Genomic DNA, 144,179 nt, shown 5'->3' with positions numbered 1-144,179 from the left:
CCCAGATGAATAAGGAACTAAGCTGAAGGAAAATGAATGAATGAATATTTAATTAAGTGATAAAATGTTAGAAGAAAGAAACAAACACAAATTATTATTATTATATAATTCCCATTACAATAAATTTAAATCCAACTTAAACCTGCCTAGGCTGGTTGGCTGGTTTTGACTGGTTGACCAGCCTGGTTTTAGAGGGGTTTTTGGCCATTTCCAGCCTGGTCTTAGCTGGTCAGGCTGGAAAATGACCAGCTAAAACCAGCTTGACCTGCCTGGTTTAAGCTGGACATAGCTGGTTTTGGCTGGACTCCTAGCCTGGCTAGGCTGGTCAAGCTGGTTTTAGCTGGTCATCTCCCAGCCTGACCAGCTAAGACCAAGCTGGAAAAGGCTGGAAACCAAATGGCCAAAACCCCTTTAAAACCAGGCTAGTCAACCAGCTAAAACCAGCCTAGGCTGGTTAAAGCTGGATTTTTCTGTAGAGAAACAATAAAACACATAAGGCTATTTTAGAATTAGGACCAAATTTGGACTATGCGTAGGCCTATAACTGCAGGGGTGAAAGCTAAATAGTTTATGATTTGGTTGTATAGCGAACCAAGTTGTAACTACAAGCTACACAGGCTTTTTATATTCTCTGAAGAATTTGACTTATTTTTATTGTAGGGGTAGGACAGATATATGATGCAAACTTCAAAGGGAAACACTTGGACTATGTGTCATTATTGTGTCTGGTTAAACCCCATGCATGTCATAAAAACGACATAAACAAGGTGATTTTTGTTGAAGTAATCAGAGCGGTCAGACAATTATCTTTGTATGCAAAATAATACTTATACACTGACACTTTACAACTAGTGTTTTCCACTGTACAAAAAAAAATTCAACATGTTCTACATAGGCTAATTTAATTAATTTAATTAATTTAATTAATTTATTAAATATTGCATGTAAAGAAGAAGGATAGCATTTGAAAACAATAATCAGATAGCATAAAGGCATTTCTGCATGTTCTCATTGTTCAAAATGTCAGTTTTTCTAAATTATTTACCCATATTTTTGGGTATTTATTTTCACAAAGCATTCATTCAATTTCCTTCGGCTTAGTCAATATATTTATTATGGGGTCAAAACAGCGGAATGAACCGCCAACTTATCCAGTATATGTTTTACACAGCGGATGCCCTTCTAGCTGCAACCCAGTGCTGAGGAACACCCATACACTCTCACATTCGCACACACATACACTGTGAACAATTTGGTTTATTCACCTATACCGCATGTCTTTGAACTGTGGAGACCCGGAGGAAACCCATGCGAACATGGGAAGAACATGCAAACTCCACACAGAAATGCGAACTGACCCAGCCGGGACTCGAACCAGTGACCTTCTTGCTGTGAGGTGACAGAACCAATCACTAAGCCACCCACAAAGCATATTCATTCATTCATTCATTTTCTTTTCAGCTTAATCACATTATTTAATCAGGGGTCCCCACAGTGGAATGAACCGCCAACTTATCCAGCATATATTTTTCACAGCAGATGCCCTTCCAGTTGCAACCCAGTACTGGGAACTCCACACAGAAATGGCAACTGACCCAGCCAGGACTCGAACCATCAAGCTTCTTGCTGTGAGGTGACAGAGCTAACTACTAAGCCACCATACCACCCTTCACAAAGCAAATTCATTCAGATTTTTTTTGGCTTAGTCCCTTTATGAATCAGGGGTCGCCACAGCGGAATGACCCGCCAACTTATCCAGCATTTGTTTTACGTAGCGGATGCCCTTCCAGCCGCAACCCATCTCTGGGAAACATACACACTCTTTCACACTCATACACTATACGGACAATTTAGCTTATTCAATTCGCCTATAGCGCATGTCTTTGGACTGTGGGGGAAACCGGAGCACCAAGAGGAAACCCTACACGGGGAGACACAAAGCATTTATTTTACAAATGAAGGTAGCCTACTTGCATTTAAAATGTCTTTGAACAGAATGGAAATATTATAATATAGGTTGTGGCCTAGTAAAACTACTTTTTAGTTTTGTTTAGTTTTGTTTTAGGACTATTAAATGAGCGCGTCACATCACACGTCAAATTAAAAGTTGGCACCACAGCGCCTCAGCATGTGTGCAAACACTTCATTTACAAAGTGAACATTAAATCCAGAAACCTCTAGCTTAAATTATTCGCCTCCGGTTTTTACAGTAAACTCCGTGTCTTTCTGCCAGCCCTGCAACCGTGTGTTTGGGTTAAAATACATAATGAGTTCATTAGGGCGCATTCCGGTAATCAAAAAGGGTGTCGTTTTAATTACTGGGCTCATGCCAAGCAAGCGCTCTTACGACTTTTGGAAACCTGTCTTTGTAATTTAATTAAAGTGAACAAATGGCATGCGCAAACTTGGCCCTGGAGGGCAATTAAGACAGAATTGTAAGCAAGTGAAGCCCAACTGGACGATTTGCGCCACCTATGTCAGTTAAGTTGATTGCATCGATTTCATTGATTTGCAACAGCTTCGGGCTAATTTCATCTCCAAAGGTGTGCACTCTATCTCCAAGAGGCTGTGCTTATTTATTTATTTCTCGAGCCGTGCACCTCTGGAGATTTTGCCAAGTGATTAGATGAAAGTGTTTCATCAGGGGCGACGAGAAGTCTCTTCTGCTAAAGGTGTCGTGAGGTTGGGGGAATCAATAACTTTTTATTTGCCTGAGGGTCAGCGCAGGTTGGATGTTATTGATGCTCTTAAATGCATCACAACTCTCTTTAGTCGAAAGCAAAACGCTGAGGTAGGCGGGAAAAAGTAGCACAGACCGGGAAAAAATGACATCTGTTTTGAAATCCACTGCATGCCTTTTAAGAGTCCAACATATTAGCTGCTCATGCTAACAGTGTTGATGCTATTATTATTCATTCATTTATTCATTTTCTTTTCGGCTTAGTCCCTTTATTAATCAGGGGTCGCCACAGTGGAATGAACCACCAACTTATCCAGCACATGTGTTTACGCAGCGGATGCCCTTCCAGCTGCAACCCATCTCTGGGAAACATCCATTCACACTCATACACTACGTACAATTTAGCCTACCCAACTCACCTGTACCACATGTCTTTAGACTGTGGGGGAACCCCATGCAAACGCAGAGAAAACATGCAAACTTCACACTGATACGCCAACTGACCCAGCCGAGGCTCGAACCAGCAACCTTCTTCTAAGGTTTTTTTGCGTAAGTATTTTACAGTACTGAAGAATGTCTCTGTCAATGTTTTCAAACTATTATATTTGATTGACCAAAGTCACACAAGTGCCAATTTCACATCCGTCACATCCGTAACGGAGAGACATCACATCCATAACGAAGCTTTTTCCTCATAAATGAAAAAATATTCAATGAAATAAAACCAGCATGTTTGTTCTATACTGAGCCAACTCTTATCCTTTTGAGTAGCATTATTACTTTTGGGTTGTGCAGTTTAATTGACAGAATTTCTATGTTGTATACTGCAAACTCGCATACTTTTTTGGTCACATTAATAACGCATTTATTTTCGTCAATTAAAGTACAGTACAAAGCAAGTTTATAGATATTTTTTTGGTCCCTGAACTCTGTGGTCAGTTGTTCTGGAAAATATAAACAGATTTAATATAATGTTAACATAAACTTTCCCTGTAAATTTATGTTTTGAGCTTTAACTGCAAATGTCACATTCATAACGCTGGAATTGCTCATACACTGTAAAAAAACAAAAACAAAAAAAACTGAATTTTACGGTAAAAAAAACTCATAAAATAACGGCCATTAAATTACAGAAATTTACTAGTAAAATTTTGGATGTTAAATTACAGAAATTTCCTTAAACCTTAATTTCTGGTAAATTTCCGTTATTCAACCTCTGTTATTTTACAGTAAATTTCTGTAATTTAACAGCCGTTATTTTACGTTTTTTTTCCAGCACCTTTTATAGACAGTTTTTTTACATATAAAAACTGTAAAAAAAAATCTGTAATTTTATGGTTTATTTCCAGCAGCTGGGGTGCTGGGGAAAAAAAACGTAAAATAACAGCTGTTAAATTACAGAAATACACAGTTTTTTTCTAAACATAATAGTTTTAATAATTCATCTATAATAACTGATTAATTTTATCTTTGCCATGATGACAGTAAATAATATTTGACTAAATATTTTTCAAGACACTTCTATACAGCTTAAAGTGACATTTAAAGGCTTAACTAGGTTAATTAGGTTAACTAGGCAGGTTAGGGTAATTAGGTAAGTTATTGTATAACGATGAATTGTTCTGTAGATTATCGAGAAAAAAAAAATTGCTTAAAGGGGCTAATATTTTTGTTTTAAAAATGGATTTAAAAAAATTAAAAACTGCCTTTATTCTAGAAAAAATCAAACAAATAAGCCTTTCTCCAGAAGAAAAAATATTATCAAACATACTGTGAAAATGTCCTTGCCCCGTTAAACATCATTTGGGGAAATATTTAAAAAAGAAAAAAAATCAAAAGTGGGCTAATAATTCTGACTTCAACTGTATATATATATATATATATATATATATATATATATATATATATATATATATATATATATATAAAGAGCATTTCCCCAATATAAAGTATGCTTGGTGCAGATTTTAAAGATTCTCTTTCTGCCAATAAAGATGCTTTATTAATAAACATGTTGAAAATACTTTCACTTTTCCTCTATAAACCTTTAAGGGATAGTTCACCCCAAAATATGAAAAATCCTTTACCTTTTACTTGTTTCGAACCTGTTTAGGTTTCTTTATTCTGTCAAAGGAAGATATTTTAAAGTAAATAGTATTAGTTTTTCTCCTGCAGACGTCAATGGTTACAGGTTTTTTAGCTTTCTTTAAAATGTATTCTTTTGTGTTCAACAGAAGAAAGAAACTCATAAAGGTGGGAAAAAAATTAGATCGAGTAAAAACATTGGGCGGCATGGTAGCACAGTGGGTAGCACTGTCGATCGCCTCACAGCAAGAAGGTTGCTGGTTCGGGACCCGGCTGGGTCAGTTGGCAATTTTGTGTGGAGTTTGCATGTTCTTCCTGTGTTTGCGCAAGTCCATGCAGAATAAGTGAACTGAATAAGCTAAATTAGCTGTATTGTGAATGAGTGTTGGGTTGCGTAAAACATATGCTGGATAAGTTGACGGTTCATTTCGCTGTGGCGACCCCTGATTAATAAAGGGACTAAGCTGAAAAGAAAATGAATGAATGAATTGAGTATAAATAGTGAGAGTGGTGGCTCAGTGGTTAGCACTGTTGCCTCACAGCAAGAAGGTCGCTGGTTTGAGTCCCAGCTCAGCCAGGTTGCATGTTCTCCCATGTTAGTGTGGGTTTCCTCTGGGTGCTCTGGTTTCCCCCACAGTCCAAAGACGTGCTTAAGTGAATTGGGTAAACAAAATTGGCCTTAGTGTATGAGTGTGAATGTATGGGTGTGAATGTGCATCTGCTGCAATAGGTGGCGGTTCATTCCACTGTGGTGACCCCTGATAAATAAGAGACTAAGCCGAAGGAAAATGAATAAATAAATAGTGAGTCAATTTTATTTCCTTTTTTTGCTGAACTTTCCCTTTAAGGCGTTGCATAGGATCTGTTTAACACTTAGGGTTAGGGCTTGTTCCAAATGTTGTGTTCAATTGGTTTCCAACATTTCATTAGGAGATTCATTGATTCATTGATAATAAAGTCACCTCCTACAATACAAATCTTGCAACCTTGACACCAAATCTAGAAATCAGCTTGAAGTCCTTGAACTGTCCTTGAATGCGTACTGTATCTGCATCTCTTTGTGTTTATTTCTTCCTGCACAGCAGCTTGACCAGTGTGATGGTTATATTTATCTTCTGCTCGGCGCTGTGATTGTGTCTAATTGGCAGATCAGGAGTTCATTAAAGCAGATTAAGTGTGAGGGAAGATGGGCGAAACACTGTGTTGTATCGGTGAACGGGGTGACGTGAAGGAGAGAATTAGCTGATTAAAATGGACAAGTGTTTGGACACGGGGAGGGAGGGTCTGCGGGTGATTGATGGCTGGTTGGAGCAGGTTGAAGTGTTTGGTTAAGGCCTGTCAGCGAGCGGCTCCAGAATGAGAGAGATCTCTTCATCAATTTAGAGCCATTATCATGTCAAAAGGAGAGATGCCATCTGCATGAGACTGCTTTGCAGGCAATCAATCTCATCCAAGAAAAGTGTGTGTATTTGTGTGCGAGTGTGTGTTCACGTCCATTTGTTTTTTTTCATTGTGATTTCTTGCAATACACAATTATGTATGCGCACAAATGCATCCAAATAAAGGATGGTGAAGCTGGATTTCTCAACCAGTCGATAATAAGAATATCTGTTATTAAATGTAATTGTTTATAACATTTGAAATGTGTATAACCTAAGTATGAAAACCGATATTTAAAATATTATACCATCAACAATATATTGAATAGGTTTTAATAAATAAAAAAAATCTATTATAAATAGTCTTATTATTGTTGTTGGTTATATATATATATATATATAGAGGGGGGACCTATAGGGGGACCTAACTTCATCCCTAAACATAACCGTCACTTGGGAATTATATCATACAAATTCATACCAATTAGCCACTAAATCAAAAGAGTTATGAATTGCCATGAGAATTTGTTGAGAGATCTGCAGAGTGGATGATCAACATCATCAGCCTGAGGTGTCAAGACATTTGTGCTGCCCCTTACATTACAAACCACAGGAGAGGGCAAATTCTCCAGCAGGATAGCGCTCCTTCTCATACTTCAGCCTCCACATCAAAACTATTCTGAAAGCAAAGCAGGTCAAGGTGCTCCAGGATTGGCCAGACCTGTCACCAGACATGAACATTATTAAGCATGTCTGGGGTAAGATAAAAGAGGATAAGACAAAGTTATTAGTTGTTGTTTCTAAAACTTGGATAAGTGACAAGATTTTTGTCAGGGGGTGTATATAACTGTTCTTATTTATAACATTTAAAATATGTATTACATAAAATATTAACTGATGACCTTTATTTTAAATATTATTAATTGAGTAATCTGTTAAATATTTTGGATTAAATATAAAATATTATAAATGCAGAACTATTAGCCCCCCTGTTTATTTTTTCCCCAATTTCTGTTTACCGGAGAGAAGATTTTTTAACACATTTATATACAATATAGTTTTGATAACTCATTTCTAATAACAGATTTATTTTATCTTTGACAAGATGATAGTAAATAATATTTTTCAAGCCACTATACAGCTTAAAGTGACATTTAAAGGCTTAACTAAGTTAATTAGGCTAACTAGGCCGGTTAGGGTAATTAGGCAAGTTTTTGTATAATGATGGTTTGTTCTGTAGACAGTCAGAAAAAAACTTACTTAAAAGGGGCTAATAAATTTGACCTTAAAATAGTGTTTAAAAAAACTAAAAACTGCTTTCATTCTAGCCAAAATAAAACAAATAAGACTTTCTCCAGAAGAAAAAATATTGTCAGACATACTGTGAAAATTTCCTTGCTCTGTTAAACATCATTTGGTAAATATTTAAAAAAGAAAAAAAAAATAATTAGAAGGATGTTAATATTTCTGACTTCAAATGTTTATTAAGATTTATAGAAAATAAAAAATAAACTTATTTTTATATTATAAATGAGAGCGATTAAATATATAGTAATTATGTATGTAATTGTTCTCTTTTATAATATTTCAAATATTTATTACATCCATTTACCATATACCCTATATTTTAAGGTACATTTAATATCATAAAAAAAATTAGGTACAGTTGCAACAATTTTTAATTTATTTGTAATTTATATATTATATTTATATAAACGTTTCTATATTTCTGCTATGGAAAATAAATGCAGGTGGTAAACAGACTTTGAAGTAAAGACATCATTTTTGAGAACAATCAAACAAATTTTCAAATATGATAATAAAAATAATAATATTAATATGAATAATAATAATAATATTAAAAATAATTATCCTTGCTGTATTTGACTACTGTTTTCCCTCATGCTCAACTCTAAACATTTAAAAATCTCTTCAGGTGGGTTTTGCGTTTGTGCTCAACAGAGGTTATAAGCACACACACACACACACCTAAATTCACACACCCCTCCCTCTCAGAGCATCTTTACCGTAAGCCTGTTTAATTTTCCTGAAATAGGCAGCTGACAGCCGCTTCATATTGATGGAGTGCAAAGACAAATGTAAAGATGGAGTGACACGCTGTTATCTGTCCCCTCATCTGCTCATCTCATTGCATACACAAACACACACATTCATCCGGCTACTTTTTACTATCACTTATCATGATTACAGTGAGAAAGCGGTAACCATTTTGCATTAAACGAACAAACAGTTCCTAAGAGAGATATTAGTGGATATGAATATTAATGGTCAAAATGACCAAACAAGGGAGTGTTCAATGATATCATTCACCTCGTTATTACTATATCAAGATTATAAACACTCGTTATAGTAAATAACTTCATGCTAAATTTTAGCTATCTAAAAATAAAGAGAAAAGCTTTCACTTAAAGGTGTATTACTTAAATCTTTGCTGCTTGTTTTGGTATTTCAGAGTTTTTTTTTTTTATTGGGATGTAAAGCGATGAGGGAAGATGTTGAACGAGGTGACGTCTCTCAGGACGGCAGCACCTTTAATGGCTGTAATTATACCAAGTGGATGGTTCCTCTCTGGATTACAACCTTCTGCCACAAGGTGAAGCGCTCTGATAAATGAGGGATGTAATCTCTCAAGACACAAATACACAGGTTCACTCATATGCATGCACACATCTGCATTCATCTCCTTGAAGCTTTGCATCTCAGCATTTTACATGTTCAGTGAAATGCATTATGCATTTGAACAGTTTGCATGTCTTTTGCATGTGTTTGTGGGTAGTGCTGGGTGTGTTTGATTTAGTTTTCTTTTAATATTTTAAGTCTAAACGGATATAAAATACGTCTGAAAGTTTATGTAATTTCAGTTATTGTCTATCATTCACAATAGAACAGTCTGCGAACAATATGTGTGGTTTTTTGAACAGCTTTACAAGTGAGACATTTACTATTTATTCAACTGATTTGTTTTAAAAACATAGCTACAGGAGATAAACTAATGGCTGTCTTTATAACTGAGTCACTGATTAATTGATTCAGTTGATTTGTTCAAACACATTGCTTCATACAGGAGCTAGATAAATGGCAGATTTCTTAAGTGAGTTGTTGAATCAATTATTCAATTCATTTGTTCAAAGAGATTGCTTCATGCTTAAGAAATGGCTTTATTCATAAGTAAATCGCTGAATCTTTGATTTAATCGATTTGTTCAAAACATAGCTTCATACAGGAGCTAGATGAATGGTTGGCTGTCTTCATAAGTGACTCAATTACAGATTCAATTGATTTGTTGAAAAACAAGCATTCATAAGTGAATCACTGAATCAATAAAATCAATATGTTTGCTTTGTACAGGAGCTAAATTAAAGTTTTTCTTCATAAGCAAGTTGCTGAATCACTGATTCAACTGATTTGTTCAAAAACATTGCTTTATACAGGAAATTAACTAACAGTTGCCTTCATAACTTGGTTGCTGAATCAGTGATTCAATTGATTTGCTCAAAAACATTGCTTCTAGACGAATGGTAGATTTCTCAAGTGAATCGTTGAATCAATTATTCAGTTTATTTGTTCAAAAAGATTGCTTAATGCTAGAAGAATGGCTCTGTTCATAAGTGAATCGCTGAATCATTGATTCAGTCGATTTGTTCAAAACATAGCTTCATACGGGAGCTAGATGAACAGCTGGCTGTCTTCATAAGTGACATGCTGAATTACAGATTCAATTGATTTGTTAAAAACATGTATTCATAAGTGAATCACTGAATTAAAAAAATCAATATGTTAAAAAACTTTGCTTTATAGAGGTGCTTAACTAATAGTTGCCTTCATGATTGAGTTGCTGAATCACTGATTCAACTGATTTGTTCAAAAACATTGCTTTAAACAGGAAATTAACTAACAGTTGCCTTCATAACTTGGTTGCTGAATCAGTGATTCAATTGATTTGCTCAAAAACATTGCTTCTAGACGAATGGTAGATTTCTCAAGTGAATCGTTAAATCAATTATTCAGTTGATTTGCTCAAAAAGATTGCTTAATATTAGAAGAATGGCTCTGTTAAGTGAATCGCTGAATCATTGATTCAATCGATTTGTTCAAAGCATAGCTTCATACAGGAGCTAGATGAACAGCTGGATGTCTTCATAACTGACTTGCTGAATTACAGATTCAATTGATTTGTTGAAAAACATGTTAATCATTGAATCATTGATTCAATCGATTTGTTCAGAAGCATCGCTTCATACAGGGGCTAAAAGAATGGCTGTTATAAGTAAGTTGTTGAATTAATGATTCAATCGATTTGTTCGAAACATTGCTTTAAACAGAAGATAAACAAATGGCAGTCATCATACTGTGAGCTGTTGAATAATTCAATTGATTTGTTTAAAAACTACTTTATATATAAAGTAGTTTTTAAACAAATTGATTGAATTATTCAACATATTGTTTAGCTCCTGTATACAGGAACTAAACAAATGGCTTCATATGAGTCGCTGAATCACTGATTCAATTGAGTTGTTCAAAAACACTGCATGATTCAGTTGTGAAACGGTCAGTGTGTTCCAAATGGAATAAATCTGAATATGAAGGACATTTTGGAGTAAGAACCATGTATATTATTTGAACCATATATATTTAGTTATTATAATTTTTTTTTAGTCCTCAGAATCACAATTTTGTATTGCAAATGAGTTTATTGATTTTCTCACATTCTGGCTTTTCTCTTTTTTCTCTCTTTTAATTGTACCTTTTTTCAGATGAGTGAATTCACAGTCACACGTATATAACTATAAATTCAGGATTGTATTAAGACAAGTGCCAATTTCTTTTTTTTTATTTATTTTTTATTCTGTGACTTAAAATGGATGCTAAATTTGACATTAAACCAACAAATGTCAATGACTAAAAGTAGACATTACTTTATTTGGAAGGCATTTAAAACAAAACATTCCCCTTTTTTTATTAATATGTGCAATTAAGTTTAATCTCGGCAGTGTTGCACAGCCTCCAGTGCTTGATTAAACGTGTTAAGTGTGTTTTATAAGGGGGCGTTTCTGCTTATTTCAGTCAATTAGCCGCCGGCTCCAGGACTGAGGGCCATCTGTGTAAGACGACATGAACTAATTGACCCGTCTTTCTGTGGACGGAGGAGGACAGGAGGAGGAGAGATGAGAGTGATGAACGGCGATGTGTCAGTTCAGTACACAGATTAACCTCAGGTCCAATCGAGCGCCGGTTAATTAACCCTACTGATGAAATGAACTGAGGATTATATCCTTTCACAGCATCTATCAATGACACCGACGACTGCCTTCACCTGCAGGACAGAACTACAGAAAAAAAACTACAGAGTTTGATTGAGATATGTTTGATGTACACAAACAAAAATTTCCCACCTTTAATATCTACAAAAGTCGCTTTTAAGTGAGCAACAAGAAGAAAAAAAAATGTTTATTTAACAGCCTGGTAAAAATCAACGTTTCTAAACTATTTAAAACAAAAATAATAAAAATAAAAAAATGTAAAAAATAAAAAAATAAATATAGCATATTTATTTAACAGCCTGTTAAAGTTTAATGTTTCGACAATATTTAAAAAAAAAATTATATTAAAAAAATATTAATAAAAATTTTAATCTAAAAAAAATATATATAATAAAAAATAAATAATATAAAAATAAATGTAAAATATAAATAAAAATAAATATATAATATCTTGCAGCGTGCAGCTTGCAGTGTGGTAAAGTTCAATATTTTGACCATATTTAGTATTGCAATATTGAGTTTGCATGTTCTTCTCTTGTTGCCGTGAGTTTCCTCCGGGTTCTCCGGTTTCCCCCTACAAGTCCAAAGTCATGGGCTATAGGTGAATTAGGTAAGCTAAATTGGCCGTAGTGTATGTGTGATTGAGTGTGCATGGGTGTTTCCCAGAAATGGGTTATAAAACATATGCTGGATAAGTTGGCTATTTATTCCGCTGTGGCAACCCCAAATTAATAAAGGGACTAAGTAAAAATTTTTTTTTATAAATAAATAAATAAATATATAATAGCATGGTAAAGTTATTTAAACGAAAAATATATATCTACATCAATAAATAACAACAATAATAAATAAATTATATATATATATATATATATATATATATATATATATATATATATATATATATATATATATATATATATATATATATATATATATATATATATAAAACAGCCTGTTAAAAAATAACAGAAAATAAATAAGTCTATATATAGAGCATTTCCTGCAAATTTAAATTAATTAAATAAAATTTAAATTTAATTAAAACATTTTTTTAAAAAAAAAGTAAATTTCAACAATAAAGGTCAAATTGGTTGATATTAGATGATCTGTTTTTTTCCCTTCATTCCATCCAACATCTAAACATTTTAAATACCTTACAAGAGAATAAGCCATAAGGAACTGCTGTATTTCTATAGCACATCAGTAAGCCGAGGCCACCCGCACTCATAAATGATATAATGATTCAGTCAGAAGTCAATATTGGGTTCATTGCTTTTCCATACTCTTATATTCTAATGCAGGCACTTGCAGATTTACTTAGCAACCGTTGATGAATAAATGTCATCCAATAAGAGCTCGAGTGAATGTCAGACTGCATTTGATCACTGCTAAGGTGACACAGACACTCAATCCAAATACTGCCACCAAAAAAGCCATTTGTTGTCCGGACAATTTATGAGCGATTGAATCAAATTTGTCAGCTTGACTGGGCAATTGATTTTTTCCAAGTCACAATCCTATAGTGGTCGAAGCTCAACAGTCAGCAGTGAAGTGCAAAACTGGCACGTGTCGCAATTTCAACAGGGTTTCTATTGGCAAAAGCGTTAGACTACTTAACTCAATAACCTCGATCTCTCAGCTCAATAATTTGGACATAAAGCCGCTCAATCAGACCTCTAGCAAGACACTGTAAATCACATTTATATGCAGAAATTGTGTCCCAGACAAGATGACAATATCTTGATAAGATTCAAGTTAGAATTATCCCCAAGAAACACTTATATGACATGGTGTGGTTTTATTTGGGTTGTGGCCCGTTTCCACTGAGTGGTGTGCGGTATAGTTTGGTTTGGTACGCTTTTATGGGCTTTTGTTGAAAATCGGATGAAAGAGAAGAGTGGAAGAATGAGGAGGACGGGGCAGGGGTGCACGTGAACACGGGGAGAACATGCAAACTCCACACAGAAATGCCACCCGACCTAGCCGAGGCTCGAACCAGCAACCTTCTTGCTGTGAGGCGAGAGCACTACCAAATGCGCCACCGTATTGCCCTCACCTAAAACAAATATTTTTAAATATATATATATATATGAACAGTAGCCGAACCGAGCTGATCTAAACTTTTTATTGGTCATTTTGAAACATGGGCTGCGTCTAAAATTGCCTACTACTCAGTAGACTGCATTTGAATTTAAATTTACTACTCGAATGTTAGAAAACTGTTCTATAATGTATAAATGTGAGCAGTATGAATGGAACTCGGATGTACTACATCCGCCATTTTGTCATGATCACTTGACCTACGCATGTCAGTCGGTTCAGATTTCAGAGGTGCTGGATCCGGATCAGGCTTGTTGCGACACAAATTAACGTCAACGAGCAACAAGCTCTTGCAACAAGCCAGGAAAATTAAAACAGTATATGAAATGAAAACAATGCTACAAGTGTGATATTGCATTTATACAACAGTTCGGCTGCATAATCGTGTATAAAACAAAAAGAAAATCAAACATGGAGCGTCTAAAAAACCTTTTTAAGAGGAACTATATTCTTCCGCCATTTATTCACATCTGCAGCTGACGTCAGAACAGCAGAAACCGTTGCTACTTCACAAACATCCTTTTAGAGCTAGTGTTTGATTGAGCAAAATATCTAAAGAGATGACAAAACAGGTGATTTTGCTCACATTTTAAGATTATAAGGCTGAACAGCATGAAATGCCATCAGTCTGCAGAGCTTTCCCAGTATTTCTCTGTTGTAATTGGGAGATCACAATAATTAACCCTGAAAAAGCCAAAGCAAACCAAACACTACCAGACTACTATGATATAAATACAGCACTACAACATATTTAAAAATAGAGATCAACCTTTTAACGGCTAAATATGTAATAAAACAAATATGTAATAAAATGTTTTGACAATATTTAAAAGAAAAAAAAAATCTATGTAAAAATAAAAAATAAATAAAATTATATATATATATATATATATATATATATATATATATATATATATATATATATATATATATATATATATATATATATATATATATATATTTATTTAACAGCCTGGTAAAGTTCAATGTTCGACAATAATTAATAAATAAATATATCTATATATATTTAAAAAAATAAAATATATATATATATATATATATATATATATATATATATATATATATATATATATATATATATATATTGATTTAACAGCCTGGTAAATTTCAATGATTCGACAATATAAAAAATAAACAAGTAAATAAATCTATATAAAAATTATTAAAAAAGTAAAACAAATAAAATAAATATATAAAAAATAAATATAGATTTAACAGCCTGGTAAAGTTCAATGTTCAACAATATTAAAAAGAAAATATTAATAAAATAAATAAAAAAATATATATAAAAATAATTTAAAAATAAAGCAAATAAATAATTTATATAAAAACAAATATTTATTTAACTGACTGGTAAAGTTCAATGTTTCAAAAATATATATATAATCTATATAAAAATAATAATAATAAAAAAAAAATATATATATATATATATATATATATATATATATATATATATATATATATATATATATATTGATTTAACAGCCTGGTGAAGTTTAATGTTTCGACAATATATAAAAAACAATAAATAAATAAATCTATATTATTATTATTATTTTTTTTTTACAAATAAAACAAATACATATAAAAATAAATATTTATTTAACAGCCTGGTGAAGTTCACTGTTCCAACAATATTTAAAATTAACAAAAAATAATAATAAACGAGTATTTTATTAGATCTGTGAGGGCTGTACTCATTTAAACTTGTATGACAAATTCACGATTTTGGTGAACCTTGCAATCATCTGTGATCTCGAGTGTGCTTTTATAAGATATCATTTGAAAAGTATTCTAGCTGAACGCACACCATCCAAAATCTCCATTCAACAGATGCTTGTTCTCACAGCCTTTCTCATAATCAAATTCACATAGTCTGATGTCCACTTTTCTGCATGAATAATTAAACGGCAGCTTCATGCAAATCCATACAAATGTTTTTTTTTACCAAGGACAAATTGAAGTGGTTAATAGATGGTGTCAACATCTGCTGGCCACACACACACACACATATGCACTACAACATAACAAATCAGTGTCATTACTCAAACCATTTAAGCGCTGTGTTGACTGTCACAATAGTTGTCTGGAAGTGTTCAATTGTGGCAGGTCATTAGAGGGAGCGTGTGAGTGAGACAATGGAAGAATAGAAAGGGCCGTGACTGCATTGTTCTCTCGTGTAGGATGTGGAGATAAAGCTTTCAGACAAGGAGGCAAGGAGAGGTCAATGTCTGAGCTGGAGATGTTTCTCACCCTCCTCTGAGAATGACAGAAGTGCCGTTATTGGAAAACTATATTTAACAGAGGAATTAGTAAGGAAGGATGACAAAAATTGTGGATTTTCTGTTTAAGCCAAACTGTTGATGTTTGTTAGAGGGCAGTGTAGTTTTTATATCAGGTGGAAATGGTTCATCTTTTAGTTATCAAGTTAACTGTGCATCAAAATAATGGTTTACCAGTATTTCCTATATTGTTTCTCTTCTGGAGAAAGTCTTATTTGTTTTATTTCGGCTAGAATAAAAGCAGTTTTTAACTTTTGAAAACCATTTAAGGGTAAGAATTATTAGCCCCATTAAGCAATATTTTTCAAAGGTCTACCGAACAAACCACTATTATATAATGACTTGCCTGATTACCCTAACTTGCCCAAGTTATTAACCTAATTAACCTAGTTAAGCCTTTAAATGTCACTTTAAGCTGAAGGCTGTCTTGAATTATATCTAGTAAAAGATTATGTACTGCAGAGATGCCCAAAGAAGGCCCGTTGTAAACTTTGATTTGGCCCACCATCCCATCTGAGAGAAGTGAGTATGATGGAGGGATCGTCACAGAGATCGTTATTCCTAACTTGACGTAACTTTTTTGTTTGTTTTATTGCTGAACTTCAAAAAATAAAAGCAAATTGAGCTTAAATGTGGCAGCATGGTGACGCAGTGGGTAGCACAATTGCCTACCAGCAAGAAGATCGCTGGTTTGAGCCCGGTCAGGGTCAGTTTCAGTGGAGAGTTTGCATGTTCTCCCCATGTTTGTGTGGGTTTCCTCCGGGTGCTCCAGTTTCCCCCACAGTCCAAAGACATGTGGTATAGGTGAATTGGGTAAGCTTTGTCCGTAGTGTATGTGTGTGAATGTGTGTGTGGATGTTTCCCAGTGATGGGTTGCAGCTGGAAGGGCATCCGTTGCATAAAACATATGCTGGATAAGTTGGCGGTTCATTCCACTGTGGCAACCGCAGATTAATAAAGGGACTAAGCCAAAAAGAAAATAAATGAATGAATGTAATTAAATGTTTCAATTCAATGTTCTGAATCTGGATAGCGATGGATAGAGAACTATACAAGACACCGGCAAGCAAATCAAGGCAAAAACTAGTGTTTTCAGTTATAAATGAGATTATTTTGTTTTTATTGTAATAAATTCATTATTAAATGTAAAAAAAAACTGTATTATATTAATATAAAGCAATGTTTTCTAGTCTTTTTAAAAAAAACATTATTAAATAAACTAGGATGACAACTAAATTTACCTCTGGCCCACTAGCCTCAATCAGGTTTGTTTTCTGACCCTTCATAAGATAAAGTTTGGGCACCTCTGATGTTCTCCCTGCAGGCACAGGACATCAATATGACGTCAGATTGACGTTGTACCCCAACGTCATTTTGGACTTTGGTTGGTTAATTCCACAACCTAAAACCAACCTAAAATCAATGTCTACTAATGTTACACTTTGATGTTGTATGAATGTCCAACGCAATCTCACGGCAATTCGTAACTTTTTGATTTAGTGGCTAATGCGTATAAATTCATACAATCTAATTGGTACAATTTAGTACGATTTGCTCATCACCCAATGACGGTTGGGGATAGGGATGGGGTTGGGTGCCACGCCTTCTAATTAAAATCATACATTTTTGTATGACTTAACTGCCACTAAACTGACAAAACGTAAAATACTTTAATTTCTTCGTGAGATCAGGCTGAAATGTCACATTATGACGTTAAGATGACGTTGGATTTTGGTTAATGCCACAAATTTCAACCAACCAAACATCAATGTCTACTGTTGTTAGACTTTGACGTTATATGGACGTCACATTATGACGTTTAGATGACGTTGGACTTTGGTAAGTTAATGCCACAACCTAAAACCAACCAAAGATCAACGTCTGATGTTATACTGACGTTGTATGGATGTCTTACTATGACGTCATTTGACGTTAAACTGAAACTGAATTTTGCTCCCTGATGTCGCTACCAAAATATAACCAAATACCTACGTCATATGACATTGTGTGCCTTCTGGGCTGTCATCAGGACAAAGCTGAAAGAAATAAGTTATTAGAAGTTATAGCTATTGAAACTACTATGTTTAGAAATGTGTTCTTCTTTCCGTTAAGCAGAAATTGGCGACAAAATATTCAGAAGGGCTAATTATTCAAACTTCAACCATATATTTCATTTAAGTGAACTTTTAACATTATTACATAGTGGGTTTTGATTGCTTTCCTGCATGGTAAAAGTTAAAAGGAGTCCCGATTCTCAGACAAATTAGCCAATAAAGGCCACACTTACTGTGTGCTAATGACTTGAACTTCCTCATTGACTTTATAAGTCACTTTGTCGCTGGGCTTCAAAGGCCAAGCATTGTTATCTATGCCAAAATCAACATCAATTAGCACAGATGCAGCAGGTAAACGATAACCAGAGATTACAGAGAGCGGGAAACAAACTGCAGGAAAAGAAGAGAAACTTCAAAGCGCTCCATTTTCTCTCGTAAGGCCAGAGATAATGGTGTGTGGAGATAGCAGGGATATCAGGGTGAAAGTAATGATGTTTTCTTGCATGTGATTGGTACAGTATGGGTTGTTTATCTACAAGCACACAATGAGGCCCTTGTGCGGGGCCATAAACAGCCTGGTTGTTAAAGGCTGCCCATTAAACCGCCATAAAACTCAACACCGTCTTGGGAAGCGTAAGGTGCGTTTGTTACCTATGTGGAATAAAACAGGTGGCTCAATGCTACTTCTAAACTCTTAAAGCAACAGATATCCTTGACTTTTCATTTGAGGAAGTGTTTTTTTCAAACATCCAAAAGCATTTTATTTATACAAGTATTTTTTTGTATTTTTGCATCTAGCTAAAAATACAAAAATTTAAAGGAAAACTGAACTTACTAAATAAAAACATATTGAAAATATTAATACAATAATAATAGTACTCAGAATTATTAGCCCCGCCTTTTTTCTTTTTAAAATATTTTCCAGATAAATTTTTACAGAGCAGGGAAATGTTCACAGTATGTCTGATAATATTTTTTTCTTCTGGAAAAAGTCTTATTTGTTTTATTTCGGCTAGAATAAAAGCAGCTTTTAATTTTTTAAAATCCATTTTAAGGTCAAAATTATTAGCCAATTTAAGCTATATTTCTTTTTGATCGTCTACAGAACAAACCAACGTTATACAATAACTAATTACCCTAACCTGGCTAATTAACCTAATTAACCAAGTGAAGCATTTAAATGTCTTGAAAAATATCTAGTCAAATATTTTTTACTGTCATCACGGCAAAGATAAGATAAATCAGTTATTAGAGATGAGTTATTAAAACTATTCTGTTTAGAAATGTACTGAACAAATATTCTGTCTGTTAAACAGAAATTGGGGAAAAAATTAACTGGGGGGCTAATAACTCTGACTTCAACTGTATGTGTGTGTGTGTGTGTGTGTGTGTGTGTGTGTGTGTGTTTGTTTATTGTAAACTATTGGGAGTTTTAAAAAATATTGGCAAATATTTTGCATGATGATTGATGACAGAGCAAAAACATTTTTACATAAATAAATAAATAAACATTTAAATATTTAAAATTATTATAATATCAACCAAAAATTTATGTTTTCATTTATTTATTTGTTTATCTGAAAATGTCCTAGCGCTGTTAATCATCATAGAAAGTATTTCCCAATATTTTCCCAATTATTTTGTATTTTACTGTTCACAATCTTTTGTATCATCAATTTTTTTTTTTTTACCAAATTAAGCTAGCTAAACCTTTAAATAGCTCTTTAAGCTGAATACTAGTCAAATATTATGGAATAATGGAATATTTGAAAATCAATTGTCCATTTGTATGGTTTTGTTCTCCTCAAATAATAATGTCTCTTCCCGGAGGATTATGTCAATAGAGAACTAATCATTTTTATTAGTTTATTTTTTAAACTACTTTACTCATAATTAAACATGAAATGTTGAGGTTAAAATATTCTAGTTAAAAGAAAAAAAGAAAAAGAATATCTGAAATACTTCAACAAACTGAATTATCTACATATTCAAATTTAGAAAATCTACTTAAACAAGTAAATTAATCCAAATTTATTCCATGATCAATATAACATCTTCAAAAATACTGACTGCTATAATAAAGTTACTATCATTATCATTAATCTTGCTTAAAACAATAATTTATTTCATTTAGCAACTGGGGAAACTTTTCTAAGTCCAGGGTTTCTGCAGGTTTCACCAATCAAAAAGTCAGTGGAATATTTTTTACTTGCCCCATTAAAATTCAGTTATTTCTTAGCCACATATTTTAGCTAAAGTGTCAAAACTAGTTATATTTTTATCACCATAACAGTTCTTTAACAACTATAACAAACTAAATTTATTCACAACAAACAATTATGCAAAAATACATGGAAAATTTTTAAACAAATGTTATTGTAAGGATGTAAGAAAGATAATTAAACCATTTTGGGTTCATCAATTTTATCTTGTTTTTCTGTAAGCCAGAGATTATGAATCTGGGTTATCAAATGGATCCTGAACTAAAGCTTGAAAGCCAAATTCGGTGTGTTGTTCTCGCTAGCTACTTTCACTTGAGACAACTGGCCAAAATTAAGCACGTTTTACCACACGAGCACTTTGAAACAGCATGTTTTTTTTATAACCTCCCGCTTGGACTACTGCAATGCCCTTTATTTTGGGTTGAGTCAGTCTTCTATTTCTCGACTCCAACTTGTTCAGAATGCAGCTGCACGTCTTTTAACTGGCACACACAAATACGAGCACATCACCCCGATTTTATCTTCTCTTCACTGGCTGTCCGTGCACTTCAGGATCCATTTTAAGTTACTTTTATTTGTTTTTAAGTGTCTAAATGGTACTGCTCCCCTTTACCTCTCTGAGCTTCTCTGTCCCTACACACCTTCTCGTTCACTCAGGTCAGACGACTAGTTCCTCCTGGGTGTGCCCAGGACCAGTCGAAAGCTCAGAGGGGATCGGGCTTTTGCTGTGGCTGCACCAAAATCGTGGAATGAGTTGTCGTTGTATATTAGACAAGCCTCTTCCATTACTCTTCTTAAAACCCACTTGTTCAATTTGGCTTTTAGCACAGCGCAAGATGTGGACATTTTATGTTTGTTTATTTGTATTTTAACGTTTGTTTTACTCTCTGTTGTCAACACTTTGGTCGACTTTGTTGTTTTAAAGTGCTTTATAAATAAATTGAATTGAAAAATTGTTGGTTGTACCGATTAGGTATAGCTTTCCATGGAAAAAGGAAAATTAAGACGTGTTTAAAAGTATTTAATACTTACAACCTCATATTTCAGTGACTTTAGGGCCTATAGGCTTTGAAATTTGAGACATTTTAAAACTTTTTTTGCATCCAGTTTTATATTTCACTGGAATTTGCTGTAAGTAGTTTAAGTAAACAACATCAGTTTGAAACCTAGAGTTTTGTACAATCAAGAATCTACATTCAGTTTTCATATAGTTGGATTAATTGAGACGTTAATATACACTGGCCCTGCTTATGACAAATATAAATGTGAACAGGTGTTACGATTATCTTTGAAGTCGTCTTATCTGAATGAAGGATTATTCTTGACCATCACAGAGCGATCGTAGTCATGACAAAACTGATCAACACAATAAAGCCACATCATTTAATGCCAGCCGGGATGAATTTATGAGTCTCGATGGGCCGCAACAGATAAAAGCATATCACGTGAAGCCGCACAAATGAGCAACCGCTGAGAGCTGCAAATCCAGGACAAAAACATTGAAGAATAATGATTCGAAGTTACTTTCTGGCATTCGGGTATAAAAGCTGAACATTTATCAGTGTTTAGAAGCAATGCCAGGACAGACAGAGATGTTTTCACAGCAGGTATAATTAGTATAATGCATTAGGCAGAAAACGTAGGCTAATTTTTCATAAGATGGTACATTAAAAGCTCTCTTGAAGGGCAGATCTTTAATTAAACATTTAGAAAGCAAAACTTTTTCTGATGTAAGTGCTTGCGCTAACACATTAAAATGAGTATTTTAGCATTCAAAGGTATCTTGATGTCAAAACAACACCACAAATGATGCCAAAAATGCAAGTCAGTTTGATGTCAGTTGACAACCTTGATATAAAATCAACATTAAATTGACGTCTAACATTGGCGTAAAAAAAAAAACACAGCACAAATCGATTACAGGATTGTTCTCTAATTGATTTATGATGTTTTTATGCAGTTGCTAGATGCAATTTTGACATCAAGGTAGTTAGAAAGTCCAGTGTAAAATGTGTGATTTGTAATGGAAGCCTTCACAACCTTTCTTATATTATTTATATGCAATACTTTTTGTGTCATTATGTTGGTGATCAACAAGGCATCAATGTGTGGATGTCAAATAGAAGTCAAGGTTTTGACATCAGATTGATTGGCATTTTTTGACGTCATGTTTGATATCAATTTAATGTCATTTTGACATCACAAATTTTCTTTCTCACTTAAAAACAAAAGTTTTTTACTGGTATTAATTGACTGCCTTGATGTCAAATTGACATCTGGCGTCAAAAGCACATCAACAGTCTATTACAGAACTTTTAAATGTGAATGTTAGATGTCGACTTGATGTCGCTTTGACATTATTGTAGAGATACAAAATCAAGTGTCAATGTATAATTTGTAATTCAAGCTTTCAGCTGATTAAAACATTTCTTGTAATACTTTTGCATTGTTATTTTGACGGTAAAAGGGCATCAATATGTGGATGTCAAATACACAAGATTTTGATATCAAATCGATTGGCATTTTTGACGTCATGCTTTTTATCAATTCAATGTCATTTTGACATCACAAATTGCCTGTTTCTCTCTTAAAAATAAAGGTTATTTACTGGTATCAATTGACTATCTTGATGTCAAAACGACATCAAATTGACATCTAACATTGGTGTTAAAACACATTAAAATTGATTACAGGACTGTAATTGATTTTAATTTTTTTATGTGAAAGTTAGATGTCAATTTGATGTTGTTTTGACATCAAGGAAGTTAGAGAATCCAGTGTAGAAAATCCAGTTTGTGACTGGTGATTAAAGCTTTCAGATGAACTAAACATTTCTTATATTATAATACTCTGTGTCATTATTTTGGTGATCAAAATGGCATCAATGTGTGGATGTCAAATAGACAAGTTTTGAAAACAAAATGATTGGCATTATTTAACCTGTTTTTTTTTTTGTTTGTTTGTTTGTTTGATGTCATGCTTGATATCAATTCAATGTAATTTTGACATCACAAATTGATGTCTCTTAAAAATAAAGGAATATTAATTGACAACCTTGACATCAAAATTACATCAAATTGACATCTAATAATAAAAATTGTAATTGATTTTAGATTTTTTTTATGTGAAAGTTAGATGTCAATTTGTTGTCATTTTGACATCAAGCATGTTAGAAAATCCAGTGTAGAAAATCCAATTAGTTATTTGTAATTGAACCTTTCAGATGAATAATAAAAATATTATATTGCAATACTTTTTGTGTCATTATTTTGGTGATCAAAAGGGCATCAATGTGTGGAAGTCAAATAGACATCAATGTTTTAACATCAAATCGTTTTTTTTTTTTTTGATGTCATGCTTGATATCACAAACTGATGTTTCCCTGATGTCAAAATGACGTCAAATTGACATCTAACACTGGCATCAAAATACACGTCAAAAGTCGACCACAGGACTGTAATTATTTTTGACTCTTTTAATATCAAAGTTAGATGTCAATTTGAAGTTATTTTGACATCAAAGTAGTTTACATGCCTTTAGAGATACAAAATCAAGTGTAATTCGTAATTCCAGCTTTGAGTTGAATGAAACATCTCTTATTATAATACTTTTCGCATTGTTATTTTGGTGGTAAAAAGGCATCAATGAGTTGCATCAATAGACTAAGGCATCAATAGACAAAGGTTTTGACATCAAATTGATTAGCATTTAAAAAATATATATATATTAATTTAATGTCATTCTGACATCACAAATTGTCCACTTCTCTCTTAGAAATAAAGGTTATTTACTGGTTTCTGCTAACAGCATGTGCTAAAGAAATCTTTTAGAACCCTTCTTTTTAAGAGTGAAGAACGATTGTTGGGTTCCACAAAGAACCTTTCAGTAAAGAGTTTTCTCAGAAGAAGAGAGTTTTTAATAATCTGAAGAATGTTTTTACAAATAATAACCTTTTCGTGGAATGAAAAGGTGGATGGATTTGCTCGTCAGTGTTTGGACTTTTAGTAGTGAAAATTAAACCACACTGAACTGAACTTCAATTCTGAAAACACAGTTTCAATTTCAATTTACTAGAACTTCTAAGCTGTTTGACACAATTTACATCGTAAAAGCGCTATAAAAATTAAGATGAATTGAAAAGATTCAACAGATGTTAAAGGCTCTTCATGGAACCAGTGATGCAAGTAAAGTGCAGTTCCTAAAAAAATATATTGTTTCTGAAAAAAATTCAACAAAGTAATTAATTAACTACAGTTCATTCTTAAAAATTAAAGTACCAGGTATTGGCATCAATGCATTCCACTCCTACAAAACAGTTCCAAAGCTGGATTTTTTTGCAGCAATGCCATGTGTGGTTCCCTAAAGAACCTTAAAGAGTTCTTAAAAATGTATGAAGAACATTTTATTAATCCAAAAAAAAAAAAAAAAACATGGAATTAAAAGTTTCCATAGATTTAAAGGTTGTTATGGAACCACTGACTGATGTGAGAGTTAAGATGTGTTGTTCCAGACAAAAGTGTTTTCTGGGGAAAAAAAGACTCTCAGGTCAGTTTGTACCAGACTGTGATCTAGGTCATGGTCATCAGACTTATACTGTATTTCAATTCCATTGAAAAGAGAGAGTGCTGAGTCAGACAGAGGATCAAAGAGAAGTCATAAGACACCGGGACATCCGCCGGTCACGGCTGTGTGATCGTTGCAGAGCTGCGATAATGACCACAAAATATGCTTGTAATCGGTGATAAGGCCTTTAATGTTCTGTAAACGCGACAGGTACTAAAGTTTACAGGCCTAGAATTAAATGATAAACTTTGACTTTCAAAAGCACATCAAGAGTGAGCCGTGATATGAGCACTTTATGTGTCCATGCATAGATCCATGTGAACACTACATCATATATTCAAATTATATTATGTTTTAGAAAATGTCTTATATTTCTTTATCGTTTTAGAGTGCACAAAAAAATTCATATATGAATATTACCATAACTGATGAATCTTTAAAGACAGACCTGTTTGAGCTCTGGGTTTGGCTATGATTATGTGTAACCCACTGTTAGTTCAATGCCTTTTTAAAACAATCATGTTTAATAGTGGAAATGTTGCCGGTAATAAAAACATAATTTATTTTTAGCTTCATCCAAACACTATGAATGAGTAAACAAGTCTGTCTGCCCCTTCAAAATATCATGTGTACATATTTTGCAATAAACTAAAAATATATTGTATCAACTAATAATTGATTAAATACTTTTATATTTCTGCAAATTATTTATTTGAATGTGTAATCTGCAATGCATCTTTTGACCAATGTTCAGTCTTGGATCTTTGACTTTTTGCTTGACTTTCTTAGCTTGTTATGTTTATTGGTACCAACAGAGAAAAGTGAACAAGTAATGCACTCTACTATGAGTAAAACTACATCTCAATATGATCTTATAATAAAAAAATAGCTGTCAAATAAAACGAATTTGATTAAATTTAAAACATTTCCATTAGGACTTAAATAATTGTGTATATAAACTGTATATGTAATAAGTTAAGGAACTTTAGAAGACACTGAGAAAAAAGGTTGAAACAAAACCTGTAGTAAAGTTAATAGAACAGCATATAAAACATTGCTGGAGTATGTTTGGTAAAACAAATCAGGCTTATTAAAAGTTCACATTCGATCAATGTGTTCCTTGATTCTTTAAAATTATTTCTGTTAATTATTAATTATCAGATATTTAAGAACTGTTTTAAAGTAAATCCACCAATTTTTGCTGATGTATCATGCAACATCTGACTAATAAGTAAATAAAAGTAGTATTAGACTTGCTTTTTGGATGCATGAAAACCCTTTTTGATTCAGAAAAAAAAGTTGCATTTTCTATTGCAATGTTGCAAGGCTTTAATTAAATCCATCTAAGCAAAACATCTTAACTAAAACGCGGAATTAAAAATAAATCAGGAAACTATGACACAACTATAATTCATGTTACAGAGAGTGTTTCAGCCGTCTTATTTTAGCATTGCCTGTCAATGCATTGAATCACTGGTGTTCGTGTGCGCGCGCGCGCTCCGTGACACGAGGCCGGCGGTGCGACCGCGCGCATTGATTCAATTTAATTTGCGCACCTCTGTCACAGGGTGCCAATGACGGATTTACCAGTGGCCGGGCTGTTTAAATTACTTTTAAATCATAAAAGCAGCAGCAGCCGCCGAGGGGAGGGACAGGTTGCTGGGAATATGCAGAGAGCACTTGACTTCATGAGCAAATTAGCTCAGTGGATCCGTCTCAATACGCATATAGTTACCTAACTGGACGGCATCATGATAGTATTATTATTTAGTAAATTTTCTTTTAGAGATCGGAGATATCTTGTAAAATAAATAAGTATATTAGCCCCCCAAAAATCTATACTGTACACTTTAAAAACATCACATTTAAAATCTATTAATTGACTGATTGTCTAATATTATTTTGTAGCCTTGCATGTGCACTGTAAAAAATATATGATCAATTAGTCCTGACAGCATGTTTTAGCTCATTGCAACTTATTAAACTAAAATAATAATGTTCTAACTTAATTGTATAAGTTACACAAGCTGTACTATAAGATACTATAACATACTTTAACATACTATAAGTTCAATGGACTCATAAAGATAATTTGACTCAGCTTAAAAATGTAAGGCAACCATGTTTTTAGCATAGCTACATTACAACAAAACATACAATTTAAACGAGAAAATCACAGAGAAATCAGAGAGCCGTTTATGGTTTAATAAAATACAGTGATTTTTGGTTAGTAATTATCTAATGCGCCCTAAAACGTGTTGTCTATGAAGGGAGCACGTCGTGTTTTGAGACAGACCCAGCATTTGTACCGCAGCCCATTTGCGGGATAAAAGGGCGGGCCGCTGCAATCTTCTCAGGTCAAGGCGAGAATATCAGCTTTTCGGCCTCCTGTCACCCGTTTTCCATGTTATTAATCCACAGTCCATGTGGAGGCAATGTTTAAAATCCCAATTGCGAATTTCAATTCATTTCGTCTCGATTTATTGCGTGTTTACGACAGGTTGTTCGTGTGTGGGATATTAAGGTTTGGAATGAATTGCCTCTATTTTATTTATTTATTTTACATAGGTCAAAAACCCTTTTTATTATTTGTATTATTACCCATAACGCAGGCTATACGGAGTGTACAAGAGTCTCGTTTTATTTTTTCTCTAAATGATTATTTATTTCACGGTGTTTTCTCGGATGGACGATTCTGTCTAAAAAATAAAAATAAATAAAATCTTAAAAAGTAACTATTAATAATTAGAATCGATCATATGTCGGCAGGTGATTATATCAATTAATGAAGCAAAAACTACTTTCATCAGTATTATTACATTATTAATTATATGTTTAGAATAATTGAAAACAGAGATGCATTCAGATTTTATGCTATTTTAAGGGGTCAAAGATATTTCTACTTGGCTTGCTCTTAAACCTTTTTATGTGTATTTAAATCAGTTTAGTTTGGTCTGTTTAGTGAACAAAAAAACAAGCAATTACATGAAACAAAACTAGTTATTTTAGACCATGATTTATTTTTAGGAAACTATTTGTGTAATAAAATAAATAGTGAATATTTTACAGATCCTGCAAATAAATCATAAATATAAGCTATCGCAAGATTTTATGAACTGTGTAATGTGAACTCATAAAAATAAATTATCTTGATATTACAGTCGCGATTCCTTAAATAAGCAGGTCGTTAAAATATTAGATCACATTATTAAAATGTCTAGAGCAACTGCTCAGTGAGCTCACCCGTTTGTAATGTTTGCATTATTATGCGTCACACAATATAATAATAATAACCTATTATTGTTGTTGATGCTGCTACCACTACGGATATTCTTCTTATTATTTTTCATAATTAGCCTATTACTATTATTATTATGGACATAATTAAAGGTCTCACTAGTCAAAAATAATAGCAAAAAACAACTACAATAAATTAAGATCATTGCCATTATTATGTAGCTTGATTATTTTGATGATTTTTGATGATTTATGGATACCTTTAAACTTGCAATTTCTGCAATTAATTAACTATAGATGAGAAACGCTTGGTGTCAGGCACTTTGGAAACTCCGCACGCGTCTCGCTCTGATGTTGCTTCAGGAACAAGTCTGAGTCCAGGACGCGCTCCAAGTGTCTATACTACAGTATGATTAGTTAATTAGAAAACTGTCAAGTGATCTGCTCCCGCAGGACAAGCTCTGCAGCCAATCAGCGCTCGCACAGGCGTTATGAGCGAGATGTGAACGCGCGCGGAGGTTCAGAGAGCGGATCAGATGACAGAGATACTCCTCTAAACAACAACAACTAGAGCTCTACCATAAAGCGCTTAAATCTTTTTCTGTGCGTACTTCGGCTGTCTCATGGGCTGAGTTCCAATGGGAAAGTTCTAGTTAGATTAAACTCTACATATCAATAGTTAGATATAACAGAAAAATATCATTAATCGAGATTAAAACGAATGCATCTGCGCGTAAAACGCAGCTATCAGCGCAATTACCTGCAACTCTAAACACAACAAAAGTGTTGCAATGGAAAAGTCAAAGAACTTCAGGATCGACGCACTTTTAGCTGAAGAACCACATCGAGGGAGCCGAGAAGTTTCCCCTGGACTGAGCAGCGACAGCCCGACTGGGAGTCCGGTGTCCTGCAGGCGCGGTGACACCCCGTCCCCCCGCGGGACCCCAGGTGCCATACACCTCCAACCCGGAATCATACCGAAACCAGGGCTGCTCAATCTCCCTCACCCGGGACTCACTTCTATCCCAGGCATGTACACGACGCCCATGTACCCCATTTCAGCATTGGGAGGTCAGCACCCTGCACTAGCGTACTCTGGGTTCACCCAGCTGACGCAGCCGTACCCGGAGCAGCTGAAGGCGGCGGCGATGGCCGGATCATTACCGCTGGAGCATTGGATACGAGCTGGCATCATGGTACCACGACTGCCCGATTACACCTGTGAGTGGGGTAGCATTCAGATGAGTGGGTAACACTTTAAGTTACTAATAAACATCACACAGTCCTTATCAGATCAGCAGTTAATGCTATAAATAAAAAACGATTACGTTTGATTATTGTTTAACAGAAAATTACTTGCCGTTTCTTTATAATTAGTAGTAAAATGTAAAAGCAGTTTCGATTTTTTATGCACATATTTTCCTAAGTGAATTTAAATAATTTGATTGTTGATTTCTACCTGAATGCATTATTTAGGCCTATACATCTACTGAAAAAATGATTCAGAGAATCCTTGCAGTTGCTAAATTTTTAGTAAAGGTTAGGTGGTTGTAAACAATTTATTTGGGTTAAACAAATTAAGCTGAACATTACTGGATTTAATTTGTTTAAACTCGACACATATTTGTTAGCAACTATTTTTAGACATCATTTTTTCAGTGTGTTATATACTCACTGAATTGCTTTATTATGAATGATGTTTACTATTATACAAGAAATTGTAGTAAAGCGCCAAATTAATTTCCTCATATGCATTTAACATAATGACCATCATTTAGTCTACACTGATACATGAACAGGATGTATTATGGAATTATAAATGATTTGCGTTTGAATGCAAATGTAATTTGCATTTTTACCAGTTAAAAAAATCAATAATTATAATTATCGGGTGCATCATATTAGCACCTTATTAACGAATGCCGTTTTGCCTTTAGAATAATACTCACACACACAAAAAACCTGGTTGCCTAATTTTTTTAAAGCTGAATCTAATTAACCTTACAAATTCATGTTAAACTGACTTAAAACTACTTGTGTGACTAATAAAATTAAGTTATAGCGTGATTGATTTAGTTTAATAAGTTACAATGACCTGAAAACATATGCTGTCTGGAGTAACTGATCATATAATTTTTTACATTGCTTGCCCTCAAAAAATGTTTTCTGCTTGTTCAAACTACTTATTTAAAAAGAGTTGAAACAACACAATTCTTAAGTTTTTGGAATAACTTAATTGTTTAAGGTTCAATCCACTTCAATTTGTAAAAAAAACAATTAAGTTAGCGCAATCGATTCGGGCTGGGAGAACATGAAGGAATTATATGAAACCCAGCTTTTTTCCTAATTGATTCTAATCGTAGTTTTCATTTAATAGTCCGGTTTAAAGTATCCAGAGTTGTATCGAAAGTTTTGCTCAAATCATGCACTGCTTGGCCTGTGCTCCTCCATCATTAAAGCGTCATTACTGTCACACGCCAAATTTTGTTGCATTACCGCCATAGTCAGTTTGAAAGCAAATATCGTAAAAGCGCATGAAATCCTTTTCAACATAATCAAAGGTGAGGGAAAGCAAACAGAGGGAGAGGTGTGCTCACACACACCTGTGACTCTTGAAAAGCCCCGAGTTAATTTGTCACCAAGCAATTATGATGTTTACAACTCCTGTTTGATGGATTATTAAACTGAAATCATGGCGCAGCATGTGGCGAAATTAGTTTGCAGAACTTTATATGGCAAACGATAAAACAGTATCAGGAAATTATGACTTTGCCTTAGCTTTTTTCCCTATTTATTTATTTGCAATTAACAGGAAATCAATCATTAACAAGTGAACAAACCAAATATATCTAATCATATCTAACATATACAACACACTCCACATAGACATGATTGAAAGTTTATGTTATCCTTGGATAGTTAAAAGAAACGTCAACTCAACAGTAAAGACAGTCTGACTTAACAATGGCTACCAGGATTTACACCAAACCGTAATAATATAATTTTATTTTGGGCTTTTTTATAAAGCCATAAATGTCAGCTCGATGAAAATTGTCTTTGTGTGAGAGAGAAACTATAAACAAACACCTTAAACATACTGTAGTTCATCAATAAAATCCCAAAAGCGTTCATTGAATTTTCATTAAGTTAATGGCTTGCTCTTGCGTTTTATGGCCGCCCAGCCCTGCTTCACTGTGTTTAACAATAAGCTGCAGTAAAGCTATTATAGTAAATGATATAGCTGCGAATTCTGGGCTTTCTTTTGTAGTGTGTGTGCGCGCGACCCCGCGAGTCCTTGACATTATATAAAAGAGACAAAAATCTCATAAAAATAGTCTAAACGTGGATTACAGCAGCTTGCATCCTTTTGCCTGGTGCTTAATTTTTATATCTGCAGGCTCAAGAGGCCTGTTATTAATTGGGAACGGATTTACAGTTTCACCAAATGATATTAGTGCTGGTAATTAAAAGTAAAAATGCTGCTAAACCTTTATGCCCTTTGTTTGAGGTTTATATTAGATCAATGTAAAGTTACGTTCAACTGCAGCAGAATAATCCACATGACAAGAGTTGATTTAATGTAGTTGTTGTTGTTAGTGACTATCTTTGATTTTTGTGCGTGTGTTTGTCTTTCAGCTGCCCCTCAGTCTGGTTTGATGGGTAAATGTCGAAGGCCTCGGACAGCATTTACTAGTCAACAACTACTGGAGCTGGAAAACCAGTTTAAACTTAATAAATACCTTTCCAGACCCAAACGCTTCGAAGTGGCCACATCTCTAATGCTGACTGAGACACAGGTAATGCTGAGATCCACCATGGTCTCAGTGCTATTTATAGTTAAATATAACTAATACCATAAAGTAAAAATAAACAAAGAAAATGCATATTAATGGGAAAACTACTGCTGTTTCAGACAGTTGCTAAAAAAAATATTTCTAAACTTGAAAATTGAAATGATTACAATAATAAAAATGTATAAAATTTATTTTAAAAATCTCAACAATAAAAAAAATTCTGCTGCCCAAAATTATAAAAAATACTGCTCAAAAATCTTGGGTCGGTATACCAATTTTACTGTTTTAAATGTCCTGTGCATTTATGTATTTTTAAATCATTACTATTCATTGCGTTCTTTTCTAGTGATGAAAAGCTATTTTGCTTTATCAAACGTCTTACAGAAATGATTCTATAATGCCCAAACCCACACATCATCAACTGAAACTGTCATCATATCATTAATAATGTTGAAAACATTTGTGCAACTCTGCATTTTGTGTAAAAACAAATTAAACAATTAAACAACAACAAAAAAAATCTCAACATTTATCAACAAGTAGATGTTCTTTAGTCAGTAAAGAACATTTGTATAGTTAAAAGCATTAAAGGGGCCATGAGCAGTACTGTACTGTCACATTCTGCTGTAAACTTAAATCAATTAAATGCAACCATGCAGAATAAAAATGCATAGGAAACAGTACAGTTGAAGTCAGAATAATTAGCCCCCCTGTTTATTTTTTCCCCAATTTCTGTTTACGGAGAGAAGATCGGGAAAACAAAAATTGCTTAAAGGAGCTAATAATTTTGACCTTAAAATGGCTTTTAAAAATTAAAAAAATGCTTTTATTCTAGTCGAAATAAAACAAATGAGACTTTCTCCAGAAGAAAAAGTATTATCAGACATACTGTGAAAATTTCCTTAATCTGTTAAACATCATTTGGGAAATGTATAAAAAAAAGAAAAAAGAAAAAAAACTAAAAGAGGGTTTAATAATTCTGACTTCAGTATATATATATATATATATATATATATATATATATATATATATATATATATATATATATATAAATGCTCTTATTAAATTACTCATTATTATAGTTAATTTAAACTATTATTTAAATTTTAAAGTTAATTTTAGAAGACTTAAAAATTGTTTATAGGACGTAATGAACTAAAACTGAAATGAAAAAAAAAATAATAAAAAAGAGGGATAAATAATTAATAATAGTAATAATACCAACCTTAAAACACTACATAATTATAGAAACTTTAAAATAAAAATATAAAAAAATGTATAAAATTAACACAAATTCTGAATTTTTATAACAAAACTAAAAAAATAAATACATAAAACAAAACCATACGAAAACCTTTTCTGGTTCCCCCAAAAATATTATCTTTTGTGCTATGAAAAGGTTCCATCAATGCCAATACTAATATTAAAACAGTATAGTTTCTATAAAATTGTGATAATATGGTATTTTCCATATGTCTTCATTCCTCTACAATGTAAATACAATCCATGAAGATGTTTTTTTTTCATGTTAATTTAGCTTATTAAAATAAGTTATTCAAAATAACCATAATTTGATTTATTTGTTGATTGTGTTCTTTTGATTAAAAAATGATTCAATTGATTTACATTTTAAAGGTTAGTGATTGCAAACAATTTATTTGGGCTGAATTTAAACAAAGTAATAAAGTTGAGCATTACTAAAGTTAACTTGTTTGTTAAAATTCAGCGCATATAATTTGCTTGCAATCACTAACCTTTAAAAAAATTGTAAATCCAGTGAATCATTTTTTGAATCAATGAATCAAGTAAAATCAAATGAACAAAATCAACAAATGAATCAAATTATAGTCGTTTTGACTTAAAAATGACTGAAACTTGCTGAACTTTTTATGAGGTTAAATTAACATGAAAAACATTGTTTTCTTTGATCGTATATAGCTACAGCGAAGCAGAATAAAGACAGTAATTTTTAGAGGACATTATTTGGAAAATACCTTATCAATGTTTTATTTGTTTGTTTCAATTGTTTATTTTAATGAGTAGAATAAAAAAAAGAATAAATTCAGCCCATGTAAATTGTTTGCAACCACTTACTCTAGCTTAAAAAAATTAAGTAAACCCAATGAATCATTTTTTTCAGTGAAGCAGAATGCATCTATTATTGCTGATCACCTTGTGTCCATGCATGTGTGTGTTTTTCTCCCACACCAGGTCAAGATCTGGTTCCAGAACCGGCGGATGAAGTGGAAGCGCAGTCGTAAAGCTAAAGAGCAGGCAGCGCAGGTGGAGGTGGAGCGACAGCGTGGAGGAACCAAACCCAGCGGACGGGACAGCAGACGCGCTCCAGCAGCTCCCAGTGTGGAGGAACAGGAGGAAGAGGAGGAGGAGGAAGAGGAGATAGATGAAGACGAAGAGGACGAAGAGGACGGACAACACAAGTTCATCAACAACAGCCTCAGCGTGTCCCGATCCACAGACTTTCTGCACCACACCGCTGCGTTATATCATCCCGACAGCCCCTTCTCGGAGGACGACATAGAGGAGCTGCATGGAGGAGAGAGGAAGATCCGGGCAGGGTTATGAAGACTTGTTTAAATGACTATGGAACTTTGACTCTATGGTAGCATTAGGGGTAAATATCAGCCAGCCTTTTAGACACTTATCAGTGATGGCACTGGACATTGGAGAGTAGAGGATTGTCACTGATGTTAAAGGAGACAGAGGAACTCAAATGTATAATATAACAAATAACATATATTTAATAAGCTGTGTTCCCAAATCTGTAGACATCTTTTAAACATCTTAAGGAGATTTTTTTTATAGTACGTATATGTATACACCACATACATATACATACAGCTGAAGTCAAAATTATTCGCCCTCCTGTGATTTTTTAAAAATATTTCCCAAATAATGTTTAACAGAGCAAGGAATTTTCCACAGAAATTTCCTATAATGTTTTTTTCTTCTGGAGAAAGTCTTATTTGTTTTATTTCGGCTAGAATAAAAGCAGTTTTTAAATTTTTAAAAGCCATTTAAGGTCAATATTATTAGCCCCCTTAAGCAATTTTTTAATATTGTCTAGAGAACAAACCACTGTTATGCAATAACTTGCCTAATTACCCTAACTTGCCTAATTAATCAAGTTAAGTCTTTACATTGCACTTTAAGCTGACAACTAGTGTCCTGCAAAATAAGTGGTAAACATTACATACTGTCATCAATGAAGAAAAAATAATATAACTTAGCTATTAGAAATTAGTTGATAAAACTATTATGTTTAAAAACGTGTTATGTTTATTGTATTTCAAAAAACTCCATTAAAAAGCATTTGGGAAATATTTAAAAAAGAATACAAATTTTACAGGGGGGATAATAGTTATAATAGGGCTAACAATAATAATGTATTACTGTAAAAACTATTGTTCAAAAATTTCGGTTAGACTTTTCATTTAGGATTTTTTTATTAAGACTTTAAGAAATTTTTCGGTTAGACTTTTCATTTAGGATTTTTTTATTAAGACTTTTTTAAGAAATGTATTTATTTATTTTTCTTTTAGCAACAATGTATCAAAAAATTAAGTAAAATTAGTGAAGACTTTCATGATAAAGTCTTAATATTAATATGAAATTATTAAAGATAATATTACTTTTCTAAGTAACGAGTAAAGTAATGCATTACTTTTAAAAAATTAAGTAATTATATTTAAGCTACTTTTTAAAAATGTTACATTTTAGTTTCATTAATTCGCTTTTAAAAAATAAAATGCTGAACTAAAATGATCGTATCATTGAAATAAGAGAATGCAGGAACTGGCAGCAAGGAAGACGGCAGAACCTTACATTTCTGTGAAAGAAATATTTTCATTATTTTGAACACATTGAAGAAAAACAAAAGATGATTGTCTGAATAGACACTGATTATACTTTTTAATTAGACAAGAAGTACAAAAGTTGCAAACGCATTGCTTTAAACTTTCATTAATCTGTGATCTGCAATTAATAATGTACTGTTTAACCTTCATTTAGCTTTAAAAACACGTTATGTTTTAGGATAATGTTATCTGAGAACTTCCTGACCCCAGAGCTCTACATGGCGTACGTACAGATTATTGAATGCTTAAAGCAATGCGTTTGCTACTTTTGTACTATTTGTAAAAATCACTGTCCATTGAGACTATAATCCCCTTTTCCTTTTCTTCAAAGCGTTCAAAATAATAAAACACAATCTCTCACTGACTGCGTGAATCATTGTGATTACTTTCATTTTAATTCAGCAATTAGTTTTTCAAAAGCTCATTAATTAAACTACAAAGTAACTTGCATTACATTTTCAAAAAAGTAACTCAAATAGTATTACTTACTTTTTAATCGTTACTTACAAAAAGTAACAGTATTACATAACTCGCGTTACTTGTAATGCGTTACCCCAACACTGTGTGTTATGATACTTCACATTATGTATTTCCTTTCTCTTTCCTAATTTCCTTCTGTCAAAAAACACTAAAAACCCCAACTACAAACCTTTAAACGGTTAATGTATATATTATTTGTTCAGTGCCAAAAAAAATGATAATAATAGTATTTAACATGTCAAACACTATCATAACTGCATACTAAATCAGTCACTTAAGTTTTCATGTTCATGATTAAAGGCAGCTGCCTATGTAGGCAACAAGAGCTTTAGATTACGGTTTATTGAATGTATGAGAGCTGCTGTACGTCTTGTTTCAGTAAGACATAAATGTTAATTTATTGCTTTATCATTGTAAATAGCATTCGATGCTCCATCATGCTCAAATATATGCAATTTTTGCAGTAAAACAGTTTTGGCTACATAATTACCAATTCCCCCTAAAACGAAGGAGGAAAAAAAAAACATTAATCTAAATTACCCAGTTTTACTTAAAACATTCCTGGTTTGTTTACACAGTGCATGATTTATTGGTGCACAGAATAGGATTGTGGTTTTGAAAAGTCGTTACAAATAATATTCAACTTCAATTAACGCATTTTTAGTTTGTTTAGGTGCTTTTTCATTAAAATGATCTAATATACATCTCTAATCTAACATGCATCATTTGCCTGTGTGCTGGAGAAAAGACATGTATATTTCAATGTGTCATGGTTACATTCATATGTGGCTCAGTGTTTGTTCACTTTAATGTTATTTAAGCAAGTCTGTAATTTATTTCCACTGAAGAGGTGTCGACGCACTGTATAATGATGCTATATTTGTCTGGGTTGCTGTAAATGGCTTCAAATAAATGAAAAGAAAACTTGCAAAATCTGAGCAAAGCTCCCTTATTGAGTTAAGTAACACCCAATTCATTGTAAAAAAAAATGTCTGTAACTTGTTTTCCGTAATTTGTGATTCATGCTTTATCATTTCCTTTATTTTTTTTTTTTAAAAGTGACTTTAAAAGTTTAAAGTGATATTTTGTCTGGGCTGATGTTGTATACTACAGTACACAAACCTTGTAATAAACTGCCAGTACAATTGATATATATATATATATATATATATATATATATATATATTCACAGATGACTTTATTAGGTACAATTACTACTACCGGGTTGGACCCCCTTTTGCCTTCAGATCTGCCTTAATACTTTGTGGCATGGATTCAACAAGCTACTGGAAATATTCCTCAGAGATTTTGGTCCAGCTTGACATAGCATCACGCAGTTGCTGCAGATTTGTCGGCTGCACATCCATGATGGGAATCTCCCATTCCACCAAATTACAAAGGTGCTCTGTTGCATTGAGATCTGGTGACTGTGGAGGCCATTTGAGAACAGTGAACTCATTGTCATGTTCAAGTAACCAGTCCTAGATGATTCGGGCTTTATTACATGACGCGTTATCCTGCTGAAAGTAGCCATCAGAAGATGGGTACACTGTGGTCATAAAGGGATGGACATGGTCAGAAACACTACTCAGGTAGGATGAGGCGTAGACATGATGCTCAATTGGTACTAATAGGACCAAGGTGTGCCAAGAAAATATCCCCACACCATTACAACATCACCCGCCTGAACCTTTGATACAAGGCAGGATGAATGCATGTTTTCATGTTGTTGGTGCCAAATTCTGACCCATCCCTTTACCATCCGAATGTCGCAGCAGAAATTGAGACTCATCAGACCAGGCAACGTTTTTCCAATGTTTTATTGTCCAATTTTGGTGAGCCTGTGTGAATTGTAGCCTCAGTTTCTGTTCTGAGCTGACAAGAGTGGCACCCGGTGTGGTCTTCTGCTGCTGTAGCCCATCTGCCTCAAGGTTGGACGTGTTGTGTGTTCAGAGATGCTCTTCTGCAAATCTCGGTTATAACGAGTGCGTACTTGAGTTACTGTTGCCTTTCTATCTGCTCGAACCAGTCTAGCCATTGTCCCCTGGCATCAACAAGGCATTTGTGCCCACAGAACTGCCGCTCAATGGATATCTTCTCTTTTTCAGACCATTCTCTGTAAACCCTGGAAATGGTTGTGCGTGAAAATCACAGTAGATCAGCAGTTTCTAAAATATTTACATTAGCCAGTCTGGCACCAACAAGTTGCTGCCATGAGAGTGGCTGATTAGAAATTTGTGTTAACAAGCAGTTAAACACGTGTACCTAATAAAGTGGCCAGTGAGTGTATATATAATCGTTTATTTTTAATTGAATAATACTTGAATAATTTAAACTATGTAGTGGCTGAAAAAAGCATAATATTTAAATGTTTTTATCTTTATAAAATTAAATAAATTAAATTAGAATTCTAATAAAATTAAATATTACATTCTGGTTTCAGATATCGTGAGTTTCTATTTTTATTTCTTAACATTAATGGAATGTTATTTTAAGGTTTGCATAATGTTCCTACAAATGTTCTTTCTACCTAAATTTTATGAACAATACAAATGTTCAAGAAATGCTGACAGTATATCATTCATTCATTTATTTTCTTGTCGGCTAAGTCCCTTTATTAATCCGGGATCGCCACTGCGGAATGAACCGCCAACTTATCCAGCAAGTTTTTACGCAGCGGATGCCCTTCCAGCCGCAACCCATTTCTGGGAATACTGACTGTATATTCCAAGAATATTTAAATTTATAGTCTTTAGTTTTAATGTTTGGCAAATGTTTTTCATTCATTCATTCATTTTCTTTTTGGCTTAGTCCCTTAATTAATCTCGGGTCGCCACAGCGGAATGAACCGCCAACTTATCCAGCACGTTTTCAGGGTAGATGCCCTTTCAGCTGCAACCCATCACTGGGAAGGCAAATGTTATTTTAAAGTTAAAATATAGCTCTTTCAACGTTCCTTCAACTGCAGTCGGTTAAGTCACTGACTAAAGTGAGCAGCTGCCTTCATCTTCAAACACAACCAACACGGCTGATTAACATGCTGGAGAACTGCAGAATCTGCTGGCCATAATAAAGCAGCTGAAAGAGCTTATTTACAGCCCGGCCTCTCAAATATGAATTACTCATGCAGGTTTACTGATAGTCAAATAATTAAGCTAATGAAGAGGAAGCAAAGTAATCAGCCCCTTGGTGGTGATGTCATCATGCATATTTCATTTACTGAAAAAAGCAGAAAATAAAAGCAAAATGATGTGATATATACGACCAAAACAATGCACTTTATTGGGCTTTTGTATGAGTGCGGTGATTAAATTAAGACAGAATATCATGTCTGTCACAGAGGCTACAGGACAGCATGTTTATATAGTGATTAAATGCATTTTTAACTGGCCTCAGAAAAGGTGCCTCTGTCTTGTTAAAAGCTGAACCAGACCGGGACATCAAGGACAGTCTCCGAGCGAGTTTTTTTTACTCATTTTCAGAGATTGGACTACACAGGTTTATTTCCCGATGAGGTGAATAATACGCTCTTCCTGTAGGGAGATTATAGGGCTTTACAGTCTGAGAGTTGTCAATGAAACCCTCAAAAGTTTTACACCGAGTAGGTTTTAAAGTCAAGAAAAGGACTCCTGTAGTGTCTATACCTGATTAGGTAATTGCACATTAGCATTTGCTTTACATTTGGCAAGCACATAAAGCAAGAAACGAGCAATATGTTGGATCAGTTTATGCAGGAATCAAAGACATGACCTTGGAATTTGGGCAACAGGAATGCAACAAACTAAAAAGATTTGAAAGGCACTATTAGTTAAAATAATAATGATAATTCCTTACATTTATAATAATAATAATAATTATTATTATTATCTATGTTTATAATAATAATAATTATCAGTTTATATTAATAATTACTTGTTTATAATAATAATGTTAATAATAAAATAATTAATTACATTTCTAATAATAATAATAATAATAATAATAATAATAATTCCTTACATTAATAATAATAAAAATAATTCTGTACATTTATAACAATAATAATTCCTTAAATTTATAATAATAATAATAATAATTTCTTACATTTACAATAATAAAAATATTAACTTACATTTATAATATAATAAAAATAATAATAATTCCTTACATTTATAATTAATAACAATAATAATTCCTTACATTTATAATAATAATAATAATAATAATTACTTACATTTAAAATAATAATAATAATAATAATTCACTACATCTATAATATTAACATTAATAATAATTCCTTACATATAAAAAAATAATAATAATTATAATTCTTTAGATTTATATACCTGTAGCGCTTTTCTGGACAGTCAAAGTGCTTTACACATTTTTGGGGGGAATCTCCTTATCCAGCACCAATGTGCAGCATCCAGCTGGATGACACAACAGCAGCCATATTGTGATGAAGCCAATTATGATATGGTGATGGTTAGGAGGCCATGATTGACAGAGGCCAGTAAGCAAATTTGGCCTTTTTTTTTTAAGTTGGGGATTTTTAATGACCACAGAGACAGTACCTCGGTTTAATGTCTTCTCCAAAGGACGGTGCTCACTGAGCAGTATAGAGTCCCCTTCACTATACTGAGGCATTAGGATCCACACAGACTGCAGATTAAGCGTCCCCTGCTGGTCTCACTAACAGAAAAAATTTATTGATTTGGTACAGGGAAAAAAGCATCTAAAAGCATCTTAGAAACTACATAGCAATGTTCTGGCAAACACAGTTTTTTTGCACAGGTAAATGTAAATTACAATGCGTACATAATACACAATATATCACAAAATTATCGTTATCGAGATAATAGTAAATGCAATAAAGATATCGCAGATGTGTGTGATAAATTATATTTAATTCATGCATTGGCTGCAAGGGCAGCACCGTGGCGCAGTGGGTAGCACCGTCGCCTCACAGCAAGAAAGTCGCTGGTTCGAGCCCTGGCAGGGTCAGTTGGCATTTCAGTGTGGAGTTTGCATGTTCTCCCCCTGTTGGAGTGGGTTTCCTCCGGGTGCTCCGGTTTCCCCCACAGTCCAAACACATGCGCTATAGGGTAACTGAATAAGCTAAATTGGTCGTAGTGTATGAGTGTGAATGCAAGAGTGTATGAGTGTTTCCCGGATTTGGGTTGAGGCTGGAAGGGCATCCGCTGTGTAAAACATGCTGGATAGGTTGGCAGTTCATTCCGCTTTAGTGACCACTGATGAATAAAGGGACTAAGCCGAAAAAAAAAATGAATGAATCATATACTGTTCATTAGTTTCATATTTTTAGATTACACTTCTATACACATCAGGATTAGCTAGCTTTAGCCTGTAACCCAACAGCAGTGAGCCAAGCCAAAGTCATGAACATGGACTTTCCACTCAGCTCCGCTTTCAGCTCCTGCCCTTTTATCCGCATGAAAATGTCCGTTTCATAGTGAAATAAGTAAACGCGACTCTATCAATTTGTCTGCAGGCAAATCAGCAACAATAAGTTGAGCGACATGACCCCGTAAAATATTTATACCCTGTAGTTTAATCAATCAGACTCATTACGGGAATATGAACAGATTGTGTGATCTTTTAAAGTAATCACCCTTATTGCTTGAGATTTCCCTCGGCCTTGTCGTGTCACTTAAGCTAATGGGAAGGTAAGAGAATGAGAGACTGGCCCCATAAATTCACATCTGTCCCGACTTTAACCGCAGCTCAAACACACACAAAAAGGCCAAGTTTCAGTAATAAAGTTTATTGAAAAAGGCTCAGCCTTTTCTCTTTAAATGCAAGCTTGCGTTCGGGACAGGCATTTATTATGCTTGCGGGAAATCTATCAAACAGATGCGAAATGTGGCTTAATAATCAAGATAAGCGACTCGCTAGCCGTCACGATGATTATGATTGGCTTGGAGTCAGCAAAAGGCCGTGTTTGTTTTTCCCTGCCGCAATAAATAATCAGCCTATCCTTGAGATGTGATTTCTGAATGTACACGCAGAAAACGGCCGATGTTTACTTTTATACACTAGTGGCTAATTTCACTGTACCTTAGCTTTAGTATATTTATAGCTGATTGCCTTATGGCTGTTTTAAAGATGTAAACTCCGACCTTGTGGTCCAATATAGATAGACGCTCTGTGGTTCAATGTCAAATGTAAACAATAGAAATACACTAATTTTGGATTCTGAAAGTTAAAAAGGTCAAACAGATGCAAGAATTGTAAACAAAGAAAGTAGTCAAATTGACCACGTCCAACACATTTACACTGTATTTCCTTCTCCTCTCTCTGTGTTTTTTTTCTGGCAGATCTGTGATTTAGTGAAGGAGAGAAACACTGCAGGATCAAAGGCACTCAACGCTGACCTATAATCCCTAGCTAATTAAATAATTCACTAATTGATTCATTGCTAAATCAATAAAGCTGGAGATGGTTTATGGTGTTTGTATAGTGCCATGCCACCAATCGGTTGCAAAGAGGAAAAGGCATTTTTATTAAGCATATTATAAAGCTTAGTACTGTTAATATAGAAGGTAGTTTCAGGTTTGACAAAACCCCAAAAATAGGAATTTTGTACAACTGCTAAGACTACCCAGAACAACCTAGCAAACACAAAGCAATGTGATTCAAAAAAGAAGAAGAATTAATAGACCACCTACCATTAATAAGTATTTAAAGTAAATAATTCTGCAGTATACAATACTTTTCCAAACTTGTAAGTCATTATAATAATACTTACAAACTTGTAAGTATTATAGAATAGCAAAGTCGAGTAAAAGAGGTCGAGCTTTCTTGTTTATGGCTCCTACACTCTGGAATAGCCTTCCTGATGATGTCCGAGGCTTAGACACATTCTCACAGTTCAAAACTAGATTAAAGACCTATCTGTTTAGTAAAGCATACACTAAATGCATCACTTAACAGGATTCCACACAAGTTTCTGCATCTTGTTTATATACACTATGAACAGCAGCTATGCTAATTATTCTCTTTTTTTCTCCATTTCCACCTGGGGATACTTATCCAGAGGCCCTAAGACTATGTGGAGTCACTGATTGGATCCAAGACGAGATGATCCCAAGGTTTCCATATCCTGGACCAGGCCATATCCTGAGCAGCTGCTGCGCTGGTCATGGAGGAGTGGAGAACATGAGACTCTGTGACGCTCCAGGGACAGACGAGTCTTCGCTGAGGCCAGCTTCCAGCCTCTGCCTCTGGGACTGCAGCTCTGCACAAGACGTTTGGCCAGCGGAGAAATTAAAATGGTCGTGTCCAACTGAGTCTGGTTTCTCTCAAGGTTTTTTTTCTTCACTCGCCGATCAGTGACGTTTTTTTTTTCCCTCTTCGCTGTCACCTCTAGCTTGCATGGTTTGGGATCAGTAGAGCTACCAGAGCACTTGAAAAAAACCCACGCAAAAACTAGGAGAACATCCACACAGAAACACCAACTGACCCAGCCGGAACTCAAACCAGCGACTTTCTTGCTGTAAGGCGACGGTGCAAACCACTAAGCCACCGTGCCGCCCATCAACAAACCAAAAACTAAATCCTAAAACAATCAAACTTTGGAAAAGTATTTAATATTTTAACAAATACTTACAGATGAATCTACAAATGATTATAATTTTCTTTAAAATAATGATGACAAATATATACAGCTGTAGCCCATTCAGTATTGATAATAATACATATTTAGCACATTAAATCAGCATATTAGCATGATTTCTGAGGGATCATGTACATTTAAAATAGCTGAAAATCAGCTTTGCCTTCACAATTATGAATTAATAAGTGGTAATTGTTACATTAAAAGCTTTATTGTGACAATATTTTGAAACATAACAAGTTTTAATGCCGTTTGGTCAACTGAAGAAAATCTTCATTCATTCATTCATTCATTTTCTTGTCGGCCCTTTATTAATCCAGGGTCGCCACAGCAGAATGAACCACCAACTTATCCAGAAAGTTTTTACGCAGAGTTTGCCCTTCCAGCCGCAACCTATCTCTGGGAACAGACATTCACACACACACACTCATACACTACGGACAATTTAGCCTACCCAATTCACCTTTACCGCATGTCTTTGGACTGTGGGGGAAACCGGAGCACCCGGAGGAAACCCACGTGACGGCAGGGAGAACATGCAAACCCCACACAGAAGCGCCAACTGAGCCGAGGTTCGAACCAGCGACTCAGCGACCTTCTTGCTGTGAGGCAACAGCACTAACTACTGCGCCACTGCCTCGCCCTGAAGAAAATCTTATTTTAAATAAAAAATAGGGTTTTTCCCCAGTGTTGGGTTGCGGCTGGAAGGGCATCCGCTACGCAAAACATGTGCTGGAAAAGTTAGCGGTTCGTTCCGCTGGGGTGACCTCAGATTAATAAAGGGACTAAGCCGAAAAGAAAATGAATGAATGAAAAAAAATAGGGCTGTCAAAGTTAATGCATTAATACTGTCTGCTGGAATATTACGAATGTTCTGTGTTAAAGGATGCCGTGGTTAAACCCCTCTTTTTCGAAGGACATCCTAAGATTTTTTACGAAAACGTAGTCAGGACCTCGGTTTAACGCTCAACCGAAAGACGTTGCTCACTGAGCAGTATAGATTCCCTATCAGTTTACTGGGGCTTTAGGATCTACACAGACGACAGGCTGAGCGCCCCCTTCTGGTCTCACTAACACCACTTCCGGCAGTTAACTTGCTTTCCCATGTGAACTTGTAGCATTTGAAGCTACATTTGTTCACAAGAAGCATCAGTGGGCAACCATGTGAGAGTTGCAGAGAGCTAGCTGCCGGCTACTAAATTGAATCAACTCTAAATTGTTGTGTATTAACGTTCCTTAAATTGATGTTTTGTTAATTATATTAATTTAAGGTCCATTTAGAAGTGATAAAATGTGATAAAGTGCAAATAATCCCATGTTAACTCATGGCAATCATGCAATTAATAACGATTAAAAAAACTATTCCATCCCTAATAAAAATATTAGCTTTTTAAAACATCTGAATAATAGTGTTTTTACAATAACAGTACAATAGTAGTGTTTAAAACAATAAACTTTATGACCTGGACACATTCGCATTGTAAACAGCATTACAAAAAATATCAGCTCCACCATCATATATACACACACACATAGCTATTCCAGCAGGGATGCAGATTAACCCACTGAAAAATATTACCCTCAGACAAAGCCAAGGTAGGTTTGGTGTGACCTTGAAGTGGACTATAACATGACATCATCTCATAGCCGATGGGATCATGAAAACAGAGCGTAGGACATTCGCACATAAACATTGTTTCTGGATAATGAATGATTATCTAGAAGGGGCCGACTGGACCTGGTTTGCATGGATGGGAATGCTAATTAAAGTGTAATTCATCCCACTGGAACTGTATCTCTGCCTGTGCATTACATTGACTGTCTGAAAACCGGTGATTTTTAGGTAAATGTGTGTGTGCATATGCAGTTTATAGCTTTTTTGTACCCCTGTCGGTGGCGTAAGGTCATTGATGAGATTGATTAAGATGAATATTGAGTAAGAGCGTCACTTCTGACCCCCACAACCTCAGGGAACCATAAATTCTGGTGCCTAAACAGCTAGTAATAATTGTTTCATACCTTCAAGTAACAGCATGGAGGGGTTTGAGCAGATTGTTTTGTAGACGTTTCAGGAGGTGGTCACTGAAGAAACTGTATTTGTGAAGGTCAGCCTCTGAATAAACAACATTAAAACATGGCACATCGTTAGAGACCCAAAGTAGGGATCAGTCACTAAGTTTTGGATCAAATTCTGATTTATACAAAGCAAAAATCGATGTAATATTTTAGTTCAAATAAAAATTTGAACAAATAAGCACATTCCACTGTGGAGACCCCTAATAAATAAGGGACTGAGCCCAAGGAAAGTTAATGAATGAAAGCACATTAACAATAATATTTAAAATAAAAATAAATCACTACTTGCTACTACTCACTATTAAAACTGCTGCAGAATTATTTTTCTTTATGTTTTTTTATTAAATAGACTTACGTTAATATTGGGGTTTGATTTAAACAGCTTTTTAACAATTGCCAATTAAATAAACATGTAGGTGAGCTATGTTTATTTCAAAAGCAGACATTTATTGTTTTGCAACAAACATTACATTTTAAAGGAGATTCTTCCTTTCTAAACAATTATTGCCTACATTCCACGCTGAGAAAACAGCTTAAACCAGCCTATGGTGGTTGGATGGATTTATTTGGTCGACCCCCTGTTTTTAGATGGGTTTTGACCATTCCAGGCTGGTTTCCAGCAATTTCCAGCCTGGTCTTTGCTGGTCAGGCTGGGAGATAACCAGCTAAAACCAATTTAACCATCCTGGTTTTGGCTGGACTCCAACCCTGGTTAGGGCTGGTCATCTCCCAGACCATCAGACCAGTAAAGACCAGGCTGGAAGTGTCTGGAAACCTGGAATGGAAAAACCCCCTCTAAAACCTACTACAGGAGTACATTCGTATACAACGGTAAATTATTAATTCCCTGCTGAAAAATCTAACTTAAACCAGCATAGGCTGGTTGGCTAATTGACCAGCCTGGTTTTAGAGGGGTTTTGGCCATTTCCAGGCTGGTTTCCAGCTATTTCCAGCCTGGTCTTAGCTGGTCAGGCTGGAAAATGACCAGCTAAATCCAGCTTGACCAGTCTGGTTTAAGCTGGACATAGCTGGTTTTGGCTGGGCTCCCTGCCTGGCTAGGCAGCTCAAGCTAGATTTAGCTGGTCATTTTCCAGCCTGACCAGCCAAGACCTGGCTGGAAATGGCCAAAAACCCCTCTAAAACCAGCCTGGTTGTCCAGCTAAAACCAGCCAACAAGCCCAAGCTGGTTTAAGCTGTTTTTTTCCACTAGGGTAACTTAATACTCCAATTTCTCGGACACACTTTGAAGTGTTAGCTTATAAAACAGCATATTATCATTTCTCGCCATGTAAATATGTCACTACAGATATCAAAAGTAATCAAAACGATCTCGAAATGTCAAAAAACACTCACCAAACCTCGTCTTCAGTTTTCTTCACCGTTTAACCGTCATCAAAACACAACTTGAGCAACATCTCCATCTTGTGGCTATACTGAAAACCAAACCACAACTCATATCTGTCGACTGTTCACACTTTATTCGGTTTTTAACAAAACAAAATTCCTGAATACATGAATGCCAAGTTAAAAGTCTCCGGTCTTATATGCTATAAATTAAGAGTCTTGCATAATAATTCCTGAACAGAAACAAACTCGGATAGAACTTTGTGTGCAAGTTCAGATGACCTTTTTAAACACCAAAATCTGAGAAAAGTAAATGTGAATATAATCAGTTCAAAACAGACGAAGAAAAAGCATGGAAACATTTAGGTCCTAATTCACGGTTAAATTCCAATTCCAATTAATAAATATAGTTATGGAATGCTTGAGTTATTTCAGTCCTGAGTTATGAAAAAGCATGTGATGCATATCTCATGAAAACATGTCAAGGCCAACGTAATGCCCCAATGACAAAAACAAAATGTAATCAAATTAACAGTACAGAATACATGCAATTTATTACTTTCTATTCATTTATCGATGTTGAAAGCTTAAAAAATATGACCTGGATATGTTTCCATGAGACTCATCCTCACTAACCAAGCCTTACTAGACTAAACAAAAATGCTAAAATGATCTCTAGATTTCTAGCTCAATGAACACAATTGCTTATTACAATTCCTTTAAATGACGCCATAATACTGCAAGCAAGTGTTTCTCAACCATGTTCCTGGAGGACCACCAGCTCTGCATATTTTCCATGTCTCCTTAACCAAACACACCTGATTCAGATTATCAGCTCATTAGCAGAGACTGAAAGATCTGTAATGGGTGTGACAGTCAAAGGAAACATCCTAAACATGGTTAAGAAACACTGCTTTAAGCAATGAAAGAAACTTGTTAAAGGGTATTTGAGCACCCATTTGCACCTCTTAAAATGGCAAAAGTGAACACATTCATCATGGAAATTAATGTGAAATAGCAACAATCTGTTATGAAAACTAAGTGTACATAACATCATTTTCACTTGCTGATAAAAGCCAAGTATTACTTATTCTTGAATCCACAAATTTATCAGACTTTTTTCACACTTCAATAAACATGAGCAGTACCATTTTTACAATCTTACATCAAATGTATGAATTAATTAACAAATGACAACTGTTGGTTGTGTGTTTCACATATGAGGACAAAAGGCAGTAGCACAGCTTTATCTGCACTCTCAGAAATAAAAGTGAGCGAGCTGTCACTGGGGTGGTACCCTTTCAAAAGGTGCAAATGTGTACCTAAAAGGTCCATATTAATACCTCAAGGGTACATATCAGTACCTACAAAAAACAAGTGTTCTTAACTTTTTTAGGAAAAAATATATACTTTTGAGGTACCAATGTGGACCCTTTAAGTACAAATGTGTACCTTTTGAAAAGGTTCCACCCTAGTGACAGCTCACGTACCTTAATTTCTGAAAGAGTGTGGACCTTTTTAAGAAAACGTTCATAATTTTGTCCACAAAAAAAACTTGTGTCTTGTTTTATTGTTTACATAATCACTTTAAAATAAGATCTATGACGAACAATATATATAGCTTCAGCATTTTAGTCTTCATTTATGCATTTTTGAGGTCACAGTTCAACCTGAAATGAAAATGTGCTGTTAATATTTACTCAAACCATTCAAGATGTAATATATACCTTCAGAGTAACATTAAATAAGCTGAAACCATGGTTATTAGTAGCACTCTATAAGAATATACACTATAAATAAATGCATATTTCACACATTTCCTTCATGTTGTCCCAACATAAATCAATTGACCCTTCGCTAAGCCCCGCCCGTCAAGCTTTCGTGCCTGACATGGCTTTTACTACGTATGTGTATGCGCCGGTGTCAGACATTGCCAGGGAGATATCCTAGAAAGCCAGACAAAAAAGGACGCAAGTTTGCATTACAGGGGTATATTCACGACATAGGCAACCCATTAGAGAATAATTTAATCTAAATTAAAGCTAGCTTAGCCTAGCTGCCTCATATGCTGACCAGTCAACAGCTTAGCTCATGGTCAGCAGGAGAGGTGACATTTAAAAATAACCTAATAATAACAAATTAAACCGTGATTTCTCTATTTTTAGCCCAAAAGCCTGATAGACTATTGTTGTGCAGTGAAATATAGTGTTACTAACCGACGAGGAAACACGCATGACAGTGCTTTTACATAGTTCGTTCTTAGAAAAAGCAGCCATAAAGGGGAAACTGATGGATTTGTGCGGAATATTAGCATCATTGACCCATAACCATGTAATGTACTGTGAGTTACCTGTCAGTATGTTTGTATGCTCTTTATAAATTACAGAAAAACAGCTGCTGGTAAAGTATATTGATCGCAAGTGCTCAGTCTGTGATCACTTCTCATGTAATTTCAAATATTCGTAGCTTAAAATAGATGGAAATATGAAGTTCAGTAAAGTTAGCAACAGATTCGCTCTGCTCCTTTAGCGCCCCTCACACAGCTTGATCCACGCTGGCATTTCTCCTCTTGGTTTTTTGGTTTTGAAAAAGGAAAAAATTCCACCATCCCGTCCAAAATTTAAGGATACCGGGTATCAGATGTACACAATCCATATGCACTCGCTCGAAAGTTTGAGAGCCCCTGCGCATTGCTACAGTTGCTAAGCCACCATTGGTGGGTGGCGGTTTTTGGGTGTGGCTTAGCGAAGGGTCAATTAACTTAACTGAATAATGGAAAAAAACAATTAAGTAGTCCCCCAAAAAACTTGAATTGTGTCTAATTTTAAATAAGTAGCTTGAACAAGCAGCAAAAGTAATTTCTTGACTATACAGTCACATCAAAATAGTTATCAGTGTCTCTGGATTAGATTTTGAGTACTTATATTGGAAATAATGTTCAGTTTCTTGCACAGGTTTTGCTCCATAAGTCATTAATGTATCATCAGGACCAACAGGTATTAATTTTGTTATTCCTGTACATGTTTTTGACTCTCAAAGTGATGACTTTTATTTTATAAATCATCAAATCAATCAGATAAAAGCATAAAAGCATGTAAATGTTATGCTAAACAAAAAAAAACACTACATTTTAAACAAAAAGTGAAACGACAGCAAATTTAAATTTCTGGGTGAACTGCCCCTTTTAATGCATTGTGAATAATCAATAAACGATTGTATTATTTATGAAATAAACCGATATTTATCATAATCCTTTAGTTCATTAACTAATGGTAAAAACAAGACCTTATTGGAAAGTGTTCCCAAATAATCTAACTTCTGTCAGTTACACTTAAAACATCAATTGAGAACATTATAAATAATCATTTTTGGTTCTTTAAAATGCACAAACAAATACAAGTAATAAAAAAGGGTGTTATAATCAGAAAACAACCTGTTTGATGATATGTAACATTAGTGAACAAACCGATTGCACTCTCTAATGTGGTTTGTGTGATAATATTGTGAATATTGCAACACGCCTGCTCAAATTTGACCCACAAAACCATCATAATTTCATGAATTTTAGGGCGGAAATTGAGAAAGTGTGTTAATGGTGCGCTGAGCTCACTGAGGTAAGAGAGAGCAAATGTTTGCAAGGCTTATGAGTTCATTGAGTTATTTTTGTCTGAAATAGAGAGTGCATAGTCCAAAATGTCCAGAGTCCGGTAGAAACAGACGGGACGTGCCAGAGGAATCATCATACTCTGTTTGTGTCGATATCTGTACCGTCTGAGCCCCGCAGACTCTTGATCTGATCGAGAACCCAGCCGATTCTGGGCCTTTCCTGAGGATTGGTCACCATAGTGGAGCTGAGCAGCGTTTGGAGCTCTGGAGAATAACTGAAACAAGTATACAGACATGTCAACTGCTTATAAAGTTATCACAGTAACGTTTTGTTTTATTATTATTATTATTTGTTAAGGCAGCATTCCCAGTTGTAGAGATGCAAGAATATGTTATGATTAGAAAATATAAAGTAGCTTTCAATTTAATGCAAGAAAAAAATAAATGTTATCTCAGTATACATTATTCTTTCATTCATGGTTGCTTCGGCTTAGTCCCTTTATTAATCGAAGGTCACCACAGCGGAATAACCCGCCAACTTATCCAGCACGTTTTTTTTATGCAGCGGATGCCCTTCCAACTGAAACCCATCTCTGGGAAACATCCGCACACACTCATTCACTCTCATACACTACAGGCAATTTAGCCTACCCAATTCACCTGCACCGCATGTCTTTGGACTGTGGGGGAATCAGTACACATCATTTTATATATACATCCAAAATCAAATAAAAAGTGCTTCAGGGGTAGTTAATGTGTCTGTGCTCTTTGGGTAAGAGATTCATAAAGATACCTGATGAAGGTAAGTGTTGCCGAAATGCGTAGGCGTTGTTTTAAACGAATAGACAGTTATGATAATAATGGCTTTGTAATTTTTTCACTTACATTTCGAGTGCCTTGGAATTATGGTTTTGTTGTTTATCACTTTATATATATTTACCAACATGTATAAAAAACTTATATACATGTACAGTTGAAGTCAGAATTATTAACCCCCCTTAATTAAACCACTTGTTTATTTTTTACCCAATTTCTGTTTAACGGAGAGCAGATTTTTTTTACACATTTCTAAACACAATAGATTAATAACTCTTCTTTAATAAATTATTTATTTTATCTTTGCCATGATGACAGCAAACAATATTTAACTAGATACTATTCAAGACACTTCTATACAGCATAAAGTGACATTTAAAGGCTTAACTAGGTTAATTAGGATAAACTAGGCAGGTTAGGGTAATTAGGCAAGTTACTGTATAACGATGGTTTGTTCTGTAGACTGAGAAAAATATAGCTTAAAGGGGCTAATAATTTTGACCTTTAAATTAAAAACGGCTTTTTTTCTCAAAATAAAACAAATAAGACTTTCTCTAAAAGAAAAAAATATTTTCAGACATACTGTGAACATTTTCTTGCTCTGTTAAACATCATTTGGAAAATATTTAAAAAAGAAGAAAAAAAAAATTCAACTGTGTATATATATATATATATATATATAACCCATTTCAGGGAAAAAAAGTTTTAAAAATAACTTAAATTAAATATAGTGAACATATCTTTACATTTAAAATGATTAATTAAATTTTTAATTGAATTCAATTAACTTTTTAATTAAATTCAAAAACTCAATTTGAATTTCTGAGTACAATTTTATTACATTTTACACGGTACATTTTATAACATTATGACATTATATACATTTTCAATGTGGAAAATATTTTTGGAGCTTTGGTGTTGCTGCCGCGGATAAATATTTAATATACATTTTCAATGTGCAACTTTTAAAAATTAAATATAATGTAATCAATTTTATCTAAAATTTGCTATTTAAAATTTCATGTTTTAAATGAAACTAATTCCTATGTAATTTGTTAATGTCTAAACATATGTTTGGCATTTAATATCACAGTATAACACATATATTATTATTATTATTATGTTTTCATAAAACATGAGCTTTTTTATATATATATAATATCATTCAAAAGGAAAGTTCTATAATTTCCTGTGCGTTTTGTTTAATGGGGGAAAATTATATTATCTATATATATATATAGTCAAGTGGATCAAATAAGTTTTTTCAAATTGTCTTAAGACATTCATTAATTTTCCTTCGGCTTAGTCCCTATATTAATCAGGGACTAAGCCACAACAGAATAACCCAAAAACTTAACCAGTGTATGTTTTACGCAGTGGATGCCCTTCTCGAAGCAGAGACCTTCTTACTGTTAGGCTACAGTGGTAACCACTTTGATTAAAGGTTTTGATCCACTTTCATCCAGTGTTGACAACTACATAATTATAAAAGTAATCAGCAAACATGTACATAAAGCATTGCACATGCAACAGAGCTGCCTCTTCCAATAAACTATTGTCCTGAAAGATCTAAAGCTCACCTGCATGGCTGTGGGATGGAGACTGGATTCTGGACAGCGAGAGCCACACTGTCCCCCTTCTGAAAGATCAAATCATACGGTCCCTCCAGCATCATCATACAGTACAGCACACAACCTAGAGACTACAGGCAGAAAAACAACATACAAGTTACAGACGTAACACTAGAGATGTAAAAAAGACAAAGTTTATTAATTCCAGACCTGCACACACACAGCAGTCTACACAATGAAGAGCAATAAAACAACATCTATAATATTATATTATAATTATAAATAATATGGGTTTTGAGTGCTGCTGCTGAATTCAAGCCTTTATTCATGTCATCATTGTTATTTTGGGAAAGAACATCTGAAAGGTGAATAAAAAAAAGAAATTAATTACCCAAATGTCTGTTCTCTCGTCAATAATACAGTGACTCTCCACATTAAACAGCTCTGGCGCTCTATAAGAAATGGTGCATCTCTGAGCTGCCCAATCCTGAAAGACAAAAAACATACACAAACATTAAATATTTTATTTTAAAGACAACACTCAATAAAGTGCTGCTTAATATTATTCTCCTCTAACCTGGACTGTCATGGCCTCCCTTGACCCCCGGACTTCAATCCTGGCTTTGTTCATGGAGCCCAGGTCCATTAAAAAAGGACGATCGTTTTCATCCAGCAAAACATTGGTGGGTTTCAGATCTCTGAGTTCAGAAATAAAAAAACATGTTAGAGTCATAAGAAGATATAACATTGTAAGAGGCTAAATTATCATATGCAATTGTTTATAGGAAAAAACATGTCTTTTTGACTCAAGAAGGTCCATACTGACTCCAAAGGCAGATACTGGTAAGATCAGGGCCTGGTATGTGGACTTTGGGGGTTTTACGATGTGGTCACATGTTGATTGGTTAGTTTGAATGTCTCAGGATTTGGGCTTTAGGCCGTACTCACACTAGGTACAGTTGCCTCGAACCGGGCCAAAGCACGCTTGTCCCCCGTCCCGTTTCCCCCGACAGCCCGCACTCACACCACAAACGGGCCTGGGCACGCTTACGTCATCGCTGCTGCGCTGTTCAGTGAGAAGCGCTCTCTCACTCAGCAGCACAGTGGAGATTTCTCTAGTTATATCGTTTCAGTCGTTTGTTATGCAGTGACATGCAGTCAAATAATTAGCCAAACAGTCATTATGGATGCGGGGACACGCAGTCAGATATTTCGCCGAACAGATCCGTCACTTTTGGCGCTCATAAACAATCATAAAGCTCTCGTGCTGCAGGTATGAGGAGGTCTGCTGAAGGCGCGCAGCTGTCGTGCTGTGAGGAGTTCTCGTTTTTAATAAATGACGGCAGTTTGCGTTCACTGAACAGTAAGAATTATTAATAAATCCATATGAAACAGCCCCTTAAAAGTCACGTCTCGCTTTCAGTTTTGAGCTTTGGCGCGTTTTGCACTCACACACAAGAGTACCGTGCCAAAGCACAAGTGAACCGTGCTCAGGCACACCTCTTCCAACCGGGCCAGGGCCGGCCAAGTGAACCGTGCCTGAGCCTGATTCAGCGCACTCACACTTCTCAAACGATCCAGGAAACGGGCCTGGGCACGGTACGGATGGCATAGTGCGAGTAGGCCCTTAGTCACATGGTCAAGAAAGATACAAAATAGCTAGTAAACTAGTGCTCTGCCTCTTCTTTTCCATCTCTGCGCTTTCCTGCTCTGCTCCTCTCCTCCTCTGAAGTCTATCTTTTCTGACTCTACTGCAATCAGGCTAACTTCTGGGCCTGCTCTCTTTGTCTCTCTCTCCCTTCCCCTGTCTCTCTCCAACCTCTGGTAACTTTAACTTTACATTTAAGCTGGGTACAATTTATATCATATGTTTTACCACTTCATATTTTATCATTTCATACAGTTACTTTGTAATTAATTCAGTTGTAACCATAGAGAATTGTTGCCATTAAATCATCTAATTTTCAAGTATTTGTGAATGACTTTTGATTTAACATCAACATTTATTTGTTCCATATTTCAATACAATACAATCACATAATATCTACGCTCTCCCACATTTTTAGCTATTAATACTGCCCTTATTACCGGTTTTAGAATAAGATTGCAGAAGAATGGTTTGACTAGAAATGTACAGTTTTTTACCATCATGCTGATCACTTTTTAGTCACTCTGCAGAACTACAGTTTGAACCGCTGTGGTTAAAACCCATTAATACAATATACTAAAAACAGGTAATTCCTGCCATAATATAATAACTTATTTGGGTTGCCATTACTTAAGGTATATTGATAAGATTTACATAAATGAGATTTTCTTTGCTTTTTATTTCACATCTTTAAGTTTTTTATAAAAGAAACTATACTTTTTATTCGTTTAAAATAATATCTCGTTTGTTAAAATTAGCATTAGCTAATACTAACAAGCATTATGTGTTTAACAGCCTTTATAAATATTTGTTAATGTTTCTTAATAGAAATACTATTAATTGCTGTTTGTTCATGTTAATCCTTATTGCACTGACCATTGTTAACACAACTTTTGATTTAAAAACTGTATCATTAATTGTTGTAAATGCACTAATAAAGATTATTAAAGGACATACAAGTTTTGTTCATTGTTAGTTGATGTTAACAAACAGAAAGTCATTGTAAAGTGTTGCATTTGCATAAGCACTATTATGTAATTAACAAGACAGAAATAAGGCAGGAATTTGGGCTTCAGCTAGATGCATTTTACTTTTAGTACCTGTGTGCATAGCCTTTGTCATGAATTGCTTTAAGTCCTTCACAGATGCCATGCAGAATGTGTAAGATTCGGCTCTCAGGCATAAAGCTTCCCTTATCCCGCAGCTTTTCCAGAACAGACCACACGCTCCCCTTCTGCACACAAACAATTCAGAAAAATCACACAATTATAAGGCAACAAACTGCATGTGAATGAGATCAAATAAATTTGACCTTACTTCCAGTTGACTGATCACATTAAGCATTACAATCATTTTGCACGTGCATTCATTGTAAACAGTTTTTTTTAAATAATATGTTTATATATACAAATGAGGCATTATTTGATTAAATACGCACACATTTGTGTACATTTCTACCATAAACATCAGAATACAGGATAAAGTCAGGTTAAAAATTCTTGATTTTACAAAAGAGATTTTGGGAAACTCCTTTTATTCAGAAAGTACACAAAACAGCCCACAAAAAAATGACATTTTCACAACTTCTTTTTGTACAAAAAATGACGTATATATTAAAGCAAATTATGTATAAACAAATCGCCAGGTAAAACTCTTTATAATATAGATATGAATTACACTGTAAAGTGTGGTGTATAAAAAAACTCATTTTGAGAAAACTGCATTTGAAAATATGCACTATAATTAAAATCTTCAGACACAAACTGATCAAGTGCAATAAAAGAAACAAAATGAAACTTTGTTTTGGATGTTTTCTTTACATCATAATCTCAAAACTGAGCGGTGCATGAAAGGCCTTTAGTGTCTCGGCTTAAACTGCATATTTGTATTTATTTACTGTATTTAATAATGTAGGCCTGTGGTGCGAATTATACAGTTTGTGTAAACACCTGCCTGAAGTAAAAGGGAAAGTACACTTACACTAAAATAAATGTTCATTTAATTCAAGAATGACTATGGCTCGTGATGATTTAAAGTGGTTCGGTTAAATCAATATTTAAGTTAACCCTTGTGTGCTGTTTGAGATGTTTTCATCCCCTCTGGGTTGATTTTTGTGTCTTAATGTGGCCACAACTTCCTCTGTGTTTCAGCAAATGGAGAGATTTTTGGTGACAAATCTTATTTGACACACATTTTGGAAAAACGTTTTAAAAATTGTCAAAAATTCAACAATACACTCTGGGAAAACGTACTACTCATTATGTTGGGGTTGTTTTTGCCCCATTGACTTCCATAATAATGACATTTTTTTATTTGAAAGCCAAAGATACCATATAATCATGCATGAAGAGGTTAAATAGGTAGTTTTTACTGTTGATCGTCAGTTTTAGTGCAAAAAAAAAGTGTAGTTTGTGGCTTAAAATTGTATGGTTATATGGAGTATAGTGTGTATGTGTGTGTTTGTATGTGCGAGACCTTTGCGCACTTACCTTGATATATTTAAGGAAATTAAAAATAAGCAGCTCAGCTCTCAGATCACAGTAAGTGTATTTATGCGTGCACACTATAATTTGTTGCTTTACTTCACAGAACTCCACCTTCCACAGGCCTATCTAAAGGGTTAATGATGCCAACTGATGATCAACAGTAAAAAGGAAAACTTTTACCTCATCCCAACAGGGAAAAACACCAACAATCAAGACTGCATAATTATTTTGTGTCATGGCTTTTACAATCAAAAAATGTGCTTATAATGGAACTCAATGGTGCTCAAATATGGTTACTTACACCTGACACACATTCTCCCGTCAAGTTTGCTTTTTTTATAGATCACAATTCCTGCATCGGAAGTGGCATATGCACATTTCCATCGCCATTCTGTGTGTACGGCATCTTTATAAAGAGAAGCAGAACCCACAATCTACTCACACTGATGTAGGGGAGCAGCAGCCAGGCCTCACACTTGCCGCTGCGCTCCATGAAGGTGTATGCAGTGAGGCTAAGGACATTCGGGTGGTTAAAGAGCCGGTGCATCTCCACCTCGGTCTGCGCCTCCTTACGGGCCTCGCGGTCATGGCAGAGGATTCGCTTCAAAGCATAGAAACGACCATCGTGCGCACCTTCTACCAGGTCCACATAGCTGAAACCACTAGACAGAGTGGAGAGGATGGTCATGATGATGAGGATGATGATGATGGTGAATTTTTGTTTAATGCTATGTCAGCAACAAAGGCTATTTTCATGGCTAGAACATTTCATTATTAACATATAATTAAAACAACAAACTAATTAATGCATGAATAAAATAAGATTTTTACTGTTAATACATATTAAAAATTCTAAAAAACAAATCTAGTGGCACTTTGCTAAATATGTCCTTTTAATAAAAGTAAATCATAAAAAATAAAAAATTAATAATAATAAATGATAAAAATAAGAGTTCATTTAATAAAAAAAGCCTTCTGCAGTCATTAACGCTCTTATTATCCTTGGGATAATTTTACCCCATTCAAAGTAAAATGAATGTGCATATATTTAAATATATATATATATATATATATATATATATATATATATATATATATATATATATATATATACATACATACATATATACATATATACACACACACACACACACACACATATATATATATATATATATATATACACACACACACACACAAACACACGCACACACACACGTATGTATGTGTATGTATGTGTATGTATGTATATATATATATATATATATATATATATATATATATATATATATATATATATATATATATATATATATATATATATATATATATATATGTGTATGCTTAAAGGGCCATGAAACCCATGAAACCCCCTCGTTTCAGCAGGGTGTTTTCACACCTCTACTTTGGAAAAAGTCAGAAAAGTGGGCGTGTCCAGCTCTGTTTAGGGGGGAGTGTCGGAGGAAGAAAAGTGGGATGGTGTGGGAGTGTCTATTTGGGCACGCGCGAGTTTCAGAGTCAAAATACACACACACACACACACATACAGGAGAATGTGATGGTGTTTAACCTACATGGACATCTGTAGTCGAATTATTTGCCAAATTATTAAATGGTGGACTTTAACTGCAGTTTGGCTCTTTCATTCAGGGAATTCATTCATGCCCCTCGCGACACACGAGATATTTGATTCGAGGAGCTGCTCTAAGCGTGTATTTTTCATACAATGTTTTATACCGCACGGCGAATGAGAGAAAAAAACCCTCTGCATTTCCCGGAAACTTAGATGCATACGACAGGTAGTGTCAGAAAGCCGCGCGTGTTATTCCGGTCACTAAATGCGGTAAAAACCCTACACGAGGTTAAAGTTTGGTTGTGGTGCTAACGTGTTTACACTCTGTGCAATAGTTTGTTAGATACGAACAAACTGAATAAACAAAGAGCACTGGTCGCTCACTTACCAAATCTGTAGAGACAGGACAATCACCAGCAACTAGAGCCGCGTCTTTATGAAGAGAATACTACAAGCGAATCCGGATCTCAGCGTTTGCAGATGAGAACAGCTCTCAGGTAAACAATAATCCTCCTTAGACACGTAAGTTATTGTTGTCGAGCGTCGCGTACACTGTTAATCCACACGTGAGTCTGAGCTCTCACAGAGAGAAAATGAAAACGAAACTTAACGGCAGCAAACTATAAAAGCAACACTTCACGCTTGTTTTGCCAACACAACGTGGCGTCTCTGTCCTGAAAACACGGTGATAGTAATGAATATTAATGAAGTTGCACAATAGAGCGCGCTGATTGGTTTGAACCAAGCCTTACTCATGCATTAATGCAACACACTGTAAGACGTAATAAGACTCACTCTGGGACAGACGCCCAGTCTGCACGCTGGAATACACGCTATTATGTCATGACCGTGACGCAGCTTCAAAAATTCGTTTCAAACAGGAAGCACGAATTTGCTTGAAATAACGCAAAAACAACCAATTTACACTTTTTAGTGAAATATAGGAGTCCTAATAGTGTTTTTAGCAGTGTGGGACCCATATACGACTGTCAACAGCTCAAAAAATGTGTTTTGGTGTTTCGTGACCCTTTAATCATTTCCATTAGAGCATAATTTTACAGAATATCAAGGCACATTCCCATTCCCAATACTTTTCATGAGTAAAAGCAATCATGTTTGGACTGACACTGTTCTGGTTTTGAAGGCCTGAAACTGAAGAGAGGGGTCTGGATGCAGACTAGGTGCAGTCACAAGGTGAGCTGCATGCAGTGCTTTTTAATGCACACACCTAACCCTACCACTCACAGTGACATCACTAGCTTCATTAAAGCGCATTGCATGTCTGAAATATGCAGTCTCAGCTTGCAAATCCAAGTCTGTATCTAGACACTATTAAAAGTGAACAGTCTAGTTAAAGAGCCTTACCCTTCTTCTAGTTTCTGAACAAAGTAGTATCTCTTGTTGTCAATGATGATGGCACTGCGAGAGCAGATACACAAAGCCTGGCCCATCTTCTCTGGAGCATCGCTTAACACCAACCATTGGTGGGGGAGAAGCACTGAAAGTCACCAAAACTGGATTATTTCCATGTAAATGCTTTACAGCAGTGGTTCTCAAACTGTGGTACGTGTACCACTAGTGGTACGCAGGCTTCCTTCAAGTGATACGTGGAGGAATCGCTGAAGAATTAAAGTTAAACAAATGAACACTTTTAACCCTTATGATAACATCATGTGATCAGTAAATAGATTTTAATAGGATATTTATTTTATTTTTAATTTTCTAATGTTTGTTATGTATTCTATCATTTGAAACTAGTTTCCTCTCCATATTTGTAAAGGTTGTTGGGGGCGTATCCTGTATTTTTATAACCGAATGTTGACAGGTATGGTTTAATCACTTGCTTTTCTGACACACAAAGCCTATACTCTAACACGCACTAGGCAGATCTAGTTTCTAATTTAAGTATGTAAATCCAATTCATATATTTAAAAACAAGTTAATACTTTACATTGGAGTACAGCATTTTTCTTTTTCTTTTTTAAGAACAGTGCCATTTTTAATAAACTTTTAAAAGCACATTTTAATTTAAACGTTAATGTTTTATTTTTTAACTGTACACAGTGCAGTGTTAATGTTCAAACTATTTATGTTTAAAGTGGCTGACAATAATAAATATTCATAATAAGAATTAAGCTGCCATGCCTTTGAACTGTGCAAAGCTGTAGCTGCTTAATGAAGCCTACTATGCTACTGTACTTCAATACCGGTCATTATAGTCTTACTTGGACAATTTTTTTTTTGAGGTGGTACTTGGTACAAAAAGTTTAAGAACCACTGCTTTACAGGATTGATTCAACTCCATTTCTTCAGATCTCTATTCTTTTCTTTTCTATAAAGAATAAATGTGTCACTGAAGGGTAAAAATATTATAGTGCAAAACTAGGTTTAGACTCAGGGTTCCCATTATGTATATTGCTCCCATATTTTTGTTTATTATTATTTTTTGTTTTATTATTATTAATGGATTGCAAATTGATGAATTGTAACATTTCAGCATTATTGCATTTGCATTTAAAGTATTTGAATACAACCCACTAGATTGTTAATATTATATTATTATTCATAATATTTGTTTTGTAATTAAACTTTTATAATTCTAAAATGATAATTTAGTATAAATTCAAATAGTGACTAACAGCACTAAATAAAAACACATTATTATTTTGGTATGGCGGTCTACAGCCCGGAACTAGAAACCTAGTTAGCATTTGTCAAAATAACATGCATTCAGCAGATAAAAGTGGTGTTAAGGTTGTGTTTAATACAGTATATCCAACTTTAAATCAATACATTGTTAAACTACAACTACTACTAATATTAATAATAACAGAACCATTATCATTAGTATAAACCCATACTATTAAATACTAAAATTAGTGAATGACTTATTTTATGATATATGATCAAATTAAGCTCGATTCAATGAATAGGTTGTTTTTGTTTAAACATAAAATATTGCTATAATCTATTTTTAACTAAAACCTTATGGAAAATGTCTGTAGAGATGTTATTGAGGTAAAGTTGTTTTGATTTTCACACATTCGGACTCTCTCCTTAATAATATCATTCCAGAGAAGTGTTGTTTGCAAATTCTAAATAGTAAAATCACATTAGCATCCACTGACTATCAATGTTTACAGTCAAGTAAATAATGCTAACTTTGATTTCAAGTCATAGCCTACTAACATGAAAATTCAGACGGAATATTCAAAGTACTATGGTAAACAAAATAAGGAGCATGTCACAAATTGTCACTGAATAAAACGTGAATATAATAACAACCTTACCTCAAAGTACGACATTGTTCACAGGCAAATAAATAAAGGGAGCATGTCACAAATTGTCACTGAACTAATGTGTTAATATAAAACCAACATTACCTCATTAGAAATCACCATCTACTTGGTAACATAGAGGTAAAGTTGGTTTTATATTCGCACATTCGTTCATTTAGAAGTCTCTATATTGTTTACCATGTTACTTTAAATATTCGATCGGAATTACCATACAAATATGACTTGAAAACAACATTAACACTGTTTATTTGACTGTGAACAATGTACTTTAATAGTCATTGGCTGCTAATATGATTTTGCTATTTAGACTTTGCAAGTAATACTTTTATTAAATTATATTATTAAGGGGAAGGTCTGAATGTGTGAATATAAAACCAACTTTAGCTCTATCTTGGTAACAAGAGCCACATCTCTGTAATTTGTATTACAGATTAATTATCCTATTTTATTGGTCTTTGTAAAGCAACGTTGCTTCATAAACCAGACCATTTTAAAAGCAAGACAATTTTGGCAGTTCATTAAAGTGAAATGAATATTGTCTATTTACATAAGACAGAGTCAGTGTCTAATTTTCCACTGAAATAAATTATTTATAGTGCACGACGGAGCTTTCTGACCTGCTCCTTATATTATTCCCCCTTATGACGTGCGCTGTTGAGCTCAAAACATGTCAGCCTAGACTTCAGCGAGTTGCTGTAAAACAAATCTAATTACTCCGTAATGTTTTTGTGAATTAATTCACGACTATTGTTTCACACATTGACTTGAATTGTCGACTGCAGTAAACGTGGCGTCTTCAAGAACAGCTGGTTTGTGTTTCGCATGCGGTGTTTTCAACGAGAGACCCGAAAGATCCAGATTTACAGTAGGTATTGTTAGCTAGTTGTTTAATGCTTTTATCAACGGATTTGTAATGAATTTAACTGAAGGGATAATAAATTGAGAGACTCCGTTTACCTTTAAAAGACGCTCCCTCTGTCCTCCGCTGATTTATCCGGTTTCTTCCGTGTACAAAGAAAACGTGACCGTGACGTAAACTGACGGCTGGCGCATTAACCCAATCAGTGCTCCTATGCCTTTTTACTGTTTAACATTAGAAACAGAAATGCGTAAACAAAGAATAAATAAAAATTTAATTAATCTTATAAAGCATTGTGTACATTTAATTTGCGTAATTCTATGTTATTGTTATTATTATAACTACTTTTTACTATAAGAGATCTGCAGAGTGGATGGCAACATCATCAGCCTGAGGTATCAAGAGATTTGTGCTGCCCATTACATTACAAACCACAGGAGAGGGCAAATTCTTCAGCAGGATAGCGCTCCTTCTCATACTTTAGCCTCCACATCAAAGTTCCTGAAAGCCAAGAAGGTCAAGTTGCTCTAGAATTGGCCAGCCCAGTCACCAGAGATTAACATTATTGAGCATTTCTGGGGTAAGATGGAGGAGGAGGCATTGAAGATGGATCTAAAGCACCTTGATGAACTCTGGGAGTCCTGCAAGAACGCTTTCTTTGCCATTCCAGATTACTTCATTAATAAATGATTTGAGCCAGCTCATGGGAGTCATATACAATATTTATTCTGTTTCCACTGCAGCATTACTTAATATTCTATGGACATTATTTCTGTTAAGTGACAAGACTATTGTCTAAGCAAAGTCAGACCTTACTGTCCTAATTAAATAAATAAAATTCAAGGCATGATATTCTTTTTTACTTCTGATACCAAATAATCAACTAGAAGTCAAGTTATTATTTGTTATTCCTAAAACTTGGATAGGGACAAGACTTTTGTGGCCTACTTTTTCTCATTTCTTTTTTAAAATATTGTGAGATGTATTTGTTTGTAATTATTTGCATGAAAAGAGCTTTGGAGAAAGAACAAATTACTTAACTTTTTTTAAAAATCAATGCTGCTAGGCTGTACCTTAAAGAACATTCATCTCTCTTTATTAATCAGTGTTTAAATAATAAGTAAGGTGTAGGCAATTCTTGTAGCTATGTAAAAAATCTAATTATAGCATGAGAATATAGACAAAGAGAGATATATATTAATTCTGAAATATGCTAATTATTATCTATAGGGAAAGAGATGGTACTTTGAATAATCTAATTATAAAATATTTCAAATTTGTATGTGCACAAAATTTGCTGGTAAATGTGACAATGTAAATATGTTTTTAACTGGGAATTATTTAGCATAATAGTTAAATTAATTTATTATCATTTTAATATCATATAGTTATTTATATTGTAATTAATTAATATTTAATATGCTTAAAATTTAATAGCTTTTTTTGTAATTAGGGATCATAAACCCAGAATCCATTAACAGACAACTAAAACATGTAGGGTCATTCTTATAAAAAATATTAAAATGATAAAGAATAAAAATATTTTAAAACAGTGTTAATAAATATTAAATATATGAATAAATAATATGTATTAAAACAAATAAATCTATTTTAAAAACAATATGGCTTACAGTGCTCAGCATAATTGAGTACACCCCATTTTGAAAATGAATATTTTTATCCATTTCTCATTAAATATAGGAAATGTATTTTGGTACATTTAAACAAAACAGATTTATTAAACAGATATATTCACTAAAATAATATGTTAGTCACCAAACATATTTAGAAGTTGAAAGGTAATACAATTAAATTAAAGCTAAATATTACAAAAAAAATTACAACCTACAAAATTTCAACTAATAATTTATATTATTTTGCTTCTCTTGATTTTTCCTCTTTTTTAAATTTGTTTTTAATATTTTTCTAAAACATTTAAAATCGACTGTACTAGTTTTTGGTTTGTTTCAAGTTATTTTGTTAGAAAGACCTAAAATTCAGCCTTAGTACGGACTAATCTAAAGCATATGCACACATTTAATATTGTATAGCTTCCTATTAAACAACTGAATGTATTTAATACATTTTATTTTATATTTTAATTTTAATCATGTTAATTAATCATTAATATGCTTGATGGTAATAATCAGAAATTGAAAGGTCATACAATTACATTTAAGCAAAATATTGAAAAAAATTACAACCTACAAAATGTCAACTAAATTTTTGCTTCTCTTTATTTTTCCTCTTTTTTAAATTTGCATTTAATATTTTTTTATAAAATATAAATTTGGGCGCGAGGCAGTGGCGCAGTAGGTAGTGCTGTTGCCTCACAGCAAGAAGGTCGCTGGGTTGCTGGTTCGAACCTCGGCTCAGTTGGCGTTTCTGTGTGGAGTTTGCATGTTCTCCCTGCCTCCCTGCCCTGTCCTCCGGGTGCTCCGGTTTCCCCCACAGTCCAAAGACATGCGGTACAGGTCAATTGGGTAGACTGAATTGTCCGTAGTGTGTGTGGATGTTTTCCAGAGATGGGTTGCAGCTGGAAGGGCATCCGCTGTGTAAAAACTTGCTGGATAAGTTGGTGGTTCATTCCACTGTGGCAACCCCAGATTAATAAAAGGACTAAGCCGACAAGAAAATGAATGAATGAATGATATAAATTTGGGCTAGTTACTAGTTTTTGGACCGTTCTCGTAAGTTATTTTGTTAGATAAGCCTAAGATTATGCTTCAGTACTAACTAATCTAATGTATATGCACTAATATAATATTGTATGGCTTCCTATGAAAATATGAATTTAAAATATAGATTTGTGAGGGGTGTACTTATATATGCTGAGCAATGTGTATAGAGAAATTGAACATATTATAAAAACAATATTTTATAATACCATAGTGTAAAGCATGAAACTAGTATAAATGTTTAATTCTCAATGTTAAGAGTAATCAAATAATGCAGTTGCCATTCTCAAAATCCCAGCACCACATTAAAAACAACACAACGGGACAATTTAAAGCTTTACTTTATTTAGTTTTTGGTAGAAAAACAAACAAACACTTTTCTCTTTTAGAACTCTTCCCCCTCCTCGTCTTCCTCAAACGAATCAATGCCCACTTCTTCGTAGTCCTTCTCCAGAGCTGCCATATCTTCTCGAGCCTCAGAGAATTCGCCTTCCTCCATCCCCTCGCCCACGTACCAGTGCACGAAGGCTCTCTTGGCGTACATCAGGTCGAATTTGTGGTCCAGACGAGCCCAAGCTTCAGCGATGGCAGTGGTGTTGCTCAGCATGCAAACGGCTCTTTGCACCTTAGCCAGATCTCCACCGGGAACCACAGTCGGGGGCTGATAATTGATGCCCACTTTGAATCCAGTGGGACACCAGTCCACGAACTGGATGCTTCTCTTGGTCTTGATGGCGGCGATGGCCACGTTGACGTCTTTCGGCACCACGTCTCCCCTGTAGAGCAAACAGCAAGCCATGTATTTCCCATGCCGTGGGTCGCACTTCACCATCTGGTTGCTGGGCTCGAAGCAGGAGTTGGTGATCTCCGCCACTGAGAGCTGCTCGTGGTAGGCTTTCTCAGCAGAGATCACTGGAGCGTATGTGGCCAGAGGGAAGTGGATGCGAGGGTAGGGCACTAAATTGGTCTGGAACTCCGTCAGGTCGACGTTTAAAGCGCCATCGAAGCGCAGAGAGGCGGTGATGGAGGACACGATCTGACTGATGAGCCGGTTGAGGTTGGTGTAGGACGGGCGCTCGATATCCAGGTTTCTCCTGCAGATGTCATAGATGGCCTCGTTGTCCACCATGAAGGCGCAGTCGGAGTGCTCCAGGGTGGTGTGGGTGGTCAGGATGGAGTTGTACGGCTCCACCACAGCCGTAGACACCTGTGGAGCTGGGTAAATGGCAAACTCAAGCTTGGACTTCTTCCCGAAGTCGACCGAGAGACGCTCCATCAGAAGAGAGGTGAAACCTGAGCCCGTGCCTCCACCGAAACTGTGGAAGACCAGGAAACCTTGCAGTCCTGTGCATTGGTCAGCCTGTGGGGATCAAATGATTTGAAATCATTTTAAAGAGCCACTAAATATTGATTGATAAATCAACAAACTCGTAATCATGTTTAATGTACTTGTTTTATAAATGTGTGTCTACCACATGTTGTTTTTGTTTTTCTAAAATAAAAGTCCTATTATAGGGACAAGTTGGTCTGACATTGCATCGCTGAGTGATGCAAACTCAGCTTGCATCAAAAAGGCTGAATCCAGATATTATTGACAAGTTCTGCAAATTAGATCATTATGGTACATGCAGGGATGGCTGTTAATGAATTGAATAGAATTTTTATTTGACAGATTTTAGACAAGCTATACAAAATACAAGTATCTCATACATTTTAAAATAAAAGCCAGGATAAAACCACAATAAAGCCCTAGGCTTGTTATGTTGGCTTGAGAAAGCCAACATACTGCTATACTACTCTGTCCTTGAAAACAAACGTATCTCCTCCTAGGCCGTTCATGCCACAAGGCCCAAATGTGGTCAAAATGTGCCTTCTACATTCAAGATTGTTGCTATATCTCCTCATGCCTATAAGACTTATTTTTTTTTTAATAAAAAATGTTAAATATTAAATTTATATAATCCGGGCATATAAAAAAATTATACAAGCCCCAAATATGGCCAAAAGCTGTATTTAGATGCGTTAGGTTTTGTTGCTATATCTTTAACGTTTATTAGACTTATAGTTTTCCAAAAAATAATTTTTAAGCATTAGTTTTCTTAAAATATGGCAAGCCATTTTTGACTTAAACTCCATATTTTTTACTGATATGGCAAGCCATCTTTGCATGTATCACTTTCACACTTATTAAGCATTGTATTTTCAAAAAAATACGGCAAGCCATTTTTACATAATGTTCATTCCCTTAGTCCCTTTATTAATCAGGGGTCGCCACAACGGAATGAACCGCCAACTTATCCAGCGTTTGTTTTACACAGCGAATGCCTTTCCAGCCGCAACCCAACACCAGGAATCCATAATGTTCAAGTACAGTTTTTGACAGTCATAAAGACTGTCATAGAAACATCGGGGTTGATTAAGATCACTCATATTGCCAAGAAGCTTTGATGTATGGACGGTGTAGTCCCCATAGTAATAAAACAGTATAACCTAGCAACCATTTAAAAATAGCAATATCTCTACATCAGAACATCGTAGGGACCTGGGCATTGGCTTGTTTGACTTATGCTAGCAAATGGGACTTCCTGTGTACTATGCATGGTAACAATGATAATGGAAGCCAAGTGCTAAAAACGATTAGCTACATGCTATGAATGATTATCTAAATGCAATAACATATGCTAGAAATGCCTACTAAGTATTAGCATTTGATCAAACATGTACACGAGCATTGCCATTTAGCAACTGCTTAGCAACCACCTAACAATGCCATAATTGTTTTAGCAACTGCCTAGCAACCACTTAGCAACAGCCGCTGTGCTTCCTGCCAACTGCCATTCCCAGTCCTAGCGCAGTCACGTTGGCTTTCTCAAGCCAACATCAAAGTTTATCAATAAACTTTAGGTTCTAGTTTCCATTGTGGTCCTCGCTGTTAAATAAAACAATGTCTTCAAAATACAGTTGATGCATAAAAAACTGTACCTCCACATTTTAAAACAGGAACAAAATTATTCACAAATACATTTATTCTTTCATTGATTTCTTTTCTTTTCGGCTTATAGTCCCTCTATTAACCAGGGGTCACGGTAACCCTATTCACAATACAGTTGAAGACTGAATCAAAATCAGAAATTTGGCTAATAATTTTTACCTTAAAATGGTGTTTAAAAAATTTAAAACTACTTTTATTCAAGCCAAAATAAAACAAATAAGACTTTCTCCAGAAGAAAAAATATTATCAGACATACTGTGAAAATTTTCTTGCTCTGTTTAACATAAATTGTGAAATATTTAAAATAGAAAAAAAATTCAAAGGGGGGCTAATAATTCTGACTTCAACTGTATATGCTCTGAGGAGGAATTGAGCGAGTGTTGATGTTTACGTGAACAATATCTTTAATTTGAGGGCTTTTGTAAGCTAATGTAAGTGTTTAGCATTACCAGTTTGCGAATGCGGTCGAGCACAGAGTCAATGATCTCCTTGCCGATGGTGTAGTGCCCGCGGGCGTAGTTATTTGCTGCATCCTCCTTTCCTGAGATGAGCTGCTCGGGGTGAAACAGCTGGCGGTAAGTGCCTGTGCGGACCTCATCTGAAACAATAACAGCACCACATTAAACCAAATCCTGACCAGCGTTGGGTACTAAACCTACACTGTAAAAAAAATTAGATGATCATTTAGTCATGACAACATTTGTTTTTAGTTAATTGTAACTTATTAAGCATGTTCAAACCTAATTTAATGAGTTAAGCAAGCTATTTTAAATAAGTTTAATATAGATGACTCATTTATTCATTAATTTTCCTTCATCTTAGTCCCTTAATTAATCAGGGGCACCACAGTGGAAGGAACTGCCAACTTATCCAGCATATGTTTTACACAGCGGATGCTCTTCCAGCTACAACCCAGTACTTGGAAACATCCATACACGCTCATTCACACACATACACTATGGCCAGTTTAGTTTATTCAATTCCCCTATAGCGCATGTCCAGTCTTTGTGTTGGAACGTGATCAAAATTCAACGTCTGATAGATGTCATAGTGATAACGTCCACACAACATCAAGGTGTAACATTATAGACATCGATATTTGATTGATTTTAACTTAAAAGCAATACGAACAAGGACTTGGCACTAATCTTGGGCTAAATGACGGAAAACCCTTGGATTGTTGTCGTTTGAATGATGACATCGATGACATATATATATATGTAGTTTATATATATGAGCAATATCACACGAGTAGCAGTGCCGATATACAGCCATATCGCACTGCCACTCATGTGATATTGCGTTTATACAACAGTTTGACGGCATAATTGTGTATATAAAAGCAAAATCATACATGGAGAGTCTCAAAAACCCTTTTGTATGAGGAACTACTTTCTTCCGGATTTAAATCATAAGCTGACAGTTAAACAGTTGAGCGTGCATCATTTAATCTTTAGATCTGTAGTGTCTGCTTTTTGCTGGCTGTATGTGGGCGGAGTAATACACAAAGGGTAAAGAGGCTGTAGGAGTTCTGATATTGGAGAATATCGCACGGCTATAAGCCAATCAGATTTGAGAACCAGACAGAACTGTTGTATATATATATATATATATATATATATATATATATATATATATATATATATATATTGGGTTGATTATAGGTTGATTTTACGTTGGACGTTGGACATTGATGTCGGCCTGACGTTGGGTTCTGATGTCAACAGGATTTACATTTCCAAACAAAATCCAACATTCCCACGACATTGGGGTACAACGTCAATATGAAGTCATGTTGATGGCCTGCGCCTGCAGGGGTAGCTGTATTGTAGCAGGTGCCAGCTTCTTTCTGTTATGCAATATGTCACTCGGGACTGCACTAATTTTACTCTGTGCTGCATTGCTCATGTAGTCTAATAGTAAACTGACTAATGCATGTGCTCTTGTTGCCTTAAATAAAACCCCATGTTGATTTACCAATGACTGTCGGCTCCAGGTCTACAAATATTGCCCGGGGTACATATTTGCCAGCTCCTGTCTCACTGAAGAAGGTGGTGAAGGAGTCGTCATGTCCTCCCACTGGTTTTTGGCTGGGCATCTGCCCGTCCGGCTGGATGCCGTGCTCCAGACAGTAGAGCTCCCAGCAGGTGTTGCCCATCTGGACGCCAGCCTGCCCCACATGCACAGAGATACACTCACGCTGAAAAGAGAAGAAGGGTTACATTAGTGAATGAGGGATGATGCTCAGTACTGCTTTATGGGACATTTGGCAGTTAAAGTCAATGTGAAAATTATAATCGCTAAATTAATACCCAAGCAAAGAATTCTGGCCCAGATTTGGCATAAAGCTGGTACAGCAGGCCTTCATCGGGCACTGTGGGCCAAACATGGGCCAGGTTTGGCAGAGGTGGCGTCATCTTTCAGGTGGCATAAAAGACTTAGGCCAGATGTCAAATGTAGAATTTGGCCCAGAGGTTAAAAATTGGTATGTGGGCCTTAAGTTTGGCCTATTTTGACCCACATTTGAAAAACATTTAAATTATTTTTGAGTTAAGAAAAAAATTCTACCAATCAGGTCGCTTCGAGAAAAATAAAGCTAATAAAGCGCAATACTTCATGGGATTATCAATTTCATTGCAGTTGGGACACACCAACATATCTGGCCCAGTTCAGTCTCAGTTATAGGTTATTAGCTTCGCTGAGACTTGACCCAGATATGGTCCATGTTTGGCCCTTGTCTGGAAGCCAGACCAATCATGCCATTCACCGCAGCATGTGGGCCAAGCAAAGCTGATTGTGTGGGCCAGAGCTGGGCCACACACGCTATGTGGGTATATCTGCTTATATACTTTCTTAACACACACATTTTTAGTAGTCCTGTGCAAAAGTTAATCGTGATCAATGGTTTTTAAAAATAAATTTTGTTTTACTTAATTTATGTACGTATGTTTATTATGTATATATATAAATATACACATTTATGCATATATTTGTGAAAATTTTTATTTGTATTTAGTTATAAAACATATTCAATACAAATTATATATGAGTCCATGTAACGAAATTGGTTTGTTTAGTTTTGTTTCTATAAATGTGTATCACATATACATAATAAATAATAAATGTTATATATATACACACACACAAACACACACATAAATTTTGTCAAAACAAATGTTTATTTAATCAATCTAGATTAATCTTTGCCCAGCATTAATTTTTAGTCTTTTCAGTTTGTTTATTAAGTTTGACAAAGTAATAATATCAACATAACATCATCATCAACATAATCATGATAATATATTTATTTCAGTAACCAATATCACAAACTCAGAGTGTGTTTAATTTAGAAATCTTAGAAATCAGATTTAGAAATCAAAAAATGAAACAAAAATCACAGAAAAAAAGTGATTTTTATTATATTAAAATCATTATGCTATAATCATTATATATATATATATATATATATATATATATATATATATATATATATATATATATATATATATATATATATATATATATATATATATATAATAGACAAAAACAATAGGTATGCAACAAAATTATTAAAAGGTGAACATAATAATAATAATAATAATAATAATAATAATAAAAATAATAATAATAATAATGATAATAATGATAATAATAATATTATAATAATAATGTAAGTATCACAGCAAGTAGGTCACTGGTTTGAGTCATAAACTAAATTGGTCGTAGTGTATGAGTGTGTATGTAGGTTTCCTAATACTTGGTTGCAGCTGGAAGGGCATCCACTGTGTAAAACATATGCTAGATAAGTTGGCGGTTCATTCCGCTGTGGCGATCCCAGATTAATAAAGAGACTAGCCTAAGCCGAAGAAAAATGTATCCATGAATGTATGTATGTATTGCATTTTCCTACGGACTATGTTCCAAATAAATACCAAAGCTAACATTCAATCTGTTTACTTTCTTAATTTATTGGTACTTTCTTAAGGCCCAAAATGTAAACAAACTGATTTATTTAATACAATAAATTAAATGCTTGCATTTCTGATAAATTTAAAGATTCTATTTCTTTTCAAAGAAAACAGGTCATGCGTCAATTTACTTTTCAATGGGTATTAATTATATATTATGCTACACATCTATCCAATAAGAAGCCCACACTCTTGAGTGTTTTCCAACTAAATAATAATAATAATAATAATAATTTTTATTTATATAGCGCCTTTCCAGAGCTCAAGGACACTTTACAAGGAATGCAACAAAAAGATAAACAAACATACATGAGGTCAAATATAACAAACATGAATAACACAATCAAAACCTAAGAGACATATGAGCAGGATAGTGGTGGATCAGATTAAGTGGTCAGTTTGGTAGATCAGATGCAAAGCATTCAGAAAATAAGTGAGTCTTAAGTAAGGATTTGAATTCAGAGATATTATTAGCAGAGCGAAGTGAGTGTGGTAGAGAGTTCCAGAGTTTGGGTGCAATAACACTAAATGATCTGCCCCCCATAGAATATGTAATAACATCTGTATAAAATTTTAGTTTCGCCCACCAGGGGGCAGAAGAAAACACAAAACGTCCCTTTATTATTATTATTATTAGCGTGAGGGTGGTCTCAGTGTATGCCATTCACAGATGACTGACATCTGCAGCTGACAGGACAGAAAAAGGTGCTTATCAGATCCCTCATAAAGCCACCAAACATGTTTGTCATCGTGGGTCTGCTCCTATCTACATAACAACCCTGAGATAACAACGTCCGAACTGTCCTTGAATGCATATTGTGGCGTGTTAAAGTTAAACACCTCTGTTTGTTTGTAAAGGGAGTTTCCTGAAAGACTCGACCTGTGAGCCGTTTACGATGTGACACTAGAAACATATGGCAGACAGACCTACTAACCCTCACAGCCGTTATTTTCTCCTCACACATACACACTAAAACCTTCCACAAACAAGAGTGAAGCAGCAAGATGAGGCTTGAGGTGTCGACAACAGCCCTGACAGGTTTATATCAGAGCTGCGCCCTAACGAGGAATTCATAGTATGTGTCCTAAAGAAAGTTGAAGATCAATGAATGGAAAAACTGATAATGAGTATGAGGAGCTAACATGGAAGATGCTGTTACTTGTAACCTTTATACACTATAGGCCTATATGGTTTAAATTAGCGATTAGCATGGACGTATTTGATCAAAACTAACTATAAATATATTTCCTGGCAGATAGACAATATCATAAGACGTTAATATTAGGTTAGACTTAGGTTGCCAGCGTCTAAGGACAATGTAATTTTTACATCCAATAAAGTCGTGAAATTATGTTAATATTTGGTTGATTTTAGGTTGTATTGGAAAGTGACCAAAATCCAATGTCAAGCCAACATCTTAAACCAACGTCCTATTGGCATCAAAAACTGACATTTATTCTTTAGGTGTGGCAACCAAATCTAATGTCTGATAGATGTCATAGTGGTAATGTCCACACAACGTCAAGTATTAGATGTTGATATTTGTTCCCACATAGCTAAATTTCTTCGGCCCAGCTCTGGACCAGACACTCAACTTTTGCTTGCACCATATCCTGCAGCGAATTACGGTACATGACTGGACCAAGTCTGGCTTCCATACAAGAGCCAAACATGGACCATATCTGGGCCTAGTCTCAGCCAAGTTAATAACCCATAACTCAGCCATAAACTGGGCCAGATATGGCCCATGTTTAGCCACTGTCTGGAAGCCAGATTTAGTGTGTCATGACTGCAAATAAAATTGATAAACCTATGAAGCATTGCGCTTTAGGTGCGTTATAATAGTAATGTTAGTAATAGTTAATAATAATATAATTTGTAAAATAATAATTTGGTTAATAAATAATATGTAATGTAGGTTCAATTCCAACCAAAGCTCATTATGAAATCGTAGCCCCGCGGACGTTTCTGGAGGCCGTGCTTTACGTGGCCGGAGGGTGCATTTTATTTTTTTAAGCGAACGCTATGGTGCGGTGTGACGCCGCTCCTCTTCGCCGGCTGACAGCTCACCTCCGTGTGGAGGGCTTTTCCGCCACAATCAGTTAGCTCGTTGTGTACGTCGGTGGAGTGGAGATCCAGAGTGGAGCCGATGGCGACGACTGGGTTTGAGTCCAGGGAAGAGCGGTTCCAGAACTTAGGTAAGACAAAAACAGAATCTAAAAAATAAAGTGAACGAGTTTCTAACAGCGCGAAAATGTGGTGCAATCCGAAAATGCGATCAAAATCAGACAAGGGCTTTTCTTTTTCAGGTCAATCGGTTAAACTGGTTGGGTTTAGGGAGGGAGGAGGAGGGTGGGTCAGCTGATTGGCCGATCGCCCAGTCAATCATTCAGTCAGTCGGCTTCTGGCGGCTTCATAAAATAATTTATAAAAACAATGAAAAAAACATTAGTTTAAAAATATTGAACGACATTATGATATGACGTACTTCCGGAAACTTTCTCTGTTTATGCGTCTGATTTTAGTGTGGGTTTCTTTTGACCGCGCCCTGTCGTTTTAAAAAATATCACAACGGTGAACACGGCAAGTATAAAAGCCTCAGCTGTTTCGCGAGGTGCGCGCACAGTCAGCGGAGGTGCGCCATGCGGCGCCAGGCATGAGTATAATTCGCCCTTTACGCGAGAACAGCGCAGGTGCGAACGGCGCTCGTGGGAGGCGTTCGAGATACGAAAAAGCGCGCACAACGGATCGCGGATTCACGAAAACAAAAACTGCATACGGGACATATTTCGCTGTCTCCAGAAACGTCAGTTATTAGAAATGAGTTATTAAAACTATTATGTTTAGAAATGTGTTGAAAAAAAATCTTCTTTCCTTTAAGCAGAAATTGGGGGGAAATATACAAGGGAGCTAATAATTCAGGAGGGCTAATAATTCTGACTTTAACTTTACATATAGTGTGTTGCACAATCAAAATCGAGGCCAATGTTTCACTACCAGGGAATGCTAGGACTGCTAATATGCAAATTGTTTGGTTAAAAGTATCTGCCAAATGCTTAAATGTAGGTGTTGCCATTATGCAGTCAAAACAACAATGCAAAAATAAAAGTCACGTGGGTCTGCAATAAAAGTGCTCTGTAATGATTCAGCCCTTAAATCTGTGCCTGTGCTCCAGAGAGATGGCCTACTTCAGCCCGAGAAGAAATATCCAAACTCTGCTTCTCCTCTGTGGGCTTGACTCTTCCTCTGGATTCGTTCTCCTGGGGTTGGGACTCTATTTTTACCCCCTGTCCCTCTCTGTCTATTGGTGTGTCAGTGGGGAGGGGAACGGGACATTACACAGGCACATGGGACTGCCTAGTTTGGGCATGGCAGCCAGGTTAGAAGTTATTTATGGGTCGTTACAAGTCATCTTTCCCCACTAGCTATTCAAACCCTCCTCCACCAACCCATGAACACTTTCTGCTCATCTCTTGACCTCACGGTTAGCTGATACCTTGTTCTGCTGCATTTTTTTACTTGCACAAATTATGCTGCCTTGTAAATTTCACAGAATAGATGCAAATTATAAAGTATGTCCTGAGGAAATCAAAATCAGAGCTTAAAAATGTATGTAATCCTCTTAAAAACGCTATTAAAAAAGCTATTTGGGTGTTGTTTTTACGAGTTGCAGTAGGTGAAACTATATTAGCACAACATTACAGATGAATCACATTTGCCACTTGCTGTTTATGCTATTCCACTGTTTTTAAAGGCACAATATGTAAGACTTTTTCATTAAAATATGAAAAATCATATCCTAAATTATTGATTTTGCAGAGTTATGCACTTATATTATGCGAAATCTTTCAATGAATGTTCAAATCCAGAGAAATAAGCGATTTTAACTAGTGACATGGGCCTGTGCTAACACGCCAACCTGATTTGACCAAGTTGGACATTGTTCCTGGATTAACATCTATGTTGATCCTGGAGCAACATTCCAATCAGCCAATCAGTATTAAGGGATATGTTTACACTGTATGTTAAGTTTAGGCTTACGATTAGGTTTATGCACTTCTACATTGTGGATTGTTATCCAACTATTATTCCCCTCTCTTTTTGGGAAGAGTTTACAGTTATGGTTGGGTTTAGGGGTAGGGAATAGGTGTGGAGAGATGTTAATCCAGGATCACATCATTCTTGGAAAAATCGTTATGTGCTGTCCTATGTAGTCATCTCGATGTTTGGTTTTGTAGAAAAGGATAAAGATGATTTAAATTCGGCTTGAACCTGAAGTTATAATAATAATAATAATAATAATTCATTTTATTTATAAATGGCGCCTTTCTGAACACCCAAGTTCGCCTTACAGTAAGCATCATCAGACATGCTAAACAACTTAAACATTACTAAAAACAATCAATGACCAAACAAGTTAAAACGCAATAGCGAATATAAAAGAACATAATAAAAACATGATAAAAAAATTGTTAAGTAAAAGCCTGCTTAAAAAGATGGGTCTTTAGACGTGATTTAAAATTGTGAAGACTATCACTGCTCCTAAGATCTACTGGAAGTGAGTTCCATAGCCTAGGAGCCATAGAGCTAAAAGATCTGTCTCCCATTTTGCTCAGTCGAGTGCGAGGTGGTGCCAGAGTGAAGTTGTTAGCTGACCTAAGGGTACGAGAAGGGGTGTAGATATGGAGAAGGTCAGTGAGATATTGAGGAGCGAGATTATGAAGTGCCTTGAAAGTTAGAAGTAATATTTTAAAATCAATTCGATATTTTACTGGAAGCCAATGAAGCTGATAGAGGAGTGGTTTGACGTGCTCGTGAGATGGGGTCCTAGATATGACACGAGCTGCATGGTTCTGAACCAGTTGGAGTTTATGGAGAAGTTTGGAAGTAAGTCCAGAAAGAAGTGCATTACAGTAGTCAAGACGTGAAGTAACTAATGCGTGGATGAGAATGGCTGTGTTATTAGTTGTGAGAGAAGGGCGGAGACGAGTGATATTACGCAGGTGGAAATATGCAGTACGTGTAATATTATTAATGTGACCTTCAAATAAGTTGCTGAGACTCTTATTTCAGTATGTTGATGTACTTCCAATAGAAACTGAATATTGAGTAGGGGGCGGGGCTTTCTTTTGCGCATCATTCCCTCATAACAAATTAAAGGCTGATTTATACTTCAGTGTCAAGTGCATGCTTATACTCCGGCGCAGTCTTCGCTGAGTCGCATAGCCTTCGCTGTGGCTGATGCACAACTCTCAAAAAATTTAACTATACAACGATGCATAGAGCAAAGTCTGTGATTGTTCAACTTTTTAGCTGTGACGTGAGTGTGTGAAGTGTTGAGAGCCGCGAGCCTGATGGAGTGAGTGTGTTAGTGTCAAGTCCAGTGAAGGAGCTCCAGATGGAAAGTTTTAATTTGTGTTTCCGCCTCAGAATGAGTGAGTTTTATTTACTTGTACATTTAGGTAGCGTTAAAAAACCTGTGAGGAAACTCGACGTAGAGGAACATAAAACTTACGGCCGGCTAGCCTTTCGGAAGTGTTATTGCAGAGCAACACATACAGCGTGCAGAAGTATAAATGCACAGCTACGCACAAGGCAGGCACCATGGGTTACACCGATTACTCGATGCAGAAGTATAAACCAGCCTTAACAGTTAGAGGCTCTTGTTTAAAAAAATATATAACGTCAACAGAAGGACCGCCACTCAGAGAAGCAAATGGTCAGTCATTTACTGTAGATTACCAAAACAAACTTTTTTTCAATGGATTAACTTGCACAAATATATATTTTCACCTTAAAAATAACAACATGAGCTAGCAAAATAAACATTGTCAATTTCATTTTCACACTTACTTTAATATCTTGTGTATTTTATTAGACTGCACAATGCAGCATTATAACAGAAGTCTACATTGTATTTTGTATTATAAAACAGCTCTGCTTCTTCCCACATAATCACGAGCCAAAAAACTGGAAGCATTGGACTATAGCATAATAAAAGCTTTGCTGCTTGTACCACATCCTCTCATTAAAAGTTGATTCAGCACTTTCATTTCACTTTTTAGGGGCTGTACACATCGAAGGCACTTATTGCAGTGAGAGGCACATCTTTCTAATGGTTTGTTAACAGCCTCACGTTTTTGCCATTGCATGCTGTGTGCTTGCAGTTGAAAAAAAGTCAACTCTGATCGGAAAAGGCGTGTTACGTCAGTCGCGTCTTTTTCATTCTCCAATCAAATAAAAGCAGAGATGGGGTTTTTGTTGAGGTGACAGCAGTGTTTGTGTTGTCAAGATGACAACAGAGAGATTAGTGGTTGCTGTTTCAAGTTATCAAAATCTGTATTACTTTACAAATCCTAAATATCACAATATTATTAAATATTACAATTATAACAACATCAACAACAACACTTGCGCACAATACGCAGCTGATTCAGTCATTGCCTAGTGACATAAAAAATTGCACTGCGCTTCTTTTTCTCGTCAACAAAAAAGGCAGTGTGCTGTGCCTCGAGTTTTCAGAACAGAAAAGCGTGTTTGGTGTGAACGGCCCCTTATGCTTCAACTTGATAATTCTAAAATACTTTAGCTCATCCCTCAATATGATTCTAGTGGAGTCATGTAGGATGAAATCAAGACCAAAACTCCCATGATTCCACACCATCATCATCAAACTACACCAAAGACTCTAGAATACAAAAGACATGTCACTTTTTTGAATAGGGAAAAGTGTAATTGTCAATATGGTAAGGCCCTGCCTACTAGTACAGGAGCCAATCATTGATTGCTATGGACTGATGATAATTTGGGGGAGGGGCTCAGACCAGACTTGAGTTTCTGCAGATTTTGTGTGATTTGGATTTTTAGAAATGAATCTAAGGACACAGTTGTTTAATTTTATTGGTGATTCCTAATATTTAATTCATTTATAAGCTTGACAAAGCAGTTTTGGAAAATTCGATGTTTCTCCTTTCAGACAGAATGCCTGAGCACACTGACCGAGAGGCGTTTCAAATATGCCGCTGAGTGATATTACTTGCCTAACGCCCCATTCACACGGGGCATCAGCTTCAACGCTTCCCATTCACTTTGAATGGGTGACGTCAGGCGTTGCCGAAGAGCATTGTGCTCGCAGCAGAAGTTGGGACTTGCTCAACTTTTCAAGCACCGATGAAAACGTCAGCCATTCAGATCGCTGTCTGCAAATTCACCAGCTTATAGACAGTGGCCTATTACTGATTAATTTTATTGGCTGACACTGCTATGACGATCGCGTCAGCCCCAACTTCAGACATGCCCTCTATCAAGCGCTGACGCCAAGCCTCGTGTGAATGGGGCGTTAAAGGAACTTTGACTACGCCAATGTTATTTACAAACATGCTGCTTTTAGTGGCAGAAAATTCCATACTGTGCCTTTTTATGTAATGTTCAAAGTAGTTTCTATACAGAAATGTGTTAGGGGAAACCTGTTTGGAGACAATCATAATTTTTTTGCCATCTCATTAGGTGCCGCCAGTGACAGAATCACACATGAGACAGCATTTGCAACCTTTACTCTTTACTATATCTGAAACAGAAAGTACTAAAAACAGGACTTGATTGAGTAGATCAGTCAGATTTGAATGAAATGAAACAACGCCCAAGTAACTGCTTGCCTTTCTTAACATAACAGCTTTCTTTGCAAAGGCGTTGTCATTGGAAAAGGAAAATCATGTGTGAACTTATTTCAGTTCATGAATGATTATGCAGGAAAAAAAAACTAACTTAAGAATAAAGTTCTTGGATAGATCATTAAAACTGAAGTTAGTTGTGGTATTTACTTTTGTTATAAAATTGACTTAAAGAGAGTATTTATTAAATTATTTTTAAAGTGCACAAGGTCACTAATTCATTCACATGGGTCTGTTTTTTTATGGAAAATATATTCGGACCATAAAAATATAAAAGAACCATAGAAATATAATAGATTGAACTTTATTCTGTCTAATGATTGCAAAATAAGCAAATAATTGACAAGGAAACCAAGGTGATATGACAGTCTGTTAATCGTTAACTCGTGGCAACTGACCTGGCCACATGCATTTGTAAAGGAAATAATATATACATATTTTTGATGGGATATTAGGCAAAAGTATTAAAGTTTTAGTTGAAAAAGTCACTAATATAATTTAAGAAATCTTAAAGAATATTTCTCAAGGTTTTGGCGGCATCCAAAGCCCCCAAAAGACAAACACAATGGCCTCAAGAGGGTGATTTGGGACTTTTAAGTATGTGAAATCCATTTGTCCCTTGAGAAATGCACAAACAAACTCCTAAACATGTGGTTCTAATATATATTCCATTCAAAAAACAGACCCACAATACATCCTTTGGGTGACTTGTTGGCTATGAAATTAGTTTTACAATGTAGGTGTATTCTCAAACCCACACAATGTTCCACTTATTTAACCAAAGCTTGAGCTATCCACACACGTCCAGGCCCTTTAGATGATGTGCAGTTACAGCAGAAAAACAATTATTTTTACATTCAAGCTCATCAGCACAAGCTCATCAGGACACACACTCACTAAAAAAGAGGCCAAAAGCCACATCAGCGCTCAGTAAAATCCCTAACACACCCATAACCACACTGCTTGAGGCATAAACCTTTCAGCAGTTTCCATACTAGTGGAAATACGGTGGTGAAGTGTGCTCAGAACTAGCTATAAAAATATTATGGCATATAAAACAGTCAGCATTTAAAGAGACACAGACTGAATTTAGCTATATATAAACATATATTTTTAAATAACATGCTTAATAAAATTCCAAATGCATGTATGATAACTTCAGTCAAGCAGTTGTTTAAATCTTTAAACATAGTATTTTGTAAATACTCAATTGACAAAAGTGCGTAGTGTGACGTAATACCCGCATGATTGCTCAATATGTTGACTTGCATGCAAAAAAACTGTTCAATGTGTGTTTAAATATTAAAGTAATGCTCTACTTACCATTTTGCTTTGGAGTTGGATTTGTTTTTTGCCGGGAAGGTATTAAGAAGAGTTCGTGCCCTCTCACTGCGTACCTGTTATGTGGTATGAGTGAGACAGTCTGACAGACTCGCTGACAGCAGCTTGACTTTATACCTACAGCAGCAGCTCAGAGGAGGAGCAACACACTCACTGCAGCACTCACAGCCCACGCTTATGGAGGACAGTATATTTAGACACGTGATGAATAATGACCACGCAAAACTACGGAAGCGTAGAGCTGCCACCTAGGTAAAAAAAAAAATCTGAGCTTTATCACGTTTGTACAATATACTTTTCACGTTTGTACAATATAATATCACGTTTGTACAATATAATTATCACGTTCTTACAATATAATATCATGTTTGTACAATATAATTATCACGTTATTACGTGAAAACTTTATTGCTTAGGCTACTGGTGCGATCAGAGCGTGAGAAAATGTCTCGTTTTACAGAATTAATTAAGTTCTATTTTATGCTTGGATTGAGACATGGGGAAATTTTGCAGCTACTCAGGGGCGCAACTGCACATTTACTGATGGGTATGCGGCTTCAACTTTTGCGCGCCCCCTTCAATCCAACTATATTTTTAACAGGCAAGTGATAAAATGTGGAAAAAGTTTCCATCAATAAATTAAAGATATTTTTTCATAAAGATATCAATATGCTTCAAAAAAATACAGTTTCACAGTTCTGAACACAACTGAAATAGTATGAAGTAGTAAAAGGTATAATTACATTAAGCATGTTAAGTCGCAAAGAAATGCATCTCATATCACCCCAAATTTCTTCTCAATTGAATTTCCCCTCACTAAATGATTATAGCACCTTGACTAGCCTTGCTTTTGGACTTTTTGTACTACATTTGTCAAAACAAAATGATAGACATGGGAGTCCTAAAGGGCAAAAAAACATTGCAATTATTTCTCACATGCATACTGTGAGAAGTGTAAGGTCTGTCTTTGCAAGAACAATTGACTGAAACTGCTAAAAGTTAAATAAAAAATACTGTCAAATGTTTAGTGTAAAAAAAACAACAACAAAAAAAAACAAACAAAAGTTCTTTTTAATTGAAATGTTATAACTTTGTAGCTAAAATTAAAAAAGTTTTGAGCTAAGAAGTTACCAAAAGGCCTGATGAATCAATATGACACATAATAAATTCATAAAAACATGTATATGGAATGAAAAATGGGGGTGGGAGGTTAAATGATTTTTTAATTTAATAAAATACAATATTATACGCGTATAAAATGCTAAATAAACATTTTTAACATATATATATATATATATATATATATATATATATATATATATATATATATATATATATATATATATATGTTAAAAATGTTTATTTAGCATTTTATACGCGTATAATATTGTATATATATAATCAATATATATATATATTATTTGAAGCTTTTAATATGGATAATTTCAAAAATAGTTTTGGCACAATGGCGCCCCCCATGTGTGGCGCCCTTATGCGCCGCATATACTGCATACCACCTTTTTGCGCCACTGCAGCTACTGATTGTGATTACTAGACCCAGTAATAAAACAGTTATTGACGTTATGATCCATACTCCATCGCAAGAATCTTTGCATGTCTGCCATTGTGACATTTTCTGTTCCCAGATCGGAGCGAATCCGGGAAGGTGTCCCAAGTCTCTTTTCAACTTGAAATGAAATAACCAGCAATGATTTTGGGATCACTGTTTGTTAAAAAGGCATGAAGCCAAATCATAACTCTCGAAAACCCATCAATGGCTCCATTTATACAGATTCCAAAGGGCTTCAGTTTGTCGTAGGAGTCGACGTGGTATGTCGGCAAATCAATGCCAGTATTAATCGAGCGCAGCAGTGATGTTTACGCGCGTTTAGAAGTGAACCGTGAGCAGATTACATACGCGAGCGCACAGGGGATCTTCACGCGCGCGCTCAACTGATCCAGCGCGAGAAAAAAAGTCCCGCGCGCGCACATCATCATCTGTGCGCACGTATGGCGGCAAATAACGTGATAATTATATTGTACAAACATGATATTATATTGTAAGAACGTGAAAAGTATATTGTACAAACGTGATATTATATTGTAAGAACGTGAAAAGTATATTGTACAAACGTGATATTATATTGTACAAACGTGAAAAGTATATTGTACAAACGTGATATTATATTGTAAGAACGTGAAAAGTATATTGTACAAACGTGATATTATATTGTACAAACGTGATATTATATTGTACAAACGTGATATTATATTGTACAAACGTGATATTATATTGTAAGAACGTGAAAAGTATATTGTAGGGGCGGACTGGCCATAGGGAGCACCAGGACATTTGGTGGCCCAACGGTCTGGCCTGCCACCGTGATTCTGGCCTGCCGTCAACCCCCCCACACACACATCGCCCCCCTCTCCCCAACTTTCCATATACATCACTCTTCCCTACCCCCCCCCCCCCCACCCCCCCCCCCCTGGTTAAAAAAGCTGTCCTAGTCCGCCCCTGCCCATAACTCATTAGGAGAATAAGCACAACCCTGATAGACCATGCGCTGGTGCGCAAACTGTATTTTTTTCATTCTTAAAGCAGCAAAAGTGGATTCGGAAATGTCCCTAATGCTTTTGCACTATGCCCTTTAGACTTTGCGCCAAGATCGTTAGAATAGAATCCATACACTACAGCCAATTTAGTTTATTCAACTCACCTAAAGTGCATGTATTTGGACTGTGGAGGAAACAGGAAACCCGGAGGAAACCTATGGAGAGAACATGCAAACTCAGAAATGCCAACTGGCCCAGCCGGGACTAGAACCTTCTTGCTGTGAAGCAACAGTGCTAACCACTGCCATACGCACACACACACACACACACACACACACACACACACACACACACACACACACACACACACACACACACACACACACACACACATATTTATATATATATATATATATATATATATATATATATATATATATATATATATATATATATATATATATATATATATATGTATGTATGTATATAAGCTAAAGAGCTCATCTGTGATGTATACACTTTATAAAGCATTTCTTTCTTTCTTAAAACTGCACTGCGTTATACATGTGGATGTATTATGTGTAAAAATGCATTTCTTAGCACTTTTTCCGTTGAATGTTGAATGGGGTGAGTTTAGTTTAAAAAGTGGTGAATGGAGGTATTGTTTGGATCAGGCGCTGCTTCATCGCATGACAACAAACAGTCATGCTTATGGCTCTGTGTGAGGAGGCCCTCTAGTGGCTGAACTAGAAATCATATCAGAAACAGCCTGTTAAATCTCATGAACTGAACTGCTTTTAAATCTTGACAATTGACAAATGAACAAACAAATGAAGCTTACATTAAATTGTACAGTGTTTGGCTGCTTTGAAAAACATTAAGATAAATAAAAAATATTCTATCTATATTTTAATGTACATAACATATTGTTATACAGTAACTCAGTGGTTTGCACTGTCAGCAAGAAGGTCGCTGGTTTGAGTCCAAGATGGGTCAGTTGGCATTTCTGTGTGGAGTTGCCATGTTCTCCCCGTGTTGGCATGAGTTTCTTCCAGGTGCTCCAGTCCGCTCTCTAGTCCGAACACATGCGCTATATGGGTGTTTCCCACTACTGGGTTTCAGCTGGAAGGGCATCAGCTGTGTAAAACAATTGCTTGATATTTTGGCGGTTCATTCCTCTCTTGCGACCCCTGTTGAATAAAGGGACTAAGCCAAAGGAAAATTAATGAAAAAATAACATTGTTTTGTCTATGTTTATGTACATACCATATATAGCATATATATTTTTTTCTTGTTATTTTTTCCTTTTGCTTATAGTATGTGTTTGTTTATATGCATGAAACTTTACAGTTTATGTACTCTGTGCTAAAAAAAAAACTTTTTAAGGTCAATATTATTAGCCCCTTTAAGCAATTTTTTTGTCTACAGAACAAACCGTTTTTAATACAATAACGTGCCTAATTACCCTTACCTGCCTAGTTAACCTAACCTTAAGCATTTAAATGTCACTTTGAGCTGTATAGAAGTGTCTTGAAAAATATCTAGTCAAATATTATTTACTGTCATCATCGCAAAGATAAAATAAATTAGTTATTAAAGATAAGTTATTTAAACTATTATGTTTAGAAATGTGTTGAAAAAATCTGCTCTCCGTTAAACAGAAATTGGGGGAAAAATTAACAGGGGGCTAATAATTCAGGGAGTTTAATAATTCTGATTTCAACTATATATATATATATATATATATATATATATATATATATATATATATATATATATATATATATATATATAGATAGATAGATAGATAGATAGATAGATAGATAGATAGATAGATAGATAGATAGATAGATAGATAGATAGATAGATAGATAGATAGATATAGATACATCCCCTGACTTTAGAATGTGAGCTACATAATAAACAAACAAACAAATAAATAAATACTATTATTCCTACATATTTCCATTTTTAAATGTCTTATGTCTTTGCATTATTCTTCCAGTAGATGGAGTTATGCATGCTTGATTTCACAACTCACAGCCTGTAGTTGTTGACACTGAAGAATCCCTGCTGAGGCTCTTTGACCTTCATTTATGATTCTAGTGATGAGATACAGATGCATGGACAAATTAATATTTTATATGTTTATTTTTACAAATTAATAAATAGGACAATGTTTACATGAAGCAGCACGGTGGCGCAGTGGGTGGCACAATCGCCTTACAGCAAGAAGGTCGCTGGTTCAAGCCTCGGCTGGGTCAGTTGGCGTTTCTGTGTGGAGTTTGCATGTTCTCCCCATGTTGGCGTGGGTTTCTTCTGGGTGCTCTGGTTCCCCCAAGTCCAAAGACATGCGGTACAGGTGAATTGGATAAGCTAAATAGTCCGTAGTGAATGTGTATGGATGTTTCCCAGTGACAGGTTCCCTCCTTTGCGTAAAACATGTGCTGGATGAGTTGGCGGTTCATTCCGCTGTGGCGACCCCAGAATAAAAAAGGGACCAAGCCAAAAAGAAAATGAATGAATGTATGAATGAATGAACAATGTTTACATAACGCTTCTTGGCAGGTCACATTGAATGACATGTAAATGACAAAAACTAAAACTGAAGGAAAAAGGGGTGTAAGCTGTAGTCAGTTTTTCCAAAATCATACAAAGCTTATTAGCTACAAATGACATAAACAACAGCTTACACTGAGCAAAAACTTTTCCTCCCCTTTATTAATAAGAAATTACATAAACAAATTTAAGAAAGGGCAGCACGGTGGCTCAGTGGTTAGCTCTGTCACCTCACATCAAGAAGGTCATTGGTTTGAGCACCAGCTGGGTCAGTTGGCATTTCTGTGTGGAGTTTGCATGTTCTCCCTGTGTCCAAATGCATGAATGAGTGTGTATGGATGTTTCCCAGAACTGGGTTGCAGCTGGAGGGGCATCTGCTGTGGCGACCCCTGATGAATAAAGAGACTAAGCTAAATAAAAATGAATGAATGAGAACATAAAGTCTGTTTTTATAGTCCTATTTGCACATTTTGCAAATACATTTAAAAGTCACTATATCTTTGTAAATGACCAAATACACATACACACACGCACACACACACACACAGACACACACACAACACACACACACACACACACACACACACACACACACACACACACACACACACACACACACACACACACACACACACACACACACACACACACACACACACACACACACACACACACACACACACACACATATATATATATATATGCACAGTGGTGCAGTTGGTAGTGCTGACACCTCACAGCAAGAAGGTCGCTGGTTCGAGCCTCAGCTGGATCAGTTGGCATTTCTGTGCTGGATAAGTTGGCGGTTCATTCGGCTGTTGTGACACCAGATTAATAAAGGTACTAAGCCGAAGAAAAAAAGAATGAATGAATATTAATGCATATACTGAATGAATATTATATTGTATAATGCAGGACTAAAAATGCAAGTACAACAACACAACATGAACTAAGAGATAAAAAGTGTTATTTAAATAAATCCCAGCAAATTATACAAGTTTAGAAGCTTTATACCGAGTTTTACATGCAATATTATTATTAGAGTTTTTAAGGAGATCACATATGAATCAAAATCCTTTCTGAAAATGAAAAGTAAAGGTGTTTCTTTGAAAATTTACATTCATGGATGTACAATTTTGCAAGAAAACGGAATGAATTAATTATAAATTTACAACGAGAGGGGTCTAGGTTCAGAGAGTAACCGAAGAATACAATTTTGGGGGATATAAATTACTAAAAAAAAATGTTTGACGTGCACAGTGCAACGTCATGCCTGCGTCACGGACTACTCCTCCCACTCGCTTTGTTTCTTGGGGCAGGACGCGACAGCATCTGCATGAGCGTTTGCGGTAAATCATGGCTGTTCTGTGAATGGAAAGAGCTGCCTTTTTCTGTATATAAAGAATCCGAGCCGTATGATCTCAAGTAAGATCGAGACCCGACTTTAATTTGATTAGATCAAGGATTTTCTGGTTTTGTTCACCGCTTGCTGGGCTGGCCGTGTATGAAAATGGACCAGGCGGCGAGCCGCTACCAAGTGGTAAGTCTGAATCCACGCAACGTTATATAAGACGATCTAACATGCCATGTTATACAATATACTGACATCTCATGTTTGTTATGTTTGGTTGGTGGCATTTTTTCCGACTGTCTTTGAACGTTCACGACTTCCGCATCATTACCGTTACAAAGTGCGCGCTGCTGTTCAGAGATCCGCTAGCTGATGTATTGAAGTAAAGTTGGTTTTTTAACCGCACATTTAGACTTTCTCCTTAATATCATTCCTGAAAAGTATTCTTGCAAATTCTATATGGGGAAATCAATAGCAGCCAATGACTGTCAAAGTACAACACTGTTCACAGTCAATTAAATGGTGCTGAGGTTGTTTTGAAGTCATACATGCGATTTCAGACCGAATTTTCTCATGGGGGAGAGTACTGAACAAGCATACTCAAGTAAAAGTACCATTACCTGCCTAAAAATGTAATGCAAGCAGATTAAAAGTGTCTGTTGTAAATATTACTCAAAGTATGAGTAAAAAGTAGCCCCTTTAAAAGTACTCAAGAGTAGTGAGTACACTCTCAGAAAAAAAAAAATAGTACAATGTTGTACCAAAGACGGTACAAACCCTTGTCACTGGGGTAATACTATTTGTGGGACAGGATTGTACCTTAAGTCAAAGAAACAAATTTGTACCATAGCAGTTTGTACCTTAAAGGACATGATTTGTACCGTGGTAAACCAAATTCTACCTTTTAAATATTAAGATACAATATTGTACCTTCATCAAAGGTACAAATCTGATCCAAGAAGTTACCACCACAGTGACAAGACACTTTGTACCTTAACAGTGTCAAAAATGCTCACCAAACTTGTATGTAAAATGCCTTAAATGTTTAGTTGACAATACATTTACATTTAGTCATTTAGCAGACGCTTTTATCCAAAGCGACTTACAACAAATGAGGACAAGGAAGCAATTTACACAACTATAAAAGCAACAATGAATAAGTGCTGTAGGCAAGTTTCAGGTGTGTAAAGTCTAAGAAGGAAAGCATTAGTAATGCAAGTGACTGCCGTTCTGATGCAGTTAGGGAGTTCATTCCACCAACTGGGTTGATTGAATGCGAGAGTTTGGGAAAGTGAATTCTTCCCTCTTTGGGATGGAACCACATGGCGACGTTCATTAACTGAAGGCAGGTTTCTGGAGGGCACATAAATCTGCAGAAGTGAGAGCAGATAAGAAGGAGCAAAGCCAGAAATCGCTTTGTAGGCAAACATCAGAGCTTTGAATTTGATGTGAGCAGCAAATGGCAGCCAGTGCAAACGGATGAGCAGCGGAGTGACATGTGCTCTTTTAGGTTTGTTAAAGACCCCTTGTGCTGCTGCGTTCTGGAGCAATACCTATAGTTTAATGTTTTACCGGTTGTTTTGTATTATAGAACCTAATAATTAATGTTTATACGTTTTTTTAAAGATATGCTTTTAAATGATGATTCTTGTTTTAATATGGGAATTATTTATGAAATCACTATGCCTTTCCAGTAATATTTAATATTATAGATATTGTAATAAAGAAGGATTTATTTAACACTTTTGTACATTTTATATGAGAACAATTGTGTGACTTCATTTCAGTTGTACCATAAAAGGTACAGAACAGTATCATAAGAGGTCTTCTCTGTACCATACAAGATAAAATTTTTTACAAAGGTACAAAACTGTTTCTCAAGGAACATTATTTGTACCATTGTGTACCTTTTTTTTCTGAGAGTGTAGTGAGTATAACGCTGTAAAAAGCTGATGCTTTTACATGTAATTTGTGGATGTGTGTAAACGTGACATTCTGTAGTGCATTTAGTTATTGGCAGCAAGCTCACAATGTCATAAGCCATTCATTTTAGGTTGTGATGTCACCAAAATTTGATGTATAGCCAACGTCTAAGGACAAGATTATTTTGATGTCCTATAACGACGTCAAATGACGTTGATATTTTGTTGATTTTAGATTGTGTTTAAAAGTAACCAAAATCCAACGTTGAGCCAACATCTTTAACCAACGTCCCATTGATGTCGAATACTGACATTTATTCGTTAAGGATGGCAACCAAAATCCAACATCTGATAAACGTCAAAGTGGTAACGTCCACACAACGTCAAGCTGTAACATCATTAGACATTGATATTTGGTTGATTTTTAGGTTGGACGTTGATGTTGGGTTCTGATGCCAAATTTTCATTTCCAAACAAAATGCAATGTCCCAACAAGGTTGGTGTACAACGTCAATCTGACGTCATGTTGACATCTGGTGCCTGCTGGCTGTTTAAGGCCCGTTAGGTCATTATACAGTAAACATCCACAATCTTCTTATCAGTGACATGCATCTAAACAGTCTCTGGGTGAATGCGTGTAAAGATTTTGGACATCTTGTACACTTTTATTGCTTCCGAACAGTTTGCTGCAAATATAATCGTCCATCTCTTGAGGTTGTTCATTATGATGTGATTTACCTTCTATGTGCGATTTGATTGGACAGGAATCACAGGACTGGATTTTCTAATCCCCATAGACAAGAAAAAAATAAAGTAGTGACTGCAGGTTAAAGGAAAGTAGAGGAGTAAAAGTACCAATGCAGCACTGAAAATGTTCTCAAGAGAAAGTAAAAGTAAATTTTTTAAAACTACTTAGTAAATTACAATTCCTGAGGAAAAACTACTCCATTATAGTAGTTTTAGTATTTGTAATTTGTTACAGTACGATGTATAGGAATCGTGTCACAACACTATTCATAAAAACGAACAAATGTGCAAACATAAAACCAACTTTACCTCAGTAAGTGATGATTAACGTGTTTGATAAGTAGTAATAACTTTATACCGTCTGAGATATGATACAGTAGGTCATAGTCCAGTTTTTTTTGTAGTAAAGCCACACATCTACAATTAAATCATCACTTTTAAGCAGTGAATTAGTAATAAAGCAATGGAAATATAAAAAAACGAGCTGGACAACAGTTTTACTATAGTAAACACAATGTTTTAATATATGTAGGCATAAAGAACATGGTGTGAAAGGATTTTGTAAAGATTTGAAATTATTTTAAGTAGCATTCACAGGGTCAGACAGAAATGTAGCTTTTTCTCCTCTGAATTTTGCAACCAAAATATGTGGAGTATGCCGAATGATTTTGAGAGGATTTCAACTAAAGACTCCTGAAATAAAAAATAAACAATTTTTTTAACCTTTATTTGTTGGTTTACAATTAGAATTGCTTGATTGTTAAAGTATATCTCACATTTAATGTATTTACTAAAAGGTAGAAAGTATTACTTCACAAACTGTATTGGACTTAAATCGTATAAACATATGAATATTATTCAATAATATATCTAAAATTTGTATAAAAATACCTTACATATTTTTAGGTATGTTTCACACACTTGCGTAAGTAAACAAATAGACTCAATGAAGGGCTAAAATGTCTGCGGATGATTCCGTGTGGGCCAGTCATTGGTTTTGAAGAGTTCATGTATATACTGATATGCTTTTGCTGTGTTCAAATGGATTTAGAATCTTACACACTTGGGGCATTGAGTGAAATTTAATGTATAATACCTCAATGGTGCATTGTTGTGATCATCTATGTTGTTACATATTCTATATGTTGTTATTATATTGTTGATGATGCATAGTGTTGTCATGATACTGGGATTTTTACCTTTAAAACCTCAAAAATATTGACACGCTATACTATTTTCAGTACCAAGTCTGCCGCTAAAGCATTAATTAAAATAGCAGTTTTTATTTATTTGCTAATTTCTTCATTTCACTGGGCTAGTCCAGATTTTCACTTGGTCTGACAAACTGTTTACTGGCAGACAGACAGATGGATGGATGGATGGATGGATAGATTGTGCCATTTTGGTGACTGTCGCTTTAAATTCAAATGAGAATGTTCTTTTTTTCAAAAGAAGGCGGAGCAACAAATGCCTATAAGTCAGCATAGTGGCAGATTTAAAAACAAGACTAACCATGTATGCTAATGATGGTGAGATCATCACTAATGGGCGGGGTTTTCCCCTTTGATGACATGTATCAAGGAAGAATGTCAATCAAAGTGTTTCTGCACACTGTTTTAGTGTTTTTATCAAGTGCGATTAAAAAAAACTAAGATTAATACATTTCTACTATTAGAAGCTGGTTATTTTTACAGACTCCTACAACAGAAGTGTTTAAACACCTTATAAAAGTGATTTTTGCATAAAGGGTCTCCTTTATTTTTAGAGTACAAACTACTAGCCTAATTTACATAAAGTTAAAACATCATTGAAGCCAAGTGAGCAGTCAGTGATACAGAATTAAGCAACAGAACACAAATACAGTGCTTGACGTTCTTCTGTCTAAAGTTGATTTTGTCTTTTAATGTTGATTAATATTAGAGACGGCAGCCGGTTGCTGTTACTTGGAGAAATGTATTCCACATATTTAGGCTGTCAGTTGAAGCACCAGAACGTGTAAAAGAGATCTCCATTGATGCGATGAGGCAAAAGTGCGCAAATTCTAGTCAGCGTTGGTTTGTTTTGGAGCTTTTGAGTAACACTAGTGCATTCCAGTACATTTTGTGGTGTTCACTTGTTTTAGGCCTTTCAGAAATTGCAATGTCCAGTAAGTGTTTCAATGCATTTTGGTGGATTCAAACACATTTTGCCAGCTTGTTGCCTTGTTTTTGTCCAGTTGACTGAGTTAAAAGTGTTGGGCCAAAAGAGAGATAGAGACACACACACAAAGTCAAATAAAAGTTCTCTTGGGTTTAAGTCACTGTATCATAAACACCAGAAGTGTGTTATGATCACAAGTTAGTGTGCGTTTTCTACCCCAAACAACATCGCTCTGGCCTTGACTGCTTGCTTGTGATTCATCTGGATCAAGATCCTTCTGTTTATTATGGAAATCTGGTCTACTTACTGCTGGAAAGGTTTCCTAGATTATAATATAATACATTTTACAAACATGCAGTGCAAAATGCTATGAATTACCATGGTAATAAATAATTAGGGCTGCACAACATTGGAAAATATGACATTAGAATGTTTAGTTTTTTTTTTTTTTTGATAAATATGCGATATATAAATAACATTTTACTAGACATTTGGTAAAAAAAAAAACACTAATTTAGACTAGGCCTGTCACAATATTCAATATATGGGCTTATCGCACAACACATGGACATGACCTCATCATTTTTGGTGATGCAATGTAGATCACCCATAAATAAAAACCAATTCTAGCAACATTTTAACTGATTGTGCAACATATCCATCTCTATTGGAGGTGTCAGTGTCAGTATGGTTAAAAACACTATAGTATTTACTCTAGTATCTACTATAGTATTCACTAAAGTATATTTTCACATCTGACAACTGAAAATAGATCTGGTAGCAGATATTGCAGCCTTTGTTTCTAGCGTGGTTCGTTTGGCATATGTGAATCCAGCAATCGCGCTTGGTTCTACGCCAAAACAATCAGTCCAAGATCGCCTGAATGAGGTGGTTTTGGCTGGATTTAGTCTGGAGCGAATCGATTGTAGTGAGAAAGCAAACGATCCGAGCTCGGCTATATCACAGTGTTTTATGGATATGTAACAGGCATATGGCTATAAGAGAGAATTATGAGTAAAGTGGGAGGTAATTCCAGACATTCCAAGTCTCCCGGAAGTTTCGGGAGTCTCCCACAAATGCACAGAGACTCCCGGATGCAAATTCTGACCAATCTGAGGAGAGTTTACTCACACGACTTGTTTTAGCTATTTTGGTCCATTTAGAAACTTTGCTCTTTCATCCATTCGAATGATCGTTTTGCTGCGGTGCTTAAAACAGGCGTGTGCGATTAGCGTGCTCAGTTACGTGAAGCCATGTCTTAACAATAGAGTCACCCAGGAAAATTTTGAATATTTTTCTGGAGTCCGGAGTTTGGAGGCGTTCTCACGCTATGCTATCCGAATCATGCCCAGGCCCGTTTCCCGGATCGTTTGAGAAGTGTGAGTGCGCTGAATCGGGCTCAGGCACGGTTCACTTGGCCAGTCCTGGCCCGGTTGGAATAGGTGGGCCTGAACGCGGTTCACTTGGGATTTGGCGTGGTACGCTTATAGTGTGAGTGCAAAGCCTGAAACTGAAAGCGAGACGTGACTTTTAAGGGACCGTTTCATATGGGTTTATTAATCAATCGTACTGTTCAATGAACGCAATCTGCCGTAGTTTATTAAATACGCAAACCCCTCACAGCACGACAGCTGCGCGCCTTCAGCAGACCTTCTCGTTCCTGCAGCACGAGGACTTTATGATTGTTTATGAGCGCCAAAAGTGGTGGATCTGTTTGGCGAAATATCTGACTGCGTGTCACTGCATATCAAACAACTTAAACGATATAACTAGAGAAATCTCCACTGTGCTGAGCGAGAGTGCCTCTCTACTGAACAGCGCAGCATCGATGACGCAAGTGTGCCCAGGCCCGATTGTAATGTGAGTGTGGGCCGTCAGGGGAGACAGGAGGGGGGGACAAGCGTGCTTTGTCCCGGTTCGAGGCTACTGTACATAATGCGAGTAAGGCCTTATATACGGTACTTTGTGGTTTTCTGGGGAGTCTAACAGTATTTACAGAAATGTAATAATCATATTTAAAACTACACTGTAAAGTCACCATTGTATAAATAATTCAATAAAATAAAACATTATTAAAGTTACCAAAAGGTCGAGTTCTGTTGCCTGAATGCATGCACATTCACAGGCCTTAAAAACAAATGCAAATGAAAAACTATCACTCCATTATGGTTGCATTACTCTGCAGTAACTCCACAAATCTCATGCGTTTTTAACTTGCTCATGCTATAATCCGAGTTTTATAAACTGATGAATTGACGCTGAAAGGATATATTATGCAGCCCTAGTAATAATAATGTTTTGGAACATAGTACTACTAGGGTTGTAACAATATACCGGTATGACGGTCTACCACAATTTGAACGTGCATGATTATCATACCATGAACAATTGCATATCAACGGTTTTAACCCTTAAAGACCGAGACCGAAAAATAAGTATTGCTCTTAAATGTTTAATAACTTTTGATCCGCTGATCCGATTCATACAATTCAAAGATTGGCATAAAGAAGAGAATCTCAGCTCAGTTGCGGACTTTCAGAGGCTCCGGAATCAGTGCGGTTACGTCATCAAAATTTGACAACGCTGATTTGACAAAGAAACGCTCGTCACTGTGTCTCCGGACAAACCAGACATGCTACATTGATGCATTGTCCCTCCTCCATGCCCAGATTGGTTCAAACTCGCTATATCACAACCAATAAGCATAGGTTTCGCTTTTGTTTGTGGACCAACACTGAGCTTTTTAAACAACACGGAATGAGAGATAGGCATACATTTATGCGCGGCTAAATAAAACGCAAAAAAAAAAAAGGTTTGCATGAAATAATTCTCATACTTAGTACTTTTGCATGCACAGCAGCACAGAAACATGACAAAACAGTGACACAGCAAAGACGAACTGCTGCTCTTGCTGTTTTCAAAAGACGCAAATGAAGGTGCAGCTGTTTGTCTGCATTGCAGACAACCCTATCCAAATCCATATCCACAGACAACCATATCCATGCTGGCACATAAAACCTAAGGATGTTCCATATTGAATCTAGTTTCGTTATGTAACTATTTATAGTACAGTAAATATTTATATCTATTTTTTTACTGAGGATTTGCACCATGTTTATTTGGACTTTATTTGGACTTTGACACATTATTTATTATTTTCTTTTTTTTTTTTGTTCATTGTAAGTGGTGTTGTTTATAGTAACTAAAAATATATTATTTGGAAAAAGTCAAATTTGCTTCACTGTTCTACTATTTTGTAACATTTGTAACATACCGTATACCGCAAAACCGTCAAACCGTGGTGTTGTTTTAGACGATTATCATACCGTAAAAAATTCATACCGTTACAACCCTAAGTACTACATATAATAACATGACATATTTGAAAAGCAATGCATTATATATATTTGCTAGGTAAATATATGCACTACTGCACAGAGTGTAGACTTTGGATATGAGTATCTGTTAAAGGCTAAAGTGGACTTAATGTTTATTCATGGTTTATCAACAACCCTGTTACTTTGTGCTCTGAGAATCATTTGATATTAAAAGCACAGCCCTCTGATATTTTTCATTTCCAGAGAACAGCACAGCAATTGAAACTCAATTCCCTCAGCGTTGTGCAATTCATCCAGCAGCCCTCAGTATGTTTTCTATTCACGGTTTCTATGAAGGAAATTCAAACTACAGCTCGCTCTTAGTCACAAACTTTTTTTTTTGATCTTGCTTCATACTAGAATGTTGCCATAGTGACCACCGCAGAATACTGCTGCTTTAAGAAGTGTCAACAAACAGGCGTAGCTGGTCTTAAGATAAATCGATGTTTGGGTGGTTGTGGTTGTGCCACATGAACCTTTCTCAGAAGTCTCTTGCAGCAGGTTTTTTATATCTTAGCCTTCTAGTCCTTCCTCTTTCTTTATTTTACTAATCTTCTACCATCATGTTGATTTCTTCCACAAAACATTATCTTTGTCAGACCATTTTATTTTAAGATTTAGGAATATTTTAAACTTTGTAGGCTGATTTGCAGCATCCATTTTGTTATTGCACGTTCTTTCTTTCATTTTCTTTTCGGCTTAGTCCATTTATTAATCGGGTCACACCAACGGGATGAACTGCTAATGCTAACTTAGCCTGCATATGTTTTACACAGTAGATGCAACTGCAACCCATCACTGGGAAACACCCATACACTCCCATTCATACACATATACGGATAATTTAGCTTACCCAATTCACCTACAGCGCATGTTTTTGGACTGTGAAGGAAATCCACGAGAACACGTGGAGAACATGCAAACACTACAGAGAAATGCTAAGTCTTGAACCAGCCACCTTCTTGCTACCCACTGTGGTAGCCCTTTTTCCACATTCGCTATATACAATATTGTTTTGTGATATGCTTTTAACTCTGTTTGATGATTCAATTTTTGTTGTGTTGTGGATTGTGTGGGAGATAAAACTACACATTCCTTTCTGGCCAGTCATTGCTTGCTGTTTTAATGACATGCATGATGTCATCAAGAAGTTGGAACTAGCAACATAGTTTCAGACACATAGGCTGTTTCTCAATATGCATTCCTCAGTGGTCTTGCGTCCTCATGTTCTCAGGTTTTCATGTAACATCATCATCAACTGCCAAAGTTCATTTCCAATACCAGGGCTCAATAATAGGGACTGCCCAATGGCCCGGGGCAGTCCTCCAGAGAGATGCTCGGGACAGTAAACAGAATTGTTTTTGGCCCAATCAGGCCAGTGCTACCATGTCACTAAATTTTAATTTGCCTGGACTACTTGTGAATTTAACGCAAATAGTCTTAGAATAAAGAAACAATTTATGATTTAAGCCTTTAAATTCTACCTTCTCTGTGAAGTCGTAAACACCATATTGCTTTTTGTTTCCTCTTATCTGACTGGATGTTGTGAGCATGTTATTGTTGTTCATAACCTGGTAAAAACAAGTACAGCGAAGAGACGGCAATATTACTGCAACATAAAATTAAACTAAAAGTAAACGTCTGAAACAGACATTTACATGGGTACAACACAACGAAAAAAAGTGCTGTTTTACATAGTTTGCAGTCAATTTTAAGTCAGGCACCTTTTGTTTTGCAATAAAATACCTGCACACTTTCCATACTGCTTCCATACCAAAAAAAAAAAAAAAAAAATATATATATATATATATATATATATATATATATATATATATATATATATATATATATATATATATATATATATTATCACGCATGCTAATCATTTAGTTTTAAAGTTGAGAAGCATGCTTGACAGACTTCATAAGAAAAAGATGATTAATTCTAGCATCCCAATGGCCAGTGTTGTTTACAACTTTGTCTGAATTGTAGGCTAACTTTGTTTCATTATTATTATTAATTTATTAATGTTGTGCAGTCTGGTCAGTATGGTCAACTGATAGTACACAGTTTTGTTTAATTCATAGGCTATATTGAGAAACATTAATAATTTAGAAGCACTTAGTCTTTTTAAAATCTGTGTTAAGTGACTGGTAGATTGCATTGGTAGTCTTAATGTTTTTCCATCCATCCATCCATCCATCCATCCATCCATCCATCCATCCATCCATCCATCCATCCATCCATCCATCCATCCATCCATCCATCCATCCATCCATCCATCCATCCAATAATAAAGAATGTAAAATGACTGTTGTAACATAGTAATCAGAGTTATTTAGTGCAGTGTTTCTCAACCACGTTCCTGAAGGACCACCAGCACTGCATGTTTTGGATGTCTCCTTTGTCTGTCACATCCATTACAGGTCTTTCAGTCTCTGTTAATGAGATGATGATCTGAATCCGGGGTGTTTGGTTACGGAGACAGTAAATGTGGTGGTCCTCCAGGAACGTGGTTGAGAAACACTGATTTAGTGAATTTAATTTCATCTTTAAAAAATAGAAATGTCAAAATGTTCTATTCTTAAAATGTATATTTATTTTTGCACGTGTAGTATTGCCTACTTAGTTACATTCACTGTATTTTAATTTTATTTTCATTAATATCAAGATTGTTCTATTGGACAACATTGAACAAGAAAAAAAAGAAGATGAAAAACCAAATATAAAAGCAAAAAAACTAAATATAGAGTAGGGCTGAGTGATATAGCAAAAAAAAAAAAATCAGTTATTGTCTTTAAAAACGTCATGATTTTCGATAATGTCTACCCCGCCGTTGATGCTAGCATCCAACATCAATTTCTTCATGATAAAAATGGAGAAGGACAGCCTTAAAATCAAAATCAAATCACTTTTATTGTCACATCATAAGCAGCACGTGTGCTGTGATGAGTGAAAAGCTTAGGTGCTGGCTCCAGACAGTACAAAACACAGCAAATACAACGACAGTCCAAAATACAGTAAGTGCAAAATACAAACAGTACAAAAACAGCGATAATGTGAAATTGACAGCGATATGTACAATGAATAGGCGTCCACATTGTTGTAGGCAGTATTGTTTCAAGTATGAATTGGTTCAAGTGCAGTGCATGCCACATATTGATGGTGTGCAGTGAGGGTTATGGAAGAGTCTGTGTGTGGTGTGTTAAGTGTTCATCAGCCTGATAGTCTGAGGGAAGAAGCTTTCCTTCAGCTGGCTGGTGCGTGATCGGATGCTGCGGAACCATCTGCCTGAGGGTAGCCGAGAGAAAAGTCTATGGCTTGGGTGGCTGGAGTCACTAATAATTCTCTTGGCTTTCCTCATGCACCGCCTGGTGTAGATGTCCTGGAGGGAGGGAAGTCCAGCAGTTCGCACAATCCTATGTAGGCCTTTGCGATTGCTGCTGGTGCTATTTCCATACCAGGTGGTGATACAGCCAGACAGGATATACCTAAGAAAGGATCTTCATGCATTGTTCAGCAGTATTTTGGTTTCAAATCGTGTGGCAGGTGCAAATGGTAAACCAGAATATGCGACTATCTGCAGGCTTTGCAAGAAAAAAGTAAAGGTATATTTCAATCCAGCTTAAAATACAGTAGTATAATATTTTGTCCATATGCCAGCCCTAATCTGTAATGTAATCAATAATCGACATGGTCTTAGTATGCATCATAGATATATACATTAGATGTCGCCTACCCTGTTGTTGTCTATTGGAAGGAATGCGTCAATAGAGCCGCCATTTTGGAACAGGGTAGCGCTGCTTTGAAATGAATGCGGGACCAAGGTACAGTGGAGGACTGTGGCCATCCAAAGCCAGAGATATACACATATATCTATGATCGGGAGTTTTCCTGGACGTTAGAATGCAATTTTCTTTTTAATTACGAAAATTTATAATTTTTCATCACTTTTCTACATTGATGGATCAGTGATCGCACTGGCATTCCTGACAAAAAGCTTGTGTTTGTGTGTATGGAAATGTACTATCCACCCTCCATGTTAAATTTGATCTAATCATGTCCTGAAACACAGCTCCTCTCCTGCTTTCACTTCTCATACTGACGGAGGGAGTGATTCGTTTGTGAATGAATCTCCGTTATGAACGACTCTTTCACTAGCCGATCATACAAGTTTCTGGCACCGCAGCATCTCGTTATCATATTTCTTTTGCACAGTTTGCTGATTTTATTCAACAAAACTAGCGTGTGCTGAGTGTTTAGTGCGAGTTGGAGCTACTTTGCCTTATGGTGAATGCAGTAAGTGACTGTATTATCATCAATATTGTTACCTGTTTAGCACAAAAGTTCAGAACATACAAAAACGTAAAAAAACTAAACCGTACCGATGAAATGTTCTGCCTTTGTGTTATGCTTTCTTTGTTTGCTCGTTACTACACCCGTAGACTGCTCTAAAGTCCCGCATCTTGACGTAATAACACTGTCTTGACTAGTGCGGTTGAATGACACTTCTCCTGGGAGCACTGTACCAATGTGGCGGCGCTATTGACGCATGCTCAGGGTCCCTATGCGATATCTAGTGTATATGAGTATGCATCCTTCTTATTGCTTCTTTAATCCATGTTAGTAAATGTTTACTTGAAGCTAATTCTACTGGCAGCAAGTCAGTGCTTTTCTTATTTTAGTATTTTTGGTGAACACTGATTCTGTGCTGTTTTAGTCAAAACAGAGATAAGATATATTATTAATCTCTAGTCTGGCCAGTTTTAAAGTATTTCAGTGCTCACCACTAGAGATTCTTGTCTTCTCGATGGCTGTTTATGTATTTATGTAATGCTCATGAAGGTTGTCTACTGGTTGTCTTCAATGCAGAGCAAGAAAGCGCACGTGATGATAACCGTGTCGTTATTCACATGCAGACTTCATTGAATCTCTAATCCCATTTCTATTCACATTTCATCAAGGCTAGCCGCTGAACCTTGAGCATTGACCTATGCATGCAGAGAGTTCTGTGGCTCTCAGCCCTGTCAGGCGGCCTCAGATACTATCAGGTGGTGGTGTGGTGTTGTGAAAGATTGTGTCCCAACTTGATCTGCTTAACTGGCAAGCCATTGGTCATCATTTCATTAGTTGTTGTTGGAAGTACCCACTCTAGTCTGAACCCTCTGTAGGATAGTCAATGAGCTGTAAACAAAAGTTGTAGTCATTTTCTGGCCATTGCCGCACGTTTCTTTTGTTGTAGATGTGTGTAACATGGTCTTTATAACAGATTGAGTCTGTGAATCAGACTCATTTCATCAGGTTGTGTCCACTCGTTTGGACGATGCTGACGACACATAAAACAGGTGCTGCTGAAGGATCAGTCTTGTGCCTCCGTCCCGTGGTTTGCATTACCGTTGCTCTCCTGTTACTGCGTGAATCTCGCTGTTGGCAGACAGCTGTGCATCATACTGATCTCCGATGTGCCAAATGCGTCCCTGCAATCTTGAACTGCCATAATAACCAGAGACCGCAATGCTCGGAAAGACATTTTCAGGTCACTTCATGCGGATTAAGGTTTAAGCCTTCTCCATGTTTTATTCAGTGCCTGTTTTCTTGAAGTTTAGCTTTACTGATTGTTTTGTTCTCTGAAGGGCGAGGGCGGTGAAGTTAGGCCACCCAGGAGACCGACTTGTTGACTCGACTTGTTGACGTGTTCTTGCAGTGTTAGATGATATCCTCCTCCCTTCATTCAGTACATTGTGGTGTCTATTTAGTAAACATGAGACACAAGGACTTAGGCCCAATACCAATTCTACCCATTAGCCCTTCCCCTTACTTTTACCCCTCGTTTTACGCGGTCAGGTGAAGGGCTGTCCCAATTCTATTTAGCTTGAAGGTGTAGGACTAAGGGGAAGGGCTAGGTAGCCCTTGAAACAGATTTTCCAGGACCACATTAAAGACCAAGAGGTACGAAAATTTCCCAGAATACTCCATTTACAAAGGCAACATGGCTGCATGCGAGAGTCAGGAGGTCTACAAATACGTATTTATTGGCATTAAGAGTTTTCACAACTTTTTAGCTTTCCAAAAAAAAAAATCGAATGGGGATTGGGCCTCAATCTTAAGGGGTTCCTGTTATGCTTTTACACTTTTGACTTGCATTTAGTGTGTAATGTTGCTGTTTGAGCTAGGAAAGAAGTTAATAAAGCACTCTATATCTGTTATAGTGAACAAGGCCTGAATCTCTATATCACTCTAAGTTACTCTATATCAGTAAGAACTCTATCCCCCGGTTTCACAAACAAGGTTTAAGGCTAGTCAAGATTAAATTGCATGTTTCATCGGTCTCAACTCAAAGAAAAACTTGCGGTAAGATGTCTTAAAATACGTCAGTGTCATTTTTTTTGTCTCCAGGTGAACACCAGTGATATATTTTTCTAAGGCCATTTTTATAAATGTGGCTTAAATAGCCTTATTTAACTTAGGCCTAGTCCTGGCTTAATCTAAGCCCTGTTTGTGAAACTGGGCCTATATCTTTGGTGGATGAGAGAGCTTAACGCACTGGAATTAAAGGCTGATGTATACTCCTTCGTCAAGTGCACGCATATATATTCGCACAACCTACATGTGGACGCATAGCCCTTACAGTGGCGGTCACCAACGTTGACACGTACCTCTCAAAAAATAAAACTACACAACGCAACAACTCGTAGCACAAGCTCCGTGATCGATTGGCTTGGTAGCGCTGATGAGTATGGGTGGAGGTGAGAGCCGCACGAGCCCGATGGAGTGAGTGTTTACAAGTGTGGAGTCCCATGAAGGAGCTCTAGATGGAAACTGTGGCTTTGAACTCTATTTTGAAGATCCAGGCGCAAGGTCCAAGGCGCAGCGATTTGTTTTAAAACTATTTCTAAATTCAGTTCTAATAAGTAACATAATAATAATAATAATAATAATACAAATAATAATAATAATAATAATAATAATAATAATAATAATACAAAAATGTATACAGTGCCCTCTGGTGGATTTGTCATCTAAAACATGCAGCAAAACAAACCCATAGCAATGTATTTTATCTTCTGTTAAAATGTAGGCTGAGGAACGTATTACTGGGTTGAACATAATGGTGTGTCCAAGAAGACTGGAACCATTGATGACTCAATAACTTCATTTATCTGAACTGATCTTCAAACTTTGCAGTCCTTTGTTTTACATCCACAAACAGTAACGTTACACACTACATGATAGATCATTTCATGGAAATAAAAGCATAATGGTGCACTTGAACAACTCTTAATGTCGTCTTTCTTTAATAGTTGTGTTTGTGTTCTTCCTCAGTTGCACAGTGAGGATGACTCCTCTGAATATTAAAAACACTGTGGCCTTTAGTTATGTGATATGATGTGTAAAGAATTGGGTGCATCTGAAATAACGGTGCACTAGAACAACTCAAAGTGGTCTTTCTTCAGTCTGAATAGTTGTGTTTTGTATGCCTCCTCAGTTGCACAATGAGGATGACTCCTCTGAAGGGGCCGCCAGTGCTGAACCGTCCACATCCACCCAGGCCGTTGGCGCTTTGGAGGGAATCAGCAACCTAGCAGTGGATACAGAAGCTCCACCTCCTCCATATGCAAGCGTGGCACTTGGAGCAACAGCTGCACCAGGTATGGAGATCCAAAAAGATTGATCATTTCCTCATTTGATCTGATCTGATTGATCATTAAAACCCTCGGCCAGATCACACGATTTTTATTGTCGGTTATGAAAGTCAGATTATGTGGTTATTGTCTTGATAAAATTTTGATTTGTCATGGGAATCAACTGTGCCAGACTACATGTTCCTTCACGATCAGTTATTCCGGGACGTCTACGATGAGCGTTATTTCCTAAAGCAGTCACAAGTGTTGCAATAACGATATTTCTTACCTCAATTTCAATATTTTTTTTTTATCTTATTTCAATCTCTGTAAACACTGATGCTTGCTGACAACTAGGCTGCATTATTTAAAGGCATTTGTTATGACATTGATAGGGTCAAACATATATTTTCTTTTTAATATTAAGATATTTTCATTTAAATCTAAATGTGTATTTTTCAGCCATGGGCTGCTTATTAAACACTCCCTTACCTGAACTTGCCACGAATGAGACGGAGAAAATGAAAGCACATCAGCACCGAGGAAAAATCAGATGCTTATGACAAAATAATGATATATTAAAAAAAATTTGCAAATATATGACAGAGGTGGTGACGCAGTGGGTAGCACGTTCGCCTCACAGCAAGAAGGTCGCTGGGTCGATCCTCGGCTCAGTTGGCGTATCTGTGTGGAGTTTGCATGTTCTCCCTGCGTTCGCGTGGGTTTCCTCCGGGTACTCCGGTTTCCCCCTCAGTCCAAAGACATGCGGTACAGGTGAATTGGTTAGGCTAAATTGTCCGTAGTGTATGAGTGTGTGTGTGTATGTGTGGATGTTTCCCAGAGATGGGTTGCAGCTGGAAGGGCATCCGCTGCATAAAAACTTGCTGGATAAGTTGGTGGTTCATTCCGTTGTGGCGACCCCAGATTAATAAAGGGAATAAGCCGACAAGGAAATGAATGAATGATTGACAGAGGTTTGTGATACAACAGTTACAGTGGAGCATTAAATCCTTATTTTCCAAGAGCGAAACAAATCATCCACCAACACAGTTCAGTAGTGGATGGGCACAAAAAAAGAAAAAGAGAATAATTTGTAAATTTTTCTTGGAAAGAATATTTGATTTTAAACAAGTTTTGTTTGTTATAATTTGTATCTTAATTTTAATGTAGTTTTTGTTGGTCAGTTATCTACCAGTCCGCTATATACTTCAGCCACCCATTACTAGGCTAAATATGCAGCCTATTTTTTGATTACTTGACCCGCTGAATGAAGGCATCACCGTTCATCTAACTGTAAAATTATGTGCTCCTATTGGCCATTGTCACCCACGTGACTGAACTGTGACCAACAGGAAAGAAAATGAAACATTCTAGACTTTCTGGGATGGTGTCCTGAGAGGTGGTATCAGTTGTCGTGAACTATGCCATATTAAACGAGAAGAAAGGATTGAATCTTGTGTCACAACACCCATTTGTTTTTTTCGACTCCCTACATCAAGGAAATCGTGCCGAAATCATGACAAACTCATGTGATCTGACCGGGGCTTAAGACAATACTGTGATTAAGAGTCAAACTTTTGATGACCTTAATTCGATTTCTGCTTAGTTCCATTATGACTTTAGTCGGATTAAGACATGTAGGCCCAATCCCAATTCTATTTTTGTACCCCTTCCTCTTTCCCTTGGCCCTTACAACAGAGGGTTAAGGGGAAGGGCTTCAAAAGTTACCCCTAAGAATTGGTGCAATACTACAACACCAGCACACGGCATCAAATGTCCTCGCGATTTCTTGCTTCATATGAGAACAGACGATCGCGACTGCTGGAGTGATTCCAGTTGTGTTATTTTTTGGTATTTATCTTCAGGAAATCACTGAAGGTATATATTATGTTATCATAATGATCTAATGAGGCAATAAGATCGTAATATTGTGCATTTAACACAGTGGCCATGCTCATCAATGTAAACACACAAAACAGCCTTAACATTATAGCAGACACTGTAAACAGCTTATTGACAGCCACTAGTCTTTTTTGACAGGGTATTCCAGTGTCATCGAGTGTCAGAATGTTGTGGGACTGCTGTACAGGAGTTATTATTAGGGATTGCAGATCGCTAAAATTATGCAATTTTTTAAATTTTTTTTTTTATTTTTTAATTTAATTTTTTTATTTTATTATTATTATTTTTTATTATTATTATTATTATAATTTTTTAAGTATGACGGTAAAACACGAACGAGGTTATGAATATAATAAAATGTGTTTGTTTGTTGTAAAAATTAGTAATAATGACAAAAAATACTAATTTGTGGATCTAATTACTTCCGGGTGCAGCTGTTGCTGGGGTATTCTGGGAAATTTTTCTTACTTTTTTCAAGTGTGGTTCTGAAAAGTCTTCGTTTAAAGAGGTGTATACCCCTTGCCCTTAGCCCTACGCCTTCAAGCTAAAGAGAATTGGGACACCACTACCCCTTCAAGGGCACGCGCAAAATGAGGGGTAAGGGGAAGGGCTAAGGGGTAGAATTGGGATTGGGCCGTGGAGTGTTTACATGGTATACCCTTAATCTGATTATTGTATTAAAATCAAAGTATTAGTGTCCATGTAAACTTACTTGATTCCATTGAAAGAAACTAAAGTTTTTCCTCTCACTAGAAGTAATTCGGTTAATCACAGCCATATATTTATTCAAAAGAGATGTACTGTAGGTGTTTTATCCAAGCTTTAATGGCAGGGAAAGTCCCTTAAACTTGCGAGCGGTCATGTATGATGTATTTCTAAGTGGTTATATTTTCGCAATTTCACAGGAACTGATTCAGAATTTCCGTATAAACAGATCAACCTTTTTTTTGTGTGTTGTGCAATGCAGTAGGGCCTTTTTTGATGCATGCTGCATCATGTCTGCTTGTGAAAGATCAACTATTTATAAAGAATGATCATGTGACTTGCATCCGCCATATGCTCTGCAAATGGCAAAAAAAAAAATGATGTAAGGACATTTTTGCCGAATTGTCATGTTTCCATTAGGCAGATTTTCAATTCACTACTTAAAGTGGGACAATTTGGCTGAATTTACACTGCACTGTTCAAGTGACTCAATTCCGAATGTTTTTTTTTTTTTTCTTCTGTCATGTGGCACAGATCGGATATGGCCCATGTACTTGTAAGCAGGAACAAATCACATGGATTCCGATTTACTCAAATCAGATTCATGCCTTGTTCACTATAACAGGTAAAAAGAATTAATAAAGGAACTCGGCAGAAAAGAAAATGAATGAATGAATAAATAATTTAAAGATATTCTGAGGATATTCTCAATATAAGTGTGCCAAATATTATTATTATTATTATTATTTTTTTTTTTTTTACCAAGCACAAGGCAAAACCTACTGCTTATGATCACTGCATCACAATTTTTTGCATTAAGGAATTTTTCTCACATCTCTAGAAATGAACAATAGTAATAGTGATTGTGATGCTCCTTTGAAGACTCGAAACTAGAAATGTGTGACGAATGGCTGACCTATGTTTTCTCAATTGTTTTTCAGAGAGCACATTTGCAGGGGACTTTCCCGTTCCTCCACCATACAGCATTGCCACGTCTCTGCCCACTTACGATGAGGCAGAGAAGGCTAAAGCAGCAGCCATGGCTGCATCCGCGGTGGAGGTCATTCCACGAGTGAGTTTCTCATCCGCCTACAACACTACATGCTCTGCAGAAACAAATACCAAGCCCTCGATTCACACGTCTTTCCACTGGGACTCAACCATTTTAGAAAATAATAGATTTTAACCAGTATTGAGATGGGGATTTTTATCTTCAGTATTATTAAAAATAGACAAGCATTCGGTTAGAGCTAAAGTACATCTAGGAGGTTGTTAGCGCAGAATAAAACTTTACTTGATTATCGGCTTTTTGTTGACTGAAGGCCTTTATTCTTTGAAAACAACTATCCTCAATGTACTTTATCCAGTTTATTACACTGCTACTTGCCACAAAATATAAAAATTGTACACAAAATATTGTAGTGAGCCAAAATAGTTTATTAATTCTCTAATTAAATGCAAAGCTGACAGAAAGGAAAGCAGCTGAATAGAGCTGATGGAGCTTAAACTAACCTGCACATTACTCAGCTACAAGATGGCGCCAAACAGTCAAAAATGCAAATCTGACGGAAACAGAATCAGTTGAATGGGGAATTGACTAAACGATGTATTATTCATTTAAAAGACTACACCAAACAGTCAGAAACAGGGTAGTGACAGAGAGGAAAATACATATATAAGTAAATGTTAGTATATGTATGTGAAGGTAGGACCATTCACAGACAGTCATGGTGATTCGAAGTTCCCAGATGAGGCTGTGTTATTCAGCGGTTGTTAACTAAGATAAACATACCTTGGAATGTCTCAACTGACCAATCAGAAGTGAGTATTCCAAACAGCCATGTTATAAGTAAGGAAAAAGTACATCCAGCTGGGTGTTATTGCAAAATAAAGCCTGACAGGTTATCGGCTGTTGTATAAGCCTGAAGGGCTTTATTTTGCAAAAACAACCACCTGAATGTACTTTATCCCACTTATTACATGGCTACTTGTCACAAAGCTCTAAGCTGATTGAAAGGAAAACAGCTGAATAGAGCTAATGGGGCATACACTAACCCACACATTATTCAGCTACAAGATGGCGCCAAACAGTCAAAAACGCAAATTTGACAGAAACCGAATCAGTTGAATAGAGAATAGACTAAATGATGTATCATTCATTCACAAGACTCCAGCAAACAGTCAGAAACAGGGTAGTGACAGATAAGCAATTACATATTAATATAACTATAAGTATTTGGATGTGAAGGTAGGACCGTTCACAGACAGTCATGGTGATTCGAAGTTTCCGGATGAGCTTGTGTTATTCAGAGGTTGTTAACTGGGAATAACATACCTTGCAATGTCACGACTGACCAATCAGAAGTGAGTATTCCAGACAGACGGGCTATAACTAAGGTATAAAGTACATCCAGTCAGGTGTTATTGCATAATCATCAGTTGTATAAGATTAAAGGGATTTATTTTGCAAAAATAACCACCTGGATTTATTTTATCACACTTATTACATGACTATTTGCCACAAAGCATAAAACTAAGACCCAAAACATTGTTCTGAGCCATAATAGTTTTTTAATTCTTTAATTAAAACAAAAACAGCTGAATGAAGCATACACATACCTACGTATTATTCAGTCACAAGCTGGCTCCAAACAGTATATACATACAGATGCGAAACTATTCACTGACTCTCAAGATGATTCAAAATACCTGTATGAGCCTGTGTTATTAGTTTCAGCAGTTTTTAGTGGTTTTAAAATAAAGTACTGTGGTATCATTGTATTTTATTGTCCAACCCCACCTTTAGGGTTGTCAAAAGTATCGAATGTCTAGACCAGGTGGCCAATCCTGTGCCTGGAGAGCCACCTTCCTGCATATTTCAGTTGCTACCCATATCAAACACACCTGAACCAATTAATTAGGACCTGAACACCACATGATAATTACAGCCAGGTGTGTTTGATATAGCTAGCAACTGAAATCTGCAGGAAGGTGGCTCTCCAGGAACAGGGTTGGCCACCCCTGGTCTAGATCAATCGCTACTAAAATTTTAAAACATTTATTTTGAGCGTGTTCTTAAACACCGCTGATTGGCCATGGTGTTCACAAGCTCAACAGATATGACTGTGATTGGCCGTGAAGGGCATTGGTTTAGACACTGTAGCGTTTTAAAGCCACGTCAATCACTTGATCCATCAGCGAATCGCTCGTATGTCAGCTTTGAAAAACTCCAGTGTCCATGTTTGTACTTGCTAAACAGTGGTGAGGAGTGGTAAACCAATGACCTTCATGGCCAATCACAGTCATATCTGTTAAGCATGTGAACACTATGGGCAATCAGCGAAGTTTAAGAATGCGAAATGAACGCTTTTTTTTACAGTACAGATTTTTAGTGAGCTTGATACTTTTGACAACCTTACCTACTTTCCACTGTGGCTTTGTTTGTCCAATACCTTCTGTCAACGTGACAACAAAAATCTGTAGATGCTTTCTGATTAGCTTTTAGCATCAGCATAAAAGAGACATTTTTGGAGGATGTGGTGTGCCATAAAAGCCTTGACCTAGAAAGAGAATCCCTCAGAAACTCTGATTTCTCTGAGCTCAAATCTAGATGTGTTATGCAATGCAGCCCCAAAAAGTATTTGAGCGCTCTTAAGATTGTGTGAATGTCGTCGCATTCGATAACGGAATGTCAAAGCAGCTGACATCTGCAAACAAACACGGCTTTTCTCAGAACTAACTTCCCTTTTGTGAGCCTTTTTTTGCTGTGACTTTCACACAGTGCGTTCAAGGTGATGTGTTTGAAACAGAATGCAAAACTGCTACTTGCTGAATACTAACACATTTAAAATGGTGCATAGTTTAAATGTTCAGGGTCTATGTATTCATTTAAAGGTGCTTTATGTAAGTTTTTAACTCTTCTAAAGCATTAAAAATACCATAATATGTGTGCAGATGTTTAAGAAACATGCTAAGTGAACATTCTTGTTTATGTGTTTTTTTCGATTCCTTTAACCCGCCAAATGCCAGTTCAGCCAATTATATTTCAGCTCCCCGGGTTTCCTTGATTGAAAACAGCCTATTTCATTAATTCAGTCAGGAAGGCTCTCTAAGCATGCATCCGCAACCATAATGCATCCTCCGGTGGACAGAGTTCCACATGACGTGGTTATTAATTATTAAATTATATAAATATTACGAACGTAAACATTTGGTGAGCAGGGTATATTGTAGGACCGTGTACAAACAACACAATAAGTAATAAGGTTTGCAGTGATAAGCAGTTTAACAGAGTTGCAACACGACAGAAATTCATAAACAGCCATTCTTAAGCACACAATAGTGCACTCACTGCACTCCAATGAAATGGTAAGGTTTATAATCTAATTAATACATATTAAACCTCTTTAACAATATTAAGGCGATGCGGTGGTGCAGTAGGTAGTGCTGTCGCCTCACTGAAAGAAGGTCGCTGGTTCGAGCCTCGGCTGGGTCAGTTGGCGTTTTTGTGTGGAGTTTGCATGTTCTCCTCGTGTTTGCTCAGGTTTCTTCCGGGTGCTCCGGTTTCCCCCACAAGTCCAAAGATATGTGGTATAGGTGAATTGGGTAAGCTAAACTGTCTGTAGTGCATGTGTGTGAATGAGTGTGTATGGATGTTTTCCAGGGATGGGTTGCAGCAGGAAAGGTATCCGCTGCGTAAAACGTTTGATGGAAAAGTTGGTGGTTCATTCCGCTGTGGCGACCCCAGATTAATAAAGGGACTAAGCCAAAAAAAAAGAATGAATGAGTGAATGAATGAACATTATTAAATGTAGATGCTAAAATACTGATATGTGTCGCCTTGCACATTTTGTCTCAGAATTTTCCAAAGCATTTTTGATTCACTTGTAATGTTGACTACTGTAGAATACAAATTTAAATAACTCCAGAAACAGAATAAATCAGAGTATTTTTGAAGACTTTTGCTTGTTATGGAAGCTCAACAGCTCTGTTTGAAGCTTTTGTAGGGATGGAGTTTTACTGGGTGTTGCTGAAGGCGTAGGCTTGATCATAAAGGAGCAATTCACATAAAAAATGGTAATTATGCCATTTACTCGCCCTCACGCCATTCCAACGCAGTGCAACACAAACCATTGTGTAAAAACTTCAATATTGATCAACAGTGGATTCTTACAGTGATGGTGAAAGTAAAGGACTATGTGGCTAAAAAAAAAAGAAAAAAAAAAAGATGAGGCATAAAAAATAAAAAAATAAACAAAATATAAAATTAAATTACATTAAATGAAAAAAAAGATAAAATATAAAGAAAAATATAATAAAAAATAATAACAAAATAAAATCTTAAATAAATCAATAAAATCTCCCTACGTTTTCGTGGGTTTCCTCCGGGTGCTCCTGTTTAGCTGAATTATTTGGCAGTTCATTCCGCTGTGGTGACCACGGATTAATAAAGGGACTAAGCCGACAAGAAAATTAAGGAATGAAATCAATAAAATAAAATCAAATCTAAAATAAATAAATGTAAAAATAAAAATAAACTACAAAATACAATAAAATAAAATGAAAATAAGATATAAATAAAATAAACTAAAATAAAAAATACAATTTAAATAAAATAAGATAAATAAAAATAAAATATGAATAAAAAAAAATAAGAAAAAAAAAATAATAAAATAAGAAAAAAAAAACATTCTTAAAAATTAAATTAAAAAATAAACCAAGTAGTTCTGCAGTCAGACTTTTGCATATATTCAGAAGCATTATTTTTCCTTTTTTATTGCAGCTTGAATTTTCTGAAACGTAATATCAGGTCTGTTCATGAGGAATCACTTGCTGAATTCCTCATCATACAAAGCTGTTATGTGACATCCGAGCACATAAATTATAGCATGGAAGCCATATTGACCAGTGACTTTCAGATCTTTTAATTTATATTTTAGCCAATTTATACTGTACAAAAATTATGTTGTAAATATAAAGGTAATTTGTACTAAATAACATATTAACATTTTGTATTCATCAATTTTATTTTATTGACATTTTATTTAAATTTAAATGTTATATTATTTATATTGGTTGTTTTTTTAAATCAATGATTATAGCAGTATATTTATTTGGTTAGCTTTTAACTTATTTTTCATTATTTAATTAATATAAACGTCTAATATAAACATTTATTTTAGTGAAATATTTATTTCCTTTCTTTTAAGTTCTATATTTATTTAGTAACCATGTAAACATGGTTATATCTATTTATTTTAATTATTTTAATTATTTATTTAATAATTTTTTATTATTTATTTATTTAGATTTGAATTATTTGTGTATTTTGAAGCAATTTTTATTTGCCTTTATTGAAAAGGCCTTGTGCAAAGTATTTGTTGTTGAGTGAATTATGGCATTGGAACATTGTGAATGTTTCCTTTTAAAAGCAAAACAAAGATGAAATTCACAGCACATTCATTGCAAATACCCTTGAACTGGAAAAAGGCTGTTCTGAAGGGGCTGTCCCAGCTTTTGGAGCACTCCAAATGTCTTTGTATACATAATAAGAAGTCATCAAGCTTTGGAAAGGCAGAAAATCAAGATTTGTATCACTTTTTTTATCATTTAATTTTGTCTATAATTGAAGTGACTCTTCCAGAGAATTCGATAGAGAAAACTGCAGAGATTTTGATTCAGAATAAGACAGGAGTTTTTTTAGTTCATTTTGGCATCTGTACCTTTAGTATATGCAAATATCCTCTGCTGTTCTTGGATAGCATAACATTTTAATTCATTTTTGTTAGTTTTTAGTTCACTTTTGCCTTTAAATGCACTTCTGAAACACTTACTATATATTTTATTATTATTTTTTTTATTATGTTTTATATTTATTATGCATCTGCCTTTTGGAAAGGATGAAGATTTTCCGGTTCGGGATGACTTCAGTGATGCAGATCAGCTGAGAGTGGGAAATGATGGGATCTTTATGCTGGCCTTCTTCAGTAAGTCATGTATACTCTTTATCAGTCAAACACCGGCATCAAAATAATGTAGTATATGTACAATATATATTTATTTACTACTTTTAAGATGTTTTTCTCTCTTTTTGTAAGCATGTATAGCATTTTTTTAAAGAGATCTTAACATGAGTCAGATTAATTATGTTTTATTTCTACAAAGCAAAATTGTTACTCTGAATGATGATGGAAAATAATTTCATTTGTACTTTGGTGTTTTTTTTTTTGCAAATGTTATCTAAAGCATGACAAAACACCTCAGTTTAATATGCATTCTTTGCACATAAAATCACGTTTGCACTTTTGGTTTCAAGCAGACACCCAAAAGGCTCATCTTGAGTTTGTCCTGTGTTTTTATACACATATTTTGGAATAGCAGCATATTATTGTAATCATACCAGGATAAAAAATGCTTGCACACCTCGTTTGTTGCTGAAATGGATACACATGCAGCCAGAAATTAATGATAGATATTTACATTATTCATACGATAACGATAATTATACCAATGCGAATTACAGGGGGGTTTGGTGCATTGACACCCCCCAAATAACTCTTGATCCCACCTGAAGGACGTCAAAACAAAATGCATTGGGAGTCTGTCCTTTATAGTGAGAAGTAGTTTTATCCTATCTGTATCTTAAATAGCAAATTTAATAATTACAATAAAAGTTCATATAAAAATACATTTGACCACCCCTGTAATGGATCATACCATTGTAAATGCATAATTGCGCCAATCAGTCTATGCGAGGGAAAAATATCCGCACATCTAGAGCACCGATAGACAAAGTATTTAAAAGACACTTTTCGCATAAAATAGCTGTTTGTATCTAGATATAGCCTCACAGTGAAGTAAAATTAGCATCGTTTTCATAGTTTGATCTAGAGTAACCACTCAATTAAATAATCAGCGGTTACTGTCAGAATACACTAAATATAAGCCTACCTCAAAACACTGAAAACTTGCATTTGTTTTATTGATAAATTTGATGTAATTTAAACACATACATTTTATTAACTAAATGTATTAACTATTTATTAACCAGCATGTATTACACAAACTAAAACTACTGAAAAAGTTGACTCCACCCCCCGATTGTCAATGTATAATTTACACCCTGCATTATTCATTAAATTACCCTAACGTTAAACCTAAACCCAACCACCACCGTAATGTAGAACAGTACTTATACAGAGTATTATTTATTAAATTACCAATTAAATTGTATTTTATTAACGTCCACCCCCACCCCAACTCTAAACCTACCCTTAACAGCAATGTAAACATACTAATGTTGTACAGCGTCACAAACATTATGCTATAGTGAAGAGAGGATCCACAGCTGGATCCCATCTAGACTTTGCCACGTAGTACTGCATTAGTGATCGTTGTGCGCCCTCTGGTGGTAGTGCGTTGTGTTGCAGTCTGTGTGTTTTCATAAACAGTAAATCGTGTTTACATTCATTACAGAATTCTTCCAGATATCATGTTTTTTTTGTATTAATCATTAAATAACTTTTTTTTTCAACAGAACAAAGACATTAATTCATAAAAGTTTAGAATCACTCGAGTCTGAGTAAATGCTGAGCACTTTCTTTTTTGTGAGTGTAGACTATCCCTTTAAGCTGGCATTTCAGAACCTCATTTGGTAAACTATTATGGTTATTTGCCCACTACACATTAATTAGGATGTACTAATTTTTGAACTTGTTTTTTTTTTTGTTAAATTACTTCTGGTTGTGGCTTTTTCTAATGTTTATGCACAAATATTGTATTGCTAAGCAGATGAGATCTGTACTCATTCATGCTGGGCAGACTATATATACTTATGTTTTGTGATTTCATATACTTAAAAAAAAAAGCACATTTAATTCATGCACGGTGCCCAAAATTTAAAATAAAGAGGCTTCAAAGTTCAGCCTTAAGTACAAAGTGATTACTGTGTGTTTGTATAATGCTATTTTGTATTTTATTTTAATTTTAATGTATTTATTTTTTATTATTAGTTCAAATTTACAGGCTGAAAAGACTATATAATGAAATATATTAATATATCAACATAAAAACAAAAACAGAATACAGTAATAAGTATAAATAATGCAAAAAAAATACAGAAAAACAACATAAACAAATACCCCCTGACACCGCAAAATTCCCCAACATCATAAGAGCCCGTGGCAGCATCCACTTTCGTTCACCAGAAAGTCAACGTCGGCCACCCTCTTCAATTAAACATAAACACATAACTGTATACTTAATATAAACAGTAATGACAGTCAAATACCGCTGTATAAAGAAAGTCATATAAATAAACCAAATATAAGTAGTTCCAGTTAACGAGTATATAACTAAAATAAATTATTAAAAATAATAATAATTAAATCATATAAAAACAAACATCTAACGAAATGCAGAAAAGAAATAAGTTAACTATTCATTCATTCATTCATTCATTCTTTTTCTTGTCGGCTTATTTCCTTTATTAACCCGAGGTCGCCACAGCGGAATGAACCACCAACTTATCCAGCTAGTTTTTACACGGCGGATACCTTTCCAGCTGCAACCCATCTCTGGGAAACATCCACACACACATTCACACACACACACTCATACACTATGGACAATTAAGCCTACCCAATTCACCACATGTCTTTGGACTGTGGGGGAAACCGGAGCACCCGGAGGAAACCCACACGACGCCAGGGAGAACATGCAAACTCCACACAGAAATGCCAACTGAGCCGAGATTCGAACCAGCGACCTTCTTGCTGTGAGGCAACAGCACTACCTACTGCACCACTGCCTCGCCTTATAAGTTAACTACCGAAACAAAAATAAATAATACTAATAATAGTAATAACAACCTCAACCAACAACAACAAAATATAAAATATACGTGAATAAATGAAATCATCTCAGCTCTCAGGTCTTACGTCCTCTGAAACAGAATATTAAAGTTTTACATGGAGAGCAGAGGTGTTTATACCGAACATGTTTATGGACTTTTTATTCGTTGCATACATTGAAGTAATGCTTTCACACGTCAAAAATACTGACTGTCAGGGTCACCAACCCTGTTCCTGGAGAGCCACCTTCCTGCAGAATTCAGTCCCGACCCTGATCAAACACACCTGAACCAATTAATAGTACCTAAAGCAGCACTTGATAATTACAAACAGGTGAGTTTGGTCAGGATTGCAACTGAAATCTGCAGGAAGGTAGCTCTCCAGGAACAGGGTTGGTGACCCCTGACTTAAAACCTTGTTAAACTACAAAAGGAAGAGGGTTTGGACAGAGCATCAGTGTCTCTTGTCTCAGCCATCGCGTGCAATGTTTACGTGACCTCTCTATAATGCTATTTCTATATTCTTTTCAGTCATTCTCCATCAATGTAGCATTTTCTCTTTCTGTTTCTATGACCAGTGGCCTTTCTTTTCAACTGGATCGGGTTTTGCTTGTCCTTCTGTTTGACCAATACCATTGCTGGTCGATATGGTGCTATCTGCGGCTTTGGCCTTTCTCTTATCAAGTGGATCCTGATTGTCAGGGTGAGTCTCGGAGTTCCATTACTACAGAGTTCATTCTGTTACTCAGAATACATTAATTAATTAAAAAAGTGATTATCTAAAACGGGGGTCACCAATCCTGGTCCTGGAGGGCCGGTGTCCTTGCAGGATTTAGCTCCAACTTGCCTCCACACATCTGCTTGGATGTTTCAAGTATTCCAAGTAAGACCTTGATTAGCTTGTTCAGGTGTGTTTGATTAGGGTTGGAGCTAAAATCTGCAGGACACCGGCCCTCCAGGAACAAGTTTGGTAACCCACGTAATAATTAATAGACTTTAACTATAATGACCATTAAAAACAACTGGCTCAGATTGTGATTTGTGATTTTTAATGGTTCTCTACTTTTCAGTTTTCAGATTACTTTACCGGGTACTTCAATGGACAGTACTGGCTCTGGTGGATTTTCCTGGTTCTTGGTGAGATTTTTAAAATTATTTAATTGTTATTTTCTTTATTAATTATTATTTTTCAAACGAAGGTTAAACTGAGTATGTATAGTTTGGTGGTGTAATCATATCAAAATGAGTGTCAAAATAATAGTTTAGGTTTGCCTAAAGTCAGTCCCGACCCATTATTTAATTTAATTCTCTACCGCCATCTGCTGGTTAACTGACTACAATAACAAATTCAAATTCAATTCAGTTAATAATACAGCTGTGGAAAAACTATAGGTGGATTTATTAGGAATGTTTTTGACTAAAATGTTAAAATATTGTTTAATTCTATAAATATCTGATAACATTTTATCCAAATCTGAAATAAAAATATTGTCATTTATAGCATTTTGTTTGACATGAAACAGCAATTGGTCAGAATAACAAATACAATGTTTACAAATTTTTATTTGTTGTGATTTGAAAATCAGGGTTATCCCAACAAATATACATTTCTTAACTTTTTTTGGCATTGTGTTGTCTAAAAATGAATGTAAATAGCTTAAAACAATTTTTTTTGTTATTTTATGCGAGTATTAATGATCTATATTACAATATTTGTATTTTATTTTGGGAAAGAAATGTCTTTAAAACTTTACAGAAAAATAAAAAAAGCTTACGTTTTACTAACAAACAACTATAAATCATAACATTTTAATCCTGATTTTTACAGATTTATGCAGGCTACATACAGTTGAAATCAAAATGATAGCCCTTCTGTAATGTTTTAATTATTTAAAATATTAAATATGTGAACTTTTCTGAACATCACTTATGAAATATACAGTTGAAGTCAGAATTATTAGCCCCCCTTAAATTTATTTTTTTCCTTTTTTGAATGTTTCGCAAATGCAGATCAAGGAAATTTTCACAGTATGTCTGATAATGTTTTTTCTTCTGGAGAAAGTCTTATTTAATTTATTTCGGCTAGAATAAAAGCGTTTTTAAAAAAATTTTTAAACACCATTTAAGATCAAAATTATTAGCCCCTTTAAGCTATATTTTTTTTTTGATTGTCTGCAGAACAAACCATCAACATACATTGACTTGCCTAATTACCCTAACCTGCCTAGTTAAGCCTTTAATTTTTTACTTTACGATGTATCGAAGTTTCTTGAAAAATATCAAGTCAAATATTATTTACTGTCATCATGGTAAATATAAAACAAATCAGTTATTATAAATGAGTTATTAAAACTATAATGTTTAGAAATGTGTTGAAACATCTTCTCTCTGTTTAACAGAAATTGGGGAAAAAATAAACAGGGGGGGCTAATAATTTGGACGGGCTAATATTTCTGACTCCTACATCACAGAATCAAGGGATAATATTTTTGCTTTCAACTGTATGTACACATTTTGAATGTTCAACAACATATAATTTTAAACAATAAATAATTGCTGCAGTTTTGTATTTGCTGCTATTTATAAAGCACTTTTAATGCCATGATTTGACCCAAAGCGCTGTACAGAAATTGGTTGCACTTATTTCCTCTTCATGAATATGTGGTGGTGTTTGTTAAGCCCTGATATGAATAAAACATTCATTTTCAAGGCCTTTTCATCTGATAGATGGAGTGGCCAGAGCCCTGACCTGATCCAGGTTTCGATCTTTAACCTGTTTTCCTTCCTCCCCAGGGCTCCTGCTGTTCTTCAGAGGGTTTGTGAACTACCTGAAAGTGCGTAACATGTCAGAAAGCATGGTTTCCTCACTCAGAACCCGCTTCTTCCTCCTGTACTAGAGGTGAGGATGACTTTACACACACTTATAAAAGAGCAGAACGTCCATTCAAATTGATTCGTAGCATTTTTTTTTTGTGCATTAGAATGTATCCTAAGCTAAAAAAAGAAGAATAAAATAACTAATATTAATACATTAGCTTGGTTTGCAGAAGGCTCCTATTATAATGTAATTCAGTTTAATAACAGTAGCATATATACAGTTGGTCAAAATTATTAGCCCTGTTAAGGAATTTGTGTGTTTTAACTGAGATTTTCAACACATTTCTAAACTTAATAGTTTTAATAACCAATTTGTAATCACTGATATCTTTTCCATAATGACAGTAAATAATATTTTACTAAACATTTTGCAAGATACTAGTATTTAGCTTAAAGTGACATTTAAAGGTTTAACTTCGGTTTATTTATTTATTTATTTATTTATTTGTTTATGTGTGTATGTATGTATTTATTTATTGCTTTATTTTTTATATATTTATTTATTATGTATGTATTTATTTGTTTATTTATTTATTGTTTTATTTATTTATTTATTTATTATGTATTTATTTGTGTATTTATGTATGTATATATTTATTTATTGCTTTATTTATTTATTTATTTATTTTGTATTTATTTGTTTATGTATGTATGTATGTATGTATGTATGTATGTATGTATGTATGTATGTATGTATTTATTTATTTGTTTATGTGTGTATGTATGTATTTATTTATTTATTGCTTTATTTTTATATATTTATTTATTATGTATGTATTTATTTGTTTATTTATTTATTATTTTATTTATTTATTTATTTATTATGTATTTATTTGTGTATTTATGTATGTATATATTTATTTATTGCTTTATTTATTTATTTATTTATTTTGTATTTATTTGTTTATGTATGTATGTATGTATGTATGTATGTATGTATGTATGTATGTATGTATTTATTTATTTATTTATTTATTTATTTTGGGCTAATAATATTCACTTTAAAAAGTCTTAAAAAAATATTTAATAAAAGAAGCATTGTTTTCACCAGAAGAACATATTAGGATCTATTGTGAAAATATTCTGGCTCTTTTAAACATCACTTGAGACATTTTTGGAATAGAAAACAAAATTTAGGGCGAAAAAATTACACTTCAACCATCTTAAACACAAATCTTGTATTTACATACCACAATATGCTTTTTTAGGATTACAGTGCAACCCCAAAACACTTTTTCAGGGTATCCTCAGGGTCTTAAAAAGTCCTTAAATGTTTTAAAGTGACTGTAATATTGTTTTGTAGGTCAAAAATCTTTTTAAACGTGTCTTAATTTTCCTTTGTTCATGTAAAGCTACCCAGCCACACATCCAATCACGAACAAAACTTTTAGAACGGTTTGTTGTGCATTCATTTAGTTTTTAAAGAGTTTTATATGTTGTTAATTGTGTTAAATAGTTGTAAAAATATATGTATATATCTAGGATCTGCTTGTTTTGAGGAATTATTACAAATATCTGGCTACAAATAACTAGAATTATAGGCAAATCATATTACATAGGGCAAGTACATTTTTCCTTATGGGCCATTAAAAAATCCTGTGTAAGTGTGGAATTTTATTCCTTATGGTCTTAAAAAGGTCTTAAAGTCTTAAATTTGACTTTGTGAAACCAGCAGAAACCCTGTCTTTGTTCAATCAAATTAACATGCACAGTTTGCACATTATACACATTTATCATGATCACTTATTCTTGTATGCATTACTGTGAGTACTGTATAGAATAAATATACCATCTGTTCCTCTAAAACTTATTTCACTCCACATTTTGACATTTTTACAAACATTATTTGAAATATGTGTGCATTTTGCTTCGATACGTTTCCAGTTTTATACATTTTATTTGATTCAGACATCAAAACAGGACATCTTTACCCATGCATTTAGCTTTTACAACAGAATATTGTTATTCCAGTAGTTGTGTTTAGCTGTATTGAGGACATAGGGCAAGAAATAGTACACAGTAAAACATTATATGACAAAAAGTCATGAAAACAAAGGTTTTATGCTACTTATTAGTTACTAATTAATCAGGTTTCAACAAAATTGTTTGAATTATATAAGGTTTAACTTAATATTTGTATTCAGTTTGACAAATGTAAGTCGCAATGACAAGAAAAAAATTATTTGATTCAGCTAAACAATTTAAGGCAGTAAGATTTATAATTTTTTTTACAGTGTAGCTTTAGTTAGGTTTGATCATTTTCATCTTTTGCAAACAAAATGTTTAATCTCATTTTCTTTTAGTATCATATGATTGCCTATTAAAAATGGTAATGTTATTTGAGTTTACTTTAATTGTATATATTATTTATGTCTGTTTTATTAAAGTGCATTTTATTTGTTTTAATATTTGGTACAGAAAATTGGTCAATAATGAGTGATGCAATTACTGTTTAATTACATTCATTCTAATCAATTATTTAATAGACATTGCAATTTGAGCAGGTTAAGTGTGTTTTGGGCTGAAATAATTTTATTGAAATGATTATATTTATTCAGATTTTATTATCCTTTACTTTAAAGTATAGTATTATATTAGTATTATGTGTAGTATAGTATTATAATATCATCTTTTTAATGTGTTAATATGTTTGACTGCTGCTACTAAATACTTTAACAGACCAAAGCTGTCACTTTTTTTTTTTTTTTTTCCCCTGTGGTAAGCTTAATTACTGTGGCTGTCATGTTATGTGTTTAACGTTGCCTTGAGAAGAAACATTTCCTCTTTGGTCAGGAATTGCCTAATATGCATAATTACCAAGCTGGAAAATAACCAAGCAAAACACACGCATAGCCAAAAATTCTCTTTTGATATTTGAGATAACTCGTTTGCTCTCAGATGACTTAATAAAAAGGGGAAAACAAAAGGTAAACATGCTTTTACTGATGCTGATTTAGGGCTGCATGATATTAGAAAAATCTAGCATTGCGAATTATTATTATTATTATTATTATTATTATTATTATTATTATTATAATTGTTATTGTTATTATTGTAATTATTTTTTATTATTATTTTTATAGCGATATATATATATATATATATATATATATATATATATATATATATATATATATATATATATATATATATATATATATATATATATATATATATATATATATATATATAGCATTTTGATAAATAACTTAATATCTCTATTTGGCAGGAATTAATGATGTAAGATCCATTGATTGAGATGATTTTGCAGTGGGAGTGCATCTCTTTAAAATCTGATAAGCAATCTATAACATTTTTGGGGTCCCCTGACAAATTTTGATGTAGTCTGTGCTATTTGCGGTGCATTTCTTTATTTGCATGTGTTTTTTCATGAATAATAATCTAAAAATACAATCAAGTAAAAGATTTTAAAAATGTGTTTTACCGTTTTTCGAGTTTTTAACAGTATTCAAGTTTAGTAATTAAATGATAAACATAATATATATTTTTTAAATTACTTGTTGTTAAAGTTACAAATGGTACAATTTATTGTGCCTGAATGCTTTTAACATGTAAATTAATTACTTAACTCAGTGCTAATTACAGTCCTCATGTATATATATAATTTAAATAAAATAAATATTTATAAATAAAACAAACCTTGAGTCAAAAACAAAATATAAAAGTCACAATGTCATAAATAAAATCAAACTTTCAGTCATTAGAACTATGATTTATGAGTTGCATATAACTGTGATAAGTGACAAATATTTCTGTGAGTTACAAATATTTCTGTGTACAAATATTGCTTGATTAAATTTTTTTAATCACTAAAACTAAAATGAATTAGTCATAGTTTAAATATTTTTGTGTACGTTCATTAGTTTCAACAGATTATTTTAAAATAAATGACATTGATTTATGATTTCAATGTTACATTATGTGGCAAATGTATTTATTTCATAAATAATTTAACTGTATTATTATTATTATTATTATTATTATTATTATTATTATTATTGTTATTATTATTAATATAATCATTATTAATATTATTATTATCATTATTGTTGTTGTTATTATTTTGTAATCATCATCATTATTTTTATCATTATTATTATTAATGTTATTATTGTTGTTGTTATTATTATTATCATCATCATTATTATTATTATTATTATTATTATTATTATTAATGTTGTTATAATTACTATTATTATTATTATCCTCATCATTATGATTATGATTATGATTATTATTATTATTATTATTATTATTACTATTAATGTTATGGTTATTATTATTATTATTATCATCATCATTATTATTAAAATTTTATTCATGTTATTATTATTATTCATGTTATTATGGTTATTATTATTATTACTATTATTATTATTATTATTATTATTATTATTTATTAATGTTATTATTTTAATCATTATTATTATTATTATTATTATTATTATTATTGAGTCTAGTTATATTCTAATGCTAGGTTAATTCTGTATGTAGAAAATACCAATTAAAATAACAAAAGATGTTATATTATACATGTTTTACACCACACTGTGGAAGTGCCTTTATTTTATTGAAGCAGGCAAACACTTTTTTTTTTTTTTTTTTTGAGGGAATTGGTGGGGGATTTGTTCCAGAGTTCAAGAAGAACTGATTATGCTTTTGTTAACTTGGACATGCAAGCCGGATGTAATTTGCTTCATTGATAATGGCTCTCATAACCTTGCTTGTATGCAGTTTGCACAATGAAGGCCGTGGTGGCAAATCTCCAGAAAACAAGCTTCACTCTCATTCACTCTGTCTCTTTCAAGGTCGCCTCACCAAAACATTCCTCCCTAATGTGAAATTCCTTCATGATTTGCAACCCGTCAAATGAACTGGACTGGATCCCACTGAGGGGAAGAGGATGAAGAGAGAGAGAGAAAAAAATCAAAGACAAAACGAGTATCTCTGCCAAATGTTCTGAACTCAACCCGGTGAATATGAACTCTGAACGAGTGCAAATCAGCTCCCAGTATTCAGTTTTTTCAGAACTTCCCTGCCTCCCAAAAACTTCTTAATACTGTATTGCAAACATACACACACAAAAACTTACCAAACATTGCATGAAATGTAATGGATTTATGTGTATCAGCAAAAATGACTAGAAAATATGCAGTCCAGACCAATGTTGGGTACGTTACTTCAAAATAGTAATTATTAGTTACTAATTGTATCATTAAATTACCTTGTCTGAAAAGTAGCTTAATTGCTCAATATTTTATTTAATTACTTAACTCAGTGCTACTTAAAATCATCGTAAATATCAAGCATGTGCATCACTGTTTCTTCATCATGTGTAATCGTCTTTGCTTAGTTCTTTGCTTAGTCCAAAGTGCAAAATTTTCATATGTGTCTTTTTTTCCTGTATTTAAATCCGGAATTTTTTTTCACACACACAAACCTTGCACACCGAGTCCAATACATATGAATTAATCTATTGCAAAATAATTCATAAAACAATAGATGAATTACCGGTGTGCTAACATTCAGGATATGCGCTTGCAGCGAGGTTGCAGTAAAAAACCATGAGCTCTAGCATTTACAGCGAGGGAATGACATCCGCTGCCGTACAGAGTTTGTTGTTGCCTTAGAAATAAGTTCTATTGATTACATATTATATATATTATTTACATAATGCTTTCAGCATATTATAACAGCTCGTCACCCAGTGATAAACACAGTTATTCTGCAAAATTAACGGTAAAGTGAGCGGCGTTCGTCTGACAGGTCCATTTGCAATAGCACCCTCCCAATAGATATTGGGTAAGATGAAATGGCCAAGCATACAGCCCCAAATATACAACTATCTCATTGAAACTCCAAGTGTTTTTACAAGAGAAGTTAAAGGCCTGTAAGTCTTTGGATGCCAACAATTTTGTTCTGTGTGGTCATGTGCAAGAAATAATGCTCCATGATTACCAGATTGAAAACTTTGTAGTACCAAAAACCGAGGTTCTGCCTAGCCAAAGACAAGGAAAGAAGACGGAGCTATACAAGGGCTGGCTAATCATCAACAAGCAAAACAACGGCATTCTGACAGCGAACTGCACCTGTAGCAGGGTATGTGAACTTGCATGTTTATATTTCAATCTAAGCATTCAGTGTCGGCAGTTTAATTCACCATACTTAACTGTTTTTGCTAAAATCATTGCTGCAATCAAAAGCGGGTAATGTTTATGATTCAGCATAGCGTGAACTTACCTGATCTAAAATGAGAAGTGCAGAGTCCAGCATTTTTAATTAGGTCCTCACTCCATTCAGCTCCCCTTTAGCCAAAGACATCTGCAGTTGGCATTAAAACCAGTGTGGTGTACGGTAAAAGTTAAGTTTTGTTGAAGCCTGCATTGTTTATAGCAGGGGTGCTCAATCCTGTTCCTGGAGATCTACCTATCTGTACAGTTTAGCTCAGGGATGGGCAAACTTGATCCTCAAGGGCCGGTGTCCCTGCAGAGTTTTGTTCCAACACTAGTCAAACACACCTGAACAAACTAATCAGTGTCTTCAAGATCACTTGAACTCTATAGGGAGGTCTGTTTGAATAGGGTTGGAGCTAAACTTTGCAGGACACCGGCCCTCCAGGACAGAGATTGCCCACCCCTGGTTTAGCTCCTACCCTGATCAAACCCACCTGAACCAATTAATTAGGACCTGAAATCCACTTGATAATTACAGACAGGTGTGTTTGATAAGGGTTGCAACTGAAATCTGCAGTAAGGTAGGTCTCCAGGAACAGGATTGGCCACCCCTGGTTTATAGTGTATGTGACATATTCTGAGACAAAAACGTAATGTGCACGTAATGCACCTTTTTGTAATAACAGAGGTTTAATAACAGAAATTTACCAGAAAACTTAACTTAAGGAAATTTCTGTAATTTAATGTCAGTTATTTTACGTTTTTTTTTCGTCACCCCAGCTGCCGTATATAAACCATAAAGTTACGGATTTTTTTTACAATACACATTTTGTAATAGACGTGCCAGACACGAAAGCTTGTAACAACAGTAACTAAAGAGGGTGGTGCTTAGCGAAGGGTCAGTTGCTGGATTATATTGAGCATATAGTGTCACACAAGAGGACATGGTTTTCAATGACAAAATCTATCATTGTTTTAGAAATGTGTATATAAAAAAATAGCCACTTGTAAAATTAGGCATCTTTTCAATTTATAATACTTGCCAAATATATGCTTGAGCCAAAATACATAATAACACAGCAGTTTTTATAGAAGTCAAATAAATGATGACATTTACTGCATTTTAATTGCTACTCATATTCAGTTCCCTACAGTGAAAATGCTACGTCACATCAACAAACTGATTTGGGCTGTTGAATTTATGCACTGCATTAAGGGTGCTTTCACACTAGCACTTTTGGTCAGCACCCAGGTTCATTTGACGTCATAGTACGGTACGTTTAGCTAGTGTGAACGTGTCTTCTGAACTCGGGTGCGCAACCGTGAACCGTACCGAAGTCCGCCTGAAAGAGGTGGTCTGGGGTACGGTTCATGAGAACTCTAGTATGGTTCACTTCTGATGTAAATGCAATCATACCAAATAACGGAAGTGAAACGCCAACTGTACAACAAACTATTGTTTTCATAACGTTCGTTCGTTCGTTCGTGTGTGTGTCTGTGCCACGTTTCGTAACTTGGTGACGCGTGCGGGACTGAGCCAGGGCAAACACAGTGATGCACAGGGATGTCTGCTTGTCTGCTCCAAAAACAGCTCCTGCAGACACGTTGTGATGTCTTGAATGTTTCTAACATTTTTGAGGCAGATGGACGCGAGTCGCTTTCTGCATGTCCAAAACTAAAAGCTTCAGTTAAAGCAGAATGACCGTGATGTGCGGACGTCTTTCCATTTTGGCACTTGCTTTCGTGACTGTCGCCTAGCAACGGCTGTAAACAAAACAGCAGCTCAGTGATGCAAGCGTACCGGGGTTCAGAAGGAAAAAAGACAGTATGAACACAAAACAACCGAGGAGGTGGCAAGGGGAGACAATCGAACTTGGGTACGGTCCAGGCAATTGAACCAAGTGTGAAAGCACCCTAAAAGATCTGCGCGGGACTAAATTTTAAATCCCGCTTCCGCCAGGTTTTAGCCCGAACCCGACCGCTCCTGCTTGTATTCAGCATTTGTTGTCCCGCTGCCCGACCCGCCCTGCCCCGTTTTCTACCCGCCACGCCCGTTCCTGCTAAAGAGTGGGGGGAGAACTAAACCGAAAACTACCCAGCTATACAGAGTCCAGACAGCCTATAACAAGCTGTCTGTATCAACACACACACACACACACACACACACACACACACACATAAGCACCAAGCAAGTGACAAACACACACACACCAACACCAACAAACAAGCTAAACGCAGCATCACTCTGTCTCATTCACACACATACATATGCGAGCGAGCGAGTCGGGAGCGATATTGCTAGACTGCCGCTCCCGTCCAAAATTAAACCAGTTACTGACCGCTCCCGTGCTTTTTTTGGAAATGTATTCCCATGCCGCAGAAATCTGGTCGGGTCCCGCGGCTGCAAAATGCAGACCTCTACCCTAAATAACTAATTAGATTACCTAAAAAATAAAGAGAATCCTTTACTTTTTTCAGATTAAAAGTAATTTAATTACACCCAACACTGGTCAAGACCTCCTATGCAATGTCTTTTAACAAACTTGGTTAGATTGATGCTACTAGACTAGTTTAATTCCCTTTTGCTTCATTGCATCCAAGGCCTTGATTGCATTGCAGTATCAATGAGAGAAGAATAGTTTTAGGTAGAATTTGACTAGTAAGCTATAATTGCAGTTTCTCCTCTTCTTAACTCTCGCTTAACTTTATAGTAAATGATTAAGTAACTTCATTGATGTGTTTCGAACTGGAAACGGAATTTGTACTTATCCTGAAATATATATTTGCCTTTTGCACCTTGGTTTAGTTTCCCTCATCCCTCTTTTTATTTCAGTGTTTGTTGTTATTAAGTTGTGCTCAAGCTGTGACCTGCTTAGATGACTTTAGTTACTTGAATGCCTGAATGCTAATGTCATTTGTTTCTATTAATCACAAGCCTCTTCAGCAATATCAGATATTCAGACAAATGCATGGTTAACTCAGCGGATTAACTGACTGATCCAGTAAACAGACAATACTTAAGGATTTTGGATGAGATGATTGTGTGCTGTATGTTTATTCTCTTGTCTTGCATAATGCCAATAAAATTGGAAACTCTGCGTACTTTTTTTTCCTCTTCTTTTTGGATTTTTGTTTTAAGCTTATTTCTGAGTATTTCACTCATTTGCTGGTTAGTAATTAAAACCACTATTATATTTCAGCGGTGTTAATATGTTTATAATCGTCTATTCATTAATTCATACTGCATTTATAGAGAGGAATAAGTTATAATTATATAATTATATTTAATTAATACAGTTGGTTATCTACTATTAATTAATTAATTAACTTATCCATTAATTTATTCATCCATTCATCCAGACAGACATTTACAGTCTTCTATTCATCTTAAATGCAGATGAATAAGTGATCAATGCTTTAAATTGTATTTTATTTATTTATTTATTGATTCATTCATTCATCCATACAGAAATTTACAATCTTCTATTTACCTCAAATTCATGTGGATTTAAAGAGACGAATAAGTTTTCAATACTTTTAACTGTAATTGTTATTTATTTATTTGTTTATTTATTTGTTCGTTCTTTAGTTCATTCATCCATACAGAAATGTGTAGTCTTCTATCATCTTAAATGCATGTGGATTTAAAGAGAAGAATTAGTGATCAATACTTTTAACTGTTAATTTATTTATTTATTTATTCATACATACGTTCATTGGTTCACTCATCCATACAGAAATTTGCAATCTTTTATTCATCTTAAATTCATGTGGATTTAAAGAGATGAATAAGTGATCAATACTTTTAACTGTAATAGTTTATTTATTTGTTCATTAATTCATACAGAAATGTGTAATCTTCTATTCTTTTTAAATGCATATGGATTTAAAGAGATTAATAAGTTATCAGTAATTTTAACTGTAATTGTCTTTCATTTAATTATTCATTCATTCATCCATCCATCCATAAAGAAATTTACAATCTTCTGTTCATCTTAAATGCATGCTGGATTTAAAGAGATGAATGAGTGATCAATACTTTTAACTGTTATTGTTATGTATGTTTTAATTATTTTATTAAATTAATTAATTAATAATGTATTCATTCATTCATTCATTCATCCATACAGAAATGTGTAGTCTTCTATTCATCTTAAATGCATGTGGATTTAAAGAGATGAATTAGTGATCAATACATGTAACTGTAATTATTATTTATCTATTTGTTTATTTATACATTTGTTCATTCATTCATTCATTCATTTATTCACTCATCCATACAGACATTTGCAATCTTCTATTCATCTTAAATTCATGTGGATTTAAAGAGATGAATAAGTGATTAATACTTTAAACTGTATTTATTTGATTATTTATTTACTCATTCATTCATTCATTTATCCATTCGTTCATTCATCCATGGAAAAATTTACAATCTGAAATGCATGCTGGATTTAAAGAGATGAATAAGTGATCAATACTTTTAACTGTAGTTGTATTTTATTTATTTATTCATTCATTCGTTCATTCATTCATTCATACAGACATTTAAATTTATAGAGATGAAAAAGGTATAAATACTTTAAATTGTAATTTTATTCATTCATACAGATATTTACAGTCTTCTATTCATCTTAAATGCATGTGGATTTATAGAGATGAATAAATGATCAATACTTTTAACTTTATTTATTTATTTATTTATTTATTTATTTATATACATTCATCCATACAGAAATTTGCTATCTTCTATTCATCTTAAATACATGCTGGATTTAAAGAGATTAATAAGTGATCAATACTTTTAATTGTATTAGTATTTTATTAATTTTTTTACACATATATATAAACAGAAATATACAATATACACTTTAAAATGTCACACATTGGTCTTTTAAAGACAAAAGCGAATCATAATCATAATTTATGCTAATTTGTTTTTGCAATGTCACTTAAAAAATAATAATAAAAATGAAAGAATATTTAAAAATAGCATGTGCGGTGTCATAAAAATAACATCCATACACAACAATCTCTCATACAAAACTGGCATCCATACCAACACACCCATAATTATAATTACATCATTTTAATTCATCTAGATTGCAGTGCTTAAATGCTGAAAACAGGAAAAAGGCGATTATATGCTGCATGCAAAGGCCAAACATGAAGAAATGTGCCAAGATATTACACTTTTTTTTTCTTTTCTTCTTTTCTTCACTATTTTGAAGCCTTGCCAACTAAGTGGAGGCCTGTTAACAAAGAATGCAAGACATTTTGCTTAAACAACACTATGAAATACTGCTGCTTTAATGGGAACATTTCGTCTCGATCATCCTGACAGGAACTATTTTTGTACCTAGAGTGCAAAAGATTTATGAAAGGAAATGACTTTGGCCAATTTTTATCCTGTTTGCATTAACACTGACAAAATTATCAACCAAAAATAGGCCACAATTAACAATAAGGTTTCATTAACGTTAGGTCATGTGTTTACTTATTACTAACAATAATTCAGGATTTGTATATCATAGTTTTATTATTAAAGTTAACTTCTGACTCCAAGTATTAGAGTTAACATGAACTAACAATGAACTACTTTTTTTTATTAAATGTGACCTATTATGCTAAAATCACTTTTAGAAGGTGTTTAAACACCATTGTGTTGCAGCAGTGTGTGAATATAACCAGCTTTTAATAGTAAAAATGTATTAATCTAATTTTTTTATAACCACTCTTGATAAAAATAGTCTGCAGAAACACTTTGATTGACATTTTCCCTTTGTACGTGTCATCAGAGGGGAAATAAGCCCCGCCCATCAGTGACTATCTCTCCCTCATTAGCATAAAAGGTTAGTCTTGTTTTTGAATCTACCACTATGCTGACACACAGGCATTTGTAGCTCCGCCCTTTAAAAAAAAAACACACAATCTCATTTAAATTTAAAGCGACAGTCACCAAAATGGCCTAAAAGGGTTAGTTTCAAGGGTTAGGTATTTTGATGTAATGTAATATATGTGAATGTGTTACACACAAATAAATAAACCAGACTTAAATGTTCATAGATGCACAAGTGTGGTAAATGTGATGCTAAATGACGTATAACACTTTGATTTTTAATGCACCAATGCTGTAAAACCTTGAGACTATCAGAGTTGCATATTACAGACAATCACATATGAATGTTGTTCATTCAGTTCCATAATAAGTACCAAATCAACATCTTCACCACCAATATCCATCCACTTAAAAACGATTTCTTCATCTCTACCACTAAGGGGCACTTTTTCATCTAACCCGTTTTCAAGTGTTTGCATACATACACACACACACACACACACACACACACACACACACACACACACACACACACACACACACACACACACACAGAAAGAGAGAGAGACAGAGACAGACTCTTAATAAACTTTTAATGAGTGACCCATTTACATAACGCCTTTCCGGACGACACATGGTACTGCTGTTGTAAACTGCATTCTTCCGGTCTTTTCTTCTAGATGGATGCCTTGCTGCATCCAAGTCATTCATATATATATATATATATATATATATATATATATATATATTTTTTTTTTTATTTTTTATATATATATATTTAATTTTTTTTAAATATATATATATTTTTATAATATATCATTATATTTTTTTTTTCACAATATTGATAAATCATAAACAAGCATTGTATTTACAGTACTTCACAATTAACATTTACATCCAATAAGAGAAACATATGAAAAATAAATGTCATTTTTTGTATTCATATTTATTATTTTGTTTAATTATTATTTTTGTAATTCTTGCATGTATAAATAAAAATACTGTATAAAACTGGTGCGTTTATTGGATGAATTTATTTATTTATTTATTAACACAATTAATTAAGTAGATAAAGACCACATAAACATCATATAACTAATTGAATATTGACAGTATAAGGGTTTGACATTACAGGAAAAATCAATGCTACTTCAGTGTTTTAATAAAATATTATTATTATTATTATTAATAATAATAACAATAATAATAATAACAATAAAGGCCACATAATACAAAGGGAGACACAATATTTGAATGTTTAGTATTTTAATGTATTTTATTATTATTATTATTATTATAATTATTATTTACCATTTTTATTCTTTTTATCATTATTAATATTACTATAATTGTTTTAAATATTATTATTTTTATTTTATTACTATTTTATAAATATATATATATATATATATATATATATATAATTACTATTATTGTTACTTTTCAAATTTTTAATTATCATTACTATAATTATTATTAATTTTATTATTATTGCTAATTATTATTAATAATGATATTTTAATTTTGTTTGCATACACATAAATGTCAAATATTAAATTTAATTCAGTGATGTTGAATAAACAGCTATCAACATACTACACTGTGTACGCGTGCGTGTGTGTGTTTGTGTTTGTTAGTGAAAGCGCAAGGGCCATACTGACAATTGCTGTCGGCAGCATTTTCAGGTTTTTTTTTTTTGTTCCTGGCCACGTCTAAAGCGAGTAATGCACCCACTGGCCTCTCCTCCTCCTCCTCCTCCTCCTCCTCCTCCTCCTAAAGGCTTTCCGGCCCGGCGGGTAAATAGTGTGTGTTCTGGGCTCCTCCACTCAGTGCTCCACATGCACAGGTACAGAGAGGAATGTCACGGGCTGCGTCTCAACCTGCACAGAGTCGCGGCCCGCCTGCCTGCTGCTTTTCTTCCTCCTGTTCACTCTTAATTGTTTGATCTTCAAACTGTGGCGCTATATGCAACCAAAACCAAGTCGACAAATCTATCTTGTCAGGTCATATGCAATCCTTTACTTGCTGTCGAGATTCATTGAAAGGACTAGAACTACGTTTCTACAGCAAACTACAACCATAATACTTCACTTGTAATCATTTAAAAGCAGCTGATTAATTGCAAGTGTTTTCTGGTTACTTACAGTTGTGAATTGCATTCTGGGATGTTGATCTCTGCTCTGTCAACTTTTGATGTTGGAAATTCAACTCTACAGTTTAACAAAGTGACTTTTATTGACATTTTAGTACTTTGAAATAATATAATATGTAATATATAGAGAAATAAGCCTGTAAAATAACAGAAAATGTACTGGCAGATTATTTATTTATTAACATCAACCCAGACAATATCACATTAAACTATTAAAAATGTCAGTACATTTTATTTTACTTTTTACCTTTCAAGCTTAGAAGTTATTTATTACATGGAAGTTATTTATTTATTAGGATAGAAACTTATTTGGATAGAAACTTCCATAAATATTACATAGTGCAAAACATTACATAAAACTAGTTGATAAGGGACATTCTTTGATTTTTATGGTTATAAATATTCTCCGGAACGGGCAGCACGGTGGCGCAGTGGGTAGCACAATTGCCTTACAGCAAGAAGGTCGCTGGTTCCAGTCCTGGCTTTTTTGTGTGGAGTTTGCATGTTCTCCTCGCGTTTGCGTGGGTTTTCCTCCGGGTGCTCCGGTTTCACCCACAGTCCAAACACATGCGCTATAGGTTAATTAAGCTAAATTGTCCGTAGTGTATATGTGTGAATGAGTGTGTATGGGTGTTTCCCAGTGATGGGTTGCAACTGTAAGGGCATCCGCTGCGTTAAACATATGCTGGATAATTTGGCGGTTCATTCCACTGTCGCGACCCCTGATTAGTAAAGTGACTAACACTGTAAAAACAATTGGTTAACCATTTCAGAGCTCACACCAGCTTTATCTTTAAAGATGATTTATTATTTATTTTTAATCAGGCACCTAACTGCTTCAGATATAAAGCCTTCCTATTATTGTCAATAATAAGATTATGAACAATCCAGCTTTGATTTGTTGAACTTTCAACAACACAATGTAAGCTAACACAACAAGATTACTCACAGTTGCAGTATTAATAGCATCAAGTTGTATACAATAAAAATATATATATTGCTTAAGGCGGCTAATAATATTGACCTAAAAATGGTTTTAAAAAAATTCAAAACTGCTTTTATTCTCGCTGAAATTAAACAAATAAGACTTTCTTCAGAAGAGAAAATATTATAGGAAATACTGTGAAAATTTCTTTGCTTTGTTAAACATCATTTGGAAAATATTAAAAGGAATTTCACAGGAGGGCGAATAATTTTGACATTAACTTTATATCGTGAATAGAGAGTTTTGTTGCATCATGTCATTTTTTCTTTCTTTTTTTCTTTCTTTTTTTCTTTCTTTCAAATTTTCCCATTTATTCTTAATACAACATATTTAGATTTAGACGGAATGCTTCTAAGTAAATAAATAAATGAAATAAATAAGTATTTATGATGTAAATTGCTTAGTCATGAACCACCAGCACAAGGAGAATTAAAACAACACTAACTTTGGTTTTACACAAAGTTTATGAATAATTTTGTTATGATTTGCTTAATGCCACATTTTGATTGATGGAATTGTTTTATAGCATTATGGGTAATGTAGTTTTAAGCACAAATACTGCTATTAAACACTTAAAAACACTAAAACAATTGGTTAACCATTTCAGATCTCACACCAGCTTTGTCTTTAAAGATGTATTAATGATTTATTATTTATTTTTATTTAGGCAACCAACTGCACAGTATAGTTCAGATATAAAGCCGCCTTATTATTTTAATGATTAAAAACAATTCAGCTTTGATTTGTTGCTCTTTCAGTAACACAGTGTAAGCCAACACATCAAGATTACTCACACTGTTGAAGTATTAATAGCATCAATACAGTTGTACACAATATATACTGTATATATATTATATAAGAGGCCTAATAATATTAAGCTTAAAATGCTTAAAAAAAATAAAAACTGATTTTATTCTAGCCGAAATAAAACAAATAAGACTTTATCCAGAAGAGCAAAATATTATCAGACATACTGAGAACATTTCCTTGCTCTGTTAAACATAATTTAGGTAATATATAAAAAAATCGCAGCAATAATTTTTATAATTTTGGCTTTAACTGTATATTATAATCAGATAGTTTTGTTGCATCATGAAATTTCTATATTTTAATGTTATATCTTATATTTATTTATTTGTGTATTAGTTTATTTATTTGTTTGTTTGTTTTTCTTTCTTTCTTTCTTTCTTTCTTTCTTTCTTTCTTTCTTTCTTTCTTTCTTTCTTTCTTTCTTTCTTTCTTTCTTTCTTTTCCTTAAAATCAAATGTGTATTTCTGAGTGAACTGTCTCTTTAACACACTGTAGACCTCTCTCTCCGTTTCTCTCTCTCGTTTGCCCACAGTTGACGGGTTGAGGGTAAGTGGCGCCCGGGGCCAGCATGGCACAGTGCCACACCTCTCTTGTATGTTGTCAACGGCCTGTCAGATGCTTCGAAAAAACTTCCACCTGTGTTTTTCAACACGCTTCTCGCAACAGGCTCATTCAACAGCACGTCCGATGAAAAACCGCCTGAAAACAAAACCCTTCACCTTGACGAATAACAAAACGTAGGTCTAAGAACAAATATATGTTGTTAAGCGGTAGTTTTCTTTTTGCTGATAAAAGCTGACACCTTCATGCCTTCTTGGAGCTTCGGAGAGCACCAGGGAGGGAATGAAGAGCAAATCCACTGCCTTTCAAGTGGGCAAGAAAAGCACCACAGTGGCTTGGCTTTCACTTGTTTTTCTGGCACGGACGGCCGTGCCTTTTCTAGATCATTGACAGAAAACCGCAAACTGTTTGGCTGTGTTCCCGCTTTCAGGAGATCAGCAGAGTTCACTCTTACGTTTTTATAATCCTGGATGGAAATGTAAAACATTATGTGGTCAATAAGTAGAACATCAAGTAACATGGGGGATTTTTAAAGTCGTCACCTATTAAGAATAAACCGAAAAAAAAAAAAGATTCAGAATCTTTATTGTCACTGTACAAAATCTAACGAAATTTACGTTTGCCCTTCCCTTCAGGGGCAGTCCTGTTTGTTTGAAACAACAACAATAATAACAAGAGATAAAAAGGTAAAATGGCAACAATAATTAATTATAAAAGGAGTAACAATACAATAGAAGTGCATATAATGTGCGTATAAAGTGGCAAGTGCATTTCCTAGCAGCTTTTAAATTCTAATGTGAATAAAATGTTGGCCTGAAAAGCATACAATTTAATGTCCATGTGTATAAAGTGGCAAGTGCATTTCCTTGCAGTTTTCAAGTTAAAAAGTGAGTATGATTTTGGCCAGAAACACCCTCAACACCCTTAATTTAATTCTTTGGATTTACTATTTTTTTTAAGTAATTGGTTGGAAACAACTGATATGGGAGGAACTTAAACAAATTAAGTTGAACATTACTAAGTTTAATTGGTTGTTTAAACTCAGCCCTTATCAATTGTTTGCAAACACACTGTGAAACATGCTGGGTTCCTCACAATTCCTTTATGTTGTTCCTACACAAATCGATTACATTAACTTAATTGTTTTTGCAAATTTAAATACACTGTAAAGAAAATCTGTAATTTTACGGTTTATTTCCGGCAGCTGGGGTGCCAAAAAAAAAAAAGTTAAATAACGACCGTTAATATATGTTAAATTACCGTAAAATAACAACTGTTGAATTACAAAAATTTACCAGAAATTTCATTTTAAGAAAATGTCTGTGATTTATTCATTTTCTTCTGGCCTTAGTCCCTTTATTAATCCAGGGTCGCCACAGCGGAATGAACCGCCAACTTATCCAGCAAGATTTTTTTTGCAGCAGATGCCCTTCCAGCTGCAACTATCTCTTGGAAACATCCACACGCATCCACACACACACTCATACACTACGGACAATTTAGCCTACCCTATTCACCTGTACCGCATGTCTTTGGACTGTGGGGGAAACAGGACCCACGCGAATGCAGGGAGAACATGCAAACTCCACACAGAAACACCAAATGAGCCGAGGCTCGAACCAGCGAACCAGCAACCTTCTTGCTGTGAGGCAACAGCACTACCTACTGAGCCACTGCTTTGCCCATTTCTGTAAATCAATATCCACAATTGTACGGTATATTTCTGTAATTTAAAAGCCGTTAATTAACTTTTTTTGGCACCCCAGCTGCCGGAAATAAACCGTAAAATTGCAGATTATGTAGATTCAGCTCATTTAAATAGGTAATTTGAACAAGCAGCAAAAATATTTTTGAGTGCAATTACATTAAAGGTGCAGTATTTGCAAATTTGGCACCCATTGGTTGAATTAAGTATTGCACTCCTGGTTCAAAACACACACAGGTTGCCAGATTGACGACACCAACAGGATTGTGCCTGACTATCAACCCTAACGGCTGATTTAAATCGTGTTTTAAATAAAAGCAACACCACATGATAGAAGGAATATTTTGCATATTAAAAATAGTTTTTGTCCTAACCAACTATTTCTTGTAGCTGAACAACAAGAAAACTGACAATGATCGCCTCAAGTACACCCCATGTGCTTTATTCAGTGTTAACTGCTAATAATTTGAGTTTAAATGCTATTTTCCTGACATTTATTGCCATACTACTGAAAGCAGCAGCAGATAGTTCACCTCAGATCTTGAAAATAAAATAAACCGTTTAAAATTAAACTTCAGAACTCGGTGCAAGCCAACACATATCAGTGATTCAACATCTACATTTAATAATGTTAAAGAGGTTTCATATATATTAATGAGATTATAAACCTTAACATTTCGTTAAAGTGCAGTGAGTGCACTACTCTGTTCTTCTGAATGTCTGTATTTAAATTTCGGTCATGTTTCATTTGAAGCAATCAGCCAAATTGCTTATCACTGCAAATCGCATCATGTAATGTGTTGTTAGGACACTGGGTTACAATGTAACCTGTTCACCTAATATTTACATTCATAATATTTATATTATTTGCTAATTAAAAATCACCTCATGTGGAACTCTGAATCTGCGTCTCATTTTGGATTCTGCAACTGTCCACCGGAGATCACATTTTGTTCACGGATGCATGCTTTGAGAGCATGCATGAATGAAATACACTGTTTTCCACCAAGGCAACCTGGGATGCTGAAATATAATTGGCTAAACTGGCAGTGGGCGGGTTCAAAGAACCAAAGCTAAGACAAACTTTCCGGCATGATGGACATCTTCAAAGCAGAATATCCGACTTCAGCATCCTTTTTCAGATGTCCACTAAGCATGTTTCTTTAATATCTGCAAACATATTATGGCATTTTTATGCTTTAGAAGTGTTAAAGTCTTATAAACAGCACCTTTAAAACATTTTAGTACATTTTTCAGTCTAAAACTTTTCCACTGAATCTGTTAACTTATGCCTCAAGGTCCATGTTTACACTAGCGTCATCATGTGATCTGTCCGGCATATGCCTAAAAATACGCCGACCATATGTTTCTCCAGTGCTATTTTCAAAGCTATTGAGGAACGTGCTATTTCGCAAACAAATAAAAATTTATTGCTTTACGATTTTTGAACAGATCTGACGAGGCCGACATCACAGGCAGTGCAGCTGTTGGATTTAATAAATCACCTCAGCTTTGTTAGCGATAAAGACAGGTCTTGTTGCTATGTCAAGGATTTGCTTATGTGCGTTTCTAAGCTCTGAACGGTCGACGTGAGGTGTAGAGAGGTCAGTTCCCAGAGCTAGAGCTTTTACAACTGACCCGAGGGTCGTCCTGTCACTTTGGCAAAGATATCTGCAGTTTGGTGTGAAATGGGATCAAATGGCTGAGTCTTTGGACTGTGGGGGAAACCGGAGCACCCATAGGAAACCCACACCAACACAGGGAGAACATGCAAACTCCACGCAGAAATGCCAACTGACCCAGCCGGGACTCAAACCAGCAACCTTCTTGATGTGAGGCGACAGTGCTAACCACTGAGCCACCTTGTCACCCCTAACTCAACGAATTTTGGGGGGAAAATATTCCAAAATCTACAGATGTGAGCAAGGAAATTAAACCGATGTTGTAAATCTGAGCTGTTGATGAATGACTTGCAACTTTATTTAGTGCACGCGCAGCGATAATAGTCCATTGATAAGCAGAAAGGAGCAAAACATGCTTCGAGAGCAGAGTGAAAATGAAGAATGGTGGAGTGAGAGAAGGGTGATGTTTTTCTGGAAGGATATGCGCGTGTAAAGGCTGTAAAAGGAGACGCGTGTTTGCGCTCCCTCAGGACTGAAGAAAGGCCTCAGTGGTGTTGAGTTAGCAGTGGAGCCAGCTTGCCTGCCTGCCAGCCATTCTCTCTCTCTCTCGCTCACTCTCTCTCCTTCGCTTCCTGGTACACCCCCGCTTGACAAGGTTAATCTGTCCTGATGATGAGCAGTTGCGCTTGGCTCCGCTTTTTTCGTAGATTCCTTCCGATAACCGTAACCTGAACCCTGCGCGCGCGCGAGATACGAGGCCGGAGACGCGGCGCGATGAACAACGCGCGCCTCCGACAAGTTCAGCTTTTCCTTGGACGCTTTTTTTGTTAGGCAGAGCACGATGACTATCTGGGGGAGAAGAAGGTGCATTATGTGTTTCGGTGCAGTTTTGTTATCTGATTAAAGAACACGGTTTACTCGAAGGGAATCTCACCAGGTGTCACATCAAATGACAATCAAACAAAGACAGAAATAAACAAATCCGCCCACAAGTTGATCATATATATATATATATATATATATATATATATATATATATATATATATATATATAATTGTTTAATATTTGAATTTATAGGCATAGGAAACAAAATCATACTTACATTTTTTTTATTATATATGCAATTTATGCAAACCTTTTTCCAGCGGGAAGGGCATCCGCTGCGTAAAACATATGCTGGATAAGTTGGCGGTTCATTCCGCTGTTGCAACCCCTGATTAATAAAGGAACTAAGCCAAAAACAAAATGAGTGAATGAATATGCACACGTAAATATTAAATATTTGTTATTTAACAATAATTGATATTAATATCTACTACATGAGGTGTAATTATAATATATCAGCATAGTAGTTTATTTAAAATTCTGTAAATTTCCTAAAATTTTTATGAAATTAAGTTTAAAATGTAACATGGCACCTCTTTGTGATTTTATTCAAGAAATATATGCTATATGGGACATTCTACCAGAAAAAAACATTATCTGTAAATCATTGAAAAAAAAACATAAATACAGTGAAAAAGAAGTATTTCATCCCCAAAAAATCTAAAATAATTATATATTATGTAGTCGATACTATTTATAATAAAATAACAAACACTTTATTAATTATGTTTGCATATAGGCCTATTATTTTGTTTCCCAGGCCTATACTTTTAAATATAAAAAAATAACTGTAATTGTTAGTCAGAATTATTAGCCTCCTTTGAATTTTCTTATTCTTTTTCAAATATTTTCCGAATGATGTTTAACAGAGCAAAGAAATGTTCACAGTATGTCTGAAAATATTTTTTTTCTTCTGGAGAAAGTCTTATTTGTTTTATTTTAGCTAGAATAAAAGCAGTTTTACATTTTTTAAACACCATTTTAAGGACAAAATTATTAGCCCCTTTAAGCTATATTTTTGTTAGATGGTCTACAGAACAAACCATTGTTTTACAATAACTTGCCTAATTACCCTAACCTGCCTAGTTAACCTAATTAACTTAGTTAGGCCCTTAAATGTTACTTTAAGCTGTATAGAAGTGTCTTGAAAAATATCTAGTAAAATATTTTTTACTGTCATCATGGCAAAGATAAAATAAATCAGTTATTAGAAATGAGTTATTAAAACTATTATGTTTAGAAATATGTTAAAAAAATTCTCTTTGTTAAACAGAAATAACTGATTTATTTTATCTTTGCCATGATGACAGTAAATAATATTTGACTAGATATTTTTCAAGACACTTCTATACAGGTTAAAGTGACATTTAAAGGCTTAACTAGGTTAATTAGGTTAACTAGACAGTTTAGGTCATTAGGCAAGTTCTTGTATAACAATGTTTTTTTCTGTAGACTATCAAAAAAAAAAAAATTAGCTCAAAGGGGCTAATATTTTTTACCTTAAAATGGCTCATAAAAAATTAAAAAGTGCTTTTATTCTAGCCTAAATAAAACAATTAAGACTTTCTCCAGAAGACTAAATATTATCAGACATACTGTGAAATTTTTCTTGCTCTTTTAAACATCATTTGGGAAATATTTAAAAAAGGAAAAAAAAATTCAAAGGTGGGCTAATAATTCTGACTTCAACTGTATGCCTTTTAGTTTAGATTTTTCCCAGTATCACATAAAGAAAACAAGCATGTAAGCTCACAGCTACATTATCAGTAGACATCTTGTGTAATGCCAATCTTTTTTCTTCCTGCTCACAAGGAATATATTTTATTGTGAAGACTGAAATTGATTAAAGTCAGACAGAGTTTGTCTTTTAATGGCTTTAAATCTCTGTAGAATGATCAGTTTTCACACACTCAGCCTTTGTGAGCAAAAAGATACCAAGGATGGACTCACAGGCATTTTAAAAACAATGTTACAATGTTTTAGATGAGAATTTCTGTACAGCTCTCTAACTCTTAAACAACCAGCAGATTACACATGGCTGTAAAATCCCACTATTTATAATGCATTTGATCTTTACTTTAGCAAAACCTTAATCAATCTATAATATCAATATATCATTGTCAATCACATGATCATCAGTAATAAATATTTCCATCACACTAAAAACAGTGTGCAAAAAAAAAAAAAAAAACATTAACATGTTAAACAAATACTCCATGGCATCTCCTGGTGAGCGGTCAGAATCTCCAGCTCGCAGCGCCTGGACTCATGCCAACAGGAACAGGTTCTAGGTGAACTGAATCCTGCCAGCTGTTGCCTGGTCGTGGCCATGGAGACTGGCGCACAATATTTGTATTAGGCTGTGTGGAGGGACATCTGATACAGACAGTGCAGAGCGGCTCGCTGCAGCTGTCCCAAAAAAACAACTTTCCCCTCGCCCTTCACGCTCCTCTCTCTCACTGCCGACCATGTGGAGGCGTTTGGGTCGAGCTGGGTCATCCTTAGGACAAAATATAGTGCTTTAAATGCAAGACACTATAAGTGAATAGGATTGAAAGAACTAATAATTATAAGCGTGTCAAGATAGTGGACTTGCGTTTATTTGCTTTCCCTGGTTTTCCCTTTTTTTGCTGCTTTTCTTTTGTATCACCTGTGTATTTAGTTCATTAGTGTGTGTTTAAGTTTCCCTTTCTGTTGTTTTTTTAGGTTATTGTTTGTGTTTATAGCAAGTCCTGTGATGTTTGTTCATATTTGGATTATTAAATCTTATTGGATTACATTTACTGTGTTATGCACTCTTTTCTTAAAGCGTAGCCTGACACCCAGTCACCTTTTGTTATAATTGTTATAATATATATGCCTAAATAAGTAATAAAATTTAGTAAAAAAGTATTTTTTATTTAATAATAATGATAATATTTAGTGTATGCTACATAATATATAACTTTAATATTTAACCACTGTTTATATATATATATATATATATATATATATTTGTTTTTTTTTTTTTTTTCTCAGAAAATAACAATTTGCTAAAATAACTAGTCCCATTTATTAATAAAAATCAGTATTATTCAACCACATTGATTTCCAGACTCCCCTGAAGTCTAAAAATTAATATAAACATGACCAAAAACAAGGCACCTCTTTTTTATTATTATTTTTAGTTTAGATTTTTTTTGCCAGTATTACAGAAAGAAAACAATTGTGTAAGCTCACAAACACACACACACACACACTATATATATATATATATATATATATATATATATATATATATATATATATGTGTAGTACAATTATTTAATTATTTATTTATATACAATTATTTATTAAGTTTATTAATTTAGACATTAGAGTCAAATATTTTTTTCAAAATCAAAATTAAACAGAAATTGGGGAAAAAATACACAGGGGGACTAATCATTTAGGAGGGCTATATATATATATATATATATATATATATATATATATATATATATATATATATATATATATATATATATATATTTAATTGAATTCATCTTCATTTGTATCGCGCTTTCACAATGTAAAAGAAAATGTTTAACCTTGTAACCAAACAGTAATGTTTGTTGTATGTCCCGTTGAAGTGGAGATTTATAGCTCAGTGCAAGAAAAAACCATTGTGAAAACAACGTTTAAGAATATGTAATATATTAGACATTAACGCAGAAATTAACAAAAGTGTTTTATTACATTAAACTATAAAACACCCTACATTCGCAGAAATAAAGTTACCAAAATGGTCAGTAGGTATACATTTTCTAAAGATACAATTTTGTACTTCTTAGCACACTTTAGGTACTAATATGTATCAATATGGACTCTTTAGGTATAAACATTTATCCTTTGACATAAAGTTCCACCCATTACTCCTTTATTTCTGAGAGTGCATGAACAACTTAAAAAAGCACAGTTAAATGTTTGGTTCCACTCAATTCCTTCATATTGTTCCAACACTAATCAAGTTAATTTAATCGTTTTACAAATTAAAGTGGATTGAACATAAAACTATTAAGTTGTCGCAAATAAACCTTAAGAGTTGTGTTGTTTCAACTCATTTTGAATGAGTAGTTTAAACAAGCTGCAAATATATCTATTTTTTTAAAGTGAGCCTCACATTTCACAATTGCCTGAAAAACAGTTTTGCCTGCAGCATCTCGCTTTAAATGAAAATAAAAAGGCATAATGGGA

General features: G+C 34.8%; 4 protein-coding genes and 1 long non-coding RNA gene across 20 annotated transcripts; 3 read left to right on the top strand and 2 right to left on the bottom strand.

Annotated features, from left to right (window-relative positions):
• Positions 1–28,639: 28,639 nt before the first annotated feature.
• mnx2b (motor neuron and pancreas homeobox 2b) lies at positions 28,640–34,390 on the top strand. Of its 2 annotated transcripts, none has more exon segments than NM_001009887.2 (3): positions 28,640–29,132; positions 31,548–31,708; positions 33,917–34,390. In NM_001009887.2, coding segments are annotated over 3 exon segments (963 nt in total). In that variant the 5' UTR covers positions 28,640–28,702; the 3' UTR covers positions 34,289–34,390.
• A 12,818-nt stretch (positions 34,391–47,208) lies between these two features.
• stk16 (serine/threonine kinase 16) lies at positions 47,209–63,147 on the bottom strand. Of its 4 annotated transcripts, none has more exons than XR_015475734.1 (9): positions 63,052–63,123; positions 60,161–60,293; positions 57,665–57,884; positions 55,837–55,970; positions 53,666–53,786; positions 53,480–53,575; positions 53,098–53,219; positions 48,548–50,976; positions 47,209–48,417 (listed from the first exon to the last, which is right to left on the bottom strand). XR_015475734.1 is itself a non-coding variant. In NM_001017630.1 (8 exon segments), coding segments are annotated over 7 exon segments (921 nt in total). In that variant the 5' UTR covers positions 60,247–60,293; positions 63,052–63,147; the 3' UTR covers positions 50,253–50,834.
• A 1,711-nt stretch (positions 63,148–64,858) lies between these two features.
• LOC147846658 (uncharacterized) lies at positions 64,859–66,661 on the top strand. Its single transcript, XR_015476129.1, has 2 exons — positions 64,859–65,342; positions 65,441–66,661. It is a non-coding gene; the product is annotated as an uncharacterized LOC147846658 (long non-coding RNA).
• On the bottom strand, positions 65,956–81,785 carry tuba8l2 (tubulin, alpha 8 like 2). The gene is given in 4 exon segments (NM_200691.1): positions 65,956–66,991; positions 69,073–69,221; positions 70,601–70,823; positions 81,586–81,785. Coding segments are annotated over 4 exon segments (1,350 nt in total). The 5' UTR covers positions 81,589–81,785; the 3' UTR covers positions 65,956–66,016.
• Positions 81,786–88,005: 6,220 nt separating this feature from the next.
• ndfip2 (Nedd4 family interacting protein 2) lies at positions 88,006–128,506 on the top strand. Of its 12 annotated transcripts, none has more exons than XR_015475646.1 (9): positions 88,006–88,258; positions 103,741–103,903; positions 107,425–107,555; positions 113,382–113,469; positions 116,912–117,036; positions 117,404–117,470; positions 119,127–119,232; positions 124,040–124,249; positions 125,990–128,506. XR_015475646.1 is itself a non-coding variant. In NM_213347.3 (8 exons), exons 1-7 carry the CDS (start codon positions 88,223–88,225, stop codon positions 119,228–119,230), a joined length of 714 nt encoding a protein of 237 aa, NP_998512.2. In that variant the 5' UTR covers positions 88,019–88,222; the 3' UTR covers positions 119,231–119,232; positions 124,040–128,506. The 12 variants fall into 12 exon arrangements, 1 of the variants encoding a protein (NP_998512.2); XR_015475644.1 differs by having other exon boundaries at positions 124,040–124,385; XR_015475645.1 differs by having other exon boundaries at positions 124,040–124,785; positions 127,326–128,506.
• The last annotated feature ends 15,673 nt before the right edge of the window (positions 128,507–144,179 follow it).

The sequence above is a fragment of the Danio rerio genome, chromosome 1 (genome assembly GCF_052040795.2).
Source record: "Danio rerio strain M-AB ecotype USA chromosome 1, GRCz13ab, whole genome shotgun sequence".
Taxonomy (NCBI): domain Eukaryota; kingdom Metazoa; phylum Chordata; class Actinopteri; order Cypriniformes; family Danionidae; genus Danio; species Danio rerio.
This window is presented reverse-complemented; position numbering and strand designations above follow the sequence as displayed.

What these genes read in the sequence shown, in the direction of transcription:
- stk16 (XM_087235638.1), bottom strand. An exon ending in GACAAAGGCTATGCACACAG is followed by an intron (nt 53,787 to 55,836) that starts GTACTAAAAGTA and finishes TTCTGAACTCAG; the next exon opens with AGATCTGAAACCCACCAATG. An exon ending in GGGAGGCCATGACAGTCCAG is followed by an intron (nt 53,576 to 53,665) that starts GTTAGAGGAGAA and finishes TTTGTCTTTCAG; the next exon opens with GATTGGGCAGCTCAGAGATG.
- ndfip2 (NM_213347.3), top strand. Translation starts at nt 88,223, where the DNA reads ATGAAAATGGACCAGGCGGCGAGCCGCTACCAAGTG. An exon ending in TGGAGCAACAGCTGCACCAG is followed by an intron (nt 103,904 to 107,424) that starts GTATGGAGATCC and finishes ATTGTTTTTCAG; the next exon opens with AGAGCACATTTGCAGGGGAC. An exon ending in CTTTATGCTGGCCTTCTTCA is followed by an intron (nt 113,470 to 116,911) that starts GTAAGTCATGTA and finishes TTCTATGACCAG; the next exon opens with TGGCCTTTCTTTTCAACTGG.